This window comes from Pyxicephalus adspersus, chromosome 5, assembly GCF_032062135.1.
Source record: "Pyxicephalus adspersus chromosome 5, UCB_Pads_2.0, whole genome shotgun sequence".
In the NCBI taxonomy this organism is placed as follows: Eukaryota; Metazoa; Chordata; class Amphibia; order Anura; family Pyxicephalidae; genus Pyxicephalus; species Pyxicephalus adspersus.
Window position 1 is genome coordinate 80,705,507 of NC_092862.1, and position 119,406 is coordinate 80,824,912.

At 37.4% G+C, this 119,406-nt stretch overlaps 2 protein-coding genes and 1 long non-coding RNA gene across 3 annotated transcripts; 1 reads left to right on the plus strand and 2 right to left on the minus strand.

Moving 5' to 3' along the window:
* Positions 1–10,711: 10,711 nt before the first annotated feature.
* Positions 10,712–15,800, minus strand: LOC140331164 (uncharacterized). Its single transcript, XR_011920870.1, has 2 exons — positions 15,704–15,800; positions 10,712–14,205 (listed from the first exon to the last, which is right to left on the minus strand). It is a non-coding gene; the product is annotated as an uncharacterized lncRNA (long non-coding RNA).
* A 12-nt stretch (positions 15,801–15,812) lies between these two features.
* Positions 15,813–61,391, plus strand: ICE1 (interactor of little elongation complex ELL subunit 1). The gene is given in 21 exon segments (XM_072411930.1): positions 15,813–15,916; positions 17,730–17,885; positions 19,842–19,900; positions 21,712–21,746; positions 23,401–23,419; positions 26,301–26,409; positions 27,449–27,525; positions 29,319–29,356; positions 31,370–31,452; positions 31,581–31,611; positions 31,689–31,748; positions 34,412–34,489; positions 36,222–36,598; positions 42,079–44,057; positions 44,060–46,991; positions 49,001–49,169; positions 52,495–52,655; positions 54,421–54,611; positions 58,041–58,147; positions 59,277–59,375; positions 60,993–61,391. Coding segments are annotated over 20 exon segments (6,870 nt in total). The 5' UTR covers positions 15,813–15,916; positions 17,730–17,798; the 3' UTR covers positions 61,172–61,391.
* A 6,104-nt stretch (positions 61,392–67,495) lies between these two features.
* GALNT12 (polypeptide N-acetylgalactosaminyltransferase 12) lies at positions 67,496–110,849 on the minus strand. The gene is made up of 10 exons (XM_072411931.1): positions 109,777–110,849; positions 100,191–100,360; positions 98,938–99,127; positions 97,292–97,477; positions 96,281–96,398; positions 90,727–90,903; positions 89,477–89,608; positions 79,262–79,375; positions 75,993–76,148; positions 67,496–70,935 (listed from the first exon to the last, which is right to left on the minus strand). The coding sequence occupies exons 1-10, from the start codon at positions 110,193–110,195 to the stop codon at positions 70,798–70,800; spliced, it is 1,800 nt and encodes a 599-aa protein (XP_072268032.1). The 5' UTR covers positions 110,196–110,849; the 3' UTR covers positions 67,496–70,797.
* Between the last annotated feature and the right edge of the window lie 8,557 nt (positions 110,850–119,406).

The window sequence follows — 119,406 nt, forward strand, 5'->3', positions numbered from 1 at the left end:
ATACACCAATATACCAAAAGCAGTACTAAAGGCAAGGAAGACTCCTTAGCATCCATGATTCAATATTTTTGCCAACAAGGTATACTTAAGAAAACTTGCTCTCCTTACAATACTCCAGTAAATCCTGTCAAAAAGCCTAATGGCTCATACTGCTTTACACAGGATCTCAGGGCAATCAATGAGCTGGTCACGCCCCAGACACTGGTCATATCAGATCTTTCTACCATGCTTAAAGCAGTAGCGCCGAGACCCAATTTTACAGTGGTATTGATTTGGCCAATGCATTTTCCTCAATGCCATTGTCACCCGAGACTCAGCCTCTTATGGCTTTTATTTTCAAGGGACAACAATATACCTGGTGCCGCTTGCCCCAGGGCTTTGTTTACTCCCCGGCAGTCTTCTCAATTGCTCTCCAGCAGTGTCTTGCCAACTGGCAGCCGCAGCATGGTTCCACGCTACTACAATATGTGGATGACTTGTTGTTATGTAGCCCCTCTCAGAAGGCATGTCAGAAGGATACAGTTTCATTGTTGTGTTTTCTGGTAAAAGAGGGACAGAGGGTGTCACAAAAAACGGTTCAGTTTTGTCTGCAACAGGTCACATTCCTGAAAATGCTTTTAACCCCAGGACCCCGTCTGCTAGCTCCCAGCTGTGTACATGCCATTACCAGTCTGTCTTGCCCCCAGACAAAGAAACAGCAGCTCAGTGTTCTTGGCATGATCAATTTTTGCAGACACTGGATCCCTGACTGCTCGTATTGGGACTCACAGCTCCATCCCAGTACCACTTCAGTGCCCCTAACAACATTCAATGGTCTGATGAAATGACTAAAGCATTTTTGATGTTAAAAGAATCCCTGAGCTCTGCCCCTGCTTCGGGAATGTGGAATTTTATTGTTCTATTTGTATTGTATGCAAGAGACAATTGTAAAACCATGGCTGCTGTGCTTGCTTAGATGCAAAGGGGTAAACTGAGGCGTGTGGCATATGTCTCTAAGACACTGCCTGTTACTGTGCAAGGCATGCCAGTCTGTCTGCGTGTGCTGGCATCATGTGCAATGGCGGTGGAAAGTGTCTCATTTCGAACTTTGGGTCACAAGCTGATACATCTCATGCTGTACAACACTTGCTTAAGAATTTAATCACTCAACACATGACAGCACAACGGTTGTCTGGTTTTAAAGTTATCATCCACTGCAGGATTACATATAAAATATGCTTCTGCTAACAGCGGTCCTGTCGCTGTGCTCAATGCCCTCTTAGGTCTTAAAAGGGCAGAGGATGAAGTGCAAGAGTCACACTCATGCATCACTGAAATTCACCTCCCCAATCAAATAGCCATTGTCAAATGTCAAGCACACAATTCTTCTAACTTCTTTAATGCCAGGGGCAACAGACTAGCAGATTTTCATGCCAAGGCCGCTGCTCAGTCTACCACACCCAACACTAGCTCCTCATCCCCCCCCCCGCCCCCCCCGATACCCCTTTGCTTGACATCCCAGCTTCCACTGAATACAACACACTTCTGACACAATTACAGTCCTTCGCCACCTCACAGGATATTGACTTTTGGGAACAATAAAGATTGACCTTAGATTCCTTTGGAATCTGGTCAAAAGGAGGGATAGTAGGGCTACCCCAAATAATGCTACCCCTCATTTTTTTTCAAATTCATGGTATAGGACACAAGAGCATTAAAACAACAACACAAGAAATAAACAAGCGCTTTCGTGCCCAAAATTTAAAGGAACACACAAGCCATACTTTCCCGCTGTCTAACATGTGCCAGAAATAATGTGCAAGGGAAGAAAACAGGACAACATGAACATTTGTTACCTCCACAGAGTCCATTGCAAGAGTTACAAATTGATTTTACGGATGTCAGATAATATTAGTGATCACAGACAGATTCAGCAGATGGGTAGAAGCTTTTGTAGTCAGGAATGAAAATGCAAGGACAGTAGCTAAAATACTGTGCAATGAGATCATCCCCAAATTTGCATGCCCAGTGAGAATATGCTCAGACAATGACACTCCATTCACCTCTAAAGTCACAGGAGATTTAAAAAATGATGAACATAGAATGGAAGTTATACATCCCATATCACCCCCAGAGTGCTGGAGTAGTAGAAAGGAAAAATAGGACATTGAAAGACAAACTTAGAAAAGAAACTGGAGGGACATTCCATAAGTGGGACCAATACCTACCAGCCGTACTAGCAGAAATAGGAATGACACCCAACCCAGTTAATAAGCTATCACCTTTTGAAATTCTGATGGGAAGACCTTTTCCCACCACCTGGGCTAAAGACCCTTTAGTTTTATTACCCGGGGATCTCTAACAAATTCAAGACCAATATGTAGCTAAACCTATTAAAAAAATTGAATAGCAGCTACGGAGATATCTTCTCTCCCTACAGATCAACCGACGCACCTATCCAAGCCCGGAGATGTAGTGTTGGTTAAAGGTCTGCACATACACAAGTCCTTGGATCCACCCTTTGGACCTCCGGTCACCGTGCAAGGCATTACTGGAACAGCCATGCTGACCAGTGGAGGACCCACCTGGATGCATGCCTCAAGAGTGGAAAAGGCACCGCCGTTCCAGCGCCAGGATGATGCTTCTTGATCCACAAATACCAGCCCCGATGCTTAAGTGTCAAAAATAGTTATATCCTCCTTATCAGTAAATCAATATTTGCTCCATTCCTACCTTGAGGCTTCTTACCTTGAAACATCTTGCTCAGCCAAGTTGTTGATTAAGTTTCTTGTTATGGACGAACTACTAAGTGCCTCCCACCCTGTTGTTTGACTATAAAAACTGGGATGTGATAATAAAGCTTTGAGAAGTGATTTAACTACATGCTTGAGCTGCAGGTGTGTTATTCATTGCTCCCAGCGCACTGAAAACAAAGGCTAGGAGAGAGAGGGAAACTGATCTGGGATCAGCAGAAATCGATTTAACAGAGTCACTTGAGTACATATCCGTTCAAATGATGTGAAATCCTACATAGGGCCCCCTGATCATTTAACCCCACCACAAAATCTCTGAGTTGAAAATAGAAAAGTCATCTGCCCCACCCAACAGGCAGGTCCCCCAATAGCGTAGCCTAAACCTTAAAATGTGTACGTGAATGGCAAATTTGGAATCAGCACATGCAATATCATGGGCAGCACGGTGGCTCAGGGGTTAGCACTCTGGCCTTTGCAGCGCTAGGTCCTAGGTTCGAATCCCAGCCAGGACACTGTCTGCATGGAGTTTGCAGGTTCTCCCCGTGTCTGCGTGGGTTTCCTCCCGGTGCTCCGGTTTCCTACCACATGCCAAAAACATGCAGTTAGGTTCATTGGCTTCCCCCTAAATTGACCTAGACTACATTAATGACATATGACTATAGTAGGGACATTAGATTGTGAGCTCCTTTGAGGGACAGTTAGTGACACAACTATGGACTCTGTACAGTGCTGTGTAATATGATGGCGCTATATAAATACTGTATAATAATAATAATGTAAATCACATGTATTATTCCCAGTAGCAAAATCATTGTTGCGCAGTGAGATGTTGACCGATGAAATGGAAAGGTCTGTCACTTCGTCTTGGGGTTGAGAGATTCAGAAAGCCATTGCTTTATGTGAATTGATCTTAAAGTTACTGAACAATTGGAACATATGCAGTTCCTGGAGGATTGATGGAAAAGCAATTCAGGTGTTGGAACACCGACAGATTAGTAAATCATCTGCAAAAAAAAAAGTTTGTATTGACTGTTTCCTATCTCTAGCCCCTGTATGGATGGATTAGCTTGTAGGGCGTTGGCTACATGTTCCATTGCCAAAATATAGAGGTACAATGATAGCGGAAACCCTTGGCTCGTGCCATTACTGATGGTCACCTGATCTGACCTCATTTACACAAATCCTGACAGATGGGCAACCGTATAGAGCAAATATTTTCTCTATCAGGCCCCTGGGAAGGCTATTTGCTTTAAAGTGGCTCTCAGGAATTCCCAGTATAAACAATCGAATGCCGTCTCGGTGCCTAAGGAGAGGAGATAAAGTAGATTACAGGCTTTAGCATAATCAATATTTATCATAGTCTTAATGGTGGTATTGTCAGCCTCCCTCCCTGGTACAAAACCCATCTGATCACCATTTATTAAAGAGGGATGAGTGGCTTTAATGTTAGCAATAAGTTTTGGGTACAACTTAAGGTCTTTGTTGATTAGGGATATAGGCCTGTACTTGCACATTCTGCCGGGTCTTTCCCCTCTTTCTGTGTTAAAGTTAAATAAGCCTCTTAAGCTTGTTTGGGAAAGGGTGTGGAACATGAAATTGAAAATGTCCTCCAAAATAGGAGACAATTCTTTATATTAGCACTTACAAAATCACCCTGTATAGCCATCTGGCCCCAGGCTCTTGCCCAAGGGAAAAACTGGTTATGGCCTGGTTAATTTCAAGTTCCGTGAAGGAATATTTTAAATATTGTACTATTGTAGGCACCAGTCTGGGCAGTTTAGTTGCGTTAATGTATTCCTTCAGAGTTTGAGTGTGTTGGGCATCTTAAGAGCCTGGCTGGCGCAGTTTCATACAGTAGGCTTCAAAGGCCCACTGTATTGATTGCCATGGAAGCGCTCTGTAACTGACCAGTCTCACAGGCTATTTTAGCAGTGTATGTGTATACATTGTATATTGTATGTTCCGTGAATGGCAAGTCCTTATAGAGTGTGCCAGCATCCTGCCACACTTGTTCCCATGTCCATATATAGACGCCAGCATGCAGTCGCATAGGGGCAGCTGTGCTTGGTCTAATAATTTACGCAGTTCAGCTTGATGCAAAAGCAGAGATTGATAAGTGGTTATATCTTGGGTCTGCTTATGCGTCGTCTCCAATTGTTGAATTTCTGTAATTAAGGAGGATAGCCTGGAGACTTTCTCTCTTTTAATGTGAGAGCCATGAGATAATAAGGACCCCACACACAACTCACTTGAGAGCGCACTTTCCAACGTATCGGAGAGGAAGTGGTGTCAGTCTGGTGGTCGCTTCTAAAGTTAGCAATTGCAAGTTTCACTTCTGTCTGAACCAGTACATCGTTCAGAAGGGCATTGTTACATTACCGTGAGGGGAATGGTCTAATAGTACAGGAGATAGTGATTTTAAAAAACAAGGGGAAATTGTCTGATCATAATTGATTCTCTATAAATGACAGGATTCCAATCCAGTAGACGGTGTGAAACTAAAAAGTGGTATATCCGACTATAAGTGGCATGGACCAAAGAGTAAAATGTGTAGTCTAAAGTACGGGGTGAAGCCCCGAGAGATGTGATCGTCAAGCCTACTTTTTGGAAAACTAAAGAGGTCATAATGAAGGGATCTTACCCGTCAATCGCATGCACACCAAATCTATGCCAACCTAGCTACACAAACCATACAGAAACGCAAGGTGTTAAAACCTTTCCTAACAATGTTACAGGAACTGGGCATAAAATACAGGTGGGGATTCCCCTTTAAATTGTCATTCATGCACCATGGAGAAATCAATTCCTTTACTACACCAGAGGAGGTGCAAGATCTGTTTGCGCGATTAAAGCTGCGGACCTCCAAGGACCCTAATCCACAGAGCCCTTTGCCAAGATCTCAAAGTACCTCTCGATTGTCACAGATTTGGGAAACTAACCACCGAAGGAAGCGCTCTTCACCTCAGAAATCAAATAATGAGAAACGCTTCACAATTTTTAATACAGACTGATGGTCCACTGATGCAACCTCAAGTCTGAGGGTGCAAGGCGATGTAACTCTCACCTATGGCCTGTAATGTTTACTGCTCAGGATGATATACTTTGACTATACTTTTTTCTGTTCTGTCATGATAGTATTGTTTTCTAATGTTATGGATTGTTTGAATCCGGTTGAAGTATTATGCTGAGCCACTCATGCCCTAATGGTTACCACACCAGCACAAGGTTTCGGATAAGATTGGTGTGGAAGGTATAGACTGCACTATCTGGGAAAGTTGCAATAGGCATTATCCTAAATATTTACCATGGTTCATCCTGAATGTGTGATACTGTCACATAACAACCAAGGGCTCAATTCCCCCAATACAACGGGGAAGGCATTCTATTATTATTCTTCCCAACATGCCAATATTGTGTGCCCATAGGGAAACTAGATTTTCTAATTCTTCCTGCCCTAAGTTTTTCCATAAGCATTATCCCCAAATTTACCATGCCACATTCTGTGAGAAACGGGACGTACTAATTATGTTTCATACACATACCTCTTACATGTAAAGGTATGATAAAAGACCCTACGGGTCATTACCTGATACTCCAGGGGCATTTTTGATATGAGTATGAATGTATATGCCCCAAACAGTTATCGAACTAAATTTTAAATATGATGGATGAGAATAACTAAATAATTAATTCAATGTAAGACTAACATAGCCGCAGAGGTACTCAACAATAAAATATAATATATACAGCTAGATACCCTGTAAGGGTACTCTTCTGGTTGGAAAGATCAGGTAAAATAAAGGTGCTGGGTTAGGATATCCTCCCTAATAGCATCACTAACCAAACACATACCCCAAATTTGAATGTTGGGGACTCACGACTAAGCGACTACATTAACTTGATGATGTAGTGGAGTACTCCAAAAGGCCGCCGAATCAGCAGTCAGTGATAACAAATAGTAGTAAGTAGTACCAATACGGCCAGCCAAGGATGCGAGGAAACAACAATGTGGTGATAACCAAAAACCAGGCCTAATCTGGTAATTCCATGCCAGTGGAAGAGAACAGTCCCAACGATATGTGCAAGTCACCTATGGTTAGTATTCCACACATGAAAACGGAGAAGTAAAGGGAGCCACATACTGTGATACACATCCAGGTGGTGGAAACGATATGGTATAGATGTTACATAAAAGGATGTCAACAGAATAACTTCAGTCCAGGTAAATCCAAGACCCCTCTCTGGGTAGATAAAACAGAAACAGTGGATGAGCGCTCAGACCAGGAGTTACAGGTTGTGTTTGAAGTGGAGGCCAATCCAGCATTAGTGGGTCAGGCCAAGCTCCTAGTTGCAGCAGTTCAATGTGGAGAACCTCAACCAACTGTGCAACATCTGCTGGGTTGTGTATGGTATAGGTCTTCTCATGATGACAGATGAAAAGATGAAATGGGTAACCCCACTTGTAAGATAGTTGTTTCTGAGTCAAGGGATGCTGCGTATGGTATAGGTCTTCTGATGATGATGAATGAAAAGATGAAATGGGTAACCCCACTTGTAAGATAAATATTTCTGAGTCAAGAGACGCAGGGCTCGATGACCTTGCCAGGGTTCAGCAAGATACATCTGGATAAAAAGTGAGGATGCCCCATCAAAATCAAGTGAACTCCTGTCTCAAGCTTTTCTGAGAATTTCCTCTTCCACTCTGTAAAAAGGAACCCAGCAAAGAACATCATGATGTGGTGGCATTTGGATTCCTGTTAGCAGGAATTCGATGTACCCAGTCAAACGCAAACTCAGTTGTGGGTTCCCTCCTTAATGAGGTGTTTAGGACCCCCATTATGGTATCCTGAAGATCGTTAAGCCTGTGGCCTCTGGGAGGCCTTTAATGTGAATATTATCGTGCCTTTTGCGATCCTCAATATTATCTGAAGACTGAGAACTGAGAAAAACCACTGAAATACCTGGTGTATATTAGTGTCCGCTAGGTGTCCATCTGATGTCTCACACTCATTTATCTGCCTGCCAGTACTCAGAGCTTGCTGAGTCTCCAACAGGAGAGAGGGTTGGAGCTGGGGCCTCATCAGACGCCATCTTGGAAGACCCCGAGGAACCCCTGATAGAATCATGCAGGTCTCTCCTAGGGTCTTTACTCTACTGGATGCCCCTGATCTTCTGTGCTCCCTTACTACCCCTCTGGAATGGTAAAAGACGTCTAGTAAATAGATCTCCCACAATAGTTTGGCCCGAGAACGGAAGCTCACTTCACCCACGTCTACTGCCGGCCATAGGCAGACCCTAGGCAGACCCCCCCAGAAGACTTTCATCAGCATGCTTTCTGCAGACTACATGATTTGTTTCTTGTGCTACGTCCCCCCCCCCCCCCCCGTCTAAGCTTTGGTGTTCAAAAGTTTGCAAACTGCCTTCCGTAAAAAAAATTATTGATTAATGTATAAATCATTATAAAGCTGTGCTTATTTTTTCCTTCCATAACTAACCAGAGTATGCTTTTAATTTTCATAAGTAACATTGAAAAAAAAAGTTGTAAAAAAAAAAAAATTTCAGACACTCCTGCTTATACAGATGATTATAGATATACAGATGACTGTGATTATAATATTTATTTACAGTTTTATCTGGAGATCCCTATACAAGCCAAAACATTGGTAATATTTTAACTTTTTGTAAAGGTGTCTTTGTTTTGCTAAAAATCAAACATGTTCCCAGGAAAAAGAATAGGAATAGGGATTCATAATTTCACACTTTGAATTCTAGCACAAATGGATCTTGTTAAATGTCTTGTTTGCCAATGTTATTTTAACTCAAGGATTAAAGGCTGTTACAAAAATAACTTGCTGTGAAAATTGTTGAAGATTTCCCTGCTGTGAACCACACTATGTAGTTTGCAAAAATTAGCTTACAAGAGTTCCTATTTGAACTCAATAAAAGTATTCAGATTGTTAATCAGTCAAGAAATAAAAACAAGGCTGCATTTCTCTCTTTTTTGAAAAAAAAAAAAAGACTAACACTTAACAACACTTTTGAAATATTATTCATTTCTGACCAAATCATTTAAATAAAGAATCATGATAAAACATGTCTAACCGTTACCTTTTTTTCTATAACTAAAACAATGAAACCATGGTATTTTTGTATGCAAGTTTCTTTTCACGTAGTAAACATCTAAAATTATAATCGCTCCATGAGATGGATACCCTCCAATGTTAAGGAAAATCCTGCAGACACCAACATAGGAGTTTATCTTATTCCCACTGACACCATGTTAAGGTTCCTAGGTGAAATAAGATCATACTTTAAGAAAAGTTTAGAGTGAATTCTTGTTTTTTTACGTTTATTGTTTATTTACTGTTATTCAGAACTCAAGCAACCCACTCCCTTGTCTTCTCCTGCTGTCATCAGAACTTTGTGGTTGGACCAAGTTTTAGCTGTCATACCGCACATTCCCAGCAGTGATCACTGTGGTAAAGTGATTCAAAAAGCAGAAACATATACGATAGAATGAATACAGTTCTAAACAGGATCTGCCCCAAATCTTAATTAAAATAGCATGCCTCTATGTGTTTTTATTACAACAAACTGCACCTATATTTTATTATATTAATCTGCTCCCATGTTTATTAATAATAATTTGAACCTGTTAAAATATTTATAATATATAACAATTGGAATAATAATAATTATATTAATCTGCTCTCATGCTAATTACAATACTAATAATCTGCACCAATAATTATATTAATATTCCCCAAAAATTTGGTCTCATATTTCAATAAAATATTATTGTGTTACATGCTTTCATATTAATAACATGCCCTCTACCTATTTTTATAATAGTCTGCCATACTTTCTTTCTTTTCCTGTATTATAAAAAAGCTTTGTAATTGCATGAACACAGAATCATAAAAAGCAAGTATACATCATATTAAAAATACAGCATATAAGAATTATAATAGCATATACAATTGCTAGACAATTCATTTTGTAATTTAATGGAGAGTGAATGTCCCCTTATCCCGGCGGCGAATATGTTAACGCTGGTCACGGTAAATAGGGAAAGGAGGCATAACAATAACTCAGCAAAGGACATTCACACTGAGATGTCACAAACACTGGGGGTGTCCTTCCTTTCCCTGGAGAAACAAAAACTTCATGACAGCCCGTAACTCCGGCGACGTGAAACTTGCTTGTGCCTCTGCCATCACACCTTCTCACTATAAAAAAAAAGTTTTATGAATTACAAAGACCTGATTTTGCAGTTACATACTAAGATACTAGGCTATCATATGCCCCCACACTCATTTTTCTATTTCATCTGGAAGGGGGCAGCCCCTTGTGTATATGTATGTATATATATATATATATATATATATATATATATATATATATATATATATTATATATATATATATATATATATATATATATATATATATATATATATTCACACACACACACACACACAGGTAGATGAGAGATCAGTTTAAGGTTCAGTTAAAGTCAACAAAGAAAGAGCCAACCCCTGGGATATACATAATCAAAAATATAAAGAACCAAAATCTTGCTTGGTTTGTTAGGATGAATGTCCCAAGGGGGGGGGGGCAGTCTTTCTAAAGGTGAGGAGGATAGTTTTGGAGTGCAGGTATAAGTATAGGTATAAATTATGGTGTAGATAATGCAATAAAAAGGGCAGTCCATTTTCCATTTTCGAATTGTATTGTTGTGATTGAATTCTGTTTAAATTTTGAATATAAGTAGCCCAAAAAAAAACTTTTTTCTGGTTCTTTTTGATTAATATATATATATATACATATATATATATATATATATATATATATATATATATATATATATATACACACACATATACACACAAACACTTTAATGGAAGATAGTATGGAGTCAGGCAAATGAATGTCATCAGCATTAGAGGTATATAAAGCAAATGCCACAGTGTAAAAATGTTCTTTTATAATTTAATTTATTGTTATGATATACAAAAAACACAGCATTAAACTTTTATGTTCAAAAATTATTGTTCAAAACATGTTGTGCTCATTGAAATCATGTTTTAACATTAGAGCCTAATGACATATGGTGTTACTTTTAGGATCAGTACAGCAAATAAATAAATAATATTAGTTTGTATCTATTCTTTTGCTGACATAACTTGTACTGACAGTATTTTTGAATGCTTCATAGAAAGTAACAATGATAATTAACATAATCACTTCTACACCTATCAGCACACACAATGAATATGGTTATCATCTTATATGTTTTTTTTTTAGCTGTTTATTCTTCAATTTGACATGTATAATGTAGATCAGTTCTTATATAGCAAATATGCATATATGTAAGCAGATAATAAAAAAAAAACTTTAGTTTCCATATGCCAGTTTCACTTTAATTAACATGTTAAAGAGCAGTGAACGATATGAAGGAAATAGAAATTTTGTATTTTGCATAGCAATAGACATTAAACTTTTAGACATTAGACTTATTTTTGTGGCAAGAGTGCGCTCTACTGGGAAATGACAATACTACACAAATTTGAAAATATATTTAAAAAAATAAATTAAAAATACTGAAGGCAATTGCTTGAATACATTTTTTATGTAGTTACAAGTTGTCTCCTAAATGCAGCTACAAATCTATAACAGTAGGAAACTTTGGGGTCCAACACTAAAAACACCTAATTGCTAGTAATGTGGTAAACAATAAAGACATGTTCAGATTTGCAGTTAAAAACCACCATATTTAGGCGCTCACTAGGTGTTTTCAGGTGTTTATAAGTGGCTGCAAAATTATGAAACAACTCCTATTTTTGTGAATTGAAACTGCCTGTAAAAAACATTTCCAAATGCTTAAAAATTCCTGCACAACTGTTTGCAACAGCTTAAATCTGCTTTTGCAAACTGCTAGAAAAAGCATAAATTTACCTAGAAAAAAAAATCCCTGATTTTGCTTCTGTAAAGTCTGTAATTAGTAAGAGGTCAATATTGTGACTGTGCAGTTTGTAAATGGCCAAAGATTATACAGTAGCAATGACATAAGTGCTGGGGTCTATCATATATCATAAAAGAGTCCAGGAGTACAGCAGCAGATATAGTATCAGGAGACCCTTTAAGGCAGGGGTGTCAAACTCAGGCCCGCAAAAATACCTACTAGTCTACTAAAGCTGGCCAAAAGGCTACTGAAGCTGTTGGTAGACAGTGCATGCACCGCTAATAAGACAAATCCCAGAATGCTCTGCTGGTGCGTCAATCACGACCCACAAGTGCCCCCTCCTCTGTTTACATTCATTAGCAACCATCCTCAATTGTAAGATATTTTTTCAATAAATATCAAGGTCGGCCCGCAACTTTGTTCAAATTTTTCATTTTGGCCCACTGTCTATTTGAGTTTGACACCCCTGCTTTAAGGGGGTCTTTAAACCAAAGAACAACAATAATGATTATAAATTGCAAACTACCAGGTCTGAGCAATAGTGTCTACATTTATTTATTTACTCAGATTCTTCTAAATCTATTATTCTTTTGATTTTGCCAGTAATGTCCTTACTATCCTTGGATGACAAAACTTTCACCAGAGTTTGAGGAAGCATGGTTATCACCCTAAAGTTGGGTACACACATGCAAAAATTGTCATTGGAAAGGATCTTTCACAAATGAATGTTGTATGAGTGCTGTACATACAGCACCGTTCTGCTCTATGGAGAGGAGAGGGGGAGAGCGACGGAGCAGCACCGCGATCTCCCCGTTCACTTCCATTATGATTGTTCATAGTCCATTGTCCGTGGACGGGCGCTGTACACACGCCTGATTCTAGTCTGATATCGGCCCTGAGCTGATTATCGAACAAGAAGCATTGCAAGTGTGTACGTAACCTTGGAATGGATATGAAGAGTTCTATTCTAGAAGGTATTATATGGTAACAATGTAACTGATAAGACCACATCATAGCCTCAGGAGAGCTCTGGATAATAAGAATTCTGCTTAAGACAAGATTAATAAAACAAGATTAACAGGTATTTTATTGCACTTACAAAACATTAATAACCATATTCTTTGGATATTTAACAGAATCAAAAGGTACCAAATAGGAGATCATTGTTGGAGTTTGCATACCCTTTAATGTTTTTGAAGAAATAGACATAACATGGTTGCACAGCAAGATCAAAAAAAATTAACATCAAATTGATGTCAAAGCAGAACTAAACTTTAGCTATGATTTGGTACATTAAGGTATACTTACCTGTCAAATTGTCCCTCTAGTACTTGGATAGCCACAATGTCCCTAGTTGCCACTGACATGACATCATACTAAATCAGATTAATAATCTGTCCAATAAACAGTGATATACAAAATACATTTTTTGTTTGTTAAGGAACTTTTTTGGCATATGACATATTACTTCTAAAACACTTTGTATAAAAACATCTTATTTATTTACATAAATAATAAAAACATCCACCCAACTTGAATAAAAGCTATATGCCAACATATTAACAAATGAACTGTACTATAGGCTCAATTATCATCCGCAAGAAAAATTTGACTATTTAGGCTTTGCAATTTACGACCAAAGCAGAGGTTGGCTTAATACTTTTTGTTGATAAATTCAATGGCTTCATCAGAAGAAGTAGGCTAGCTTGGTTCTACCTTATCTGATATTATCATGGACAAAGGGTAATCCCCTCCTCACCGTCCTTCTCTCCTTTAAGGTCTTATAAGCGAAAGTACTTTATCAATGATCCTATTTGGGTATTTTGCGAGACTAGACTTTGTTGGAATCATGAAGCTCTGTTATCAACAATAAACATCCACCTCTCCTGATGAGGCAGTTAAATTTATCTGCAAAACACATTGAGCCAACCTCTGCCTTGATGGTAATTAATTACAAAGCCTAAATAGATGAATCTTTATTGTGGATGATAACCAAGCTTATCCAAATAAATTAGATGTTTTGAGTTTTATTTAAGAGATGTGTTACAGCCAAAAAATACCCAAAGAAAAAATGTTTTGTGTATGGTTGTGTGTGCGATAAATAGACATGTGGCATGCTCGCAATTATAAGTTTGGGCAATCACTAATTATTTAATAATTTAGCCGTCATGTCATGAATGTAATTTGTGATGTCACGCTAAGGGAGACAGGGCCACTAGGGTGCACTACAGCCTGCACTGAGGTGGTGTGAGCCCCGAGAAGGGCCAAGGTGCACAGTCTAAGCAGTAAGCAGGTCTTCTCCAGAGCATCTGGTGGTGAGGATGTTGCGTCGCTGGTTACTGCCAGGTTGTGGTCTTTGGGCACACCAAGGTGGGCAATAAAAACACGGTTTCAAATCACAAAGGAGAAGTATAGTCGAGGAAGACCAGGGTGGAGCCAGGCAGCAAGCAAGAGAGGTCAGGTCACACGCCAGGGATCCCGGAGACAGACACCAGTGATGCTGGGGCCACTGTGGACACAGGGAACACAGTAGACACTGAAAGCAACAGGAGGCACAGGTGACACAGGAATATCCAGACAGACCGGAACATTGGAATAGCACAGGGAAGTTGTCTAGGAACCAACAAACTGGACAGCGAGAGGAGTTAACACAGGAGCTGGACAGAGGAAACATTGAAGTAGCCAGGTGTACAGAAACTAGCTCAGCAGAACTAGGGGCCCGGCTCCAGTGGAGACACGATGCATGAACACTTAAGCTCTACCCCCATATTACCTCAACAAAAAGAGTACACCCCATCACCTGTATCTCCTCTTCCTGTACCCCCATATTACCTCACCACAATAAGAGTGCACCCCATCACCTTTCTCCCCCTTCTTGTACCCCCATATTAACTCACAATAGGAGTCCCCCGCTTATCATGTCCCCCCCCCCCTTCTGTACCAATATTATCTCACATCAATAGGAGTGCACCCCATCACCTGTTTCTCCTACTCCTGTACCCCCATATTACCATACAATAAGAGTGCCCCATATCACCTGTCTTCCCCCTCCTTCACCCCCACATTTCCTCACAACAATAGGAGTGCCCCCCATCATCTGTCCCACACCCTCATGTACCCCAATATTACCTCACAACACTGCATCACCTGTCTCTCATCCTCCTCCTCTACCCCCATATTACCATACAACAATTGGAGTTCACCACATTACCTGTCTCCGCCCCTCCTGCAGTCCCATATCACCTTGAAATATTAGGAGTGCACCCCATCACCTGTCTCTTTCCCTCCTGTACTCACATATCACCTCACAACAATAGTAGTGGCCCCCATCAACTCCCCCCCCCCCTCCCCAATTCTTCTCAACAATAGGAGTACACCTCTATCACCTGTCTCTCCTCCTCCTGTAATCCATATCACCTTAAAACAATAGGAGTGTCCCCATCACCTGTCTACCCCCCTCCTGTACCCCCATATTACCTCACAATAATAGGAGTGCACCCATCACCCATCTCACACCCTCCTGTACCATCATATTACCTCACAACACCGCATTACATGTCTTTCCTTCTCCTATACCCCCATATTACCGTACAACAATAGGAGTGCCCCCCATCACCTGTCCCCCCCCTGTACCCCCATTTCTTCTCAACAATAGGAGTGCCCCATCACCTGTCTCCCCCCTGCTGTACCCCCATTACCCTGCAATAACACAGTATACAACACACCTGTCCTCACTTTTCGCCATCCTTCCATATCCCCCTGAAACAATACCAGTTCCCCCCATCACCTGTCTGACACTTCCTTCACCAGCCCCATTTTATCCTGCAATATTAGCAATGCATTCCAATCACCTAACATTCCCTGAACCCTCCATATCCCCCAGCAATGTCAGTGGCCCCATCACCTGTCTCCCTTTTTTTCCCCTACAGAACTACCAGTGCGCCCTATAAGGGAATGGCAGCCCAGAATTACCCTGACAGCTTATAATTTATAAATCACACACATACCTGTTTGCTGTGTGAGGATATTAAGAATTTTTCATTTTCCCTGCCTCTCAGCTGCGGTTTCCCGGACTTGAAGTTTGCTGCGTGAAGCCCCGCCCACTTCCGGGTCTCTGGTTGCCGTCACTTCCGGGTCCTTGTAGTGGATGGGAACTAGCCGCAGCGTTTATACAGATTTCGGCAATGGCTCTGCATTCGCTTAAACGAGACAGCTAGGTGGTGAGAACTAATTTTCCTATTTGTGTATTTTTGCCCCGTTGCGCTTATGATCCGTCTCACATTGAGTTCCGCGTGCAACAGCGTAAATCGGTAAATAGATTGGGCTGGAGAAGAACCGTATAGTACCATGCCATGCTTGCCATGGCAGAGAGTAGGTGTGTTTACATACACATTTGTGAAAGGGTGTGAATACTCCAACAAAGCTTTCTCCTTCTTTTTGCCATTACTTTGTAAGTTTAGCACAACTTCCCATACTAATTGTACTTTCATGGATCTTACTCCAAGGCTCGCAACCTTTGTATTCCTCTGCCACAGACTTTTTATTCTGATGTTTTTGCCTTTTGCAGTGTGACACATGAAACATTTATAGGGATGGTTAATTTGATCAGCTAACAGGCACAAATGTAAGCAGTGCCTTGAAGCATTCTAGAATATTATAGCCTTGGGATGGGGACTGGGCTAAACCTACTTGGAAAGGTAGGGGGAACATTTGTGGGAAACAATTCCTGAATATATACATACGGTCTGTTTAACCTGCCAAAGGTTTCTTCAGCTTGGCAGGTGGCACATCACCTGGTAAATAGTAAAGGACAAGCTGCAGAAATCAGGTCATTCTTGTGCCTTTTCTGCTCTCTCTACCTGTAAGCTAGCTTTTGGCAGCATTTGCAAAACACCTGATTTACTCTCAATGCTGCCCCTACCTTGCTTACTCTGTGTGCTGCTGTATAGGAGATTTAGCCTACAGTTGGATGGATTATTTTTATTTATTGCTGGCAGATGTAACCTTAGGTTGGCAATCAGTTAATTGAGGGAAAACTAACATCTATGTAATGCAACTAATAAAATTGTCAACAAGCAATTCAGTCTTAGTATTAATACATTTATTTGCATGTGTAAACCTCTGCCCACAGTTTGGACAGTATTTACTGATTATTAGTCTTGACTACTGCACCATGCTCCTATTCGTTTTTAATTCTGAGACCAGTCTTTCTCAACCCTTTTAACAATGGGGGAACTCTTGGAATTATTTTAAGATCTCAGAGAACCCCTGCTATAATTACTATATCCACAACGCACAGTACATTAGTGTGGTAACTCACAGTACATTAGTGTGGGAAGAATGTCACCCTTACAGATAGCCTAAAAGATCAACTGTGTCAGTGGTAATTGGCCTGAGAGGTACAAATTGCTCTTGGCTCAAGGAACCCCCAGCAACCTTTGGAAGAGCCCTAGGGTTCCACAGAACCCTGTTTGAGAAACACTGTACTAGTCTTCCTACCCAACTTTCTCTCGCTTAACTATCTGACAATTTTATTTCTATTCTATTTAATTTCTCTGACTAATATACACAATTTTTCTCCACCATTGATATCAAGGCCTTCTTGTGCTATAATTTGTCCTTACAAAGTAAGTTGGTTTGTCCCTGGTGCGAATCAACTACTGCCATTAAAACACTTGGACCTGGAAGATTCCCACAAGTGAATCCGTATGTGTTTTTGCTCTTTTTTGTGTGTGTGTGTTTTATTTTTTATTTATATATATATATATATATTGTTGTGTGTATTATTTTACATGTAGTTATATCTTGTGTGTAAATGGGTTGTGGTTTTTATCTATTGGATCTCTACTTTCGTGCTGCATACATGTTAGAATACACATCATCCTCCTCCAGCAACTGCAACATGTTAGCAAATGTACTATAGAAGATTAAGCAGACTGCCATAGAAATTTTACTTTTTTGCAAAGTATAATTCTGATTTGCATGGTAGTGTTGTTTCTAATGTTTAACAAGTGTTATTTTTTCCTGCTTTAGTTTCTGCTGGCCTGTAAGAGTAGTTAACAAATTCATGTTATCAATTCAACAAATTCAAAAATATCCACCATGATGCCCGGAGAGAATCACTCAAAGGCTGCAGGAATTGCGTCAGAGGCAGCAGGATCCTGTCAGAACTGTACATCCTTACAGCAGGTATACATAATCAAACAGCATTTGTACAACCTGGTGGAAATGACACCAGCAACCAGAGACCAGTGTCCTGCCCCCCTTAAAGATGCTTACTACTATATCACTTCCAGATAAGTAAAAAAAAATATTTTTTTGTTTGTTTACCTTCTGCAACCCTATATAACCTTCGCCTATCTGAGACCAAAAGAAAAAAATGCGGGGAGTTGCCTAATAAAAAAAACATCCATATAATAATTCCTATTTAGAAAATTCTGTATGTTAACGCTATTCCCACTTGTCCTGAATCACCCACAAAAGGAAGGATTTGTGCACTGGTTTAAAGTCAACATCTCATGTACCATCTCATTTATTCCTAACTCATTTACTTTAAATTTCTGATGCATCACTTGTCCCCTTTTGATGCAGAGTCATTTCACTTCACTTAATGTCATCTCACATCATCTCAGTGACAATGCAGAATCAGCAGTTATTTTTGTACTTGCTAAAACAGTTTTTAGGCTGAAAACAAATGCAGCTACCACACCTAAGGATTGATAAACTGCAATACTTTACACTTTTGTTTTGGAGATCAGATAAACCTGTATCTCTGAATAGTCCATCCTGAAACTTTTGATTGAATTTATAGTTATATAGGTTTTCTGTAGTAGTTGGAGTAGTAGAATTTTGAGTGTTCCACATTTAAGAGAATAGTAAAACCCCTAGCTTTCACACTTAAAGCGGACCTAAACTCAAAAATTTTTACTTTTCATAAAAGGGCAGAAAACCCCTTTATATAAGATAAGAGAATTTAAGTGCAACCCCCCCCCTTTTTTAAGGTGCAGCTACTCCCGGAATACATACGTCAAGCATCCCAGAAGACTCTTGGCCCATTCTTTAATGGGAGATACAAAATTGCTGATCTCACTCTTCTTTTCAAATCTTTTTCTCAATCTATGTCACCCGATCTCACCCCTGCACAAAGCGAGATCGGGTGACGTACGAAGAACCTGGAAGAAGGGTGAAGAAGTGGGTGGTGCCCAGCTCAGAGAACGGATAGTGGGACAACGTGGGACCCAAACGAAGAAACCAGATCTGCGGGATCAAAGGTGTGTTTTGTTTATTTTGCGATTAGTTCCTCTTTAATTACATGGTTATTCTGTTCATCACAGTTATCACATTGTCCATTTTTTGTGTTGAATTACATATTGTAGTAAAATGTATTCCCAGCTCGGAAATCTCTTTAGAGAAAATGGTATTTGTTATATTTGTGTAGCTGTCAAATGTTCAAAAAGGGAGTCTGTGTCTAGCGAAACTAAAGATTTGTCTGGAAGCTCTGATGACCAAAATGCACACTATTAGATTTTCAGACTTTTATATATTTAAATATCCTCTGCATCATAAAAAATCAGTAGTTCTTTATTTTTTTTTAAAGCTGGATACAGACCAAGTTTACTAGATTTGGTCTGACACTAAGCTATAAAGTATCATATACAGGTAGTCCCCGGGTTACATATGAGATGGGGACTGTAGGTTTGTTCGTAAGTTTAATTTGTTTGTAAGTCAGAACAGGTACATTATTTTAATAAATGCAAAAATCAATGCAATGCAAAATCCTCACTGTGAGTTAATCACAAAGAAAAATTACATCTTTATGGAGCCTAGACTATCATTAACTTCTGGAGCAAGCTGTGCTTTGATATGCAAAAAGAAATAACTGCAGAGTTTGTCTTGGTCATTAAAGAGTTATAAGAGGCTGCAGAAAGAGCTCAGTTTTTAAGATCACTCATAACCTCACTGTGTTTAGCAAAAGATTTCTTCTGCAAGTCATGCAAACCGCTCCAAGCCTCCGTTCTGCACAGGAGCAAGCAGGGGTTGGATATTCTTAACCTGTGGACTACCTGTAGTGTTGTACGTACAGTAATATGTCCTGGCTTACTGAAGTGCAAATATCCTAACAACCTGCTATTTTTCTTATTGCAGAGTTTGAATGAATATGTTGCAGCATTAATAGGTCTAAAGCAAAAGATAATTGATTCAGAGTAAGTAAAAGTTCTATTTTAAAAACTGTATATTGTTGCATTTTGTCTCTTTTTAGAATGTTTTTTTTTTTTAAGTACATAATTAAGTAAAAGTATAACAATGACATTGTATACAGTTATTGTCATTTGAAAATTTGTGCTTTTTTAATATTGAATACAAGTAAATACTAAGTTGAAATGCATGTTTGTTGTTATTTTACAGGTCAAAAACATTGTAATAATTTCTTTCTCATTGATGCAATAACACCTAGCTTAAAGCAGACCTAAATTCAGAAATTTTTTTTTAGAAAAAAAAAATTTAATTAGATATATAATTGTAAGAGAATTTTACTCTGTCAGCGGCTTTGATTGATGATGCTTTAATCACTTGATGCATGGAGTGGCATAAAAAAAAAATTAGGCCACTTTTTAAGACTCTTGAAGAATAACTCCCCCACTTGTCTCCCATGATCACTAGCAGCCTTGTTAATTACTTTCTTTATGAATTATCTGTTGTCTCTAGGCTTCCCCTATATGTACAGGTTATCTATACCTTACTGTGTTTTCTTGTATATGGTTGACCTGGTCGCTTGTGCAACCCTTGTTTTGAATATGCTTTCGCATGCTGTTACAACATGAATTAAGTCACTTGCAAATATCTCCCAGAAAATTGTAAACCTTTGTCTCTTGGAGTCTTTAGAATTTATAGCAGACTTTGGTCTTTGGTAATAATACTTATTTGGGTCTGCCCTGGATGAAATTCTAATGACACCGGAAGACTGAGTATGCAGAGGTATCAAGATGGACTTCTCCCTTCCCTGTTAAGCTACGTACACACTTCCAATGGTTGTAGTCCGATAATCAGCTCAGGGCCGATATCTGACGAGAAGCTGAAGTGTGTACAGCGTGCGTTGTTCATCATCATACGAATGACCGTCCTGGCGGATCCACAGGCGATGAACGACGAACGATTGTAATGCAAGTGAAGAGGGAGAGCACGCAGCGGGGTGCCGATATGTCGTTCTCCCCCTTCTCTCTGCATAGAGCAGAATGCTGCTGTATGTACAGCATTGTTCATGCATCGTGGAGTGCTTAGTCATTGGGAAGGATCGTGAAAGATCCTTTCCAGCAACTATAATTGCAAGTGTGTATGTGGCTTTACTCTTAGATCTGGATTGATCAGTCAGTCCTTCAACATTTCTCTGGGACAGTATTCCCAAAGACCTTTCTGGGCCATATTACTAACCATGTGATTTTCTTGTGATACCTCTGGAGTTCTCATATTCTGGGGCAACATTTTTCAGTTTATAGCCCTCAATTATGAAATCCTGAAAATTATGAAAAAAGCCAATTATGAAAGCTGCTAATTTGTGTCTAAAACATTAGCCATCTTTGTAAAAAAAAAAAAAAAAAAAAAAAAATGAATTTGTATGCTAAATCAGTGTTCAATGTTGTGACACAGCTGAGAATTTATTTGAACATATTTTATTTGGCCACACTGTCATGGAAATCTGTAATACTAGCTATAGGAGGGGAATGAGATTTTTAATACGCAAAATTTCCTAGAAAACATTGCTACTGGTAATGCCTAAAGATTCAAATTATCCAACTGGATCATAGTGATCATTTTGTTGTTAACACATCATGTTAGTATTTATATCTGCAGTCTGTGACCCAAATTTTTGTTACTGTTTTTTTTCAGCATCTCAAATTTTTGTGTATTAAGTTTAACAAATAATAGTATATAAGTAAATACATGTGAGGATGCATCAAATTAAATGTATATGTTTAATCATGACACCTTAATATTGTGTTTTTTTCCTGTTTTGCAGCCAACTACTTGCCGAGTATCAACAGAAGTGTGACGATATCCTTTAAATATATTTTTTAAATGTTTTGCATTATTTTAGGATATTTTATTATCAAAAAGTGTACAAAACCATACCCATTGTGCAGTCTGTAAACAATGATGATAACTATTATTTAAATAATAATACTAAACATGATTTATATAGCGCCAACATTTTTAGCAGCTCTATACATTAAATAGGGATTGCAAATGACAGACAGTGACACAGGAGGAGGAGAGTTTACAATCTAGGAGATTAGAGGAAAATGCATTAAAATAGTATCGAGGTTCTTTGGGGATATTTTTCCTCAAAATCATTATTGCAAGACATGATCCCCAGCTTTTACATACCCAAACCTCTTTTTGTGTACTTGTCATCTAAGCCTCTATTACAAATTTTATAATACTACAGTATTGTGGATTGCATACAATTTTCTTTACACCTTAATGGCTCATGCACCACTTTTCCCTATTCTCTTTTCTGGTATTGTACTCTCCTTATTATGCTTTTTTATTTGTGTCTGCTTCTTTTGCCCATATTGTCGTATAGTTTGCTTGAACTGGGATTTGTTGATTCTATTGTAATTGCGTAGCTAGGTGGAATGTTGCCTGCTTTTACAGCACGCCGTAAATAATTTGCACATCTTTTCTTGCATGTTTTCCGAATAGCAAATCGCTGCCCTATAATTGTAGATATATTGGCAAAGTATGTGCATGCCCCACTTATACAGATGAAATTATAATATTGTTGAACTTGAAATGTCTAGGGTGTTAAAAATCACTAGTGATGTATGCCGTATGGTCAGCAGCTGTGTAATTTCCTCACAATGTATATGAGAAAGCAAAGAAAAGGTTGTTGTGCGGCAAATCAAAGTTATATTGTAGGTAAAAAGTTGGATGAAAGTACATCTTTTATACAATAAATTCTTTTCCATCTTTTCCAATAAATTCTTACCATTATTGTCATGGGATGTCGGACCAATTAAGTAGACAAAAAGATTCCTAAGTGGTAACAGAAAAATTTCTTGTCCCGATGCGTTTCGCCGGTTTTTTCAGGGGATGTGACTGAGTGTCAGGCTGAAAGCAGCTGACTAGCAGCTAGCTGCATTCAGCCTGACACTCGGTTTGGCACAACTCACTTTAACTGCTTCCTAGCCACTTTTCTGCTTGAGTTTATCTGGATCACATCCAACCAATAAGGATTTCTTCCTTTCTATGAAAAATTATCACGGTTATCCATTGTTTAAACGGTCTCTGCACATCCCCTGAAGAAGCCTATCGGCATCGGGATAAGAGACGTTTTTTCGTTACCGCTTAGAGATCATTTTGTCTAGTTAACTGGTCCTACATACCATGACAAAAATGGAAAAAAAACAGAAAAAAATTATTGTATAATGTTTATATATGAAAGTTGTGCTTTCATGCAACTTTTTACTTACAATATAACTTTGATTTGCCGCACAAAACCCTTGCTTTCCTTTGCTTTCTTTTCATATACTATGATTTAGGGGGTTGGCTCCTATCTAAAACACATGTGAGGTGGGGTCACCTTTACTCCTTAGTTATGTAATTTCCACAAAAGCTTTTAATAAATAAAAGACATGATATGTAAATCGTCTGACACTAGCCTAAATGCTTTAAATATTGTATTCTTCTTAACTAAAGTTAATACATCTACAGGATGCAGAAAGGTAAATAAACTTCTACTGTAATCAAATGTACATGTAATAAGACAATATATTTATAATTCTCATGTATTTTTTTTTTTCCTTAAGTACTAAAAGCAATTTACAAGGTCCCAAGTTTGATGAATAACTAATTAGTATTGCACACTAATAACAAGGCTCTATAAAAACCTTCTGTTTTATGAAATTCATATTAAAAGAAAAACTTTACTGGAGTGCTTTAACTTGCCTTATTTAATACATATTTTCATTGTAATATGAACATCTGCCAGCAAATTTAGGGGTAAATCCAATCTAGAAATTCAGTGACTTTAGTGTAACTCATTTGCAAATACTTCATCTTTTCCTATTCCAAGAATGATTGAGAGCCTTTGAAACCACAGTTCCTTGTTTTGAATGCCTTGAGTTATCAAACAAATTGGCGATTGCTACCCCAATCAGTAATTTTGGCTTTACCGGGCATCCTCATTTAAAGCAAAACTAAACTTAAAAAAAAAAAAACACAAAATCTCTCTTACCTTTATTTCCGCAGTTCTCTCAATCCCTCCAGAGCTTTTCTGGATTGGGTCCCGTTATTCGGCTTTGTACCAAGTACAGGGCGCCACCATCTTTTTTTTTTTTTTTTTTTTTTTTTTCTTTCGGCTTTGCATACATCACCCGATCTCACATTGCACATTGCACATCCGATGATGTAGCCTGCTGGTAATGGGGAAAAAGAATGATGATCTCGCTGTGTGAAGAAAAAGCTCTTTCATCGGGCATGCGCAGAAGTATCAGACAGAAGCCACAGACACAGAATGGGAGTGCAGAGCCTCCTGGGATGCGTGACTTGGGTATCCCAGGAGGCTCTGCACTCCCATTCTGTGTCTGTGGCTTCTGTCTGATACTTCTGCGCATGCTTCTGTGGCTTCTGTCTGATACTTCTGCGCAAGCTTCTGTCTGAACTTCTGCACTCCCATTCTCTCTTTACTGCTGTGCTCCCATTTTCTCTTTACTGCTGCAGCAGGGTTTTAACCCCCCCCCCCCCCCCCCCCCAAAAAAAGCTAATTTTTACCTTCCATAAAAGGGTTGTCTACCCTTTTATGTAAAGTAAAAAATTTCGCTTAGGTCCGCTTAAACAATTACAGTGAGGGAAAGAAGTTTTTGATCACCTGCTGATTTTGTACGTTGCCCTCTGACAAAGAAATGACCAATCTAGCAAAAGAACCCTCAAAAACCCAGTGCTCAAAAGTCAGAGCTTGATGTGCATTGTAATGCGTGAAATAAGTATTTGATTCCTTCGCAAAAAGATCACTTAGTACTTGGTGGCAAACCCTTTGTTGGCAATCACAGGTCAAATGTTTCTTGTAGTTGGCCACTAGGTTTGCACACATCTCAGGAGGGATTTTGTCCCACTCCTCTTTGCAGATCCTCTCATAGTCAGTAAGGTTTTGAGGCTGATGTTTGGCAACTCCAACTTTCAGCTCCCTCCACAGATTTTCTATGGAATTAAGGTGGCTGGGCTGGGTCTGGTCCTTCGTTGCATTGGCCGTGTGTTTTGGGTCATTGCCATGCTGGAATACCCATCCATGACCCATTTTCAATGCCCTGCCTGAGGTGCCCACCCAAGATTTGACAGTACATGGCCCCGTCCATTGTCCCTTCGATGCCATGAAGGTGTTCTATCCCTTTAGCAGAAAAACATCCCCAAAGCATAATGTATCCACCTCCATGTTTGACGCTGGGGATGGTGTTCTTGGTGTCATAGGCAGCATTCCTCTTCTTTCAAACACGGCGAGTTGAGTTGATGCCAAAGAGCTCAATTTTAGTCTCATCTGACCACAACACTTTCACGCAGTTCTCCTCTGGATCATTCAGATGTTCATTGGCAAACTGCAGACAGTCCTGTACATGTGCTATCTTGAGCAGGGGGCTCTGCAAGATTTCAGGCCTTCACAGCACAGTGTGTTACCAATTGTTTTCTTGGTGACTATGGTCCTAGCTGCGCTGAGATCATTGACCAGTTCCCTCCGTGTAGTTCTGGGTAGCTTTTTCACTGTTCTCATGATCATTGCAACTCCATGAGGGGAGATCTTGCATGGAGCCCCAGACCGAGGAAGATTTCACCTTCTCACCAAGCTGGTTGGTGATAGTCTTGTAGCCCAGTCCAGCCTTGTGTGTGTCTACAATCTTGTCCCTGACTTCCTTGGACAGCTCTATGGTCTTGGCCATGGTGGCTAGTTTGGAATCTGATTGATTGCTTTTGTGGACAGATGTCTTTTATACAGGTATTGTAACAAGCTTGGATTAGAAGCACTCCCTTTCAGAGGGTGCTCCTAATCTCAGCTATTTACCTGCATACAGTGAAGACACCTGAGATCCTGAAATCTTGCTGGTTGATAGGGGATCAAATACTTATTTAACTCATTACAATTCACATCAAGCTCTGACCTTTGAGCACTGGGGTTTTGGGGGTTCTTTTGTTGTTGTTCTGTCTCACACCTACAATAAACCTACCATTACAATTATAGACTGGTCTTTTCTTTTTCAGAGGGCAAACGTACAAAATCAGCAGGGGATCAAATACTTCTTGCCCTCATTGTAAGTGTGGGAGGTGATATGACCAAGCACTAGTTTGCTGTAGGAAGTTGCAGTTTTCGTAACAGAGTACCCCATGTTTCGAAATAGCTAAGAAGCTCTAGAGGAGAGTTGCTTTTCATCTACCAAAATGTTAGTTTCATTAAAAACTGTCAATAAAGTGTTTTCACTTTATGTAACTCATTTTTTTAAGCTAAACTATTAACAAAAGAATGAGGACTTAGATTTTAGCCATATTTTTTTTTATTCAATAAATCTGCCCCATTCTGTCAACATTTTAAATATTGTGTTTTTGTTCATCCTGTTTTAGAGAGAATAAAACTCTGAGATGTCAACTAGAACAAATGTTACAGAAGATATCCCCCTGGGAACAAAAAGAACAACTTAAATCTTTAAAACTTGAACTGGAAGAAAAGACAGTATGCATTGTTTTTTAACCTTTTATTTTTTGTGGTACAGTACCTGTTTGCATTCAGTATAATCAATGAAGTTGTCATCCATCAAAATGCATTCATTTAACGTACACGTGTCCTTTTTTTTTTTTTTTTTTTTTTTGCTCTTATAAATATGCCATTAAAAATGTTGTCATATCTATATGATAATTGTAAATATTGACCTGTTGATCCTGCCAGTAATTATAGTGCTGCCCTGTGGCCTATGAACCCAGAACAGTGATATCAAGCAGTTTGGATAAGTCCTGTCCTTTTTACCTTTGAGGAACTACAGAAAACTAACCCTTGTTTCAGAGAGGTGATGATGAGTGGTGTTCAGTAGTTCTAACCCCTTTTCTGTCTTAGGGTAACAATGGTACTCCTTCATAGATTCAGTTTAGTGTGAGATTATGGACAGGAAGTGTATTCATTGTGGATTGCAGAAGTTAAAAAAAGCAAAATAGGAAAAAAGCCTGAAATAGGGATACATTCTGCCACTAATATTTAAGGACTACTACGCTATAATAAATATCATTTTTTTCTTGGGCTTTAGAATTTTTAAACCTGATAGACTTTTTTAACCCTTCCCCACAAAAACAAGAATCGCAGATTCCTTTGATTAAGGCTGCGTACACATGTCAGATGATTCTCGTCCGATTATTGTGGATGAGAATCTGGCGTGTGTACAGTGTTCGTCTTCTAGACGACTGTCCTGGCAGATAAAGGGACTAGGAACGATTGTAATGAGAGCGAAGGGGAGAGAGTGCAGCGGGGTGCCGCTCCGTCATTCTCCCCCCTCTTCCCTCCATAGAGCAGGATTGGGCTGAATGTATAGCACTCGTTCATGCATCATGCAGTCTTTTGTCATTGGAAAGCATCATGAAAGATTGACAATTGTTGCACGTGTGTAAATAGCCTAAAGCAGGACGTTTGTAATTGCATGTTATTGTAATTGCATCCCTGATTACTTGATATACAGCATTGTATATTATATTGATTTTTATTTATGTAATTTCATATTTTACAGTCTACTGTAGACATTGTTCCGAAGCCGCAACTGGAAATTGTCAGTGTTCAAGAAGAATGCAAAAAGTGCGATATAGTGTATGTATTCTCTTCTTTTACTCTCTTTGCAGAGGTCCAATAAACCCCAATGAGTTCAAGCTAAACCAGATTTGTTGTACCTCTGCAGAACAATCATTGCTTCCAAACTGAAAGCAACTTTCTCTATCTTAGTAGATAAGTATTACTGTTCTCTTTTTAAAATAAGTGTTTGTTCAGACCTGCAGAACAAAAACACGGAAGTTACTACTCCTGAACACCTTCTATTCACAGCTAGGCTCCTAGGATTATTTTTAGGTAAAAACACCTTTTTTGTAAGCAGGCATTTGCAACTGCCAGTATAGGTGTTTTTAGTCCTTTTTTTTTCATTATTAATAATATTTATAAAGTCTAGTTAAAAAAAAAACAAAGCAAAACTAGGCAGTTGCAGATGCCTGTATAAGTCTTTTTGGCCAAACCGACCAGGACACAGCATTAAGTGTCCAGGAAATTGCAAGGATATTGAACAGACCTATGTTAACTATTTTTGCAAGCATTTTTAAGTAGTAAAGCCGCTCAAACATGCTTGAAAAAACCTCAGGTCTGAACGTTTGGCATGCCTGAAATGTGTTTGGCAAACTTTAAAGCCAAACTAAACCAAATAATAAAACTCACCTCTACTTTGACAGATCCCTCTGGAGCTTCCTGGATTTTGGCCCATGGCGTTGTGTAATCTGCCTACGTCCCGGCGCAAAGAAAGTGCCTGGCGCCACCATCTTCTTTATTCTTCTTTCAGCTTCTTCCTATATAACCCGATCTTGCACTTTGCAGGAGTGAAATCAGGGGAGGTAGCCCTTCTGTATAAATGGGGGAAAAAGAGCGCTTTATATAAAAGGGTTGTCTACCCTTTTATGTAAAGTAAAAATTTGGGTGATGGATAGTTCTGCTGTAACTGAAAAAATAGCTGAGCTTTAAGTGTTCTAAACAGCTGACTATGTTTTCCATGTAAGTGACTTACTAGCGGCTCTCCCACACTATTGCATTGCGTCAACGTGTAGAAACTTGGTTGTCATTCGTTGTTCATGACCCCTAAATGCACTGCTGCAGTCATGTGGTGCGCTTTAAATTAAAACTAAAATCAAACCAAAACATGCAGCATCAAAAATAAGGATGTGCTGTTCCTTATTTTTGTTTCATAAAATATTTTCAAATTGAAAAAATGCGGGCTGTAGCATTTTCCAGTTGATCCGCTGCTTTGTTTATGATTGGGCAATAACTTTTCAGCTACTTTGGGTTTGCATTTTTTTACAAAAGGGAAAGGGAGCCAAAGTAATATGATTATGCTCTTTTAATGCCATAATGCACTTGTAAAGGCTAAGCTAAATTGAGATTTGAAATCTGATTTTGGTGGCATTCCCCTATTTATCTGTTTGTCATGTAGTGTAGCCAAAACCTAAAAATTGTACTTGTAGCAATTGTCTTTTCGGATAAACTTGGTGGCAAATAGCTAAGCTAACCTAAATACATATTTTGCAATGAACAATGTGTACAGATTTCTGAGTAATAAGAATGTAATGGGATATATTGTGTTTACTGTATAAGAAATTGTGTGCATAACACACCCATTACTATATTTAAGGTATGTTTGAAAGAGTCCAAGCTGTCTGCAATTTAAAATAGAATATACCTAAAATGAAAAGAATTCAAATGTCTAGTTAATTTAGAAATGTTCTTTTTATTGGGAAAGATTTCCTTCAATGGTTAAATGTACAGCTATGAATTCAACTTTTTAGTGTTTGTTAAACATGAATGTATTTATTTATTTTTGTTAACCAATTACCATATTGTTCTTTTAGGAAGAAAAAGCAGATTGCAAAATTAAAGAAAATACAAGGTAATTTCCCACCAACACTGATGTTGCCATTTTGTGTGTGTGTGTATATATGTATATACATACATTCAACATTGTTTTTCTATATATATAGTTCCAATGGGGCAGATGTTGGTAACAACAATAATCCACACATACAAGGAAATCTAAACAAATATGTCCATTAATTAGTGTATGTGTAATAAAGTGGATTGGCATGGGGGATAAAAATTGAACACCCAAAGAAAGGAGGTGCAAAAATATATTTTACAGGACAGCTAATATTGTAGAGGGGGCGCACACTTTGATGGAGACTTAGACCCCTCTAAGCAATACACAAAATCTAGGAATCTGGTTAAGATTAGATTCAAATAGAGAAACATCCATACTGATCCATAATACAAGATAGAAAGACAGGGAACTTGGTTGTTCTGAGCATTTAGAAGAGCCATGTATCAAGAGCAGTGTTTCCCAACCTTTCTTAGTCGCGGCACATATTTTACAATTAGAAAAATCCCACGGAACACCACCAAAAAGTCAGACACGTAAATTAGCTACCTGCTGCCATCTAGTGGAAGAGTTTTTTTTTGGTTCTGCCTATCACTATACATCGCTGGTATAGACAAATGAAGACACATTTTTTGCAGTAAATAAATCATTTTGGGACCAATTAACTGAAATTGGATAATTTCCCACGGTACACCCGAAGATCTCTCAAGGCACACTAGTGTGCCGCGGAACAGCGGTTGAAAAACACTGATCAAGAGGAATATTTCTGAGAAATATATTAACAAAACTGACTCTGTTGCCTGATGCATATTGTATACATGCACATTTAGCTCTTCCTGTCCCAAGCAACTTTTGGAGCTAAATCAACATTTCTTTACATAAAATACAACTTCATTAGGTTGCAAATTACAACCAGGTAATACCTAACCTGTTGCAATTTTGGAAAAATATTTGATCCCCCTTCATGTCTTCTAATTTCCTGCAATGTTTGTTGTCAAAGTGAATGGTTTGTCCATGCTTGCTTTATAAATATTATTTTCCTATTTTTAAAAAAAAAGCAGTAATAAGCTCTTTAGTCACCTATAGGTACTATGGACATTGCAGAGGAATTCATTTTCAAAGTTTAAAACAGATACATTAAAATCTTAATTTGTATTACATTGCAGCAACATCTTGTTAAATGAACTGAAACATATATGTTGTGACCTTTAAAATTCACACTAATTGCAGCTAGAGAGATCGGGAATGGCTTGTTTTAATAATTATGTATGATGCTTAAGGAATTTAGGAATTTGTTAACACTTTAGACCAAGTTTACTCAGATTGGTTTCTCAGCATTAAAACAATGTTTGAAATTTCTGGAAGACCTACAGAACCACACACCTGAAGTGTGGCTGGCGTATTCAACAACACTGTAGGTTCATAATAAATGTAAGAGTAAATGGGGGATATATAAGTGGGGCTTAATAATCCAAAGAGAGTAAAAAGAACAAAGCACAAAATCCCCCAAGTGAATTTTCAGGGAAACAAGTAATTTATTTAAAAAAAAAAAATTTAGCCATAAATAAAACCATGTAGTATGCCGATAAACTATTAAAACACATGTACAAACTTTCCGGGAAATAGGAAGGAACAGAAGTTTTACCATTTCATTTTGTGTAACCTCTGAACCATTCCATGGTGACGCTTTCTAAGACCACGAGTTCTAAACTGGTCTCAAATACTCAAATATAAAAAACTTCCAGTTTGTATTATATATATATATATATATATATATATATATATATATATATATATATATACACACACACACTATTTGATGGTTGAAGCAATACAATTGTGATTCATAAATATCATAAATAATTACTTATACCTAAAGAACTACTCTTAGGGGATTTTGTGCTTTTTCCTTACATTCAGAAATGAAAATGAAGGTGAAAGAATGTTAGGGTATATGTTTTAAATTCTACATTCTATGCAACACCAGTAAAGTTGTTTATTTTTTTTGTTTGTTTATTTTTTTTTTAGAGGCTGCATCAAAACAAATAAAAAACATTACACAACTGAAACAGGAAAAGAATATGATTGAGAGGAAACTAAAAAAAATACAGGTAATGTATATACACAAAGATTGATCTTTATTTTTGATTGAAAGTTTGATCTTTATTTTTGTTGTGTCCTTACAAGGCATAGTTACCTTGACAATTCAGATTAAAATCTTTTGGTTTTTTTTTCACAGAAAACACTTGGTGATATCCAGAATAAAAAATGTAAGAAAAATATCTGGTTTATTAGTTTATGTATTTATGTATTTATTTTGTTTGCTGACACATTTTCACTTTTACAGGTATGAAAAATGCACAAACTCAAGTTACCAATGATCAACCAGTGGTAAAGTTAGATAAAAGTAAGTAAGAAAGTGCATGAGGCATAAATGACAATAAAATAGCAGTAATGAACAGTGTAAAGGTAAAAATATAATAGGATTTTCCAACAGCATTGTAATTTTCTTTTAAAATGTACCTTCCCAACTGTGAAGCTATTGAATAGTGTTTAAATGTCTCTCATTTATATGAATATCTCTCTTCATTTGTATGAATTACCACCCACGGAACCAAATACCTGACATTTGGTATTCAGTGCCTCCTACAACAACCACCCAGTGGGAGGGCTTCAGCAGAGTTGGGGTATAGTAAAGGGCTCTCGTTTGCTGCTAGTTGTTAGGGGAGGGGTTACTTCACCAACAACAGTCTCTAGGACAACAAAAGTGATTAGATAGTTGTTATTAAAACAGGAGGTGAGGGGAAATATGGGGGCACACTGTTTGGTTTTGCCTTTATTTTGGGAGTTTTTTGGGAGATACTTTTGTGTCTGACAGGATAGTGAAAAAAAAAAAAACTGCTTTAACCCTTCTCCACTCTAATGAACGTTTGAGTTTTAGCATTAGATGCGCGTTAATCAAAAACAATGCACTTGTATTTTCTCCCTCCAGAAATACTAAATATTTGCTTCCTGGGATTTCCTATGTTATAAGTATTTTTTTGTTAAGTTATATTTTAAGTAGATATGTTGCCAAATGGCCTATTTTTCTCACGCTGACTACAGTCATTTGTTTCTAACTAAGTAAATTATTCTTGGATTTCTTTGTTGTCCATTGATGAACAAAGGACGTCTTATACCTTTTTGGTTATACTACCACCCACAGGAGGATCAGACAGTGGTATACACAAAAAATAGCTTTTTCCACAGGACACTTTTATGAAAATTTAGACTAGACTAGTTGTCACCATTTTGCAAACTTACATTGCTGACTCGGCAACTTATTTTTCCCTTTTTTAGTTAAGACTCTTCTACATTTCTCTCGGAACTGGCCCATCCAGTTGCAGCTATCTAGCACAGCCTTGATCAGCCTGATCAAAGAGTGCCATGTCAAGGCACTGAGTTCTGTGTAATGTGCTTTCCAAACCCAAATTTGGTAATAGGTTAGCCATAAAATTGAATATACAAAAGAAAAATGGGACAATGTTTTCACCCAGTTCTAGCTGTAACCTTACAATACCAAACTATGACAATATGGTTGATATCTCTTAAGATATCTCTTCACTACCTGTGGTAGTGAAATCCTTTACTGATTGGTTGGTCCTGAGGTCCTACCGTACCTAGTATTCATCTTTCATCATTTCAATTCTTTGGCAGGGGGGATGGATATGGCAATCTCCATCTGGTGTGAACTGTTTGGGGCAGCATGATTGCCCAAATTTACTGCAGTTGGATCCTAAATCTGCAGATATTGCCACTGAATAAATGTTATCACCCAGAGACAACTCTTGTTTCCTTCACAGAAAAATCTTCAGACTGTCTAAATTTGGCCTTCAGTTCTAACACTGTAGAGTTTTCCACCTCCAAGCTGTTAAGTATTAGTCATGGGTTTGTTGATACCCTCTAGCAATGCATCAAATTATTAGGGAAAAACAGGATCTTTGTAATATGAAAGAGGTAGTTCAGATCCTGTTTTTCTTGTCTATTCCAGGGTATGACTCTTGATGTATTGGTTCCTTCAGCATGTATTACCTGGGCTTGGGGGAGAAACATAAAGTCTTTCAGGGTGTGTGTTGAAGGTTGAGAGAGGATGATTGTGGTAAACTATTCAATCACATCCTGTACAGGCTTGAAACCAGATACAGGTATCCTCTAACATAAACCCTGACATTCAGGTGACTCAGTGGGATCTGTGCACAGGGTTCTAGGTTTTCCTCCTCTAAAACGTTTTCCTGCTTTGCATAATCAAATCAGAAGTTTGGTGATCCTTATTACTCCAGACAAGATGGACAGGTGGAAAGCTGATGTTGCTGTAAAAATTCTTTTTTCATCAGTGGAAACATTTTCTGAAAAATAAGACAAATATGTTATCATTTCCCAGATTCTTGCCAACTTTACAAGTTAATTGCCTATCCTCTAAAAATACTTTTGTCACCAAATTTGCTAAGGTGCATTAGGAGAAGAAACCCCTTTTGGAAAAGGAGTTTTTTTTAGATGAGTTTTTTCAGGTAACTTCCCTGTTGGCACCTGTTTGATATAAGACCTAAATTGGTTCTCCTTGCATTACAGATTCTGATGTTTTCAACCTTTTAAAGTTTTCATCCAAAAATTTTCTATGTTCTGATCAGTCCTGCATGGTGAAAGTCAGCGAAGGAACCTCATTTATTTTTTCATTAGGAATGAGTAGGTTGGAGTCAGGTCTTCCAAATGGCTTAGTGTGAAATTTGGTCATGTAGAGATTGTTCTCAGTTATCTGTCTGGTTGTTTTGTTTTTGATTTATTGGGGGCTGGTTGCAGTTTGGGCTTAAAAAGGCTCTCAGCTCCTGAGCTGGTTTAAGGTTTTTTGTTTGCAAGTGTCTTATCGACCTCTAGGTGTCAGTATAACCCAAAGGTACAATACTGCTTATGTCCCTCAATGGAATCCTAGAAAATGATTTTAAGGTGAGCACAAAAATCCTATTACATTTATTTTCATTTTTTATCACATGGTCATTGAAAGTGCCTAATAATATTTATTTTCCTTGTGTTAAGAAAAAATCAAAATTTTGCTGGAAGAACTTTGGGGTTGCATAGAGTCTTCTACTGAACCAAGTGATGGGCTAGTGCTAGGTAAGAACCTAAAGCATTCCTAATTTTGCTTTTGCTCTTTAGAAACAGTTCTGTACTTCATGAATTAATTCAACATTTTTATGTAAGTATTGTACTGTTACCAGAGAGGATACAGTTAAATATATGTCTACAGGAAATCCTAAGCTATACTGTACCCCAGCACAATGTCCTGCTCTAAATATACCAGTGTAATGGAAGTAATTCAGCATAATTTGTTATTGGAAATTGTGAAAGTCTCTGAATGTGTTGCCAGTGGCTTCATATATAGGTTTACATGTATTTTATGTGTTGCAGTATACTAATGCTAGAATGTGTTTACTTTTAAACCTTTAGTTTAATTTTTACCTTTTATTTTACATTGAAATCCAGTGAATTACGTTTCTTTTTTAAGTGACTATGCTCATTTACTGCACTGTTTAGTATTGCTCTAGGACAGGAATTGTTAGGACTGTAGAACACCTCCCCTCTCATAAACCCTCATAATGTAGGGAGCAGAGGTACAAGGTTGGTAATGTTTGAGATCCTAATGCAACATTGACTGCAAACTGCAGGAATATGAGTTTAATGGATTTCTGTTTGTCTTATTTATATTATTCATGCACACAAGGGAAGCAACAACTTCATTGTCTTACCAAGATCATGGTTAACAGAATTTAGGCTTCGGTAAAACATATGCAGTGCAATTTAATGTGCTACAATGCACTTCTAAATATGTTTGTGCTTTTAGTACTTGGCAACCCTGCCATCTCTATATTATGCACTTTTCTACTGATTGCCACTAAATCAACACACTTCTCCATTGCCCATGGCTACACTAACACATTTAGTCAGTGACTGTTTATTGTCCACCACACTTTGTAAAAATATTTAAGACCTTTTGAACCAGTGCATCTTTGTAAACTGTGGTAGTTGTTGATGTTAGATCCACAGTGCACAGTTGTTTAGGTCCTGCTGTATGTACCATTGGCAACATAGGTGAGGTACTATGTGGCAGTTGTATTAAACCCAGAACATATTAATGGGAGGTTAAATCTTTAAGTGAGCCTGAACCTAAGGCACAGCAATCTTGCATTTGAAGCTGTTGCACAGCCTCTTACTTAATTAAACTATTTCTATAATTCATGAAATCTTTGTTGCACACTAGTGTAGTAATGGCACCTGTACTTTATTTTGGTAGTGCTGCAATTTTCATACACTTAACACTGCCGTTCTCTCCTCCCTCACTTATTGCCCATTTACAAAAAAAAGACAGTGACTGCATTTTGTAAATAGGCAAGAGGAAAGGGGGGCATTAACATTACCACAAAAGGTTTATTAGAGCTTCAGCACTAGCAGCCCCAGAAGTACTTCAACACTGAAATCCTTTTGAATCTTAAATCTTTCTATGAAGATATATTTGGGGCTGTTAGTGTTTAGCTTCAACCCCTATCTTCATTTCATGCACCTAATTATTTTTAACAGCCTGGCTGTTTCTGGATACAGTAGGCCAGAGCAATCTGTGTTGTTTGCAATTATGAATTAAGGTTAGTGAATCATTTCTGCCATTGAAATACACTGACCTGGAAGATTCCCCACAAGAAAATATTTGTGAATGTCAGTTTCACTTCTTTATAAATAGATTCCCTTACAGAAGTTGAAGGTTTTTTCGTTCTGGTGTTCATGACAACAGATCTTCGTTATTACAATTTTTTTAGATATCTAGTAGCCTGATTTTTTTTTCTTTCCCTAACAGAAACAAAATTAACAAAAGAAAAGAGCTTCCAGAGCCCTGATGATTGCACTCCTAATCTCAGCCATAATGATCCTTCAACATTAGGTTGTACACTAAAAACAGTCTTTGAATCTGCTGTTGTATTACCATCCAATGATTCCACTAACCGTAAAAAGTCAAATGACATTCATACCTATGCTACAGATTATACGGAAGACAAGCTGCTTCTCACAGAGACCTCAACAAAAGATCTATCTGTACTCCAAGATTCAAATGACAGCTACTTAATGAATTCTGATTGTGAAAATGACACGGACGAACTTTTACAAATAAAGAACTGGGCAAAACCTCTCCCACATCTTTTATCGCCTTTAAAATTGTCTCCAATTACTACAAAGGTAGGTCTAATACTTTTCAGTATTTTTTAGTAACTATTTTCACGACTGTTTTCATATATTTGTGTGGATTCAATTATTTTACTTTTGGTATTTTTGTTTAATCATACTGTCTTTAAATATCTATATTGAAAATGCATAGTATATGTAAGTATTGTTTGAGGTGGCAGTATAAAAACAAATAGAAAATACATTTATTATACATTTAAAGTTAAATTCTGATAGATTCTAAATTATTTAACTTGTATTTCCCAGAGTCTGTTGCTTGTAGCCATTGACTTGTATCCACATTTGCTATCACACTTATGTACTCCTTATGGCCAAGGCAATATTTAGATTTTTGCTATGGGCCTGTTAATTTACCAAAATTAATTATCACCCAAGTAATACATTTGCATTGTGTTTGTTTCAGGACAAACAAGGCATTCTGTTGGAGATATTGTATTGCAAAAAAATTAGACAGTACACGTAGAAGACAGTACATATACAAGTACAATACATGTTTTTATACTTTTGTGTTTTAAAAAAAAAAGTGTTACGGTAGCAAACCATTCATCATATTCTATAGTCTGCTTTTTATGAAGATTGTAAAATTACTTTACTGGTACCAAGCATTGCTTTCCAAAGAGAAAGCCCTCTTGTATTGTCTTTTAGCTGTTTACCTTGTTTTTGGAGCTAATTTATAGTCTTAGTATTGCTAGCAAAACCCAAGGAGGGAACTAATAAATTATTTCTTGATAACATGAATGTCCCTCTACCCTTCACAGAATTTCTTTCAACCTTCTACAAGTGCTAAAGATGTACGTGAGCTGTAGAAATTAGGCTTCATCTGTGGTGGGCTTGCCCCCACATTTTAGCTTTCTTGAGCGAAGTCTTTTCTATATTCAGCAGGTTTCTGGTGTTACTATGCCACTGTACCTGTAACGGTCATCTGCTCTATCATTTCTGGTTCTGTTCCTTGTTTGTTAGGTTATTTTTAACAGCTGATCTTGAGCACTAAGCACTGATCCTGATATAGTGGAAAATGACTTCTTTTCACTTTATGGAGGGCTACATATCTAAGCATCATCATCTATTGCATTAACAAGGACTTACAGGACACAGTGCTTTCCTACAAAATACATTTTCTCCAATCCCCATTATATGGTGTGTTTGGAACACTTTTAATAATTTGCCACAGTTTTGATCCCTTTATCCCTAATCCAATTGTTCACATTTTAACATTGTAATTTTTATTGAGGTGTACAACTAGGAACAATTGGTTACGTACTATGTGTCCCAATTAACGTTTAAAGTTGGTTGTGCTGACCCCATAATATACGGTATAGCAAAATGTGAAATTTGAAAGGCAAGAGAGGAGAAAACTGTTTTTTTTAGCAACCTCCATATCTATTGTAGTAATTTGCATATAGACTTACAATCAAAGATTGTAATATGACAAACTAGAGCCTATGCCCTCATTTCGTCATGGGGCTTGGATGTCTTTTTTCTAAATGGAGTTCTGCTATCAGTAACCCATACAAAAATCCATCTTGTTGATAATCATAGTTAAACCATAGTTAAGGGTATTGTAGAGACCGTAATGAAACTAAACATAAGGGAAATTTCATATAAGATATATAGTAATGCATTGTAGAGAACAGCATAAAAAATTGTCAGCCATAGTTTTTTGACAGCATAACATGAATTCATGTTAAATTTGTTTGATAAAACATATATATTGTATGAAAATTATATCAGGGGTGTCATAGTTGGTCATGAAGGGGTATTAATGGCAAACATTTATACATATTTAGTGTATTATAAATCTTATATGAAATATATATAAGGTAATATGAGTATTGGGCCATATTATTAGTGTCATAGTAGGATGATTCTTTCACTTACTTGTTGGCTGTATTAAATGGTCATTGCAAGAGGATGAGGATTATTGTCAGGCGATGTTAGAGAGTTCACTTGGTAAATAAGGCAAAAGTAGTTCTTACAAAATATATGTAAGTATTGTTTATGCAGGGTATTATACATATTAAACAATGTTAATAATGTTGTAGTAAGATGAATATTTCACTTACTTGATAGTCAGGTGGAATAATGAATAGATAAATGTTATTTCCATGTGATATTTGAAAAATTCACCTAGTAGGGCAAGAATATTTTAAGATTTAAAAATGATTTTTCTGTCTATAGGTAACGGTCTAAACAAAAAGGGGTAATATTATTATTGTTTGGAATACTTACTGATTAGTTTTAATAAAGGATTTTTAAATCAACAAGGTTAGGGATTATGAAAGGTAGTAAAAGGGTCATCTAGAAATAAATCTAGAAATTATTCTAGATGAAATGTATGAATTTATATACTATTTATGCTTACTGTATACAGACTGGGGAAGAAAAAGAAACACTTTTTCTAGTTCTTAAATCCTTTACTTACTGTAGAACTGAGAATAGACTGAAAGGTTCAGTCCTTTAATTATATTGAAGGGGTTGGCAGCTTTGATGGTTACACTGATAGTATTAAAGCTATCCTTGTGAATTAACCTGCCTAAAATAGGCAGAACGGTATCTGTAGAGTTTACTGCGCAAGCCAAAGTATAGCTTGTACAATGCATGGAGAGGGTTAATATGGTGGAGTGCTGAGAGTCCAAACATTTGTGAATATCATTACTAATTAAATAGTAAATACAGAATTCAAATCTACCCCTTTCCTACCAATTTTTCAAACATTATGTTAAAGTACTACAGACCCTTAAGAACAACAAGGACATCATCATTAAACCTTCTGATAAGGAAGGGAATGTTGTGGTGTTAGACCAGGCACGCTATTAGAGAATATGTCAGAAGGTTTTAAACAATAGAGATTTGTACTCACCAATTCCAAATGGACTTTATATCCAATTTAAGGATGAACTCCGCCATTTAATTGATTTAGGCAACCTCAAATTTCCTAATTATCAAACACCCTACGATAACTACATTCTGTTGCCTACCCAAAGTACATAAGAGTGTGGATAACCCTACTGGCCACCCGATTATTTTAGGGATCAATTCTATCTGGTCTCTGGGCGAATTTGTGAACTCTATCCTGAGGCTATTAGCGACTTAACTACCTTCATACCTCAAAGATACTATCGAACTTCTGAAGATGACAAACCAACTTAAGGTCCACCATCGCACCATTCAGCTAGCAATAGATATTGAAGCACATCCCATACCAATAAGGCAAAAAAAAACATGGCACATGCATTGCATAAACTTGACTACGTCTTTCAAGACTTTTGACAGTGCAATGTACTTACAAATGCAGGGCGTGCAATGGGGATTAAATGTCTAAATACCTCTGCCAATGCTAAGAAGATATTTTTCCAACATAAAAACATCAACATTCCACCAACATATACTTTGATGGAAAAGGTACGTAGATGATATCTTGCTTCTTTGGACAGGTTCCCAAGACTTCTTATTGGAATTCTCTCAATTCCTACAGCACAACAATATTATACAATCATTACCACTTTATACAGAAAGAGCACTGCTCAAAATACCATCTTGCATGCTTCGAGCGTACATTCCAAACCCTTGGTACAAAACATCCCTTATAGCCAGTACTTGAGACTGAAGAGGAACTGCACAACGGATAAAGACTTTGAGAGAAGCTAAATATGTGCAACTAAGACTTTTAGAAAGAGGATACCATGTTGGTACCCACCACATTTATGATCCCAAAAAAATTACGTTCTGTGCTTTGGAACACATACCTTTGAACCCATATGGTGGGGACATTGATTCTCTGCTATTACAACGCAAAACTAAATAGATTGTACTACTTAGGGCTACAATCTTTCCAGGCCTTAATGACACATTGAGCTTTAAATCATTCTTAAATAAAACTATTCATGATTGGTTGAGGATATTGTTGTTTTTCAATTACAAGAACAAATATTAACAGCTCGCTTTTAATGGATACATTATATACCAACAAAAATATTAATATACCCTAGTTGATAAACTGAGCTAATATGAATTTTTCTGTATGCACATACAGTGAGGGAAAGAAGTATTTGATCCCCTGCTGATTTTGTACGTTTTGCCCTCTGACAAAGAAATGACCAGTCCATAATTGTAATGGTAGATTTATTGTAGCTGTCAGAGAACCCTCAAAAACCCAGTGCTCAAAAGTCAGGGCTTAATATGCATTGTAATGAGTAAAATAAGTATTTGATCCCCTATCAACCAGCAAGATTTCAGGTTCCCAGGCGTCTTCACTGTATGCAGGTAACAAGCTAAGATTAGGAGCACCCTCTGTAAGAAAGTGCTCCTAATAAGACACCTGTCCACAGAAGCAATTAATCAATCAGATTCCAAACTAGCCACCATGGCCAAGACCAGAGCTGTCTAAGGATGTCATGGTTTTTTTTATCATTAGAGTAGTGTGTGGTGGATATCACTGTATTTTGATTGTGCCTAACTCTGGTTTATATACTGGTAATTAAATAAAAGACAGAGAAATATAGAGTTTTCGGCACAAATATAGAAGATATAATTTGTAGTACAAGTTTACATACAAAATTATAAAAGAATTATATCCTTTTTAACCATAAGTCATAATATTCCCTTATGATCTCTACAGGCATTGATCAATTTTCACACAAAGTTACAAAAAAAACAATTACAACCTTTTCTCTGTATGTCACAATAGTTTCTTGCGATACATACAAAGTTTTGTTAAGGCCTGCTGTGGCACTATACAGTTCCAGCTAATATTAAACAAATATACATCACCATACAATGGTTAAGTAGGTATGAACCCTTTCATATCAACTGTAGTACCCTACGCTATAGTGGGCTTCCTCAGGGGTAGTGATAGGTCAATAAAAAGTTCTCTATGTATACATACAGGGTTCAGGTGATATAATTCAAAATATGACTTAATCTTGGAGGAAAGATGAAGTGAACCTCAGAATAGAGATGATCCGTTGAAAAGTTCAGAGGAAATAGCGTAGTGTAGTAGAATCCCCTATATAAGTATAATCTCTGTATGTGTGTGTGTGTTGCAAAAAAAAACCATTGTATACTGCTTTTAAAGTGCTGTGCGTCTAAACCATAATTTAGTGTAATATGAAAAAAGACAAATTATAGAGTGAAATACATGCTTTACTTAAAATTTGATTTCCTGTGCAGTAACGCTATTTTTTTGAATGACACAGATCAAAAAATATTGTGTGACCTGAACTGGTTCAGTCACTTTACACAGATCTGCTTTCCACTTTTATGTGGAAGAGTTTCTTACTAATTAGTGTCACAATATAAATTCACTGTAATTCATAGTTATTAGACAAAATATGAAAACATTCAATACTTTTTTTTTAGGGAGGGTAACTGCATTATTTGTGTTTAATTTATATTTTAGTGTCCTGTGTGAGCTTTGTATTTACACCTAAACCAAGAAAAAAAGATAACATTTTGCCTATTTTCTTCTTTTACAGTATGTATTTGGAGAATTTACAGATTCTAGTGATAATGAGATCACTGAAGGCAAAGATGATGATATTAATGGAAAGAGCAAAATAGACTGTACAACACTAACTTGCATTCAAGACCAGACCAACATTAGAGTCGCAGAAATGGAAGTGGACGAAAATATAAAAACAACTCCAATCATAACTGAAGTGCATTTTGGTATTACCAATAACACATTAACAACAAATAGTTCAACAGAGCAAAATCCAGCAGAAAAGGGGAACACTTTGCATTCTGCTGTTAACAGTGCAAATAGGTTTGAAGAATTTTCAATACAGTACCCAAACCTAAGTGTCCAAAGTGGGAAATTAAGCAGTAATATTCCTAAAGTTGAATTAATAAATAGCAACTATACTGGTACAACCATATTAGAGCAACCTGCTTGTACAGAAGATGTTTCAGAAATATTGGTAATTAAAAAGTTGCATAGTTCCAACAAAGATGTTTCAAATTTTGCCAGATGTAATCAGCCAGTCCCTCATGCTAGCAAGAAGTCATTGTCTAAGGATTCACCATTGGATAATTGTAACTTTGATGAAATGTGGTCTAATGAATCTGAATCTTTGCAGCTTTTTAATATAACCAGTGCTGGAGAAAATCATGTTCGGGGCAACATAACCAGTGCTAGGGAAAATCACGTTCAAGACAGTATAACTGGTGCTGGAGAAAATTATTTTTGCGACAATGTTCCTGTTGCCGGGGAAAATCCTGTTCACGACAAGTTAACCGTTGCCGGAGAAAACCCTGTTTGTGATAATTTAACTGCTGCTGGAGAAAAGTGTGTTTGCGACAATTTAACCGGTGCCGTAGAAAATGGTGTTTGCAATAATGTAACCGGTGCCAGAGAAAATCCTGTTTGCGTAAATTTAACTGGTGCCGGAGAAAATCCTGTTTGCGTAAATTTAACTGGTGCCGGAGAAAATCCTGTTTGCGTCAATTTAACCAGTGCCGGAGAAAATCCTGTTTGTGACAAGTCAGCCGGTGCCGGAGAAAATTCTGTTTGCCACAATGTAACCAGTTCCGGGGAAAATCCTGTTTGCCACAATGTAACTGGGGAAAATCCTGTTTGCGATAATGTGACCGTTGCCAGAATAAATCCTGTTTGCGCCAATTTAACTGGTGACAGAGAAAATCCTGTTTGTGACAATTCAGCTGGTGCCGGAGAAAATCCTGTTTGCCACAATGTAACCGGGGAAAGTCCTGTTTGCGACAATGTGACCGCTGCCGGAAAAAATCCTGTTTGCGACAATTTAACCAGTGCCAGAGAAAATCCTGTTTGCAACAATTTAACCTGTGCCGGAGAAAATCCTGTTTGCGACAATGTAACCGTTGCCGGAGAAAATCCTGTTTGTGACAATGCAATCGTTGCTGAGGAAAACCCTGTTTGCAACCAAGTAACTTTTGGCGAGGAAAATCCTGTTTGCGACAATGTAAACGTTGCCGGGAAAAATCCTGTTTGCAACAATGTAACAGTTGCCGGGGAAAATCCTGTTTGCAACAATGTAACCCTTGGCGGAGAAAATCCTGTTTGCGACAATGTAACCCTTGGCGGAGAAAATCCTGTTTGTGACAATGTAACCCTTGCTAGAGAAAATCCTGTTTGCCACAATGTGACCATTGCCGGAGAAAATCCTGTTTGCCACAATGTAACTGTTGCCGGGGAAAATCCTGTTTGCCACAATGTAACTGTTGCCGGGGAAAATCCTGTTTGCCACAATGTTACCGTTGCCGTGGAAAATCCTGTTTGCCACAATGTTACCGTTGCCGGGAAAATCCTGTTTGCCACAATGTTACCGTTGCCGTGGAAAATCCTGTTTGCCACAATGTTACCGTTGCCGGGGAAAATCCTGTTTGCGGCAATGAAGAAAAAGATGTGGATGATTACGCTCTTACTAATAAAGAAAAAAAAGATAATTTACTTTTATCTACCCAACCGAATTTATGTTTAAATGAATTTATTGTTCAAAGCAATAATGACTCTAAAAACTTAAAAGGCTCCAAACCGTCAAAAAGCTGTTTTGAAGGTGTTGATACTGGAAAGCCTGACAATAGCACTTCAGGAAGTGTGGAAATGTCGTTTGCTGCTAAAACATTGCAACTTTCTCAAAGTGAAGTGGAAGAAAAATGTGGGAATTCAAGCAGCACACTTGTACAGTGTGAACATAATAATGAACTAGGCACGCAAGATTCCTTGGAATTCAGGCCAGCTTCAACAGAACATCAATTTCAGAGGGATAGCGCTGACGCAAAAACAGCATTTAATCTGGAATGTTACACAGCAGAAAAAGAAAACAATTTGTCGCAACCTTTTGCCGACAGATATAACCTAGGTTTTTCAATGAAGAAATTAGAAGATGAAAGTAAACAAACAATGCATTTAGATCTACAAACTTGTGCAATACAAATAGATAAAGTAAAGGAATCCAAGCAACATGCAGAAGAAGCAGGCAGTACAAGTAAATGCCATAATAAAAATGAGCAGGGTAAAATGAATCCACCAGAAATTTTTCAGTTTTGTTCTTTTAATGCAAACCCATATACATTTGTCTCCTCAAAAGCACAAACAGCAGTTGTGTCAGATGTACAACCAGTTACAGATACCCAGCTAGATAAGTGTTCTGAAAAGCAAACTGTTGATGATCAGTTATGTTCTGCAAGACACGAACAGTCACATGCCACCAATTTACTGCAAGTAAAAAATAAATTTCCTTCGAATTTTGATACTACTAATGCGGATGGGTGCCTGGGTAAACTTGAACAAAAACACACGTCTCTGCTAAGCAAACAACAATTATTGAAAACATCAGAAGAACTTGTAACTGTGAGCAGAGATCACTTTATTACCATAAATAAAAATATTTGTAAAGGTGTGACTCCAAAGGAGGAATTTTGTGCTGAATTGGACTCTGCTTTAGGAAAGACTAACAACTTTTTTACTTTGCAATCTGGCAATGATACACCTCCTTTAAAGTCTAACGAAATGCCGTTTTTTTCTCTAGAAAATCAGCAACAACTAAAGCTACTTTTAGAGTCAAGTAAGGCATTAAACAAAATTACTGGAGAAACAAATGGGAATGGAGATCCATGTGGTCCTTCTTTGGACAGTAGTGAAGAAGACAATATTGTTATACGTAAAGTAAGCTATACAAAAGTTTTACCCAGCAACCCTGTGATTTTGAAGAACCAATGTAAGAGTGCTTCAGAAAGGCTAGAAGATGTGTGTAATGTACGTTTGGGATTGAATGACACACCTTTTAAGTATGTAGTTACTAAGTTGACAGAAACAGAATGTGCAGGTGATTTGTCTGCAAGTGTTTCTGAAAATATTAAAGTTTCTTCAAAAACCGAAAACAGCATTTTAATGGAGCATTACCCTTCAGTTGACAAAATTGTAAATACAGAGGATGGCAGAAATCATACTAAAAATACTGTAGAACAATATTCTTGTAATAGGGAAATGACTACTTTAGAGGGAAATAATAAACAGAAGGAAAAACTGGTATCTGAAAATATTCAATATGACAGTAATAATACTAGGCAAAACTGTATAGAGTATGAAGCCAAAAAAACACTTCCAGGTAAAAATTTAATATGGAACTTTGAAAGACCCGATGATTCAACTGATCCTAGAGTTATTTCTGGAAAACATAAACTCCAAGCGAATGAAAAAATGTTAAATGGAAATTCAGGCAACTCCTTTCTTGGAAGTTTTAATATAGAGAAACGGACAAAACTCAATAGGCCCCACAAAGTAAAATATATAGATTTTGTCAGTCAAGCTATTACTGAAGAAAGTCGCCAACAAAAGCTTTCTCAAGGTGTACAAAATATACCAGTGGTGGAAACTGTGCTTGCAAATGCTGATACATCAACCAACTTGGATCATTCTCCAGAAACTATCTCTAAAGTAAGAACAGAAATGGGTCCCCCTTTGCCTCCTTTGTTGGGTCCTCTGTTGTCAACCCCTCCGAAATCTATACAACCTTTGTCACCCCTTTTATCATCTTTACCATCTCCTCTTGATGAATTGATTTCTCCTTTGCCAGGCTCTCCATTTCCACAGCTAGTGTCACCTTTGTCTGATAGAAGCAGACAAAAATCTCCAGTACTTACCACACCACCTGCTGAGAAAGCAAACAGAAGAATTTTGTCTTCTCCTTTGCAGTTTTGTGCTGCTACACCAAAACATGCTCTCCCTGTGCCAGGTAGATTGCCTCTTTCTGCATCTAGTAGCTCTTCAACCAGTGTTCAAGAAAATTCTGTAAAAATTCTAGACACAATGTACCCAGAATTATCTGCACGAGCAAGAACATTAAACATCCTCAAAGGTAATGTTCAGCTAAATCAAAGTTTACCCAGGGATGGTAAAAATGTTCCTGTCAGCCAAATAACTGGGTTTAAACCTATTACATCCACTTCAACAGCTTTTATAAAAACTGGGGGCAATTCAAAAGCCGATAGTAGTATAGATAAATCTAATGCATTTAAGAGTCATCAGCAATCTAGCATCGGTTCCCCGAGTATACGAACTTCTGATGCCTTCCTTATGCCTAGAAGTGCCAAAAGGCTTCGACTAGACACAGAGTCTCCAGTTTTAGAAACCATGAAAAACTGTTCCACTGCATTTTCAAGAAGTGATACAGAAATGCAGAAGTGCAAAGAGCCATGCCGCACTATTGGTGAACTTCAGTCAGATGTTGCGAAAGACAACAGCATAGACAAAGATATTATAACTAAAGCTCTTAAAAAAATTGAGGACTTGTGTTTTGATCTTTTACCAGTAATTAGGAGCCATATCTTTGTGGGAACCATTCCCAAGGTTCCTGTAATGAGAAATGAGGAAAAAGAAGTAATTTATGAATTCAGCAACTCCAAAAAAGTAAGTATTTTCTTTTAATTTAGTATTTGTTCTAATATCATGTCTAGGATATCTAGTCTACAAGATAGGTAATATCTACAGTTAGGTCCATAAATATTTGAACAGAGACAACTTTATTCTAATTTTGGTTCTGGACCACAATTAATTTTAAATGAAACAACTCAGATGCAGTTGAACTGCAGACATTCAGCTTTATTCAGTGGGTTGAACAAAAAGATTGCATAAAAATGTGAGGAACTAAAGACTTTTTTTTTTTTTTACACAATCCCTTCATTTCAGGGGCTCAAAAAAAGTAATTGGACAATTGACTCAGGCTATTTCATTGGCTGGTGTGGGCAATTTCTTCATTCATAATTATCAGTGCCTTCTCCATAGTTTTTTCTTGCCATCATTCTGGTAAAGGTTGATCTTGCTTTCATCTGTCCAAAGAATATTTTTCCAGAACTGTGCTGGCTTTTTTAGATGTCCAATCTAACCTTTCTATTCTTGAGGCTTATGAGTGACTTGCACCTTGCAGTGCACCCTCTGTATTTACTTTCATGCAGTCTTCTCTTTATGGTAGACTTGGATATTGATACGCCTACCTTCTGGAGAGTGTTGTTCCCTTGGTTGGCTGGTGTGAAGGGGTTTCTCTTCACCATGGAAATGATTCTGCGATCATCCACCACTGTTGTCCTCCGTGGACGATAGTTACATTTGTCCGGGTCTTTTGGCATTGCTGAGTTCACCAGTGCTTTGTTTCTTTCTCATGATGTACCAAACTGTGAATTTTGCCACTCCTAATATTGTAGCAATTTCTCGGATGGGTTTTTTCTGTATTTGAAGCTTAAGGATGTTTCACCTGCATGGAGAGCTCCTTTGACCGCATGAAATCTCCAAAATCTTCCACATACAAGCACCCCCCTAAATCAACTCCAGGTCTTTTATGTTAATAAAATTGATAATGCCTAATTGATAATGACATAACAAAGGAATTGCCCACACCAGCCCATGAAATAGCCTTTGAGTCAATTGTCCAATTACTTTTAAGCCTCTGAAATGAAGTGATTGTGTAAAAAAAAAAAAAAAAAAAAAAAAAAAGCCTTAGTTACTCACATTTTTATGCAATCTTTTTTTTCAACCCACTGAATTAAACCTGAAAGTCTGCAGTTCAATTGCATCTGAGTTGTTTCATTTAGAATTATTTGTGGTAATGTACATAACCAAAATTAGAAAAAAAAGTTGTCTCTGTCCAAATATTTATGGACCCAACTGTATTTTTTTACTTCTGCTATAATAAAAACCTTTACTGCTGCTTAGTTTAGACTTAAACCAAAATAGTGGCTCTAAAATCTTTTATCTCTTAATATGTGTTTGTGTCTTAAGTACAGTGTATTTATATTTAAATGTATCTATGTATATTAGGGGCCATTTTTAATTTCTTTATTTTTATTTGCCTTTTTTTTGCTTTTGCATTTTTTTAATGTTTAATACTAATGGCTGAAATGACCCATATGTGACAGAATAAGGACTGAAAAAAGTGATCCCCTGCTTGCATGTAAATTGGTGATGCAGAGTCCCCAACTTTTGATTTACTCAATACATTGCCTGTATTTAATAAAGGCAAGCTGCCTTTAGGACTAAGGTTGCATAGTTACATATTCTCTATATAAATGTGTTTCTCTAAAAAAAATTACTCTGCAAGCATGTGGTAACGCAATGAAAACCTTGTCATGATTTGCTTTCATTATATACCCTACTCCTAATGATTTTTAATAAAAATCATAGGGAAAAAATAAGCTACAGGGGGAGAGGTGAAAATATGATATGCATAACTTTGTGTCATTCTTTATTGGGATACTGCACTTGACTATGTTTGTATTGAAGTCAATTGTATCATTGTTTTAGTTTTAAGGTATGAATACAGTGTACATGGGTGATTTTAAAGTAATAGGTTTGTTTTGTGTATGTATGTGTGTGTGTATATATTTACTTTATTTTTTATATATATATTTTTTTTTTGCATTTAGAGTTTAGCAGACCGTTTTCTTCAAGTTGTTTTACAAAAAATCAAAACTGGGAAGAGATCAATGGCAACAGCATATCTCCAGGCCCATTGTAGAGTTTATGTAGGATTGTGTCGTCAGCTTGGAGATATTGAAAGAGCGCGGGTTCTCTGTTATAGCATACTCAAAGAAGGTATTTCTGTATGTTTTATCAAATATGATTTATATTGTTAATGTGTATCTGTTTTTTAAAAAGAAACTATACTTTAAAAATAATTAAATGTAAATAGGCCTGTTGTTTATTTCAGAAGGGATTGTCCCTCCTGCAATAAAACAAAATTACTTTCCTGTTCATGGACTTTTCTTTCAATGTACATTGTGCTGCATATGATACGTTATTTTGGCCTGACCAGTCAATATGGCCAAAGCTGAAAGAGAGGTACAAGGGAAGATCCTCAAACCCATGAAAAAGTGAGAATTGAGTATGAACAGGCAGACAAGTTTTTTGCAGAAGTGGCATTACCTGCCTGCTTAAATTTTTTTATTCTTGATGTTTAGTTCGGCTTTACTAACATGTGAACCAATTTACTGATATTTATAGCTGTGTACTTATTGGAAATCTGTTAGTATGGTCTGTGTCTGAAGGAGTTTTGTGTTATTATGCAAGTCTATTGTATCTATTGAGTCTATTCTCCCTTGAGAAGAGACGTTTAAGGGGGCATATGATCACCCTGTATAAATATATAAATGGTCCACATAGAAAACTCTCTTCCCCATTATTCACTTTGAGATCATTACAAAAAAGAGGGCAATCTTTGCATCTGGTGCAAAAGAAGTTTAATCTCTGCATAAGGAAGGATTCTTCACTGTAAGGTCTGTGAAAACGTGGAATCAGCTCCCTCAGGAAGTGGTTTCTGCAACTACTATAGATAGCTTTAAGAAAAAGCTGGATGCTTTTCTAGAAGTACAGATTATAGCTGGTTATTAACCTCCCTAGCGCTAATCCCGAGTGTGACTCGGGGTGGCTTTTACATGCAAAAAGCGGTAACCCCGTGTCACACTCGGGGTAAATTTAAGAGCCCCCCTTACCTTTGCCCCACGCTCCAGCGACGTTCGGATGGTCCTGCTGTGAAGCCAGGATGCTGCGAAATTTAAAAGCAGATTACTGAGTAATCTGCTTTTAAATACCACCTTGGTCCCGGCCACGCCGCTGCTCGCATCAGCAGTGAGATGTGAAGCACAATGCAGAAGTCCTGCATTGTGCTTTGCATCTCTCTGGGGATGCAGGGCAGCTCCAGTGTCTGTGTGAGACAGACGGGAAATCCCCACTCACATCACCCCGGGAGGATGAGTCATCTTCCGGGTGATGTGAGTGGTAATGTATTGGGGGGTATGTCTGGGAGGGAAATTTAAAAGCAGATTACAATGTAATCTGCTTTTAAACGGTTTTTACAGTGCAAAAACACCACACAACATGAAATAGAAATAAAAGTACATTTTTAATTTTATTTTTTATCTTAAGATTACATTGGTGTCTATTATTTCATTATTTTTTTTAAATTATTATTTATAATTATGTATTATATTATAATTTATGATTATAATATAATAAATGAATATAATTATCATACCCAAGAGTTAATCCTAAGAATTACAGGCCCACAATATAAAAAAAAATTTCTATGCAAAAAAAATAGGGTCACTTTTTGCATTAAAAAACTGACAGAATTAGAATGCTAGGAGGGTTAAGGCTTTAAAGTGAAAAAAACAGAGACTGTTGATCCAGGGAACATCTGATTGCCTCATGGAATCAGGAAGGAATTTTTTTCCGCTGTTGAAGCAAATTGTACCAGGGTTTTGTTTTTGCCTTCCTCTGGACCAACTATGTCTTATAGCAGAGGTTGCCAACCGGTGGTCAGCAACTCTGGCCATAACACCCCCGACCGGGGTCAGAAGAAGGACTCTCCTGGCGGGGCGCACCAGCCAGAGCTGTGGACCACATCCCTAGTAAAAATCTCTGGCTCAGGGAAGTGGGTGGGCTGTGTCCCTGTACACAACCTGCCCACTCTCCCATCGCAGGCTCAGATCTGCGATGGGAAAGTGGGCGTCGGGGTTCTGCCATCATGACGTCCTTATGAGGGAGGTTTCTCCCCTTTGAATGACACCCGGCTCCCCGCGCATGCGCAGTCAAAAGCCAGTAATTTTAGTGGTCCCCGGGACCAAAAAGGTTGGCGACCACTGTCTTTTATAGGGTTTTATATCTCGGATATGTTTATATCCCTAGTGGTTGAACCTGATGGACTTATGTCTTTTTTTTTTTTTCAACCTAACCTACTATGTAACTATGGGGAGTAAGAACATGCTCAAAGCAGGTCATTTTGTAAGTCAGATGCACCTGTCATTGAGTTCTAAATGATCTCAAAAGTGGGCCTGAAACAATTGCATTATTTTATACAAAGTATTTTAGTTATGGATAGATTTGCACCTCTGTCAACCACACAGGTCCCCATTTAGGAGATTAAGGCTAAATTCACACAGGCAGTAAGGATGTGGTGCATTTACACCAGGAACAGCTGTGTCTTCCTGCAGCAGCCCCATGGTGAATGAATGAGGGCTGGAGTTAAGAATCTGCTCTTCTGCATGAGTGTTTAAGGGGGAGCCACGCAAAGTTGCATGATATAGATGTGAACCTGCCTTTACTTTTAGCTTTAAAATTAAACCAGTAAAACATCTTCTTTAATCTATGTTTTAAATATTGGCACCACAGTAGACCTGCACCAATCTACTAGTCTAAAAAATAATGAACAATGGCTTTAAAATACCAGATCATTTGTTTTGAAACAGGTGGGTAAAAGCCATCTGGTCTGAGTGCTTTAATCAACTTTATTTGTTTTTGGACCAATTTTGAGAACTGGCGATTTATTTGTGGTTTTAATGCTATCCATAATTTGGACGTAATACTAGTTCAATGAATTGATTTCTTTTTGAATAGGGAGTTATTTTAGAGGCTTTTGGGGGATTTGTTTTACTATTTCAAAACCTGCTAATTGTTTTGAATTCTTGCCTTCCGGGGGTTGTAAAAAAATGTTATGTCCTTTTTTTATTTTATTTATTCAATATTTTCTTGCAGTTTAAGGATTGTAGTGAGTATGTTAGTTATTCTTGCATTCACCAAACAATCCTGGTAGATTAAACAGATTTATGACAAGCACCTGTAAATGTCATGTAAATCACATGCAGTAAATGTTTGGTGACCATCAGATTTACTGCTTATTCATATACCCCTTGGTCCTAAAGAGCAACTTATGATGTCTCATGGCTTACACAGCAGGTATCTACATCTGTAAAATAGTGGTTAAAGAACATTTTGGTTAAGGAGTTTATTCCTGGCGCACCGGGATTGGCTGGTTTTCCTTGGCGCAGTTGGGTCGTGTTCAGGCAGGTAGGAACAGGTATTGCAGAATGTGTTTATCACACTTAAAGTATTGCTTGCTTAATTTTGTGTTGACTGTGTTTAGATTTTCCAGATCCCGATAGATTGCTACTGTTCATTGTGAGCTCATGGAATGATATAATTTCTACACATGGAGTCATCAGTAAAGCAATTCAGGCGGTTTTGAAGAATTTGGCAAGGGAAGATGTTGCCTCCTGTCTTAGTGCTTACCTTAACTGGGAGAAGGCAAGTGTATTGTTCATCACATTTTTTTTTGTTTTTTGAGAACAGGGTTATTTGCAACTTAGCCCTTGGGGGACATTACATATTTTCCATGTTTAGTTAAGTTTGAACTAGTTCATACAATGGATCAGGTTAGCAAGGGTATTTGTGTAAATTGGTAGAACCTCCTAATATCCAGACTTTTTTTTTCACTTTTTTTTTTCACTTTTTTTTTTCACTTTTTTTTTTCACTTTTTTTTTTTGAACGGTTATTCCTATGCCCAGGAGGAAGAAAAACTGTTTGCTCATTTATGTGCATCTTCATGTCTCCTTCTGCCTACTATTTTTTCTTTTTTGCCTTTCCATTTTTTTTTTTTTTAATCTATCTGCTGCCTAATTTTGCTCCCTTGTCAAACACTCCAATCATAACAGTCTAGAAATCCCAACACTTTGCAATTTTTTTTTTTAATTTTTGCATGTAGATTACCCTTTTAAACAAGGTAAAATTATGTTCATTCTTTGTCCTTCTAAATGTATGTTTTTTGTTTGTTTTTTAAAGACTTAGTGGGAGGGCAGACCCTCCTGGGATATATATGTCGCGTATCTCAGCAGGCTTCAGGCTGCTCCTTCCAGAAGGATTTTCCTGCAATGGGGGGAAAAAAGTGCCGATCGCTTGCATGTGCAGAGGGATCGAAACTCCTTTTCTTTTCCTCTCCCACTTTAGGCAGGCTACGTCACCCAAGCTCATGCCTGCACACTGCGAGATTGGGTGACATAGCTAGGAGAAGAAAATGGTGGCGGGTGGCAAAGAAGGAGAATTTCAGAATGGGCACAGGACTTCGCTGGAGGGATCGATGTGTCTGCGGAAGTAAAGGTAAGTGTAATTTTTTGTTTTGTTTTAAGTTTAGTTCCGCTAAGGAGAAAATAAATGTCTTACAATTTATGTGAATGTAAAAGTGAAATTTTAGTAAAAGAAGATAAAATTTCCAAATTGGTCCATATTGGCAAGAATTCTAAATTGGTGTTAAAGGGCCTTTTCCTTTTATTCATTGGATTTCAGTTACCTAATAATCAGCCTAAATTCAAATTCAGTCTGCTTACGAACTCCAAGTCCTCCAGACAGGCATTAACCCATTAGGCCATTTTGATATCTGTATAACTTCAAAGAGCTAACCTACGAAGACCTTTTTAGAGAAGTCAAGAGGTAAGATGATGTGATGTTTTCAGGTAGATAAGTACATCACCTACTAGATAAGCAATCAAGAAAAATAAGGTATGTAATGATTACTGTCCACATTGTCCCATTAGAGGAAATAAACTCAGAGATATTAAACACTGCCTGACATTTGGTAAAGTCCTACAATTTTTAGAAGTGTATCATGATTAGTGCAACACCACAATTTACACACTAGGAAAAAGAGTATGAACTCCCAGGCGAGAGGAATAAATGCTCATACAATACCCCTGACCCTAGACTGCAATGGTCTCACCTCCATGACCGTGTTGATGTGACAGCTCAAGCCTTCCCTGTAATTATTTAAATAAATAAAACAGTAATTTTCTTCTTAAAAACAAACATTGATTCAATATTCAAATCTAAGGCTGATGATAAAACTAAATGCAACAGTTGCAGAAACCCTAAAAGCTGAGCTTATAAAAAAAGTTTTGTTTTTTTTATTTGGGGGGGGGGTGGCAGTTTATCATTTATTAACACCTTGTTGTAGGTACATTCATTCATTCCTTAGATTTTTTTTTTTTTTATTAATAAATCATGTATCCTGTTTTGCAGACCCCACCCATGAATGTAACTGTACTTCTGTCCAGTGTTTTGATGGCAGTGCAACTTTGTCCTGATGGGAAGTTTCAACAAAGTAAAAAGTTTGGTGAAGATTTAACAGATAGCATTTGGGAATATGTATTTGCAGTTGATTTGCTGTGCAGCCACCGTAAATGGCTTTGGACACATGATAACATCATAAGGTAAAAGTGAAATTGAATTCTCTTTTTAAAAGTATACAATTTATTTGTTAGCCTCACCCTTTCCTAATAAAACTTGATGTTATTCTTAAGAATGTAAATTTTCATCTCGTTCATCCCTAGGCAAGGTTGCTGCGTATTTGTTTTTCCTTTTTTTTTCCTTTATTCTTTACCTTTATTTTAAGTTGATAATATTGCAAATGACACACATTTTGTCATTTTATGTACACGCTCACCTCAAAATGTTATCTATGGAAGAAACCATGTCTTTTTCTTCGTCTCCATTACGTGGTGACCAGATACAATTAGTAGCTTACTAATGAATATATTATTGCTTATGCAGTCTTTTTAACAGGAAATTGAAAGGACAATACAAAAGGTACAAGGCAAGATCAACATGTATTTTCTGTAGTTGCTAAAAAAAAATTAAACTAATGCTACCATCATATAATGACAAAAATAAGATGGAATATAAACTGTTTTTAAGTTTTGTTACACTTTAATAAACATGTACTATATACATAAAATGTACAAGTTGATGAAATAAACATTAATGCGTTTACGTGCAATATTGCTAAATCCATCTTTGTGTAAAAAGTTTTTCTGGCAAAAAACACAAAATGTTTTTTCCCCCCATAGTCTTTATAATGAAATTGGTACATAAAACATTTAGGTATTCTACTTTAGACAGTTTGTCTAGCAACAAATATTATCTAAAAACAATATTGCTGTTGGCCCAAGTATGCTGATTACAAAAAAGAAATCGGGTAAACATATCTACCTACTGATCCAATTGCCCTGTACTAAAAATGAATAGTACAATACTGTTGAATACCCAAAAGGAATCAATTACCCCTGAATTTATAGCTGCTTTTACTCATTCTAGAACATCCTTAGAAACACATTTGTTTCTTCTTCTATTCTTCTTTTCTCTTTGCACTTCTTCTACTCTCTCAAGTTTTTTTTTTTTTACAGAGATCATGTATGACTTTGAGCCAGATCACTTATTTAAGACCAGAACTTCAGAGCAGAGCAATGTCTCATACACATGCCTTTATGTCTTCCAGTGTAGAATCTCCTACTAATCTTTTGGCGGCCTCAGTGACTTTTGAGCCTTGGGTCGACAACTGATCTTTCTAATGTCGAATATCTGATAAGGTCCCTTCATTCAGTGCATGATAAACTAATACCTAAGACGCTGCAGTCTTTTGTCAAAACTCCCAAGTTAAAACACAGTTTTTGGCTCTTTTCAGAAAGTTGTCTACTCCAATTGTGAATCTAGCAGAATTGTGTCCTGCCTTAACAATACTACTATATAATTGACAAAACCTTGACATGAAATATAGCACATCTGCCTCCTTTCAATGGTGTGACTACCTCTGTGGACATCGAGGAAGCTGCTTACCATGATTCCTGTAGTTTGCGGTGGGATATTTACAGTCTCAGTTTATGGCTCTTTTTATTTTGATCTGGCTTCAGTGCCTTGAGCATTTCATAAAGTATTGGCATTCCCATTGTGAGATAACCAACTGTTAGAATGACATAGTTTGACAGTCTAGGTGTTGCAAAGGTTCAGTTGTATTCTGAATTTTATTTAGAGCTGGAACTGAATCTTCAGCTGAAGTTTCAGTGTCTACCTTAAATATGGGTCAGGTGAGGATGTTTCTTCCACAGGAAAAACTCAGAACATGAGAGTTCTTGGTCTAAAAAGGGGATGGGTATCCTGTTGCCTTCCTACTGTAGAAGAAATGGTTTGAAGCTTAAAACGTCATTCAAGCCTGGTAACAGTGTTGCTTGTAGGTCAAATATCCATTTGGTCACACAACAAGGTAATTTGGTGTCAACATCTCCGCCTCTAGGATAAGGGGATATGTTTTCCAAGCCGTAGAAGCGTTGGGGTCATAATTATGCTTCATGCCAACATAATGGCTAACCGGAGTGGTAATTCTGCCCAAAGTAACTAAATAAATGTGTTCGTAAATTCTCTTTTTAAATGGTCTTTTCGTCTTTCCGACATAAAAAAATCCGCATTTACACAGGAATAAATTTATCACTTTGCTGGTGGTACAATCAATATACGTGTACACGTGTTGGGGCTGTTTGTTTTTCCATTAGGGAGTGTTAAGGTGCGTACACACTTCCAATTTTTATCGTTCCAATCGAACGACGAACGATCGATTGGGCAAAAAATCGTTCGTAAAAAAGTAACCAACGACGCCGACGAACGAGGAAAGTCGCTGGAAACGAACGACCGGACCGACGGATCGGATTGGACGACGATCGTTGAACTTCGTTCGTGTGTACGGTTGTTCGTTGATCGTCCATGTTCAGAGCATGCGTGATGAACGAACGTCCGTTCACTTTCCTGTCATGCACATAGTTCCTCTATCGCTCAAACGATCGTATCTATTGTGTGTACAATATCTACGAACGATCGTGTCGTTAACTCTATGTGCAGCATCGGTGCTATACGATCGTTCATATATATCGTGCATGAACGTTCGTCGTTCGTTTTCCAACGATAATAATTGGAAGTGTGTATGTAGCTTTACACACTTTGCTTCCTGCACCCATTTGCACTGGGGACATCTTCTACATCTAAAGGTTCCTTTCATCCTAAGGAGGTCAGGTTTGGTGATATTAAAATGACCATGAACCAAATGGTCCTTAAGAGGGGAAGGTTTCCGGTAAACTATGCGTGGTTTCTCGGTTATGAACTTTTTGATTTAAGTGTCCGTATTGATGATATGCCAGTGTTTTTTGGCAAATATTGTGGACAGTAATATGTTCTTGATGATATTTGGTAATATAATTTTTTTGCAGTTTGTTAATGTTACCATCTCTTCAAGTGGACTGTTTTCAGATTCTGTCTCAAAAAAAAAAAAATATTATTACTTTGTTTAATAATAAGTTCATTCACCCATTTGTGTGTGTTGTCATTCTCTTGGTACTATGGTACTATTTGCTAAAAAAGAGACATGACAGTAGTAGGAGGGTTTGTCCTGGCATTTTAGATTCTGGTGAACCTTAAGAGAAAGTTTTCACAAAATTGTTCATATTTCTTGCTCAAGTTTATAGTAAATTGATAGAATATTATGTATTACCATAAGGTTATGTTGTATTGAGTGATCAATGCTTTAGAATTTTCCACAGGATGCTTATTATTATTCAAGCTATATTGCCATTGCATGTAATGTTCTGAATCTGCATATGCTGTTTTGGAAAGTTGTATTAAATCAATTCAAGGTCATCAATTAAAAGTCACGTATGGGTATTTCAACTGTGTTTTATTTTGTTTGTCTGGAATTCAAACTTCAAGTTATGGCTCGAAAACTGTTTTATATCAATTCTGTGATAAGTTGACAAAAAAGTATTTTAAAACTTTTACAGTGTACTAAACCAGTAAATATATTAATATTTATATTTCCTTAGTAAAGAATTGTGGCCCCTATTGGATAAATGGGTAAAGCGCAAAAAAGGGAATCCCAATGTCTCATTTGTTCCAGATATAGTTTTCGCCACTGTTATCCGTCTAGTAGGTAAGTGTTCTAGATTTGTTTTTTTCTAACTTTTATTGGCTATCGTTCCTCTTGTCATAAAATAAAAGGTTTAGGGACAGCAGAAGATGAAAAGCAGGCACTTTGTGCTCAGATACATTTTTACAGGTCCCAGTAGCCCTGAAATCTAAGGTGCTGTGAATCCTAACTTGTGTGCGCTTGGTTCCCTTTCGGCTCAATAGACCACTCATGGATATGGAAAGTGAACATTTTTCTTCATGTCATTATTAAAAATAAGGGGAAAAAATTACAGTCTTTTCCATTACCTGCTAACAAAATAGAATAGCTTGATATGGTAGCATGGAAATTTTACCAAAGAGTAAAAGTAGAAAAAGTAGTAAAAGACAACACAGAAAATCTAGCGCAATAAAATACACAGTATATATTAAAATTAAGGCAAAAATTAAAGTCCTTCAGTAGAATTCATTTACATATAGCACCCATTTTGTTAAATTTAAGTAATGCCCTGCCTGTATGGAGAGAATGTGGACAAAAGGAGGCCATAAACCATATCTGATTCACATCTACAAGACAACATTGCAATAGTGCCCAGTCTGCAAGATCACTTTTTACTGGTTTAATGTTTGTGGCTATATTGATTTTTTTGTCCAGTAAGCAGATTTGAACTGATGCAGTGGTGGTGTAAGCTGCATTGCTAAACTGGGTAATGAAAGTTTTCTACCCAGATTTTCAATGTATCAGACAAAGTGTGTGCATTTATGTGAGTGTGTGTATGTAAAATATATATACATGCACACACTGTGAGGTTTTGCTTCAACTTTCTAACCATTCTTTTGCCATGCCCTGATGAAGAATCAGACCATCCCTACTGATTTGCAAATGAGCTAAAAAGGCTTTTTTTCTCCCCCATAGGATTTGTTTAACACATTATAGACAAAACTTTTTGTTCCTACTTGAGCTGTTGTTTTCTTTGTGGTGTCTAATTACTTGTAGAATTTGTGAAAATATGAAGGAGTGTAGGGTTTTATTGGGGAATATTATTAGGAATTTTTTATTAGGAAAATTGCTAGGAATTATTTTCAAATCGGCAAAATGTGCATTGCTTGCATTGGTAATAGTACCTTCAATGATCTAATTTCTTGTTTTTTAGGGCACCTTTGTCAGATGGGTTTAAAAGAAGGTTTTATTACTGCTGTGAAGAATATCTGTGCTGTTATCACTGCATTTCTACAACATGCTAATGAAGAAGGTAATTATCTGATAATATAATCAAAGGTATTCTAGATTAGCTTAAAATGTATCAAACACCAAATGGTAACCTACACATACTTTTTTCTTGTGTGCTCTGGGGTTCCAAGTTTGGTCAAGCATTGTGCTTAAAATCTTGATGTTTCAGCCAAGTACTGCTTTGACATGCCACCCCTTCCCATTGGCTTTTTTTACATTTTTGGTATCTTTACAGAACTGTAAATACAACCTCTGCAAAAATAGGCAACTGAAGGTAAAGAAATGTTCTATGTATCCATACTTTTGTGTGATTCTGGTTTTTATCATCTAGCCAGAATTCTTGAAGGTTCCCCTGAGGCATAATAAAGTAATTGTACAAAAAATAAAAGGTATACCTATGTACTTTTGCTTGTTTTAATACATAAGGATTCAGATTCTTTTTGTATATTATTTTAGCAGATTCTGATGTGATGATTTGTATGGAAGGAAACAGTAATTTTAAAAGCAATTCAATGTTGTATTGTTTATTTATACAAATTGATAAACCGAGCCAAAGCTGCTGATGCTTTGTCAGAAAGGCTAAGCATTCAGGTGTGGTGTACTAAAAGCTGTTCATCTCCACATGCTTCTATGTATACCAAGTTTTCTCATATTGCATCAAGAATTGGGAGTTTGGGGCGGGGGGGACTGGGACTTATCTGCATTGCCACACTGTGATCTCAAACTTCACCACTCCATGTTCCATCTTTTATCTCTATAAAGTCATAGGCTGCTCTAAAGATTGTGGCCTCCCTGGCTCTATCTTTTCTGATCTGCAACAGTGTTTTTGGACACTTTTTTTTTGGTAAGTAAAGCCAGGAATGCCTCATCTTGTCTCAAGTAGATGTGAGGATGCTAGAGTAGGATGGCAGCAGGTAAGATTTCAATTTATTCTGGCGATACATTTTCTTTTCACAAGCAGAATAAACAGACTTTGTGGTACAAACACATTGTTAAAAATTCTAGAAAGATGAAGTCCTAGCAACAGCTTCTGGGCCCTGTTGAAATCAATTCCAAAATACCTAAAGCAGACCTAAACTGAAACATTTTACTTTACATAGAAGGGGTCTAAATAAAAAAAAAAAAGGTAAGGTGAAGCTCCTCCCCTGACAGATTGGGTGCGCCTGATCTAGGGCATGCACAAAAGGAGCCTTTTCCTTAAAAGGCGAAAAACAATTCCAATCTTCTGCATGCGTGTGAGATCAGCATTTTTTTCCCCGCATCTACGTCACCCGATCTTGCGCCTGCACAAGCGAGGAAGGTCCAGCTTAATCGAGGGATCTGCGGGATTAGAGGTAAGTGTAATTTTTTTTTTAGTTTAGTTCTGCTTTAACACTTTATATCAAAACTTGAATAAAACTGCACAAATTTACCACTTATTTACCACAATTGTTTTTTTGGGCATGGTTTTCTTAAATCCATCTAGGATTAGATAGTAAAACCCTAAAACAGACTTGTCAGCATGTTACATTGTATATAAAGGTGACCCTGTGCTTGTCCTTTATTATTCTGATATATGCTGAACTTTTATACTTGCTCGGTGACAATATTTGTGCCTTCTGAGTTAAATACTTATGAGTTTCAACTTTGTTTTATGCAGGTATGCCTTGGGGAGTGCAATTGGCGTGTGTGTACATGCTTTTTGACTTGGCGCCAAGCGACCCAGCTGCAATATACAAGACACTACAAGCATGGAAGGAATCCGCAAAGAATGACATCCCACCAGCAGTTGCAATTTGTATGCAGGAACTGGAATCCATGTGTGGGTTCAGAAAGTGACTTTAATACCAGTGAAAAGGTGCAAAGTGAAAAACTAAGTGCCTTCATCCCTTATTAGTTTTCACTTTGTTTTGTAGAAAAAAATCATTATTGTTCAAACATTTTTTTTGCTTTTTTTATTTTTGTAGTATTCGAACAAACACTCAGAACATTGTTTGTCTGTACATATTGCTTGTAAAGGTTTTGTATAATAAATTTTTCAAAAATATTGTACTGCAAATTATCAATGTGTAAGATAACTTCTTGCGTATACTCACATTTTAGTTTGTTTACAGCCAGTGAAGCATGTAACAATCATACATTTTGTGCACTATATTTAAATTTTGTGTCTAGCTTTGAACCTACTAAAATGTATCCTCCCTGACAGGGCAAAGAGGTGGTTTGAGAGGGAAATCTAAATTAATAGGTGGCCTTTTAGGTACTAATTGTTTGGCCTATCCAGGCTTTCAGCTCAGATTACATTTATGGGTGTATTTATTATTCCCCTGTCAATTAGCCTATAATTGTGGTTTTATGTGTGTAGTGTTTCTTATTTGACAATTGGCCACTAGGTGCCATAACAAGTTATTGTTTTAAAACGAGTTTAAAGCAGTGTGTGAGTGAGTGTAGATGTAGAGAGATTTGAACATTTGTCAGCAAATTTCACATGAATTACAGGGGAATTACTTATTAGAGCCCTTAGAGTCTTTGGGGAGTTTTTTTTGTTTACCTCACTTCCTGTCTCTGCAATGCTTGTAGAATGGGGGGTGCAGGCATCACCAGGACGGAAAGACCTAACCAGCCTAAAATTAGTTTGAATGTTTTTTATGTTTCTGTTCCCATTGCGATTTCTCATCCCTCTTGTCTTAGAAAAAAGATTTGATCTCCTTGATAAAGACAGAGACAAAGAAAAAAACAAAAACAAGCTCTAATCCTTCTCTGATATCTTTAACACACAATATGTTTTCAGCTTATGTTGGACCTAAATTGTAAATTGGCTATTGGTAGATACATTCGAGCTTCCACCACAAATTATTTAGAATGTTTTCAAATAACATTAGACAGACATACTGAATAGACACTAAAGAGGGACCCCAAGTCTAGTATTTTCACAATGGAACAACAGTTTTTGGGAAAGGTGCTTGCTTGCTTTGGGTCTAAAAGCACATCCAGATATTTATTACCATACACACCCAAGAGGAAATGTACTAGTAATATTGAGTATACTCCGTTTGCTTTGGTCCTAATGCTTTGTTACATGGATTTTACTTTTCACATCCGTTCATTTGATTTCCTATTCTATGCTGAGATGATTGCATTACAGTTTTTGCAGCTTTTTTAGCTGCATAATTATGCTGGTAAAATCCCATTCTACTAGGTTAAGTTTTGGAGTCTAGTCAGACCAGGATAAATTTTCATAGTTTTAGCCGTCTGGTGGTGGGCCCAGGCTCACTCGTGTGTGACATGAGGGAGGCTTAATGTGGTCTTTTGCTGTTGTGGCCTATATGGCTCAAAATTCAGCTTGTTTTGTCACTCATTTTGAAACCGGTTTCTGCCAACTTGTTGTAAAGAGTATCTAGAGTTACTTCAGCCTTTCTGTCATCTCTAACCAGTATGACCATTTTCCCTTGACTTCTGCTATCAACAAGATACTTGCATCTATTGAATGGCTGCTGACTGGATGTTCTTGTTTTTCACATTTGAGTAAAAACTAACTCTTTTGTGTATGAAAAACAGGAATTACAGAAATACCTAAACCAGCCCTTTTGACACCCGAGCATGCAGAAATAGAAAGTTACTAGTGGCCTAATTGCAAAATCAGTTTTACCTAAATCAAAGTAAAAATATAGTAAAATAAAAAGTCAGAAAAACACATTTTTACGGTAAATCTAATGCTTTTTAGGAATAGTTTTTTTTAGCTAGTGCATGTTCCTATATATTCACTGGACACCCCCAGCAATCCTTGTCACAATACAATACAATCTTTGATGACTTTGTAATGTTTGTAACTTTGATTCTGGAAAAGTGACCTTCTTCGTGACCTGTTCCAATTTGTCCCCCTAAATTTTTCTGGCAATTTAATACAATTTGGGTTCTAGGGATTCACAATTGACTTATATTATTGGCAAGTCAAATATACAAATGGTTATTGTAATCTTTTCATTTAGTGAAAATAAGAATTTTCCTGTGAAAAAGTTTACAAAACTTGCCCATCCATCCCTAATGACAGTGTCAAATTAGCAGAAATTGCAACTTTCCTATTTTGGTGTTCAAACAATAAATAAGAGAAACTCCCCTTTCCCTTACTACCTACAGAAGATTGTGAACAGAAAGGGAGTCTGCCTAATTGCTGAAGAAACTTTAGCAGGTCTCTTAGCATTTTCTCTTCAACAAAGTGCTTACCTACCTGGTCACAATTTTTTTCTTTTAGGTTTAAAGTGGAACTTTAGTATTGCTTGCAAACTCTGTGAGCAGACAGGTCTTATTTGCAGAAAAGGACATACAATGCCCTTTCTTCAATAAAACATACTTGTCTGTTTATCATCTTCATTTAAAAAGGGAGCCCCATCTGCAATACAGCGCCGGTCTGGTCACGTTTAGTTCAGCTTTAAATAAACTAGAACTGGGTTCACATTGATGTGCTGTGCTAATGCAAGAAAACATGCACTTGTGCATTGTGGTGCTATTCATACCGAATGCCTTCCAACACCAAGTAACTCTGCCATCTGCTATTTGGTAAATCACTGTTTTATCTGATGGAACCACAAGTTAGTGTGTGGTAGTCTAAAGCCTATGAACTGTATCTGCATGATTTTATTATTGAGGAACAGTTTGTGGCATGACAATGGACTTCAGCAAAAAGAAAAGCACTGCACGATATGTTTCAGCAAAATAAATTCAGGTTGATAAATAACTTTTGTAAGCTAGTGTAGTGTGGCTTACTTGTTGCTATTTATGGCGTATTTCACCACATATACAGTGGAAAAGACTAGTAAGAGACAAGACAAGAGGACATTAAGACATAGAACATGTTTTTTTAGCAGGGAACAAGGGAGCCCATCATCTCTCTAGGACATTATTGGGGATACTACAGCTTTTAGCTGTACAAACCACATCTGCAGAAATTTTGGAGAATGATGTCATTACCGTGTGAATGTACTTAGGAATCCATAATGAAAGCAATCTTTCTTGGTAATCCTAGAGAGAAGAGATTTTGTGATTTGCCTAAATCCTCCATCTTGTGTTTATAACTCAGGTTAAAAATGCTAATATGGAATGCAGTTCCAAATTAAACTGGAGTTCTGAGAAAACTGCATATGAAGGCTTTTCACCAGAGAAAGCCCAAAACTTCTGGATCTAAAGTATAATATAAACAGAAGTATTTTAAATAGCAAATACCTTATTTTTTCTTCAATTGAGGTAAATAAATACCTAAATGTACAGTTTTGTTTTCTATCAATTTTACTTTAAACTGACCTATAAAGAGGAATCGCACACTGGAATTTAAATTCTATAAGATTGGCCTGAAGAGATTGCTTTGTTTCGTGCACCTTTAAAGATTTTACTTGATGGTATGAGGGATCTAGATTGCACCTCCATTGGTTTAAGAAAAACAGCTAGCGGCAGCCACTGTGTCAATGGGCCCAGAGTTCAGCCAAAATAGATGTTGTGATTGTACCCATAAATCTCCTGTATTTGAAAACTGTTTTGAGATTAAGATTAAGCCTGAACTTCCTGCATACTTTCCAAGACTGAATTTGCCAGGGGATTGAATTCTGGTGAGGGGACGGCACCCACTGTGACCAGAAAAAAAAAACAGGATTAGCAAATGATTTGATGAAGAATGCATATATTTTTGGGGGACTTTTTAGGTACCTAAAAAATATTTTTAAATTAAAAATTTAAAAGTTCAGCATTTATTTAACTTTAATTCACTTGACATATAAACTCATTTAATAAAAAAAAAATGCAACATTAACAGTTAATACATCTTATTCAAAAAATTGATTACAAAATTTCGTGTCCTACATAAGACAGAAAAAAAATTCCAAAATTTTCAGTTAAGTTTTTTTTTTCTTTTTTTTTATCCTTAGTATTAAAATCCTAATCCCTATATTTTTTTTTTTATCCATGATGCACTTACGTTTATTTTAATGTTAACTCTTCAAACTATCCGCTCTTTTTTTTTTAATTTGAAAAGTGTAAGGAATTAAAATGTATCTTTTCACCCGTGTTTAAACTTGTACTAGTCCAATCAAGAAAATTTCAATATAATATACTACAATCACAATCTTACATATGTTTAGTACATTATTTCCTTGAATCACTTCACAAACAAAATCACAAACAAAAATAATGATAGACTCAATCTACCCGCATCGGAATAAAGTATTCATTTGAAATGTGCACAATTTAACCAAATCATGATTACATGTGTTACTTGTGCCTTAAATCACCTTTTCAGAAGCACTTTTAAAGATATTTGCAATATCAACATACCAATCCCTATTTCCAAATACTAACTAAATTATCGTTATCTTTAAATAAAATCAATCATAATATTATCTTGTATTTTTGAACATCACTTACCCAACAAATTCTACTATACCCCCAAAATTAATCACCAATTAAAAAAAAAAAAAAAATTGTGAACCAATATCAATTCCAAAATTATTCACAAAATCAAAAAACAATTTTAGATCAATGTCTGCTATTTTTACCTAGTGGAAGTGACCCAAAAAGTACAACTTGCTGCTCTCCATGGTATGCTATTTATTAGGCTGCCCTACCTGCCTTTTGTAGACCTTATCTACCATTGATGACAGTTTCTGGTTGAGGGACCAGAACCACGTGGGATGCTACTTTTGCCTACTTCCTTGCGATCCAGCTTGAAGCAGAAGCCCACCTGCAAAAGATGACTTAAATCCCCCCCAACCTATTCTAAATGGGGGGGATGATTCCCTATATCTGCGCCTAGTGGCTCAATGAAGGTAATGCATTTGGCTGGGAGTCGTAGACATAATGAGAATACAAGGCTCATGAGTCTGTCCAACAGGGTGGCAAAACAAATTATAGTTTATATATATATATATATATATATATATATATATATATATATATATATATATATATATATATATATATATATATATATATATATATATATATATATATTATATTTTATATTGAAACATTAAAACTAAGTTTCATTACAACTACGTGTGAACTTAAAAGTGCCAAAACTGCTAATCAATGTGTTTGTGTGCTAAATTTAAAGATCCATCACTTCACAATATATAAAATATCAACTACATAATTAGACATAGAAAAAACAATTTGCGTTTATTAGCGTTTTAAAGCTTGCCTTTAAAATGCTGGAAAACGCCTATTTTCACATTTTAACTAATTTGCATATTAAGTGGTCAAAATTGTCGGAAAATAAAATCAATAGAAGCGTTTACTCGAGTTTTCCAGCGTTTTAATTTTTTAAACGTTGCAATCAACGTTTAAGATAAATGTCATAAACGTGCCTCAAGGAAACTGGTGTAGATTAACCTATTGTAATGCATGGGGATTTCCAACAAGGGCTTTAAGGCTTAGTCTGATCTAATCTGAGGCTTTTAAACCCCTTGTTTGAAATCCCCATGCATTACAATGGGTTAATCTACACCAGGACGTTTCCTTGAGGCACGTTTATGACACTTATCTTAAACGTTGTTTGCAACGTTTAAAAAATAGAAAACTCCCCGGGTTAAACGCTAGGGAAACGGTGCTATGTGAATAACGGTGAATAAATGCTGACATTTTAAATTTATAGATTTATAGATTTGAGAGCTGCTGAGCACTGTTGGGACTTGTAGTGCTCTCTCCTTGCTAGATGTTGCTGAAGAGCCAAGGACAGTGAACCCAACAGAGGTTCAGGATTGCCTGGCTGCTGGTATTGCTGAAACAGTTCTCTTGGCTTCCCATTACCGGGAGGAGCACCCGGATCCTTGCTGTGTGTATTTCTGGACCCTTGACCTGATTGTATCCGTTTGCCCTACGCCAGTCTATCTCTTTCCTGTGTTTTATGTAAGACTCGAATATAAACCTCTGGCCTGTTGGTCCTCTATTGATTGGTCTCTGTGTGCTTTCTCTCTGTGCTCCTAGTCCGTCACAGAACTTTAGTTATATGTTAAAATCGAAAATAAAAATAAAAAATTAAAAGAAAATTTGATGTCATTTTTTCAGATTTAACTTTTGCTATGAACTCCTTAGTAAAGCCAAGTGTATGCAACACAGTGTTAGTGTTCCTTGTAGCCAATAAGAAATGTTAATCTAAAAATGATTTTTCACCATTTCACATTTCAAAATGTAATTTGACTATTTATTGGAAATTAGTATTACAGTAAATCCGTTAAAATAGTGTTAAATAAAAGAATCACATTATGAATGACTGAAATTTCCCAGCATACAAACAGAACAGAATCAAAGTCACAAAATTGAGCATAATCATAATAACCATCACGTGTACAGTATTTTCATTTTGTACATACACAAAACATTGACATGTAAACTTTGCTTATACTTATTAAATAAATCCTTCACATAAGGGAGCAGAGGTTTATAGCTAATGCTGGATCCCTGGAGGTATATGTGACAGAATCAGGCACGAAAGGAATTTTTAAATCAGATTATCAGAATATATATATATATAGTTTACAACCACTGACCTGGACCACAGTCAGCAAGTTTCAACCTGTCACACACACACAAAAAGATGGCCCCTTCCATAGAGATAATGAATGTTTTATTTTTTATAGATACACGCTGACACAACTACTAATGGAGACTGACATTCCAGTGCAATTAAGTGAGAATAGATATCAAACATGTCAAAAAGAGATGTTTTCCTATTTTTAGTATTTAAAATGTAAGGGATGGCCATTTAGGAAAGTAAAGAAAATATATAAGAGATAAAAGAGGCGAGGTGTCTACCTGGTTATGCCATCAACAGAGCTAATAGATGCATTGAAAATATTACCAGGAATACTAGTCAAGATCATGAAGTTGTTTAGACGCAGAAAATATACTGTACTGCACAAAATGCATCAGTAGAGGAATAACCAGAAAGAGTTAAGTGGCAGTGATTCTACTATGTGGAGCTTGGAGGAACGAATCATATACACAAAGGCAGTACAGTGGTACCTCGGTATATGTCTGCTTTGGAATAAGTTCAACTTGGTAAAAATCCTGTTTGGACAGAAAAAATCTTGCTTGGTATACACCCTTTTTGCTAGAACTTATTTGGGTCAAAATGAGTCATAACACTGCGCGCTACCCCTATTTACTCCTCTCGAGACAAAGCCACAACTGCCCACGTGCATCAGTATGCCAGTTGCTACCATTCAGTGAACAACCAGGCTATAACTCTCTGTGAATTACAGAACATCTCCTCCTCCCTTCTCAGCACCATCCTAGTAGGCACTCGACTCCTCTCAGCAAGGTAAAATGAGGTTAAATTTTCAATTATTTAATCTAATTCCTTTTATGTTTATGTATTTTAGTATTAAGCAGTGTTTAAATTATTTTATACAGCCCAATCAATGTATATTATGCCAATAACAATAGGATTTTTTTTTCATGGGAACGGATTAATCATTTTTCTTGTATTTCTTATGGGAAAAATGGTTTGGTATAAGTCCTGTTTGGTCCAAGGATCTGGAACGGAATAAAGAATTATACCTAGGTACCACTGTATTTTTAATATAAATACAAGCTTAAGGAAGGCTTTAAACCTCTATAAAGTTATTAATTGATATCTGTGCCCCATATTTCCCTTTATTTCCTGCCCTAAAGAAGTGTAACAGGGAATGACAGGAAATCTCCAGTATCTACTGTAGGAACAGGGATTCCTTTTGGATTTTCCTTCAATTATAGCTCTGATTAGCTCAAAATTTTGGATTTTTTCTTGTTTTCTGCGTTGGTGACAATGATCACCTGGACAAATAAAGAGGTCACCCCTACCAACTAGGGACAAAGCAATACAAATCTAACACAGGGTTTTGTGGGGTGTTCCCTGTATGCAGTGGTTAGTACATACCAAAGTGGCCCAGGCAAGGACAACTGTTAATTAGCAACAGGGTCGTGGGTACCCATGACACATCTGATCCCACAGAGGAACTACTGTAGCACTTTTAGATCATTTGAATGACCAGGTACATGCGTGTTGTTTACCTAGAGAAGAGATAGCAAAAAAAAAAAAAAAATATAGGAAGAGGCAAGCCAATGGAGACAATGTGACTTAGAGGATTTGCTGCTTAGTACCTAATACTGGACACCTTGATAGGTCTTTGTGGAGTACGTGCCTCAATGGATCAGAGCTATTTTAGTGGCACATAAAGAATATCAGGAAGATAGGTTTATGGTTTGGACTGATAAATATACAGAAAGAGTATTATAAGTAGTTTTCAGTTTGGCTCAAAATGAAAATTTACCTTTGAGGACAGTGAATACTATTCTTGAGCAATGGCAGAGACCTTTAGCAAATTATACAAAAATGAAAAATGCCATAACTGTACAAAAGTATTTCCATTTGACACCAATAATAGCGATCAACCACACTACCAAGATGATCGAAAAATGTACCAATATGGTCCATGGTCATTACTTTCTTCTCAGCGCTTAAAATTTCAAATCATGCCAATCTCAAAATGTCCAAATATAACTTCATCATACACTGACAGACTCTCTTTACCCAAAACCAACTTTCACTCTTCATATACCTAATTTTTTATGCAATAATTATATTCAGGATAAAATGACTTACTATTTATGACAAACTTTATAAAAATATTGCAGTGCAATATTCGAATAACTCTTGCAGAAAGGTTAACAAATATTAACACAAAAGAAACCTGTACCAAGAGCAAAACAAGGGCAGCAAATGATTGCCACCTAAATATACTAGTTGTTCTGTTGATACTCAGAAAATTCAGAGCTTAGCACAAAGGCCATCAACTAGCATTTTCATAAAAGGCCAGTAATGACAGTTTTCACGTTTTCTCAGTGCAGGTTTCATTTAGCAAAACCAAAACATTTCTGGCACACAGGGAAGTGCAGAAACTTTACAATAAACATAAAAATAGCTATACATGATTTGCAGCAAGTTTTTTCCATGTGCATTTAAATACTTGCATCAGAGATAGGCACTTGTGAATCATCACTTTTTTTTAAAATAAACTGTAACAATATTGTTTTATCCCATAAATAAAATTAGCAACTCAATAATGTCACCTTCCACCTTTAGAAATTAGGATCTATGAACCTGGCAAAAGTTAAAATACAGGGTTTTAAACAGAAATCAATAAAACGGCTATTTCCCTTTATTTTCATTTTTATATTTTATATCTGTGAAAGTAATTACTTTTACTTTTTTCACTACACACCACTATTTTTAAAACCATATCTCTACACTGTAGTCAACAAGTGTTTCACCATCGGTCCACTAGTACACAGTTCAAAAGAGAAATTTTGAAATTTTCAACAGTTATGAACATTCATAGCAACCATTACAAAGATCAAAGACAAAAAAAGTGCCAGTGTGATATTAGCTGCCAAAATGCTCCTTTTTCCTGTTGAATCTTCAATCAGTAAAAAGAAAAAATTCAGCTTCTTTCTTGGAAAAACCATTTCTGTAGATCAATATCTAAACAGGGCCTTAATACCGGCTCAGGATTTCCTGTTTGAGCATTTCTTTCAGCTTGGACACACTTTTGGGTTCGTTGATGTAGCAGGGTACCATCCTGTAAAGAACCAGAACAAAGGTCTTATTATAAGTCTCCAATTAATTAATACATGTGTACAACAATGAGTAGTCTATTAAAGCTCTTTTACATGGTCAGGTTTAAAAAAAGACATAAGTCCATCAAGGTTAACCACTAGGGAAATAAAAATATCCCAGATAAACCCCTATAGACATAGTGGATCCAGAGGAAGGCAAAAAAACCCTATAAATCATGGTTCAATTTGCTCCAACAGGGTAAAAAAATTCCTTCCTGACCCCGTGAGGAAATCAGATGTTCCCTTGATCAACAGTCTATGTTGTCTTTACTTTAAAACTTTAATATTCAGGTATATTCTGTGCTTTTATAAAAGCATCCAGGTTTTTTCTTAAAGCAATCTATAGAGTTTGCTAAAACTGCTTCCTGAGGGAGCCTATAGAGAGATTAAGCTTCTTTTCCTTCAGATGCAAAGTTTATCCTTTATAATGATCTTAAAGTTAATAATTGTGAAGCGAGTTCTCTATATGGACCATTTATATATTTTTATACTTAATACATAAAAAGACAATTAACCAGTGTGACGCTTAACAGCACAAAAGACCTTTTCAAGCCATGAATAGGTGTGTGTTCCTTATGTGTGTGTGTACCAGACATACTGTATTCTGTCAGAATTTTATGTCAATTACCTACTGTTTTATGCAGTGTAATTGCTGGCATTTTCCTACATTGATGTTACAGATGGCACCACTGCTGGCCATGTACCTATATCAACTGTGGTAAGAGGTACACTTATTTTTTCCATGTTTGCAGAAAACCTATTTCTTAAGGTCCTATAGTCATAAAAACATTTTTTCACAATGTATCTATCTCACCAAACTGCAAAAGCTTTTTTCTCAAAAGACTTTCTCAAAGGTGTACAATGGTGTTCAGATTGGAATTTGGCCCGAAAGTGAATTCCCGAAAAATTCCTAGAGTTCTAATTGAAATTTTGGAACTTTATTTAAGCCTATAGTAGGTGATTTGTTGTAGACACGTGACAGAGATAAGCCATAGTATAAGTTTGTTAGATCTGGGGTTAAAAAGACAAGGAAGGTGAATACATTTGTAGAGACTCAGTAGGTTTTTCCAGTATTTGTGCTTAATTTTTGTTTATTGCAATTGGTGGAGTATACCCATTTTTGTACCACCCAACTAATGTTCACAAAAAGTTTATTGCAGCTAACAGCTTTTTTACTTCCCTGGCGATATAAATACCAAGTATTTTAAAATATAAAAGTGGTACATTTAAAAATACTTAGTATTTTAAATTCCGACCGGCATCTGCTTACCCTGGCCTCACGTCCCCACACCAGGGATGCAGATGCCGGCCATGCATCCCCAGGTTACACAGATGCCTGTCCGTCATCGCCAGGGGAAGAAGATGCCAGGTATCGCTGGAGGACCCCATTGGGGCCACTGGAGGCCGCCACTGGAATGTGGGAACCAGGTAGGACTCCCTGGCAATTCCACCCCAACTGTGGCTCGGGGTTACCACTTTTGGTATGGAAAATTCACCCCGAGCCACACTGGGGATTACCACCAGGCAGTAAGCCTATAAACTGTCAGCAGTTTATAGGCTTACTGCTTTCATTTCAGAACAAAAGCACTTTACACACACTTCCGCCCATATGCTCTGCAAAAAGCAGGAGGCAATGGTGACGTGTGGAATAAAGGATATACAGTGAGGGAAAGAAGTATTTGATCCCCTGCTGATTTTGTTGGTTTGCCCTCTGACAAAGAAATGACCAGTCTATATTTGTAATAGTAGCTTCATTGTAGGTGTGAGAGACAAAATAACAACAAAAGTCAGAGCTTGATGTGCATTGTAATGAGTGAAAAAAGTATATGATCGCCTATCAACCAGTCAGGAGACTGGCTAGGCCACTCCAAGACCTTCATGTGCTTCTTCTTGAGCCACTCCTTTGCTGCCTTGCCCGTGTTTTGTGGGTCATTGTCATGCTGGAATACCCATCCACGACCCATTTTCAATGCCCTGGCTGAGGGAAGGAGGTGCTCACCCAAGATTTGATGATACATGGCCCCGTCCATTGTCCCTTCGATGTGGTGAAGGTGTCCTGTCCCCTTAGCAGAAAAACATCCCCAAAGCATATTGTATCCACCTCCATGTTTGACGGTGGGGATGGTGTTCTTGGGGTCATAAGCAGCATTCCTCCTCCTCCAAACACGGCGAGTTGAGTTGATTTCAAAGAGCTCAATTTTGGTCTCATCTGGATCATTCAGATGTTTATTGGCAAACTGCAGACGGGGAGATCTTGCATTGAGCACCAGATCGAAGGAGATTAATAGTTATTTTGTGTTTCTTCCATTTGCGAATTATCAGGCCAACTGTTGTCACCTTCTCACCAAGCTGCAAGGCGATAGTCTTGTAGCCCAGTCCAGCCTTGTGTAGGTCTACAATCTTGTTCCTGACATTCTTAGACAGCTCTTTTGTCTTGGCCATGGTGGCTAGTTTGGAATCTGATTAATTGAATTAACTGATTCTGTGGATGGATGACTTTCATACAGGTACTGTAACAAGCTTGGATTAGGAGCACTCCCTTACAGAGGGTGCTCCTAATCTCAGCGTGTTACCTGCATACAGTGAAGACACCTAGGAGCCTGAAATCTTGCTGGTTGATAGGGGATCAAATACTTATTTGTCAGAGGGCAAACATACAAAATCAGCAGAGGATCAAATACTTCTTTCCCTCACTGTATATGTTCTTCACACCAAAGTACTTGTAGGGCCAGGTACATTTAGCCAGAGCATCCAGAAAACACAGCCACAGCACAAAAAATGATTTGTCTAACTGGTCTTTGTCATCTTTGTCTTAATGTACCCTTCAATTTTGACAGACCCCTTTAATCTGGCCACAAGGAGTCGACAAAATCAACAAAAATCAGACTTTCCTTTTTTTTTGCCTTCTCTAGATTTCTCTTAATTGTAAAACTAAAGAGTAATAAGAAGAAAGAGGAAATAGTAGGGTTTTTTGTGAGGCAAAAAAAAGTTTTACATAAATTTTAGTAAACAGTTTACAATAAATCAAATGATTGCAGACTTCAATTAATGCTACAGTATATGTTCATATGTCAAACTTTCACATATCTCACGTACACTTGTGCTCCGTTAGCACCCGTTAAACACTCTAATTTATTTACCACAACATAGACATTAGCATATAGTCTTTTATTACAGCATTTATTCCCATCTCAAGTTACCCACATCTACCTCCCTCTCTCCACTGGTTTGATTGATGGTCTGTTGCCAGTGAACCTGTTTAGCAGGTGGAACCAACTCTGACTGATCCCCCTGCTAGCTCTCTTCCCCCCTGTATAACTGCCGGCTCTTGCTTGCATCCACGGTACCTCTGACTCCTGCCCTGCTCACTGCTGTCCCTGGTACTGAATGAAGTAACAAACCTGTCAGTCCTTTCTGGCACATGCGCAGCATCATCCTCACTGGCACATGCGCAGTAACAGAACACGAGGTCGATATAGCCTAACCTATTTTAGGATGGCTGTCAACAGCGTGGGTTCTGGCTGCTAAAGCTAACACTATCTGCATTCATGCTGCCTGCGCTCAGAGCTCAGCTCTGTTTGAGAGAACTTCTGCTTCCAATCTGTGCTGCAAACTTAAGACTTCTATATGTTTTGGTGAGTTCTATTTAAATTTGCCTGTAACATTCCAGAATATACATTTATTATATTATATCAAGACAATGAGCATTATAATCTTTCTCTTTATTTAGGTTTACCATTTAGAATATATCTCTCTTTTTTCATATGTTTTTGACCCAGAGATATCGATACATAGCTTTGATTACTACATTTATCTACATTGACTCCCATCAGGTTTCTTGATTCTGATAATTTAATAATGATTCTTTTAAAACTCACCGTCTGAACACTTCAACTGCTATGTCACTATTAGTTTCCCTATGAAATTTTTTCGTATGTGCAATAATACATATAAAAAACTTGAAGGTTTTTGTCACCTAATCATGTGCACCATTTGGTTTTTTAGGCTTTATCCTTACTTTAACTTGTCTGATTTAAAGTTCCATGCTAAAATAGAATAAAATAATTGTCTATTTCCCATTCTTTAATTTTGTTTTCTTACTTTTTCGAGCAAGCACTCTTTTCATTCTATCTTACTCCCTTATAGTTGGTTGATTGATACATTGTTTTATTATACAAAAATGTTATTATGAATTGGTATTTTATCCTACTGTAAATTAATTCGAGTTCATCTCTGCTTTTGCAAGTTACATAGCAGGAAATATAGAAATAATATTATTTCAATAATTTTATGATTATCATATTTTATTATCTTGAACTTTATTTTGTATGCTTTTGTGTATTCGTTTGTTTGTTGGTTCTTTCCTGTTCTATGATTGGAACTAAATTGTGAATCACAATACATAGAAGGTACCTGTTTAGTACTTTGCCCTACTGACCCCACTGGGAGTTAAGGGGTCAAGACTACATTGTTGCATTAATTGTACTCTGCTATCATTTGATTTATTGTAAACGGTTTAGTAAAATGTATATAAATCTTTTTTTTGCCTCACAAATTGCCTATTTCCTCTTTCTTCCTCTTATTGCTCTTTGATGTTCGATTAAGAAGGAAGAACTCATAGAAGGAAACCTCAGAGTAGTCCAAGGTTTTCTTCTTAGCCATTTTTGGGCGCTGTGTGGGTGTGTGTTTTGGAACATGTTGGAGAATCCATGAAGTATCACAGGTCACATTATTAAAAAAAAAAAAAACAAATGCATACATAATACACGTACATGTATTTTGCTATATCAACACACCAGGTCACCCTTGCATGGTGTGATCAACATCCCCAAGTCTAAGTTACAGCCCTGCTCCTACCAAGGACCACTCTCATTTTTTCCTATCACCAGTTCCAGTTAAACATATAAAAAAAACTTTTACAACTATATAGTTATTTTACAAACTTTTTTGCTTTGTGGGAGAGTGAATTAGAAAAATTAGACAGTCACTGTTACATCACCTTTTTCTCACAAAACCTTACCTCTTTGAAAATGAATTGCTGGTTTTCAGGCACCTCTTGTCCATTTTCTCGGCATAAATACATAGTCAAATGGTCAGAGTCCTGATCTACTGCTGCACATCCCTCAGGCTGGCGTGTGTTGTATCGAATTTCATTGTACGATGTGTATTCAAAGAACTGTAGAAAGAGAAAAAGTGATGCATTGTTAGCCAGGAATTCTTATCCTGTACTTGAATACTCTGCTATTCCAACCTTTATCCGCCAAGTCTACTTGGCGTAAAATGAACCTGACGTTATATTTTTTTGACTTCGATAACGGTGTACTCCTGTGTTACTCAAAGAGCTCTGTATTCCATATTTGATGTCTACTGACAAGTAGATGACATGCCTACACTGAAAAATGTGATGTAATTAATGCAGCGGCAAAATATAAGGACTGGTAAGCTTAAGCATTTTTATTTTTCAAGCTAAGAATATTTTTTAACAAGTTTATAAAAAAAAACTGTAGCTCTTGTAAGAAGTGCATTGTCCCAATCATTTCCAGTGAGCTAAACTGAAATAAAAAAATTAAAATATACTCTTTCTTAATTAAGCTATTAATCTTTACATCCCCCCTGTAATGTAGATAACCAAAAGAAGACTTGTTTGTAGTCTGATATAATACAAGCATTATTTACCAGCACTTCCACTGTGCTAATACTGCATACATTTGCTGACTGCTCCTTGTCAGCATACAAAAAAAAACTTGCTACAACCATAGGATTTATATTGGGACTCAAAGAAGACAACTTTAAAATAGTTCAATGATTTGTTCTTGTCATACTGATTTTTGGGTGCTTGGGGGAAGAAGGAATAATGAAGGGATGATCCAATCACAGATTTTCTCCTAATGTTTTCAGTTACTCCTGAACAGTATTACGGACGCCAAGTTTGTCAGAAAGCTGTCCGTCCTCAAGGCACAATAATGCCCATAGATGCAATTTCCAGGACCCTTCTAGCTTAACTGATGGCCACAAAAACATGTTTGCAGAAATAGTAAGCCCAGTAGAGGTCGGCCTGAAGACATTTACCTTCTTCATTTCTGTCCGGATTTTTATGTCTGAAAGCGGTACATTGTTTTTCATGAAAATTTATTTTACAGTATAATAGTATGGGTATATTAAAGTTTAAAACACAAAATCATGTAAAAATAATAAATGAAATCAATTTTAAAAAATAACTTTAATAATAAACTTTGACATGATTTTGTGTTTCAAACTTTATTAAACTTATACTAATATATTTTACTTTAAAATAAATTTTCATGAAAGACAATGGACTGCTTTTAGACACAGAAATCCACTGTATTGCATTCATTACAATTATTTTGTATTGAATGCAATACACAATAATTAGAAATTCCCGCCATGCCCCTAGCGCAAGGAAGAGGACGCGGCCAGAGAATAGCAGGAGCCTGGAGGATGCCGATGGGACCAGGTAAGTGTTTATTTTTTACTTTTTTAACTACCCTGAGGGTTACTGCTTTCAGCTTGTTTTTTTTTTACCCCAAGGCACACTCAGGGTTACTGCTGGGGAGGTTAAGTACCAGGGTCAGGGCCTATTTAGGAAACCTCTGCTTCCTGGGAGGTTTAACTCTTATGCGTGTCCTGAAAACTCAACTACTAGGAGTGCTCCAGTACCGATGAAAGTTGAGGAAACAGGACTCTTCAGAGTACATAGCCCCATATTTAGGTCCTTTTCAAGGAAATCTAGCATGTGACACACTTTTTTTGTTTCTGGACTTTAATAGAGATTTATCCACCTGACAAGAGCAGCTTAGACCCATCAGCCTTTGCCTTTTAAAATCCAAGCTGTCAGGCACAACCTCTGCTAAAGAAAGTAGAACAGCAGACCTTGCTAAATGAGATCTAGGTAAGGGAATCCTGAATGCCCAGCTCTCTCAGAAGTGGGTAGCACTTGGGTAATTTGAGGATGCTTGTGGAGACAAGGCTCTTTCAGGGGACCATTTGGCTACTTTGAAATTCGAACAAAAAACACAGACCAACTGTCAGTCTATGGTCAGCAAATCTATTCCCAAAGCTGAAGGGCATAGGAATCCTAAAACAAGTCATTTTTAGCTTTACATTTTTGGGGGATTGAAACAGGTCCGTTTAGAGGAGAAAATACTATCGGACCAAACATAGCTCTCAAAAGTACAATATAAAATGCTGACATGCATGCAAGATTTGCCAGTGTCAAGTCAGTATTAGGGAAAAAACCCTCAGAAGGACTCTACTGAGAGTACAGCCTCCATTTCTAATGTAACAACCATGGTGCTGTCCATCCTCAGAAGGACAGACTTTGACCAGCCCTGGACAAAATGCAAAAAAAAATAATTGGGATGCCCCTAAAACATCCGGGGCTGCCACTGTGAGCATGCCAAGAATAGTGTCTATTACTCGCGGAAGACCTGTGGGTGGTATAGACAGGCATTCTCAGTCTACTTTTGACAAATGAAAAGAGCTCTTTTCTGATCTGTTATCTGTCTGTGAAGCAAGTCTCCCAACATTGGACCAAGGTACCATATGCTGCGCACCTCTGCCTCCATCTGATGTACCACTCATAGGAGGGTCTCCAAGACAACAAGATGGCGCTGAGCGTGGATATATCTCACTATGCAGCAGCAAGCTGATCTTACAGTCGGCTACCGACAAGCCGAACAAGTCTGGGACAAGAACAGCAGATGATCCAACGTAATCAACTGCCACCACCCGATGCGCTGCTCTAGGACAGCTGGATGGGTCCTCCACACCAGCAGCTGGCAAGATGGCGCCAGAAGTGAAGGCGTCTCGATACGCAGCAATGAGCTGCTTTCTCTGCTCCACTCCTGCAACAACGGCAGATGCTCTTGTAAAACAGTCGCAGGGAAGCTCTCGTGGGTCACTTAAAACTTCCTGGGGGGCCAGACTGGCCTGCGGGCCTTGTGTTTGACACCTGTGCTCAAAGCTAATGAGGGAAAAACACATCAAGTAGTTTATTCCTGTATTTTCAAAAAAATGCCCATGTTGAATAAGTTGATTTATGTGTTGTCTCTTTAAGCTGACCATAAGTGCTTTGTACTACATTAAATGCTTACTTCTAAAACAATGATTGAATTCTAGAGTATGTACTGTATAAGATTATGAATCCAAAAAAAAATTTAATCAATGACATAAGTTTACCTTTAAACCACACCTGGAAAGAATTGGATAAACAACAATTACACATTTATAGAGTAAGTATAGCATGAATAAAGCAATTTACATTCTTACCTGATTCTGTCCCATACCATGACATGGGTACAAGATAATTTTCTGTCCTGTGACTTCATTTTCACTCGGTGGATTGTAATCAAAACAGTGGTTGGCCATCCCTTTATTCTTGAGCTACAGACAAAAGTTAGATATGTATAATATGTACCAAAGCTGAACGCAAAGGCGACAAAGTATTCCAAAAATATAAAGTGACCTAATACCATATACAGTAACTATTCTAAATATGAATACATTTTTTTCAAAATTACTTTTTATTTAGGAGAAACAAATGCAATACACTTAAAGTGTACCAAAAGACAATAGTGTTCTTTTCCTGCCTTTGCTTACCATCCTGCAGACACAAGAAATGAATAGTCACATTAACAAGATCCTAAGAATCTTTTTGTTATTGAGAGGAAATGATTCCAGCCAATTATACCACACCCCTAAATTAATTTGGAACAGAAAAAAGTATTTGCAACATGTGCTTTTTGGTGGGGTTTTTTACTACCAGCAATAGGCACTGTTTTGCAATAAGAGATGATCTTGTGCATACACGATTCTTTACTAAATATTGTTTCTGTCCTGGAAGTAAAATGGTGTTTTAAACAATATTTATACTGGTCCTAAAATACCCCAAGGTCTTGGGTTGGGGGAAGATGGCTCTTTTCCATATTCACCATGCAGCTAAACTCCCATAGGAGAAAGAAAACTAGGTCCCTGTCCTTCTGCATTGGCTGCTTCTTATCTATCATTAGGCATCTATCCTGACCCTTCAGAATTGAAGTTCTCCAAAAATTCTGCTGTGAAGCTTTGGGAATTAAATAATTCTTCAAGTGAGAAAATAAAGTATGCCTAAATGACCCTTTCATACACAATGTTGGGCCCGCCCTTTATGTTTCGTTAACTACCAGATAGAGAATCAGGAGAAGGGGTTAGTGGGCAACTAGAAAGATGACCACATTAGTGGACTATATGCAGGGTAGCGCAAGTAATAATGTCCAGATTAAAGTATCAAACATTAATAATAGAAAAAAAAGATGGTAACATGTATAACATGCCAATGGTGGTAACAAGTGATATATTGTTTCACAGTAGCACAACAGTGCACAAATAACATACTTATATCACATTGTAAGTGGTATACATAATAATCAAAAATTACAAACAAAAACACAAATAAGTGAGTGCCTCGCATATAGTTTGCTGACAAGCTTGGGCTTCTTCAGAGGAAAGTATAATTAGGAAAATTAGATTTGTATTTGGTAGGTGTCCCCACAGTTTGGGTAAGAGTGTGGGATGGAGAGGTAGGAAGGAACTTCCATGTTCTTTTGGGAGTGCAGCAGGTAAAGGTTATGGTTGTTTCGTGGGTGAAGGATGAAAGTAAAGGATACAGGTTAGGTGCTTAGAAAGATGCGTCCTAGAAGGAAGGTAGCTGTGGTTAAGGAAGTGGTTGAGTTAAATAAAAAGAACAGAACAAATTAGTTTAGTGATAAATATTGAGAATTATGCTCTGGTAATTGGGCAAGTGATTGTTAGTGACTGGGGTAAAATCCCTTCATAAGATAAGTTTTAATACTAAAATTTTAGTGAGGTAATAAAAATTATCGATAAGAGAAATAAATAAGTAGGAATAGAAATTTTAATGGTATCACAATGTTACAATACAAGTTTAAGTACCTAGTAATATACATTGTGTTTTTAATTGGACTCATAAAGTGAGTGCTTATCTTATACTGAATTGTTGGGAGAGAGTGGTCACTTACTGGAGGTTGCAAAACTTCTCAACAGAAGGAACATGACGAGACCAAAAATAATCAAAGAAGGCAAGTGGGACGTTTCTGGCGTAAATATTTTAAAAAATCACAAGTTTTATTAAAAAATTAAAAATGCCAGTGTAATTGCATACTGTGGTCATCATGGACCTCACATCATAGGTCAATGTTTAACTGTCAAAAAACATTCTTTTGTCCCAGCATTCAACATAACAATCCACAAACAGTGAATGACCAACCTTCTAATTATCACATGGCCACATCCCTAGTTTAACTAACAATAAGTTTTGAGGGATTAGCTCAAGAAATGTGACTTTAGAGGCCAACCATAGTCTTTATTTGATAACATTAGGAACAGTGACATAAAAATTACATTAAAAATGTGCAACAACCACAATCAAATATTCCTTACTGAGTTTCCCAATCCTTGGTGATTGCTGCTGATTTTTGACGCGTTTCACAGAATAAATTCGCTTCTTCAGGAAAGAAAAGGAGACAGAAATATCTGATTCCTATGGACATAGAGTCCCACCTAAATAGGTGAGGGCAGGCAAGGACAGAAGTACTGTGGACCATAGTCAAATCCATTATTTATCCTTTCTCTCATTTTTTTTTCTTGATGGTAATATCACAATCAAAACCGTTATCCATAGTTTTCAGTCAAACTTTGCTTAACTTAGATCCCATCACCTAATGCTTAATGCAGTTAGCTAATGTTTCCATCCGTTCTGTTTTACTTAGGTCCTACTGCTGCTGTGGCGTGCCAGCGTGCGGCGTCCCCACATAGGAAGCTATTGGGTTGGTCTCTACAGTCCCATTTATTGAGCTAATCCCTCAAAACCTATTTTTAACATGACAATCCATTTTAATTCACACTGACTAGGAATATATCCCTTATCAAAAATCAACTTTACCTACAGACCCAAGGAGTTGCAATGGGCATGATATTTGCCCCACAAATTTTTACCTGAGAGGCTGGGAGAAACAACTATTTTTGAAAAAGGACCTCTGTGTGCTTTTGCCATAAATTTTTATGGTAACAGTACATTGATGATGTCCTTTTTCTTTGGACAATATGTATTGATTTATTACGAGAGTTCTTTAATTAACTACAAACCAACATCTTTATGTGATGCTTGACTTTCACCATATTCCCCTAGGTATATTTTTTTTAACATTACATATATATAGATAAGGCTAAATAAAATAACAATATTATTATTAAATTATTCAACAGGATTTATAGAGTGCTCATGCACAGGCTACTAGAAAGGAAGCTTTTCTAGTTAGCTCTGTGCTCCTCTGGTGTTTTTTCCTCTCTTTACAGCTTCTTCATTCCACGGCACCTCACACAGCTTCCACATCAGCAGACATCCTAAAGAGTTAAAAGATGAATGGCAGGCATCCCCAGAAAGAGGCTGAATCTGTGGGGTCCCCAGCTCAAGCAAGATGGCAAATGATCCAGGTCCCATCCCCCCAGCATGCAAGACAAGCAGCTCGCTCTGCAGAATCAGAATCCAAAAGAGGATCCAAGGCATACTGCACCTCTGCACCTGTGGAGCTCTCTGACTGTGCAGACATCAGGGAAGGGGGTAAGACTTCCTCCTCCTGTCCAGAACATATGCAGGCTGCTCTCCTATGCACAGGGATCAGGCTTGGGACATTTCCTTCCTCCCTTCATCACAAGAACAGATACAATATTACAAGTTTTCAGGATCCCTCCAACTATAGATCAGGTCCCTTTCAGCCCTGCTAGTATCCCTGCAGCTCAACCTCACTCTGCTGAATATTCTGGCAATGCCTCTCCTATAGCCAGATTTGCAGCACTGCTTGAAAGAGAGTTGAACAAAGCTATAGTTAAAATCACTTCTGACCTAAAACAGGACTTCCGATCCCCGGGTCAACAGCTAGATTGAATTGAACAAAAATCAGATGAAACTACCCGAGGGGTCACCCAAAATACCACAGCTATCTCCTCCTTAGAAGAAAGATTGGAAATAGCACAGGACAAAAAAGAGGATCTGGAAAATCGTTCCAGGTGTGACAACTTCAGAATTCAAGGTCTCCCTGAATTTAAAAAACTTAGAGACTACAGTAAAAGCATTCAAAAAATTCACTCCTACCATCATGTGATGGCTTACATTTGGAATTTGATTGGCTACATCAACCGCAGCAGTACCAAGGGCAGATGGCTCTCCCAGAGACAATATAGTGAAGCTTCACTATTTTCATACCAAATATAACTTAATGAAAGCGGCCCAGTCCACTCCAAATTGGGCTATTGAAGGTTACCCGATACAGATCTTTGCAGATCTCCCACCAGCCACAATACAAAAAAGGAGGACCTTTAAACCTCTTCTTCAGGCACTTCTCTCTCGCAATGTTAGATTCCCCTGGGCCTTTCCCTTCAGACTATGTTTCAACTACGACAATAAATTTTTTTGCATTTTCAACTTTTGCTAAAGGAGAAAATCTACTGAAAGACTTGAGAATTATTTCTGTGAATCCTACAAACAGATCAACCAGCAGGTGGAGCAACGTCACCAGTTTCTCCCATTTGGTCCCAAGTGCAATCTTCCCCTAAACTAAGAAGGAAAAGTTTGTGAACTTCTGGTCTATCATCATTCACCAGTGTTAGGAGTCCTCCTCCTCCGAAGATTTGGTTTCTTCACCAAAATTAATGTCTAGCCGTGGACATTAAACATATTCTTTTCTATTGAGTTTATATTTAGCCGTGTAAATGCTAAAATAAGGATGTTTTTGACCTTCGGTTGATTTGTTTACTTGATTGGTTTGCTATTCTGGCTTGGTTAATTCAAATTCAACTTGTTATATTAGTTGAAATACCAGAAGGGGCAAACATGGCCTCCCCTGGAGTGGTGGTATGCTAGTTATGCCATTTTGCTCAGATTTTCTGACCCCTTTTGTTTTGTTTTTTGCCAAGAGTTTTTTTTTAGAAATATTGTTATGTTTTCTGAAGCACCCACACATTAGAGGCCTAATGAATCCATTTTAAGTGATCCCACCCACTGTGAGATTATTGGTAATCAATTAAAATAATACTTTGGATTTAATGACCCACTCGATACTTCTCCTTCTACTAATTGGGAGGCCCATATTAGGGGTCAATTTATATCTGTGGGTACCAAACTTAAAAAACAAGCCACAATCCTCATTGACCAAGAACAACTATTCCAAGTTACAACTACAACAAAAGCAGAATCCCCACATACATATACGCGACCAGATTAAAGTCTTGCGCACAGAGCTAAACCTCTGCCTCACAACCAAGGCAGAAAAGACACAGATGGGCCAGACATACATTTTTTACTTGAGGCGACATACCTGGCACGCTCCCAGCAAATAAACTAAATCCTAGGTCACAAACAACTGCACATCCAAAAATCAAGCTGGGTGATGAAAGATTATCCCAAAACCAAAAATTAGTCTTGGAAACATTTCATAGCTTCTACCAGATGTTCTATGAAGAACCTAAGTCCAAAAATAATTCTAAAATTAATCCGAGATTGAGTAAATCCCACGCTAAAATCTTGGATGAAGAATTTATGGCTGAGGAGGTCATGGGAGTCATTAAAAATCTTAAAACTAATAGTTCCCCTGGTCCAGATGGCTACCCAACCTTTATTATTTTAGACTTTTAGCAAGATATTAGCCAATCACATTTCAGACTATTTCAATTTCCTTCGCAAAGGAAATTAAGTACCTGTAGAGGATAATAAAGCCCTAGTTAGTGTTATCCCCAAAGCTGGCATAGACCCTGCTGAAGTCTCTAATTATAGGCCTATCTCCCTAATAAACTGGAATCTTAAAACTATAATGAAAATCCAATCCCTGCGCCTAGGTTCTTTCCTAAACCAGTTCACTATCCGGACCAGGTGGGATTCCTTCAACATTGACATGCCCCGGACCAAACTAGACGTACAACAGACCTGATTTCAGCTGTAAATAGTAACTGGGATGGCAGGCCAAAAAGAGAAGCGATGGTACTCTCATTAGATCTACACAAAGCTTTTGACAGCTTATCATGGGATTATTTGAAAGCCTTTCTTCTTAAAATGGACTTTGGCCCAGTGTTTTACTGGATTATATCCTCTCTACACTCTCTCTACAGGGATACCTACATTACCCGATCTCACGGCTGGGTGGGTGACATAGGATGAAGAACCCAGAAGAAAAGACGAATTCTAATTCTGTCTGTGTTTCCATGCAAAAAGTGTTTCATTTAATTTGCATGGAAATTTATTTTACATTTTAGGCTATAATTCTTAGGCATAACTCACTGAAATATGTCCAATATTTATTAAAATGTAATAATAAACTTTAAACAAAAAAAACACAAAAATCTAAAAAAAATTAAAAAAATTGTGAAAGATTATTAAAAATGTACAGTAGCATTTATAATATATATATATTTATATAAAATATATATATACATTTTATAAAGATTTCTTTGTATTGGACTCAATACAGCTATTTTGTATTGAATCCAATACAAAATTATTTGAATTTCCCGCCGCTCCTCCCACCCACACCGACATCACCGGGAAACCCCGGAGAATGTCTCTTGTCTCGTGGCTGAAGATCAGACGAGGAGGAAGTGTCCCCAGGACCTGCGGGGACCAGCAGGATGGTGGGGGATGCCGACGGAGCAAGGTAAGTGGATTTTTTTAAAGTCTTAAGCGAACCCGAGTGTAACTCGGGATTACCGCTTTGTGCAGGTAAAATCCACCCCGAGTCACACTCGGATTACCACTAGGGGGGTATTTTTTTTTCTTCAATTTAAACTTTAAATATTAACAAAGGGGTGAATTATTCAAAGGTACCTCTACCCGCCAACCCTTTTAATCTCACTCCAAACTTGACATGCCTGTATACCTCACAAGCTCATCTGTGAATAATGCTATTGCAATTGTTTGTATTATATATTTTATTGTCAATATTGGAAAACTAGTTTATTGCCTGCTGTATTTAGACTTTGTAAGCTAAGAGGTGTTGAACTATGTTTGACCTCATATGTTTATTCTACTGATGTCTGGTTACTGGTTGGCGCTCTTCTTCTTTTGTTTTAAACCCCTTCTTTGCCCCTTCTCCCCCCCCCCCCTTTTTGTTTCTGTTATTCTATGCAAATTTGTTGTGTAATGTTATTGTTTACTTTATTTGAAAATTTCAATAAAAGCTTTGAAAAAAAAAACAGGATATTTATAGTGCTGTAGTGGGGTGGCCAGCATCCCAGGATGCAGGAGTATCAGATATAGAGGTGCTGGCCCCACAAGAGTGTCCCTTTTAAATGTGGTATTGGTGCTAGCCACTGTAATTGCTTTACCCAGAATTCTCAGGGATATTGGACAAGCCCAAAGGTGATAAATGCTGAGGAGTACAGGAGGGAGGAGGCCAGTGTGACCCATTCTGATGAGGCAGCAGTAGCTGAGCATGTGAGCTGCAGCCAGATTGTGTGGTCACCTACAGTCAATAAGGCGTTCGGACAGCCGTAGGCCAGAATAGAATGAGTGGTTCCTGAAAGACTCAGCTATTGTGATCAGGTGTATTCTGTCAGCTGTCACTGTCCTAGAGTTCCAGTGGGGTGGCCGTTTCCCCACTGTGCAAATGTTTGTGCAACCCACCATATGCATCCAATTGTGGGAGACCCATCATGAGGAGCTTGCAGACTTCTAAGACTATATACAGCTAAGTGACATTTTCTATTTGAACTGAGTGCAGTTTGCCAAGTGTTTCAGGCAAACCTTAGAAGCCACCTAGTGTCCATTGTTGGAAACTGTTATCCCCTTTGTATTTGACAGTTCCTTAGTGCATTCCTTGTTTGTAACATCCAATACCTCAGAACCTGTAACCATAAGTTTGTTTATATTGCAAAATATTCAGTAAAGTGCATTTTATATTTCCTCTGTCTTTTTGGCCGACCTTACTTAACTTGTCTTTTACAGCGCCAACATATTTTGTAGCGCTGTACATTAAACAGGGATTGCAAATGACAGACAGTTACAGACAGTGACACAGGAGGAGGGGAGGACCCTGCCCAAAAGAGCTTACAATCTAGGAGGTGGGGGAATTCGTGATGGGAAGTAGTGAGTGTTTTAGGAGACAGAAAAAGACGGTAGGCAAGTTTAAAAAATTAGGTTTAAAAGGGCTCTTTTAAATGAGTAGAAGCAAGCCGAAAAGGACAAGGAAGACCATTCCAGTGAGTCAGGGCGGCTCTAGAAAAGTCTGACAGGTGTGCATGTGACGGGGTTATGAGTGAGGAAGTCATTAATAGGTCATTTGAGGAGCAAAGAGAGTGGCTAGGAAAGTATTTTTCTACCAGGACAGAAAGGTAAGCTGTACAAGAACTGTGTAGGGATTTGAAGGCAAAGCACAATATGATACATTTGTTCATACAAGCCTATAAGATTTTATTCTATAGATGTTGCTGTTTAAAACCTTACCTGCACCTATATAGCTGACGCTGTTCTTCAGTTGATGACATCATTGTTGGTACATTGCAACACAAACTTGCTGCAAACTTGGTTTTCTGGATAAACCATTACTAATATTATTTTGTATGTATTGACATGTATTTGTACCAATCTGAGAATGGTTAAAGACTAATTTTAATATTGATTATGCAGTGTTCTCCCCAGCCTCTTTTAGCCAGGTGCACCACCTGGCATATTTCAGTAACCACCCAGCTGTTTTTGGGTGATTACTGAACAGTTAGATCACCATACAGGGCTGCCACCAACCTAAAATTTCTTCCCACCCAGCTTAAAAAAATTTCTGGGTTGAACACTGTTATGTATGTGTTTTCAAACAAGTTGTCTGACACTCTACCCTCATACGCTGGTACTTATCCCCATAAATGTTTGTTGGGACAAAAGAGGTCCATGATGATCACAGCATGCAGTTACATTGGTATTTTTTATCCTTTTGTGTGATGTTATTAATTATGTGTAATGTATTATGAAAACTTGTGCTTTTGTAAATATTTACTCCAGAAATTTCCCACTTTTTTCCATCGTCTACGAAGCACTTCTTTCTGGCATCATAGACAAAAAGTATATGATATACTGTACATAAAACACCCACTGGTCTCCACCTTCTATAGGGGACCAGGTGTTTAGGTGTTAAATCAATCTCATCCAAAGCCAGCAACTTGGTTGACCTGAAGGACACCATATAAATTATAAACATGGAGGTACCTCCAGGCACCCTTCTTGTGGGTATAGACATAGAAGCTCTTTATAGCAGTATATCACGATAAGAGCCTAGAAACCATCGCCATCTTTCTCCCCACTACCACTAAAACCATCATCAAATACAATAAATTATTTTTATCCTTCAAGTACAAGTAAATCAGAATATTTTTACCTTTAACAACCAACTCTATCCCCAGACACAGGGCATAGCCATAGGCATCAAGTGTGCACCATCCTACGCCAAACTTTAGAAGGATGGGGAAAAAAAGCTTTTTCACGTGACATTTTTTTATGTCATTCAGGGACCCCTTCAATTGACCAGTTCAGTAGGGTCATAAATTTCAGAGGATGAAAGATCTTACCTAAGTTTTGATTGGGATGAAGGAGGCTATCTGGCAACAATGGTACTACTGGATGGCGTTCCTTATCTCGTTGGACTATTCAGCTGCTCTTCCTGTGGGCTCACACTAAAGGGCTCATTATTGAAAGAACTCTCAATATTCTAGCCTGCACTGGCAATCTATTTTTTTTTTTTAAGGAATACCCAATGTATTTAAAGTAGACATAGGTTGTTGTTTGTACAAGTATATATGGTTTTCTTTTGGAATTTTGGAGCTCTTGTACTGTTCCATTGCAACTTGACAAATAATTGTTGACTACTTCATTCTTTACTTAATGTTTCTATTTGTTTCAAACTTTGGAGTTCTTCTAATAAACTTTAATTTAAAAAAAAATAATTTAAGCCAGAAGGCATTACACTAATATTGCTGCAGGCATTTTGCTTTTGGGATGTTTCACATACAGTTAGCTTACACTTTGTAAGTTATGGCACGGTGGCTCAGACGTTAGCCCTTTGGACTTTGCAGCGCTAGGTCTAAGGTTCGAATCTTGGCCAGGGCACTATCTGTAGGAAGTTTGCATGTTCTCCCTGTGTTTGCGTGGGCTTCCTCCCTCCACATACCAAAAAAATGCAGTTACGGTAATTGGCTTCACTTCAAAAGTGACTTTAGACTGTGGTAATGGCATATGACTATGGTAGGCACATTAGATTGTGAGCCCCTTTGAGGGACAGTTGGTAACATGACTATGGACTTTGTAAAGAGCTGCGTAATATGTTGGTGCTATATAAATACAGTATAATTATAATACCTTTAACCGTTTGCTTTTGTAAAACTAGCAAAACTGTCTTAATTTGTAAATAAGTCGAGGTTCAAGCATGTTTATCAAAGATTACAGAGTAGAGTTACCATTCCAAAATAGCCCGACATGTCTTCAGGTACATGGAGCTCTGGGTAGATATTCTCCAAAAACCATTTGAAAGGTTTGCATTGCAGTTTCTCCCTTAGTTGCCTTCGCTCTGTCACATCCCCATATGGCTCCTAAAAGATAGTTTGCAGTAAAATTGTTTGTAAAATTGCAGTAAAAAATTAGCTTATGAGGATATCAAGGAAGAGAAGTTTATGTAGTCAACACTACACTCAATATAAAGGTATGTTAAAATACTACAATAAAAAAATATGATGTTATAAATTTAGCTTAAAACTTCGCACTCCAGATCCTAACTTGTGAAGAAAGATAAACTTACCTAAATACACAATCCTTTGACAGTGCTACCACCTGTACAGTGGATGAGCATTATAGATCGCCAGTACAGTTTTTACGTGTTTTTTGACTAGAAGAGGGAAGGGGTTTTTGCTTTGTCAGAAGTTAGCCTAAAACTATTGAGTGTTTCTTCTGTACACTGCATAATTGCAGAGCAAGACTGCTTGATATCGGTGCCAAAGCACCCAGCATACAGCACAAAAGAGATTAGAGTAAGGCCTTCATTTTGTGGGGTATATTAGGTTAAGGACGGAGGTGTTGTTGCATGCATGTTAGGTGACTGAATTTGCTAAAACCAAAAAAAAATCAGATTTACACCCAGGCAATCAGCAATCCTATGAATGAGTTCAGCAAATAGCAAATAGATCTAATCAGTCAGTACATCCAAGTTTAGAGACCAATCCTAAATTAAAAACACAAATGTCTACTTTAGACATTAAGTGTTAGGGAACAAGGCTGAGCTTTAAAACTTGTTTTGCAGGTTAGATTAAATGTTGGGAGGGGGGGGTTTAAGTGATAAGAGCTCGTTTATAACTAATAAAGTTACATGTTGCAATGTATTGCATATCAAGTCACATTAATGCATGTTAGGAACATTAAAATGGAATGCTTTTCACTGATTTTAAAAGAAAATGTATCAGACAAAAAACATATCATTTACAGCTTTTGTAAAGTGTATTCACAATGACTTTTATTGTCAGCAACCATGTCCTGCAAACTACCAGCACCAAGCTCCCACTGCGGAAAACAACTGTATAGGTAAAACTATTGTACCATAACTTTGGTAAGGATAGTATTTTTGCAGTAGTCGCACCTTTAGTAAGACTGATTACCTGTCTGTCATTTTTTTCTCATATTCAAAATTTTGAACATCTTTTTACACTCTATATCTTACCAGGCGTGCATGAGGATTGCGGTGGTAATATAGTTCTTTATATTCATCCATCCAAACTTCTGCTGCCCGCACACTGTTGGCCAAAGCTTTACTACGCGAGTACGGGGCTTGCCTGGGAAAGACATGTCCAACATGCGAACATGGGTGTACTTCAAGCGTTCCTCCACATTGCCAAATCTATCATTAGGAAGAAATATGTTTTGTATAAATAGCACAATTTAATGTCTGTTATGTTTTCTAATGTATATAGAAGCCATTTAAATATTGTTATATATCATCATAAAACCTTTTAATGTATAATTCAGACAGAATAGGGAAAGCAAAAGAGGTCAGGTTTTTATAGACACTTGTGTCTCATAAGGCTCTTTATTTAGGGGAGAGTAAAAACTCAAACAAATACTCCTTAGGAAGGATTTAAAATAAATCTAAACTCGCCAATGGAAAAGGCTCCAATATCATGAGAAACTTTAATAGTGACACTCTATTCCTCTGATTTCTGCTTGGTTCTGATTTGTTCCAAATAGCACCCAATGCACTTGTGGTACCATGCAGCCCAATGCAATCTTAAACATGGAGTATTGAAGTGAGCAGCAGTGCATTAGCTTGCATTGTGCTGCACAGTACTACTTATCACCATGCTGCTAATTTATACTATGCCCATTTAAAATAGGGATATATATACCAATGGCCTGCGATGTTAAAACAGGATCTGGAAACTCCTCACCATGTTCCTTTTCAATAACCTTTATTGATAAACACAATAGATAAAAAGGATTGTCCATATATATTATTTAAATGGAAAGACCATAGTAAAAAAAGAAAAACCATCAATGCAAGCCTGAAACATTAGGAGGTATAAAGGGAAGTTATTTTTCTGACATAGGAAGCAACATTAATCTGAGCTTTCCATAGATTTTATCTCATCACTTTTTTTCAATCCTTCAATTCCGCAAATCCACAATAACGTCTTCTTCTTCTGCTATGCTGGACTGCTATGGACTGGACACGTAAGGTAAGTAGGCGCCAAGACATAACCCCGCCCACTCTCCTACCGCGGATCTGAGCCTGGGATGGAAGAGTGGGGAGGTTGTTTCAGGGACACAGCCCGCCCACTTCCATTGCCCAGGATACAAACAGGGGACAAGTTCTACGGCTTTGGCCGGTGCGCCAGCCAAGCAGGGTCCTTCTCCCGACCCTGCTCAGACTGGCCAGAGCTGCAGACCACCAAACGAGCCGGTGAAATAAGCCGATTGGGCCGTATATGGCCTGTGGGCCGTAGTTTGTCCATGCCTGGGCTAGATTCTGTGAGACATTATAAATGAGGCCCCAAGTTATCCTCTCTGTAGTAGTCATACAATACGGATGTACTATGGTGGCAACTTTTTTCTAAAAGTCCTACAAAATTGGTCTTTAGTGTTAATAAATCGTTGAAATGTATTGGGTTAGGAAAATAAATGTTTAGTAAAAAAAATGGGTACAATTACAAACAAATTAACAAACAATTATATCCATTTCAAGTACCTTAGCTTTTCAAAAATGTAAACATGCACGCAACCCTGCAAAATGTACAAGAAAAAAAAGGAAAAGACTGCAAAAAACAAGGATGCTGACATCTCAACAAACCCTATGCTGTGTCTGTGAGTATGCTTTAGCCCTTTGAGGCCCTTTCAGGATTACATGTGCACACAGAATAGTAAATGGGAAAAGAAGTTGCTGAAAGAACAATAAAAGTAATAAATCAAGTAACAGCTCACGTGTTTACAAAGAAAGAGCAGTGTTCTCCCCAGCTCCTAAGCTGTCATTGGGACAGGTTGGGCATTGTGTAAAACGCAAGTGAGTCAGGGTGGCTATCTGTATATTTTTACCCATGTATATTGTTGTACCTCCAACAACCAAAGACTGACAATGGACTATATTATACATGCCCTGCTCTTATTGTTTATCTATGTTTACTATATATTTAAAAACTTCGATATAAAGAAAGTTTTAAAAAAAGAAGGTGGAGGGGTAGATACCAGTAGAAAGGGAGAGGTTGAATAGTTTGGCTAGTGTGGGAGACGGGGTGAAGGAATGGGCACGGAGTAGGTCAGAAGGGACTGGGTCAAACAACAGGTAGTGGAGATGATAAGAGAAACAGTCACTTGCAGTCACTTGCACCAATCTATCCATCTAGAGGCCATGTCATAAAAGCAATGGATCAATATTTCTTTGCTAGCAACCAGGAGGGCCATCGTGAGACAGTGGGCCTGATTTATTAAACCTCCCCAAGACTGCAGAGGATACACTTACATCAGGGAAGCTGGGTGATCCAGCAAACCTGGGATAGATCTGGTCCATGATTCCAAACATTTGCTAGCAAAAATCCACTCCAGGTCTGGTAAATCAGGTATAGTAAATCAGGCCCACGGTCTCTCCTCCTCACTTCCTACTGACCTATCATGCGATCTCATACATCCTATGTACATAGAAAATTTAAATGCTTCCTCTAATCTTGACATGAATGAACAAACTGCACGCTTCTTTACCGCAGGTTTTTGAGGGACAGGAATAGGTTTTGATGTTTTTACTTTTACAATATTTTTTGGGTCATCTAGATTTATTGTACCTGAATTACCAGTTATATTTTCCATATATCAGTTATATTTTCCATGAGGCATAAATGTCACATTACTTTGTTGTATCTTTCTCTACTTGTCTATTTGATTATTGCACCTCCTCCTCTTTAATTCTTTCCTTGCCCCTTCTTCTTTTCTTTTCCCTCTCTCTTCACTCTTTTTATTCTTTCAATCCCATTATGGTTTTTGTTGTAATTGTTTATTATAGACAGTACTTGTTTTCTCATTTCTTACCATAAAACTTTTTATATATAGATTGATATATTTTTTAATTGTTTTGTATAACAAAACAAAAACATAGCTAATTACTACTACAAGTTCCTAGAACTTGTACCTTCAATGGACACACCTGACTGTATTAAATTAGACCTAAGTAAAGCCTAAATAGAAAAAAGTTAATTATGCTACAAATGAAATACAACGTATATAATATATCCAAAACAATGGCAACCAATTCACTAGCTGTAAAACTCCGTGCAACATGTAAATAAAATATCTATAATACCATAATTAATATAATACAAAATTCAAGTTTAAAACAAAATATGACTTGCTAGATGAACTTATCTAAGAACCACTAATCTCACAGAATATACTTGACCTTAGCTATGTACACGTTAGATGATCCTTGTTGGGCAAGAATCTGGCATGTGTACGAAGGTCGTTCATGGATCTGTCCTGATGGACAGCAGAGTGGGGTGCTGCTTGCTCATTCTCCCCCCTCCCCTGTACAAAGAACAGAACAGAACAATGCTATGTGTACAACATAGCACTGGTTCGTTCATCTGTCACTCTTTTTGTCTCTGAAAACATTCATGTAATATCGTTCCCAGAGACAATAATTGAATGTGTGAACACAGCCTTATCTATACATTTAAGCTTAAAATTTGATGAAATACATCATACAAAGGCATATGTGAATATTTTTTTTTTTTAATGGACTTTTTTTAGCCCACTTCATGGCCCTGTACAATATGCAGGTCCTACTTCGAATCTTTAGACATAATGAGACTGATTTAATAAAGCTCTCCAAGGCTGGAGAGGATTTACTTTTATCAGAAGCTGTGTGATCCAGCAAACCTGGAATGGATCAGGAACAGGATTCAAAACATTTGCTAGCAATTAACAAATGACTTTGAAGAAATCCATTCCAGGTTTGCTAGATTACCCAACTTCACTGAAGAAAGTGTATCCTCTTCAGCCTTGGGGAGCTTTAATAAATCAGGGCCATTGTATGATACTTTACAGCAAAATAAACAAATGGCCTACTTAGGGTAATTCTCTCAACTAAATACAACCTGGAAAAGTGACCTAATGTATCTTGATCACTTTTCTTCATCCTTTTTTGTGTAACAGATTTACTCATTTCCATCAACCTATTTCCATTAAAGAAACTCTCTTGCAATGCAATTAAAGTGTACCTAAACTCAGAGTTTTTTTCTTTACACAAAAGGGTAGACAACCCTTTTATGCAAGGTAAACATTCTGTTTGTTTTTTTTGTTTTGTTTTTTTAAGTGAAACAAAAAAAAAGGGGTGCAGCACTGCACCCCAATTCTCGATCGCCTAGGTGATCGAGAATGAATTGGAGCGCAAAGCCTCCCGGGATACCTACATCATGCATCCCAGGAGGCTCTTGGGTGCTCCTTCTGCCCATGCCCGAGCATCTCGGACCCTTTTGTCAAAAAGGGGAAAAAACTGGCGATCTCACACATGTGCAGTAAGATCAGCAATTTTTTTTTTCCATCTACTTCATTCGATCCCGCACCTGTGATGGGTAACACTGGAAGAAAAAGCCCGAAGGCGGATGCCGGGGCGACACGGGACCCAATGGAAGAGACCTCCGGACCGATCGACTGCTGTGCGGGATTGAAGGTAATTTTATTTTGTATTGTTTTGGTAAAAGTTTGGGTTTACTTCCTCTTTAAATGCCACTGTGGCCATCTGGCTTTCCAACCTAAAAGGTTTCCAATGGTGGCTATAACCTCCAGATTAGCATTCTGCATATGTGTTTGTAGTCAGCATGCATTGCATTTGTGTAGAGATGCACAGGTATAAGCTCCAAACTTAAATACAATACTTCAGTATTACTGGTTGTCTTCAGTATATGTCTTCTATAGGGCATATTTTTTAAATGATTTTGTGATGGGATGGCAGAATGTTTTCCCAGATAAGCAGGCTTTTCTACCCGTTAGGGCAAGAAAAAATTTGAAACTAGACTTTTCACTGCTCAGGCTAATACAGGCAAACATACAATGCAGAGGGTGCTCTATGTATCTTTTACTGCATTAAATGTCTATTTAATACATGTACATACAAAGATACATGATCATCTAGTACACATTAGCCACCCCATTTACACCAAAATTAAAAGAAAACTTTTGGAGCCATCTTTTTAGTACAACTCTGAATTCCTAACCTGTTACAGTTTAATGTGTCATCTATTTGGAGGGGGGGGGCAACACTTTGCTGTAGATATAATTTAGGATGCACACAGAGAAAAGTAAAGCCCCAACTGCCTCCATACTACAGAATATTGATCACACTGCTTGTCCTGACCCGCCGTTAACCTCAACTTACTTACTTACCTTAAAACTGACAAGGGTAAGATTTGTCTTAATATCTGGGCCTTCTACCAACAATTTGTCAAAAAGTTTTATTAAAGTTTGTTTTCTATTTCAAGCAGCCAAAGTCTGTTATAAAAGCCTGTCCTCGGACTGAAGCTGCAGAATAAGACCTTTGGTCTCTGTATAGAAGCAGTGGTTACTGTGCAGCGCATTGAGATACCCCATACTGAATCAAACCAGTAACTGCAATCAGGAAAGTTCATGGTTTTAGCTAAATGGGGAGCACTAGCGTTGACAGGTATTTAGTCAGTTTAAAGTAGAATTTTTATTAGGATTATGTTGGTCTTGTGTAAAACATATGGTTAACTACTTACTCTGAATGAGAATTCAAGGTTTTCTCCTCCCCATACTTCCATGCCTGTATCATAAGATCCCAAGTACTCAAAGTACTTTTTACTGACAGAGAATAATCCACCAGCCATGGTCGGTGATCTAAAATAGCAACATGCAATAACAGTAATATATAGAACCACAAATTTGAGATCTGTTGGGTAAAAACAATGGAGAAGTATATATGACACTTAAATCTACATTTCATGTAGGCTTAACTACAACTCCAGAAAAAAGCTTTAAAATCTCCCAGTGTATGCTATGCTATAGTAAGAGTAATGCTCTTATTATAGTATAAGAGCAATGCTATCGGGAAAAGTTGTGCGGGAAAAAAAGCTGTAAGAGCTTATGACCTTATGTAATGTCATATGCAAAGCTAGCATTCAATAAAGCCAGATTCATCAGACAGAAATTCATAAGCGTGTAGGCCACAAAGCGTCTTTGCAAAAATGTAAAACTGATGTTTGGTAATGGAAGGCCCAAAAGGTACTCACCCGCCCCCGTAGAGTGAAGAGAAATCATAAACAACTGTTATAGCATAACTTTACACATTAGGTACAACTGACATAGGCACTGAAGATCTCTTGTAAAGATCATCTGATCAATATACACTCTGACAGCCTATACTACATACAGTGTGTCAAGGTCAGCAAAGATATCCTCCAGACTGATCGTAAACAAAGGTAGAATCCAATGTTAGTTGTTAGCTAGAGGCTACTGGAACAAAATATTTAGGACATACCATACTAATACTAGTAAGGTATTAGTTTGATGGTGCTAAGCATTAAATGCTTATATAGCCCTGACTAAATGAAGCTGAGGACCTGGTAGACGGAGTACGACTGAGGACAGAACTCTAGGATTAGATAGTATAGGGATATAATAAACAGCTTATTTTTGATACTATGAATGCCCAGAATTACTACCCAATATGATTTATAGATCACAAAATTATAGAATACAGCAATAATATACCTATTGGGTGCAATACAGACCTGATGACATCAATAGATGAGCGTCTCCTCTTTTGCTCTCTCTCTGGGACCACATGCCAAGTAAAGACGAGTCTCCAGTCAAATCCTCCAATCTGAGGTATGCCAGAATTTCCTAAATATTCAAAAGTATGCCAATCAATTACATCAATCACAGGGCATACTACTGCAGTTTCCTCTTCCCGGATCCTGGGGGACAATACAAAACAAACTAGTTATGTTTATTCAATATTACAAAACACAACAAATTAATCCCCATAATACTAACAACCTCACATTTCATATAATTGCCTCAACTTTCCTGTAACAGTAGTTGTATAGGGTGCCTAAATATATAGTCTAATGGGAAGAATAGTTAGGTAAAAAAAACACAGGTAAAATAAATAGCTACATCTACTGTTGGTCTATGGAAAAAAAAAACACATATAGAAATTTTGTCTGAATTTGCTTTAATGAGGAAAGAAGTTCCTTCTTGACCTGATATTGATAGAAAAAGTGAAAAATATTATTATTATAATATTATTATACTAATAATATTTTTACACAGTATTTATATGGGGGCCATTATAATACACAGCACTGTAAAAAGTCCATAGTCGTGTCACTAACTGTCCCTCAAAGGAGCTCACAATCTAATGTCCCTACTATAGTAATATGACATTAATGTAGTCTAAGGTCAATTTAGGGGGTCAATTTAGGGAGTAAACCCACGCAGACACAGAGAGAACTTTAAATCTCCTGGCTGGGATTCGAACCTAGGACCTAGCGCTGTACCCCATGTGTGCTAACCCCTGAGCCACCGTGCTGCCCAAATACTAATATTTTTCTTTATTGTATTCTATGTGTCTATATCAGCCATGGGCTACAGTCTGCGAGCCATATATGACCTGTTGGGCTTTTTAATCCAACCGGTCAAATATTGGTACTAAATTGCCAACTGGCATAAAAGGGTGACCAACACTGGCCTTAAGTTAATAAAGCTCTCCAAGGCAGGAGAGGATACACTTTTACCAGTGAAGCTGGAATGGATTTGGTCCAAGATTCAAAACATTTGCTAGCAAATAGCAAATTTTTTTAATAAATCTATTCCAGGTTTTCTGGATTACCCAGGTTCACTGATGAAAGTGTATTCTCTCCAGGCCTTGGAGAACTTTAATAAATCAGGCCCACTGTTTCCTCTGAAATTGAATGTAATTTGAATGTAAGTTTTCTTTTTACTTTTAGGTAATGGCTTTTAGACCATAATATATAATTTATATCAGTTCATACAAACACTTTCCATCCGATACTGCCGTCTGTGAAATTTTAAAAACTCCTTGTGGCCCCCGAGCCAAAAAGTTTGTCCACACCAGGTTTATATGTACCTCTCTATAATAATCTTCATGCTTGTTTTTTCACAACAAGTAAGCCATGTTGGTTTTACTTTACATTCAGGTCATGAGAATAAATTATGTAATACTAATACATAGAATTAATTTTAAATACTCCCAATAATGCTTTATGTAAATTCTTAAACTTTTGTCTTAGCTTTACATATGAAATCACACATACATGCATAAATAACAAACCGATGTAAACATTGAATAAATAGAGTTCTATTAAAAAATATACAACATGCTGAGCAATTTAATATAGGATACATATTCTACCTTTCCAAGATTGGTTCCAGCCAGCCATTATGACACTCACAATGGCAATCAAGGAAAGTCAGAACTTCTCCTCTGGCTTGAGAAGCACCAAGGAGACGTGCCCGCACAAGACCTTCTCTCTTGTTTGCACGGATTAGTCGAACTTTCCTCAGTTTAGAGACATATTCTTGCAAAGGCTGCTTTAGATGTTCTGGAACAACATGGAACATAATAATATTACAATAATGGATACAAGTATTAAGTGTTATAGGAATAATGCGAAAGAAAAAAAAAACGAATTAAACTGAACATACAGATTTACATGCAAATACTATAGAAATGTATGAAATACAGGAGAAGAATATGCAAGCTGAGGCAACAATTTGTATAACAGAGCATCCCAGATTTTTATATTATATAGCACTATTTACAATGTTTAATCATCAACTTGCAGTTTTGCAGAGATGGTTTTGTTATTAATACAATTTTTATTTATGTTAATATTTCTTAATTTAAAACATGGTAGCCAGCTAAAAAGGGATAAAGACAGTAAAACCTAACTTTTGCAGAAGAATGCACTTGTGCAATTTAAATAGTATAACTTGTCATAGCCCCGCTAGTTAACAAGTGCTGACAATTTCCTGCCTATTAAAGTTTAAAGATCAGGCAAGAAATCCAATTTTCACATTGCATTTATAAAGCATCCATAATATGCCTCAAACTCATTTGCAAAAAAAAATAAATAAATTGTGAGCTTCAGTACATATACTGATACTGCTGTAGTTCACAATAAAAAGTACATCCTTTGATATATTATACAATTGCCAATTTTATCTTGTCCCTAGTTCTTCTTTAACACAGTTTACAAAAATACTTACTGGTAACGCCCTGTAAGTTTAACATGTAAAAATAAATGTTAACTTTTGAAATTTGAAAAATTTGAAATACAGAGGAAAAAAAAAATATAGATGCTACTAGTTATACAGTGTTTTAATTTTTTCATATTTTTCCTTGGTCTTGGCACCTGAGGCACATTGCCGGGGTCTAATAATAATAATATGATATGATAATAATGTTGGAATAGAATAAAATTCTACCGGAGAATATTTTTATTCTATTTCTGGGGCATCACATACATATTATATTATTATCTATCGTCACTGGAAAGAGTAATGACTTTTGACTTGAGCTGCACTCCAAAATGACCTTAATGAGAGAAAAGCCCCTGTTCATACATTTTACATTTTTAACTATAAACAGCATATCTTATTTACCTTTCTCACTATAATCATCCACAAGAATAACTTCTTCAAGAAGGATGTCTGGAGAGGTTTCCAGGACACTGTGGACTGTTCGCAAGAGTGTGGACCATGCTTCATTGTAAAACGCAATGATGACAGATGTTTTGGGTAACCTGTGATAGTTAAACTTAATATCTCCACACCTGTAATTAGGTAAAAAGAAAAGTAGAGCTTGAAAATGTCAATTTTAAAGTGTAATTATTTTTTTTCTGGCAGAATTCTTAAAAGGTTTACCAACAGCTGCGCCAAAGCCACAAAACACTGCCTACAATATGCCAAACAAGCACAAAGAAAAGCTTCAAAATGTAAAAACTTGAGTAATTTTATGATCAGAATTCAAAACTTTATATTTGGGGATGAATCAACAAGGCTAATGATAAGAAGCACTCCATCCCTACCATAAAGAAAGGAGATGGATTTCTGCTGATTTGGAGATGTGTGAGCTACAATGCCAGTGACAAATTGGCAAAATGAATGGTGAGATGAATTTAACATATTGTCAGAAAATATTGCAGGAAATTTTGCTTTTGGAAGTTGTGCATGATGTTTACTCAGACTTTCCAATACGTCAATGATAGTAAATAGTAAGCCACGTCAATCCATTAGGGCTAAAGCAAAAACAAAAGAAGATTTGTTTGAAGTGGTCATTACAGTCTTCTGACATTAACATCATTGAGGTACTGTAGGGACATGTCAAACAAGTTAATCCTACAGGGGAAACAAAAACGTTAGGACTAGTCTAGTGGGCAGGTAAGGTCAGGCAGAGATTAATAGAATTGATTAAGTAATTATCAGTCATAGGGGGGCTGCTGTGGCACAAAGAAGCACATCCTTGCTTCCACAAAGATGCCTGCTCTTTCATAAAAATAGAATGGTAAGTCAGTAATGGGTAAAAGATAACTGCAGGAAGACCACAAATAACACTTCTCTTCTTGAGGTTGCTTCTTTAGTAGTGGTCCTCCTTAAAAACAAAGAAGAGAAATACTTATTAATAGGACAATATCAACACAGTTATTTAATGATTGTGATAATTAGATATACTTAAGTTTTATTTGAATCCCATAACTGCTTTTCCAAAAATGGTCCACATCTGTTACATTTTGCCATAGGTATGTAAACATCCATGCGCATGAGTAGGAAATGAACATATGTGGCAAGTGCTGAACACAATGCTTGTCAATCTAAAACCAAAACAGGTACAGGTTTGGAATAGATGGATAAAAATGCATCCACATTTGTTAATTTAGGACCTTGTGATTTTGGAAGGGGTTGGTAGAGATATGTACATCCTTGAGGAAGTAAAGTCCTGACTGGCTGGCATGATGTTTCATTGGCACAGAAGGGCTTATCCTCTGTCAGGACTTCATTCTTTTTGTACAGGTGCAGCTGATTGTACAGGCTCACTACAATTCAGTAGCTCCCATGCACATTAACGGAGGATATGTAATTCAAAACCAGCCAAAGACTTCAAACCTGAAAAAAAACATGCAAATATGCAAGCAGTCACAGTTCTGGAGGAGGCACTTTGACAATTAGGTGTGCCTATCTGCTTTAAGCCATGCAGCTTAGTTCACACTTGGGTGCATACAAATAGACTTCTAAATACCCTGACAGTACCTACTTTATCTGTGACTAATCAGAAGCCCTATGGGTTTCTTCACCTGAGCATCTACCCCATGTTTCTATCTGTACTCTTTTTGTCTTTACTTTTTCTGTCTGTCTGGTAAACTGTTCTGTGTCATTCACAGATCACATTCCTGCAGACTTACTCACCTATAAGCTTTTATGTCTGCCACACCTGCTACTTAGTTGTCACCTGACATAATAAGTGCAGTAAATTGTTTGACAGCACCACTGGCCACGTCATTTTATGGTTTTACTCCATGACAACATGTAGGTGTATGCGTTTTTTGTTTAGTGCATTACTGCCACATATGTGCAAGAAATGTGTATAAGGTTGCTGAGTAAGGGGGTAGTAACGTATTTATATATGGCTGCTGTGAAAAACAGATAGGAGAACCATGCCTACCACTGTGTATAACTACAATTTTTGGTATTTCTTTTTGAAAATGTTATTGGAGCTGCTAAATGACATGCTGAATAAATAAAGACTTTTATCCACACTAATCAGGCCTAAAAAAATCTTCAGGGTAAACAGGCAGCTGAGGATTGGAAGAAGAATGTACTAGTATTTACTACTGTATAGAAAATAGTATGTAATTGACTGCCTGAAACCATGTACCAACCACAGAACCTTCTAATGACAAGTTCTGGATTAAGTTATATTATATTGTGTGAGCCCATGTAGTAGCGATTTGTCAAGCTTTAAAGTACCGTATTTTTCGGACCATAAGACGCACTTTTTTTCCTCCTAAAGTGGGGGGAAAATCAGGGTGCGTCTTATGGTCCGAATGCAGAGGTACAGGGGCATATTTTTTTGCGTCTTATAGTCCGGAGCGTCTTATGGTCCGAAAAATACGGTACATCTTAACCTTCTTTGTCCAACATATGGCCCATGGGCCACAATCTGGCTCAAGAGGCATTTACCATGACGTGTGGACCTGCACCTGCAAAGGAAGTAAGAGAAGTGATTCATGGGGAACCTGCAGAGAAAGCTTTGTTTAGAAGTTATAGTAGCGAGTGGATCCTGTGTATCAGATGTCATATACACATTCTATACCTACTCCTGATTACTTGTTCAAAGGTGTACATTACACACGTCTTCCCCATATAGTCGATAGATTACATAAACCTGATCCTATTGCACTCTGTGTGGTAGGCTGTAAATTAGTTTTTCTCTTGGCCACTGCACTTTGCGCACTGTATTACTTTTACACACACCTAATAGTTTTGTTGACATAAGTGCTTTGACAGGTGTGCAGTACATACATCAAGTAAGTTCATGTTCAGTTATACCCTCACTGTAGGGCTCCTCGTGAGGGCACCTTTTTGCAAAAGTGCACTATATTAATGGTACTTTAACACTATGAGTACTAGAAAAGAGGCACTTTGGTTCCCAGAGGGAAAAAAGGTTGGGTGATTTAAGTAAATTTTCTGCAACTACCAAAAATGTATGTTGATCTCCTTATACACCATGTGCACTGGTAACGTCCGGTGTAGTATCCTGCAAACTCTAACAATCAGTCTTCATGGCTATCTTCAGTATACTACAAAACATATCCACTGCACTAAAGATTAGTGTTTGTAGTCTACATTTTTATAGAAGCTTTGGTTGGCTATGTTGTTCTTTACCTCCGTGTACTACACTGGCAAAATTACCAGGTGAAAAGAAAAGCTTAAAAAGAAAACTAATGCAGCCACCACAGATAAGGACTGCTTAACTGCAATATCTGATTTTTTATGTGTGTACAATATCGTAAGTGTAAGTATTTTCATTCACCTTATTCTCTCATAAGATATTATAAACATAAACAGGGTAGCTAGTATGTTACCATGCAAATGTGGACTAAGGAGAAGACACTAAAGGAGCTGCTAGTGTACACCTGCAAGGAGCGATAGCTGTGCTGCAGATGCCTCCCAAGTTGCAGCCCCCAACTATGCAAATGGTGGCAACCACTGACAGTAGTAGGAATTGAGGTATAGGGCCTGATTTAGGAATACAGAGAATACACTTTCAGAAGTGAAGCTGGGTGATCCAGAAAACATGGAATGGAATTTTAAAAATCATTTGCTATTTGCTAGCAAACATTTTGAATCCTGGACCAGATCCATTCCAGGTTTGCTAGATCACCCAGCTTCACTGATGAAAGTGTATTCTCTTCAGCCTTGGAGAGCTTTCATAAATCAGGGCCATAGTATGAATACAGAAGGCAGGGAAATGTAGCAAATGGAGTATGAAGCCAGTAGTTAGAGATGCAATAATACACTGAGAATGAAACATTTGGCACAGCAGGTGCACAAGTGGGTTTCTCATTCATGAAAGGGTAGTGAAACTCTCAGGTGTTGCAACAACACAATTATACACAGTAAAACGCAGGAAAACTGGGAAAAGTCAAGAAGCCTGGGGTCACAGCACACAGGAACTTTAGGAACACTATGGTCACACAGAATGTCAGGAGTCTCCCAGGAACTTTGGAGTCATCAGGACACAGGAATTTTAAGGGACATACAAGGACACTGTGACACGGTCACACAGGAATGCAGAAACACCAGGATAATGCAGAAATACTGTAACACTCTTGGATATTAGAAACATTAGGAAAAACCATATCAATATTCTGGTACATTCCAAAAAATGCATTGATGAGCTCGGCTACACCAATGGGAAAAAATAACTTCAATATACACTAATCCTTCACCCTCAGTGCTCAAACAGGATCTTAACAGGCACAGCCTCCTCTTCAAAAAGGCAATTTGAATGCTACGTGTCTCAGGCAATATTTGTTTTACACGAAGGCATGGAAACTAATCAAATGTTTACCTAGTATTACAATGAAACAGTTTAACACCACTCTAATTAAAGTTTTAATTATTTTAAACATTGAAGTTTTAATTAACAACTTTAACTAATAAGGTAAACACAAAAAGTATACACAAGTGTACGAAAACTATTAAGAGAATCTGTCACAAAGAAGAACGCAAGGAATAACACTAAATATTATTACATTAAATTGTTTTCTCTAGATCAACCAGGGTTTACAAGTAGAACTCCAGATATTTATTTGTTTGTCTGGGAAAGAATAAAGATAGGTCATGATAGGTGCATACGATAACATGCACTATGTCACTATGTATTTAAAATAAATGGCACCACAATACACTGCAGTAATGTACATTTTACCAAATGATATTGCACTACAATAAATAGAAAATGAATCTGAAAGAAGAAATTGTTGATGGAGAAAGTGATGAGGTTAATAATGAGGAATTTTAACTACCCTGACATTGGCTGGAGTAATGGCACTACAGGTACAGCAAAAGGTCGGAAATGTAATAATTTATTACAAGGTAATTGTATGGTACAGTTTTTCGAAGACCCAACTAGAAATGATACTCTGCTGGACCTAGTTTTTCCTAACAATGAAGAGCTTAAAACATATGTGCATATAAAAGAGAATCTGGGTGACCATAATATGATTTCATTTATTATAAACTGGAAACAAAAACAGAAAAGATAAAAAAAATTCAATTTTAGGAAAGCAAATGTTCCAATTATTAAGGGCCGCTAACTGTGACTTTCAATGGGAGAGAAGATTGTCCTGAAAGAACACTGAATAGTAATGGGAATTTTCTACACAAACACACTGAAACATATATTCCAATAGGTAATAAGTATAAGAGGCTTTTTTTTAGCTCTGTGTACACAAAGAAAAATGGCAGAGCTCAAGTCCAAATTCATAATAGCAATGTCACTGCCTTAAATGAGCCACAATTGATATGATTGAGAAACAGTTGGGCAAAATTAGGGTTGGCAAAGCACCAGGGCCTGATGGATTACATCCACATGTCCTCAAAGAGCTAAGCTCAGTTATTTCATAGCCATTGTTTCTAATTTTTCTAATTACTGGCATAGTACCAATGGGTTGGCGTAACGCTAATGTGGTTCCTATCTTAAAAAAGGGAGTAAAGTCATTGCCAAGTAACTACAGACCGGTAAATTTAACGTCCATAGTTGGAAAGATCCTGGAGAGTTTGAAAAAGAACCACACAGAGGAGTTTCTGCTTAAAAATAATATCAAAAGTGATAGTCAGCATTGATTCAAGAAAGACCAAAGTTGTCAACAAATTTACTCTTTATTTATGAGGAAGTAAGTAAACAGGTAGACAGTGGAGTAGCAGTTGATATAGTGTACTTGGACTTTGTTAAAGCATTTGGCACAGTACCCCACAGACGGTTTTAATGCAAGTTAGGGTCATTAGGTTTAGAAAAGTAATTCTGTAAATGGCTAGAGAACTGGGTAAAGACCATATCTAGAAAGTAGTGATTAATGATTCATACTCTGGATGGTCTAAGGTTATAAGTGGTGTACCTCAGGATTCAGTGTTGGGACCTTTACTGTTTAACATCTTTTCAAATGATATAGAGTTTGGAATTAAAAGTACCATTTCTGTGTTTGCAGTTGACACTAAACTATGTCATTGAATAAGGTCCATAGCCGGTGACTATAATCTACAAGCAGACTTGGATGTACTGTTTGATTGGGAAGCCAAGTGGCAAATGACAATTAAAATTGAGAAATGTAAAGTTATGTACTTGGGAGCTAACAAAAAGCATGCTTCATACTGTCCAGGGGGATTATATTTGGGGGGAGTCAGAAATAGAAAAGGATCTGGGGGTTCTGGTAGATCATAGACTTAATAACAGCATGCAATGCCAAGCTGCAATATCTAAAGCTAGTAAAGTACTTACTAGTATCAAAAGAGGAATAGACTGCAGAGATGGAGACATTATCCTGCCCCTGTAGAAAGCATTGGTCAGACCACATCTGGAATATGCAGTTCAGTTTTGGGCACCAGTTCCCAAAAGGGAAATTGCATAATTGAAGAAGGTCTGTGAAAATGTGGAATCGGCTCCCTCAGGAAGTAATTTTAGCAACTACTATAGATTGTTTTAAGAAAAAGCTGGAAGCTTTTCTAGAAGCACAGAATATAACTGGGTATTAAAGGTTCAAAGTAAAATAATAGAGAATGTTGATCCCAGGAACATCCAATTGCCTCAATGAATCAGGAAGGAATTTTTTCCCTGTTGAAGCAAATTGTACCAGGGTTTTTTTTACCTTCTTCTAGATCAACTATGTTCATAGGGTTTTATATCTGGGATATGTTTTTTTCCCTAGTGGTTGAACTCGATGAACTTTTATAACCTGACTTACTTTGTAACTATGGCTGTTCTCAAAGTACCAATACTGAATTATAACAATTTATTGGATTTAGGAAATACTACACATTTTGGACTACATGTTAATTTGTGTTATATTTGGATATTTAAATGCACATTGTCATGAGAGATTACTGGGTGCTGTCATTACTAATCTCTTCTACAAGAATTTTAGTTGGAAGTCATTCTAATGCTTTAATTTATTACTGAGTCACTGACCCAGAATGAGTATGGAGATAAATACATCACACTTCCAACTTGCTTGCTTGTCTCAGGACTGTGACTAAAGCCCAACAGTGAGACACACTAGGCATCCAGCATTTTCCAAAAGAAGTCTACAATGGCAGCTTCTATACTTAAACAGATCAAGAATGTACAGATAAAATAGTTGACCCATCAGCTCCATAGCACCAAGGTCCTCGGATCAAGCTATGTCCTGTAGTAACGAAGGGGCCAGCAGAAGAAACCACAAAGCAAAGTGTGGGGAGCTGGCATACAACACATCTGGGAAGTTGCAGATGCAGAAGATTTTTTAAAACATCCACCTATCTTCAAGGTTACCAGAGTTTGGTTATATAGACAGTGAAATCAGCAAGTATTGTTTGCTTTCAAGGTGTTGCGTTATTGTATGTTCCAAATCTGCAAAAGCTGTCGACAAAGCTAAAAACAATCTCAAATTGGCTTCAATTTCAAATGGCATTGTATTTTATCATATATGCTGCAGCCTGGGAACTAACAGATAAAAATACTATATATTTGCACTGAGCTGCAAAGGAAGGTCAGGATAGAGCTGGATCATGTCTACATACTACACTCTAGATAAGTGTTGCTCCAAAATGAACAATCGTGATCATGTTGGGTGAAAATCTAGCTTATGTACAGTGGTCCCCAGATGTCATGTAGTAAACAACCGAGCAGAAGACTAAACAACCAACCAGGGAGTACCACTGTCATTTCCAACGGAGGAGAACGTAGAGAACGTAGTGCCTTCTATACCTTATACTCCTCTCTCCAGGTACCTGAATAATACTGTTTTTACAGCACTCAATATCAACGATCAATATCAATGATCACAAAAGATATTTTCCAGCAACATAGCTTTAATGAATTATTTAAAATATAGACATTGATGAATTAAGTTTTTATACAGTCGGTTTTACAATCATCTGGTTAACATCACTTCTTTTCACTTGGTTGGTCTAGGGATTATTCTTGGACTTAAGTGTTAGAGTAGAAAGGCTCTATTAGCCTTAGCACGTGTAAACTTTCAGAATTTATGTAAACACAAGGACTTTTTTGTATATTTCTCTGAAAAAATAACTGAACCCTGGAAGTTGTGCCAAAAAGCCAAGAGAGTACTCTACAGCTTTCCACCTTATTGTCTGTCTATTTGTCTATCTAGCTGTGTTTGGCTTCATAATATCAATGACTAAAAAAAAAGAAAAGCAAGCTAATCAAAAGGAATATCTCAAAATATCAAACTAGCAGCCACAGGTAACAAGGCCTTTAAGTCTTACACTGCAGATACACAGGTATGAGTCTGTAGGCAAGGAGTGAATGACGAAAGATTTTCCTTATAATACTGCGTAGGTACAATTAACATTTCTAAATTTTATAGGTAACATAAACCTTCACGAATAAATTTAAGGCGGAACTAAAATAAAAACAAAAAAATTAAACTTACCTTTTATCAGGCAGATCCCTCGATTGCGCTGGTCCTTTCCACAATCTAGTCCCACGTCGCCCTGCATTTCCTCCTTTTGGTCCCAGCGCAGAGGAAGCACCAGGAGCCGCCATCCTTGACCTTCACTTCCGTCGTCTTCTTCGGTCTTCTTTCTTCTTTACTATAGCTGCTGTGAAGGGGGAAAAAAAAAAGAGAGAGAGATGATCCCACTGCGCATGCGTGGGATGGGCATCTCTTTCCTCTGGGAGGAATATTCCCTTCTGTACATGCTCAAGGTTTTGGGCATGCGCAGAAGAAGCAGCCAGAGCCTGGCGGGATGCGTGACGTAGGTATCCTGGGAGGCTCTGTGCTAGGGATTCCTTGAGCAATATTATTTTTCTATCTGTAGGGATGACATTCCTATTAGTGGCCAGCAATGTAAGAGGTATTCTTCCCACTGATCCCAATGTTATTGTACTAAGAGTAGATAAAATAATTAATGCAGGGGTTGTTTGAGTACATGAAAGTTATTTCAAGGGTTCCCCATGTTTGAAAGGTTGAGAAAGGCTGTTATGGAGTTCTGTTGGTATGGATAGGCCTCACATATTTTCCTGCCATAAGTTGGCTTCTCAGTTGACACAACGTTTTATCTAGTTAACTAGTGAGCCATTTCTATTCCAATACATGTTAACAGTGGAACCCTAAAAAAAATACTCCATCAGTCTTTCAAACATACTGCCCTTTTCCCAAAGTGTGCAGTAATTTTACTGAATTGCATAGTAATTTACTTTTAAAAATAAAAGGCTTAGCCTTCGCAGCCACCTGTAAATGTTTCCCTGGTTGCTGACGCATACAATGACTAAAGGCCATCACAGAAAGAAGAGTTATCTGACACCCAGGCCAGGACTGACTGCTAAGCTTCTCCTTGAATAACCTGTAAAGTAGGTATGATCACTGTGCCCAAAAGAACAAAACCAAAATGCAGACATAACCCTATATATAACATAATTTTACAAGTGCAAAAATACATAATTGTGTACATTTAAGGAAGTACTTACATTGGATTCCATCTTTCTTCCAGACGGCGATGCAATGAAATTTTGTCACTGAGGTAGGTGTTTATTTGATGTTTGTTGATGCTCTCCTCTTCCAGTTTTTTTTCTTCCCCTTCCAGGTTAAGATGTACTGCTTTCCCAAACTCTCCCAAAGCACTGGGATCTAATGGAGGTCTTTCATATACTGGCTTCTTTAATTGTTCATAATCTAACTCATTTTCATTAACAAACTCCTCCCTGGGTACCTCATGCTTCTCTACTTTAAGTTCTTTAGAATTGTGGCTACTACCACCTTCTACATCTTTACTTAGCAGCAAGAACCCAAAATACAATATACAGGCAATGGTCGCCAAGAAAAGAAAACTCTTCCTCCTCCTCTGTGGCGGCCAAGCACCTAGTAACCCACGTCTCCTTTTAACCATTTTTTTTATGTTTTTACTAATGTAAGAAATGGGGCTTCTAGTTCAATGATTGTTTTCAAATAATTACTTAATTTATTTTTAATTTGTATATTACTAATATCTACATCTACAATTGGCAAACATATATAAAGCTCTAAAAAGTTACTTTTGTAGATGCTTCATATGGCAATATATGTCTATATCCCAATATTTGGATCCCTTGTAAGGTATATTTGATTTATTGATAAATGATCTGGCAGTGGACAAATGTAAATGTACTGGGACATGGGAGTGGGCAATCCAGCTGTGTGAACAATCCAAATCAATCACTTTCTACCTTATACCTTAACAGCTTCCACCTCCTCAGAGCACTCTCCGGTCATTGATCTCTTCCTTTTCTTTGGCCACCACCACCCCCCCTTTCCTTACCGAAAAGCCTAAACACGTCGCAGCCCCCCTTGGCAAACTAATGAACACCCATTCACTTAGTACATATCTCAGTCTTCGTGCTCACTTCCTCAACTCGCAAAGCTTACACTGCAGCCCCGCTCGTATCTTCCTGGTTCAAAGTACCGGAACTCTGTCCCGGATTCTGTATAATGCTTGGGGTGATCACTTGCCTCCCTTACACTCTCGTCCTACACAAAGTCCCGCAGCACCTCTCCAACTTCTTCCTCTTCCTTCTGTCACCTTACTCCTAACACACCACACCCCTACTCTAGCCCCGCCCACTCCTACTTTTCATTGCAACTTAGACTAAGAGGCTTTTACTTCTAACATTGGGCTTTTCAGTAAAAAGATAAAGAAACAGTTACCTAAAGTCTATGATTTTCCTGCAGCCTTGTCTCTAGGTTTGTTTAAAAAAAATGCTATTTAGCAAAAGTGTTAGGTCTGTAAATTTGAGTCACTGGGACTAAACCTAAAATTAAAAAAAAATTGAAAACAGGAGGTCTCCTTTGAAAAAAAACGTATGTACCTGTTTGCAATCTTTTCTATAATGTACACTGAGCTTAGGATCCCAGCTTCAGGAGATAAAGCAAAACTAAATTAAAACACAAAAAATAATACATTAAGGTTTAATCCTGCAGGTCCTTTGATGGTGCTGGACCTTCCAATGATCCGGTCCCGCATTGTCCTGGGATTCCTCTTTGTCCCAGAGCAGAGGAAGCACCGAACGCCCCCATCTTCACTCATCTTTTCCAGTCTTCTGTCTTCGTCACCCAATCTCGCATGGCACAGGTGCGAGATCAGATGGCGTAGCCGTTGTGAAGGTGAAAAATAGAGAGCCAATCTCACTGCATGCCCGATATTAGGAATGTGTGACTTGGGTATCCCAGGAGGCTCTGCGTTCCCACTAAGTTTTGATCAAAACATAAAGGGGCGGTGCTGCACCCTTGTTTTTTTTTTTATTAAAAAAAGGGTGTTGCACTTCAAAAAAAAAAAAAAAAACATTTTTACTGTATATAAAAGGGTTGTCTACCCTTCTATTTAAAGTAAAAATGTTGAGTTTAGGTACGCTTTAAGTTATTCCAGACTGGCCAATGACAATAGCCAAGGATCCTTTACCTTAAAGATGACTGAGTGAAGATTGGCACTGGAAAAGGAGTAAGAAGAGTTCAGTTATAAAGTTTCTAACAGGCAGATAGCTTAAAGAGTAACTATAGATCACTATACTCGACCATCTCATTTCTCCTCTGTTTTCTCTCCCTCTCTTCTCTCACTTGCAATCTTCGGCCATCTTGGCATGCCCTGGGCAGGTGCATCAGTGTTAATTCAGTGCTGGCAACTGCAGGTGAAGCCAGGATCGCCAAGTATCCTGGCAACCAAGGCTATGTGCAGCTTAGGGATTTTGACAGTTCCAAAAAGCAATCAGGCTGGTAAGGATGCATATTGCAAAGGGCCCTGCTGGATCATAAGTTTTTGAAGTGGAAGTTTAATTCCACTTTAGGTTTATTGCAGAAGAGACATAACCTGACCATTCAGCAATAAAGAATCTGTCTGCTCATAGATTTTTTTTTTTGGCAATCTGTGACCCTGCTGTATACTTTACAACTGTCAATGATTTGTAGGGACTTGGAGGTCCCTCTTTCTAAAACAGGTCCCTAGTTTCGTCTCAGCTGTTTGTCTATCCTACTGAATCCAATAGTAAAACCTAATATACAGAAAATGTAGTTGCGAAAAAAAAGAACTTGTGAAATTTACCATTTTTGTGTTTACATTTTTTATAGTCAGGATAGAGGGATGTGACAGGTGTGTGTTATTTGCCTAAATACCTTGAGACTCTTCTACCCCACCCTCTCTCATTTTCACCGCTTTTAAAGTGCATTCCGTCCATCTTTTACACTCCCTACCCCTCATTGTTGCTGTTGTCATCTCCTTATAAAGCTGCCGCTCATTTCAAACACACTCTTTCTTTGGCTCTGTATAAAGTTGCCCCTGCCATCTTCTGCTACCCCCGTACTGGTAACCCTCAACCCTGACACAACAATCACACTAAACATCCTCAGAAGATGAAATCTGGCCCCAGTGCTGACTTGGATTTCATGGACTACCAACCTGGACTACAACACTTTTAACACTGCACTCATCTTGCCGCTGTCTCCGCTGTCATTTCCTCCCAATCTTCCAACCCGCGCAGCCTCTTCTCAACAATTGACTCCCTCCTAAACCCCACACCTGCTCCCCCCACAAGTACCTTTTCTTCTCATTGCCACCTTCTTGAACGCCTTGTCTATAAAATACTCACCAACTACCTGAACACCAACGCTCTCCTTGACCAATTCCACCAAAACAGCCCTTGTTAAAGTGGCCAATGACATTCTCAGAGCTAAGTCTCAAGACAACTTTTCCCTCCTCCTACTCCTATATTTTTCTTCTGCTTTTGACACTGTTAATCACCCCCTTCTAATACAAATCATGCGCTACATTGGTATCAGTGACACTGCTCTCTCTTGGTTTGCTTCCTATCTGTCTGTCTGCTCCTTTCAAGCTTCTTTCAATGGTAAATCCTCCTCGCCCACTCTCCTCCATGTTGGTGTTCCCCAAGAGTCAGTCCTTAGACCAGTTCTCTTTTCTCTCTACACCTACACTTGGTAGTCCCATATCCTACTTTGGTGTATAGTTCACCTGGTGGGCTGCAAACTCTTTTCTACAGGACAGGATCTGGATGGTGTTCTTGGACAAGTCTGACCAAAGGTCGAGTTTCTTGGCCTACTAATCTAGAGATCAAGAACCAAATCTTGCACTTCAAAGTATTCCAAATAAGATGATACAATTTACCCTATCTGAACTCCTAGAGAGTCACCCTCATGCTGACCCTGAATTGGAAATAATTGGCTGTCATGCCCAAGAGGCTGTAGTTGGCCCTACTTTTGGTGCTGGTATTGCTGCTGGATTTGGCAGCCCTGGCAGTTGAGACAAATAAGGCTGGGGACCTGTGGGGCAGGGAATGGAGAAATGTCTGCTGATGTGAAGAGGCAATGGTATGTACAAGAAAAAACTATCCTAGGTGTCTGCACAATGTTTGGTATTAATAGAGGAGTTTTGCTTTCTTTTTAGAGACTTTACTATAGACTGATGATTTGTGTTATGTTTTAGGGTCATACCTAACAATGCCTCTTCTAGTACTTCTTCCTGCTCTCAGTTCATTCTCTTCAAGTAGCCCAATTCTTTCTTGCTGTAGTAGACATCTCCAATAAAAGACCCACTTCTAACGAACACTTTTATGGCTGCAGGACAAAAGAGGAGCATCTTCCTACTTCCTGTGCTGCATCAAATACTTTAACAGGGACATGTGCAGGATAACATCATTGAGGGAAACTGTGCTCCAGGGTGAAAAATTGAGTTGTCTTCTCATTGGCCTTAACAGGAGGCATGCATCCTTAAAAAGCTGTCAATGTCTTTACACTTTGGTGCATTTGATAGTTACCACTTTCCTTTGCATGTACAAGCAAGTCTAGCAGATGTAATGTTTAACAATGTATGTTTAATTTCAGCAGGTGACAGTTTGTACTGATATTATATTTTTGGTTTTCCACAAATGCTGCACATATATGTTTATTAGGGGTAAACATCTCAATTATGGTCTAAAGGACAGGTAAGTTCAAAAGTCTAGTGGTTTCTTCACATGCAACTTTACTATGGACCTGCTATTGATCAGATGATTTTTTTTATGCCCTGATGTGTAGAACCCTAGAATTGAAAGATAGTATTTTCTTTTTGAATCTCTAGGACTCTAGGACTATCTGTGTTAAGCTTTTATGTTTCCCCTTTGTTTGTGGGGTCTTCTCCAACATCTTAAAAATATCCTGGTAGGTTTAATGGCTTACATACTAAAACTGTTCCAAAATCATGGTAGGGACATTAGATTATAAGCTTTTCTGACGAACATTTAGGATTTTGTAAAGTTTAACATCATAGCTTTCAAATATCAACTTTCGCTAATTGTGAAAAAAAAACTAAAGTCTTCATAAGCCTTAACATATTAAAATACTTTTAAAAGTCATATTTTATTTTATATAAAATTTGAACCCTTTTAATAAAATAATAGCTGTGATCCACCTTCAAAATCTTTGTTTTGGCACCTACTGTTATAGGGTGATGATGCTCTGTCCAATAGTTGTGTTCCTGCATCCTGTCAAACGGGGACTGAATGAAAAGCTACTTTACCTGGAGGAAGTTGCGCTCTGCAGCAATAGGTGCTTGAGCCCTAGAAGATGCTGCCTGAGCCTAAGGAAGTTCTGCTTGCTACCCTATTCTGCGCTAGTGTGCTATATTAGGTAACTAGCACATGAAAGTTTGTAAAACCTTTCACCAAGCACTTCCCCAGTGCCCACTACGCTGCCCCTCACCAATGACCTTCAAATGGCAACTAATGGACCTTTTTAATTGACCACCATGTATGAAGCCACTATAGTGATCATCAAAGTGAAGAGGAACTGTATGCTATTATGTGAATTACATACTCTGGATCACTGTATTCCTTACATTGTCCTGCATTTTACTTTCTCTGGGCCACTGTTCTGCAGATACTGCTAAATGTATCCTGTGTTGCACCACTGCCCTCTCTGTATGCTATCTACTGCACCATAACATAAGCCTGTTAAGCCTGGTTAGAATCAGTAAAACAAGAAACTGTTCTCTGTATAAGAAGTAATCCAGGCAGAAGGGTGCTGCTTTGGGATAAGGTTGTGCACCTACAGCAGAATACTGATATAATTAACGTTAGAAGTTATTTACCTTTCTGCTGGTTTAGGGTCTTTACCAAGTAACATCCGTGCCAGTACCTGATCTGTAAGTATTGGAAAAGAGATCATTCCAACCAGGTTTCAGATAAATCTGCCCGCACACTGACTCAACTAGCAATTTTTCATCAACAGCCCTACCTATCACAATATAAGAACACACTATTTTTATACCATGGCCTTGGCAATGAGGACGTGGACATCATTTTAATGAAAAACTGTTGAATGTCTGCACCATTTAGACTTATGGCTAAACTGACATTGCAAAATATTTTTATTTAATCTGTGGTATGTGACAGGTTTATATAGTATGTCCTTTTACACAGGTTTTCTATCTTTCCTTGTATTTGTGATTATGTCAACAAGGTACTAGTTTGTGTTTTGCAGACATGATTCTGGAAGTTTCAGTATAGTATGGGTTGTGTCTTTGATAACATATTGTGGGAAATATTCAACTTCCCAAAGAAAAAACAGAAAATTATTTGTATATATGTACTCCCAAGAAGTTACCTATATCCTTCTACTTAACTACCTTCCTACGGAATCCATATAACATTTGTTCTATATGTTACTTGAATAAGCAAAGACTGACTCTCTTGGACTCTTAATAACTATGGTCCCCCAATATGGGGAGCACCTTTGTTCATGTTTATGTTGCTCTTAAGAATGTCAAATTAATATTGGACCCTAGGGTTAGCTTTCTAGCCCACTTATGATTGTTATTCCTATCCCATGTATCCTCCCCCTATTTATGATGTTCCCTACTTGAAAGAAATAAAAATAAAGGATGTTAAAAAAAAGTATAAAATTATTTTATTCCTTTATTTTTGTTTAGTAACAGTTCACTTTTTTGGAATATTGTCTGTATCATGATTTCTTTGTCCATTAACATATATGGGTATTTGATTTCCATTTCAGTTTGTAATGCAATATGTTTTATTGCTATTACCTATGCCAAATATGTTTCTATACCAATATTCATTTTCACTTAGTTAAGTTGTCTCAGATTTGGTAAAGTTACATGAACAACAGGTTATTGCTGTCAGCACGAGCGGTCATGCTTGTCTTGGGTGAAAGTCATCTAACATGTGTATAGGAGTCCTCCATCCACTCTATTGGATTGATAAAAAAAACTTGACAGCTAGGAACACTGCTTACTTCCTATGGAAGAGAGTGCAGCTCATCCTCCCTCCCTTCATAGAACAGAACAACTATGTATACAGTGCTCATTTGTCCATCATTCACTGGAAATGATCATGAAAGATAGTTTCATGCTACACTGAGGTTACATCTGTATGGGACGTAATGCAGGACTAAATTTAAAATAGGAATCACACTTACCTTAGTAAAAAGCCCCTTCTGTGCAAGCCCATCACGTATCCCAGTATCTTTACCATTGCGGAAGTAAAGACAGAAGGGTAAATGATCTACCTTTTTATATAAACTAATAAGTTTGTTGATAGGTCCACTTTAGGAGGGAAACAGGCTAATTTTGCAAGGGTATGACATGATCAATCTAGAGATGGGCCTGGGAGCCCTTTACAGGTGGTAGGTTAATTGTGAATCTTATATTATGTCACACAGGAAACCTGTAATGGGAGAAATACATTGGCTGCAACAGTCACGTTCTTTGTAAAAAAAATAAATAAAAATTAAATAAAAAATAAAATGAGTCACTTTCTCAGACTTTAACACATTGAGTAAGTAAACAAGACTGAAAAAGATTTAGGCTATCACCTGTCTTTTATCAGTCCAATAGAACTAGACTGTTAATAAATGTATTACATTGTTATTTAAAATGTATTACAAAAAAAGCAAAATTGTTTCCTAATCAATATTTGTATGGTAAAAGGTTATCAAATGAGTAATTACACCGGAGAACAATTTTGAACAAATTTTTTATTTTTTTAAGCTTATTTACACTAAAATAGGTATGCTGATTCTGAAAGTGCAGTTAGTTTTCTTCTATCATGTCAGTTTTTCCTCTACCCCTGATATTAATGCAATTACTCTAGTGTTGTGTCTACGTGTTGTAAAGGCTATTCATCTACATGCAAGACAGTGTGGTCAGAGGTTGTGCGCTGCTCTACGTAGTGAATAAGCAAAATTTATTTTTCTACTTACATGCGTATTTCTTGTCTTTCAGATCATGTCTGGCTCTGCTGTTTCTCATAAATGCCCAAACAACCCTGAATATTTTTTGTTATATCTGTGGCAGTTTCACCATTCCCAGTGAAAGGGCGAACATCAGCACATTTGTAGAGCAAGCCTATTTGGCATATTTCAAAGTTGGGCCCCTCATAAGGTGTGCAAACAGTGTGTCGAGGGTTTACGGATGTGGACAAAGGGAACACGTGATAAGATGGCATTTGGTATACCTATGGTTTGGCGAGAGCCAAGAAATCATTTCAGTGACTGTTACTTTTGTATAGTGAAAACTTCAGGGTAGAACAAGAAAAATAAATGTAACAGAGTATCCTAGTCTATCATCGGTTATATGCCCAGTGGCTCATTCAGATGAAATCCGAGTGCTGGTTTTCGTTACACTACCCTCTTTTGAAGAAAATTATTATGGTGATGAACTAGGTGACAACAATGATGAAGAGTTTGAAACTGAAGAGGACTCTGTTCGTAAGGGATTTGGCACGTGATTCGGGACCATCGAAGAAGGCTTCAGAACTCCTAGCATCAAGACTGTGTGAGAAATGCATATTTATTAAAGGACTGAAGGTATCGTACTTTCAAACCAGAGAAATTGCATTTGGGAATTCCGATCTATAACTCAACTGAATGGTGGCTATTCATTGATAGCTCAAACTGAAGCCTAAAGTGTGTCCTCCTTCACAATGTAAATATATTTGGGTAAGTCTTAATTGGCCATTCAGTTTCTCTTTGAGAAGAATATGCAGACATAAAGAGAGTCATTGATTTTTTGCAATATAACTAACACAATTGGGTCATCTGTGTTGACCTTAAAATGGTATGCTTTCTTCTTGGTTGGCAACGTGGATACACCAATTATCCCTGTTATCTGTGCATGTGGGACAGCAGAGAGAGGCATTGGGTGGAAAGGAAATGGCCTCCAAGATCTGCCCTAAAACCAGGTGATTCAAACATTCTACATGAGCAACTTGTTATTAGAAAGAATAATATATTCCCGTCTTTGCACATGAAACTGGGTCTGATAAAGCAGTTCGTTAATGCATTGCCAATTGAAGGAAACTTTCAAGTACCTCATTTTGGCATTTTATAGCTTGTCATTTGAAAAAATAAAGGCCGGTGTGTTTGATGGTCCACAGAGATGAGCAAGGTGAACAATTCCACCAAGATATGAAGGTCATGGAAGGACAGTATCAGGGTAGATGGGATGTACATATGATGGCTGACTATTGTTGGAGCATCCGGTGGGATTGTCCTATCACTGAAAACTCCAGGAAAAGTTATAAGCGTACATTTTTACCTTAAACGCTTACCTGAATAATTTTCAAATGTTGTACTGTAAAAAAAAAAATGTCAGAGTAACAATAAATCCTTTGTACAGAACAAAGGAAAACAAAAAGAAACAGAACAAAAGAAATTTAAATAAACAGTACATTCAAGTTATTATTTCATTATTTTTTCATTGTATGTCAAATTTGTATGTTTTTTGACAAAAATGGAGGATACCCAGTATTGTAATTACTGGATGTGATAGCAAAAAAACTGGATCATTTCTGGATTCACCACCCACAAATTAGTAAAAAAACAAGTGTAAGATCTAACTTAACAAAAAATGCGTTCCTCAGTGTTATAGAGATGATTTTAAAGTGTTGATAAAAAGAAAATGACAGAAATTAGTCCCACTTTAGGTGATATGCATAAAGTTGCTCTATATGCATGGGCAGAGAGATTCAGATGATCATAATCTCTTTAGAAAAATAAACCCATTCCCATGAACTTCAACGTGAATTATATATTTGTAGTTTCCTTCAGAACATTTTATTAGGTAT

What these genes read in the sequence shown, in the direction of transcription:
- GALNT12 (XM_072411931.1), bottom strand. Translation starts at nt 110,195, where the DNA reads ATGGTTAAAAGGAGACGTGGGTTACTAGGTGCTTGGCCGCCACAGAGG. An exon ending in GGATGATTATAGTGAGAAAG is followed by an intron (nt 99,128 to 100,190) that starts GTAAATAAGATA and finishes ATGTTGTTCCAG; the next exon opens with AACATCTAAAGCAGCCTTTG. An exon ending in ATGGTATGGGACAGAATCAG is followed by an intron (nt 76,149 to 79,261) that starts GTAAGAATGTAA and finishes CTCTTTCTACAG; the next exon opens with TTCTTTGAATACACATCGTA.